This window comes from Amblyraja radiata, chromosome 29 (assembly GCF_010909765.2).
Source record: "Amblyraja radiata isolate CabotCenter1 chromosome 29, sAmbRad1.1.pri, whole genome shotgun sequence".
NCBI lineage: Eukaryota > Metazoa > Chordata > Chondrichthyes > Rajiformes > Rajidae > Amblyraja > Amblyraja radiata.
Genome location: NC_045984.1, coordinates 23,920,435 through 24,064,613, shown reverse-complemented (window position 1 = coordinate 24,064,613; position 144,179 = coordinate 23,920,435). Strand labels below are relative to the sequence as shown.

At 45.4% G+C, this 144,179-nt stretch overlaps 2 protein-coding genes and 1 non-coding gene across 3 annotated transcripts; 2 read left to right on the top strand and 1 right to left on the bottom strand.

Annotated features, from left to right (window-relative positions):
• Positions 1-21,307: 21,307 nt before the first annotated feature.
• Positions 21,308-68,375, top strand: gipc3 (GIPC PDZ domain containing family member 3). The gene is made up of 6 exons (XM_033047329.1): positions 21,308-21,589; positions 25,515-25,700; positions 31,431-31,611; positions 59,522-59,634; positions 60,831-60,912; positions 67,786-68,375. The coding sequence occupies exons 1-6, from the start codon at positions 21,308-21,310 to the stop codon at positions 67,935-67,937; spliced, it is 996 nt and encodes a 331-aa protein (XP_032903220.1). The 3' UTR covers positions 67,938-68,375.
• Positions 68,376-83,857: 15,482 nt separating this feature from the next.
• On the bottom strand, positions 83,858-125,776 carry tbxa2r (thromboxane A2 receptor). The gene is made up of 3 exons (XM_033046898.1): positions 125,496-125,776; positions 88,561-89,407; positions 83,858-85,107 (listed from the first exon to the last, which is right to left on the bottom strand). Exons 2-3 carry the CDS (start codon positions 89,308-89,310, stop codon positions 84,856-84,858), a joined length of 1,002 nt encoding a protein of 333 aa, XP_032902789.1. The 5' UTR covers positions 89,311-89,407; positions 125,496-125,776; the 3' UTR covers positions 83,858-84,855.
• Positions 125,777-134,134: 8,358 nt separating this feature from the next.
• LOC116989772 lies at positions 134,135-134,299 on the top strand. The gene has a single exon (XR_004416321.1). It is a non-coding gene; the product is annotated as a U1 spliceosomal RNA (small nuclear RNA).
• The last annotated feature ends 9,880 nt before the right edge of the window (positions 134,300-144,179 follow it).

Below are 144,179 nucleotides of genomic sequence, written 5' to 3'. Positions count from 1 at the left end.
AAAGCACAAAGTGCTGGATGTTTACTATTCTTACACATTTATACTGAGGTATGATTGTGCTCATGTAGCATAAGATTTTGCTGAATTGTATGCAAAGAAAGAATGTCGCTGTACCTAGGTACATGTGACAATAAAGTACCGTTGAACCATTGAACTCAGCAGGTCAGGCAACATCTGTGGAGGGAATGGACAGACGACCATTCAGGTCTGCTTACTTTTCACAATTGGGCTTCAAAGGTCTCAAAGGTCTCAAAGGTCTCAAAGGCCAGTACGTTTTATCTAGTGGCCTGGTTAAAATCCATCCACCAAACAACTCTCAAAACCAATTAATTGGCCTCTTATCTCATCGATGTTGCTAAGAACTTGCGGTATGAAAGCTGACTGCCATTTTGCCTTCAAAGTAATGTTCAGCAACAAATGACAATTATAAGAATCACAAAAACAAGTTCTATTTTCCTGTTGATATTTGTCTTTAGGGTCGGCACGGTGGCGCAGTAATAGAGTTGCTGCCTTACAGCGCCAGAGGCCCTGGTTCAGTCCTGACTATTGGTGCTGTCTATACAGAGTTTGTATCTTCTCCCTGTGACCGCGTGGGTTTTCTCCGGGTGTTCCGGTTTCCTCCCACACTCCAAAGACATAGTGGTTTGTAGGTTAATTGGCAACGGTAAGAATTCGTTAGTTTAGGTTAGTTTAGAGATAGATCGCGGATCAGGCCCTTCAGCCCACCTGGTCCGCGCCGACCAGCGATCACCCCAGACACTAACGATATTCCATAGTGTGTAGGATAGTGCTAGTGTCTGGGGTGATCACTGGTTGGCGCGGACCCGGTGGGCTGAAGTGCCTGATCCGCGACCTATCTCTAAACTAAACTAAACTTGTTTCGGCCCGAAACGTCGCCTATCTCCTTCGCTCCATAGATGCTGCTGCACCCGCTGAGTTTCTCCAGCATTTTTGTGTACCTTTAAACTAAATTAAGGACCGATAATAATTCCTGGTAAATTCCACCTTTTTTTTTGTTGGGATGAAAATAAAATTGCTAGATTAGCAAAAGTTACGGATGTGGACACATTTGCTGTGCTGACAATTAATGGCACCATGAACATTTTCTACTGCGTGGTTCAGTGTAGACCCTCTGCTCACTTTCTATAACGGAGAAGCAATCCAATTTTGCGAGGTTTGTAACACAATTATCTGATCATCAAATTGAAAGGAAAGAAACATATAGAGATAGAGATAACGGATATTTCCTGTACTGGGTTCTGAAGTTTCTTATCTGAAGATGCCGAGCGGTTTCCTATGTAGTAAGACAGATTACTGATTGAGCTGTTCACAGGGGACTTGCTACCAACCTCCATGAACATTGATGTGTCTGCCTTCAGGCTACCAGCTGCAGATTTAGAGAGTGGAAGCTGCCCCAGAGACCCGGGTTCGATCCCGACCACGGGTGCTGTCTGCGTGGAGTTTGTACGCTCTCCCCATGACCCTCATGTGCTTTCTCCAACATCTTCGGTTTCCTCCCACACTCCAAAGACGTACCGGTTTGTAGGTTAATTGGCTCTGTATAAATGTAAATTGTCCTCAGTGTGTAGGATAGTGTTAATGTGCGGGGCAATCGCTGATTGGTGTGGAATCGGTGGGCCGAAGGGCCTGTTTCCGTGCTGTATCTTTAAACTAAATTAAACTAAACTAAACTAAAAACATGCAAGTGTTTAGTTTAGAGCACAAAGTGCTGGAATAACTCAGCGGGTCAGGCAGCATCTCTGGAGAAAAAGGATGGGTGTAGTTTTGGGTTGGACTGAAAGTGGGGTGAAGGAGGGTCCGAAGAAGGGTCTCGACCCAAAACGTCACCCATTCATTCTCTCCGGAGATGCTGCCTGTGCTGCTTAGTTACTCCAGCACTTTAGTGTCTATCTTCGGTTTAAACCAGCATCTGCAGTTCCTTCTCACACAGTAGGTCAGTCTGCTGGAGGTTGAGGCTATTTGTGGGAAACCTATCCTGTTCCTATAAAGTTGGCTTTGAGTTTCTAGTTCTTAAATTCTTCGTTGGTTTCAGACCACCAGCGTGCAATATTTCACTCTTTTACCACATGCGCGCACCACGTGAGGAACTGACTGTTTACACGGAAATAAACAAGTCATAGAGTCTTGGCACCAATAAAGGCCCATCGTCCCCAATATCAGTGCTGAACATGATGCTAAGAAAAAATAATCTCCTCTGCCCGCACATAATAATCAGAATCATAATTTATTTGCAACATATGATTTGGTTTGCCATACAGTCATGCCAAAAAAGCAACAAGACACACAACTACATCGAAATTTGACATAAACATCCACCACAGCGGCTCCTCCACATGCCCCACTGTGATGGAAGGCAATAAAGTCTTATCTTCTTTCCTCCTTTCCTCCCGCGGTCGGGGGGGGGGGGGTCGAACCACCCGCAGCCGGTGATCGAGCTCCCACGTCGGGGCGGTCGAAACTCCTGCAGCTTGGAGTTCCCAAAATCGATCCCTAACCCGGGACCGCGAGCTTCACGATGATCCATATCTCTCCATTTCCCTGCATATCCATGTGCCTATCTGAAAGCCATTATCCAGTCTGCCTCCACCACCACCCCTGGCAGAGCCTTCCAGGTACCCACCATTCTCTGTGTGGCAAACATGCCCCCGCACATCTCCTTCCAGCTTTGCCCCTTTCACCTTAAGGCTATGCCTTCTAGTATTTGATTTTTCTTGGGAAAATATATTGTAGCCAACAGACATAAACCTCTCAGCCCACAGTCCACACTGGCCATTGCACAGCCACTTATGCTCATCCCATTTTATCTTCCCCGCTTTCGATCTGCTCCGCCAAAGAACTGCTCGGTTCCTCTAGTTCCATTTACCAGGGTAAATCTTATCATGGTGTATTGCTGTATTGGTGGGGGAGATGGGCAGACAATGGTTTGGTTCGGGACTCTTCTGGAGAATGTGTGAGGTATCGCCTGTGTAGGTGAGTTAGGACTGGACAAGGGGGGAGGAACAAGAGAGAGTGAAGGTACCTGGAGATGAATGCAGTACTGAACTAATACCTTGACTGCATGGACATGTGGCAGATGAATCTTAATACAGAAAAATGTTCATATCATCTTATATTTTGACTGGAGGAATGAGGAGAGCTAGTGCAAACTATAGGATGTGCGCACAAGGAACAGCAGATGCTGTTTTACGATAAAAAAGACACAACTACTGCAGTCACTTGTGGGTCAGGCAGTATCTATGGAGAACATGGGTAGGTGACGTTTCAGGTCGGGACCCTTCTTCAGCATGTCTATGAACTTCTACCGACTGTTTTCGGGTGTGTTAGTTACAGTATATCTGATCCGTTTGGGTAGCATGCAAAAAAGCTTTTCACTGAAGTCCGGTGCATGCGACAGTAGTCAAACCTAATCCCTGAGCCTAGGCGATGTTTCGGGGTCGGGACCCTTCTTCAGACTACAGGTACTCCCCGATTTACGACGCTTCGACTTACGATAATTCGACGTTGCTGGGTAACGGCAGCGATCCACCGGCCACGTGATCACGTGTATTAAATGCATTCTCGACTTACCGATATTTTCGATTTACGATGGGTTTATCGGTACGTAACCCCATCGTAGGTCGAGGAGCAATGATACAGGACGAAGAGATTGAGGAACAGAGAGATCTGGGGGTGTACTTGCGTAAGACATTGAAAATGAAAGGCAGCTTAGGGAAGTTTCAGGAGCTGAGGAGCAGCAGCTCCACAGATTGTGCCACCATGCTGCTCCCTTCCCTGAAGCCATTACTTTCTTCCCAAAGAACTGGAAACAAGTCACTAGTTGTGACTGAGCCAAAGTTTTATCAAGACAAGTCAAGTCAAGTCACTTTTATTTCTATAGCACATTTAAAAAACAACTCTTGTTGACCAAAGTGCTTTACATTGGTGGAGGTACCAACGTTATACAACAGTGGTTCATAGATTAAGTACATACATAAATACATACATATAGCCCTCCCTCAGAGGATGTCAAGAAAGCCTTATAAAAGGCTTTTTATAAAGGTTCGTTGTGACTCTAGTGCTCTCTTGCCTGAAGAAGGGTTTCGGCCCGAAACGTTACCTATCTCCTTCGCTCCATAGATGCTGCTGTACCCGCTGAGTTTCTCCAGCATTTTTGTGTACCCTCTCTTGCCTTTGTTTAGTTTAGTGGAGCTTATTATTGGAACATGCAGGAAAAATGTTCCCGATGTTGGGGGAGTCCAGAGCCAGGGGTCACAGTTTAAGAATAAGGGGTAGGCCACCATTTAGATGAGGAAAAACCTTTTCACCTAGAAAGTTGTGAATTTGTGGAATTCTCTGCCACAGAAGGCAGTGGAGGCCAATTCACTGGATGTTTTCAAGAGTGAGTTAGATGTAGCTCTTGGGGCTAACGGTATCAAGGGATATGGGGGAAAAAGCAGGAACGGGGTACTGATTTTGGATGATCATATTGAATGGCGGTGCTGGCTCGAAGGGCCGAATGGCCCACTCCTGCACCTATTTTCTATGCACAGTGAAAAGCTTTTTTGCTGTGCTATCCGGTCAAAGAAAAAGACAATACATGATTACCATCAAGCCCTCCACAGTGTACAGATGAAGGATATAGGGAACAACATTTAGTGCAAGATAAAATGATTTACAAACATCACTGTTTCTTTTCTACTTCCCCAAGCTGCCTTTCATTTCGGTGAACGATCTCACACAAAACATCCATAACCCCCACTCTGATTTATTTTCAGCAACATCAAGACATGTTTTAATTTCTCCCTTTATCATTGCTTCTCACTGTCCACCAATCTGTTCCCTTTGATATCCTGAAATATCTGGTTGACTCACTCTTTTACCCAAGGAAACATTGACTCAAACACATGCCCTTATGTGTTTAGGAAGGAACTGCAGAGGCTGGTTTAAATCGAAGATAGACACAAAATGCTGGAGTAACTTAGCTTAGTAACAGGCAGCATCTCTCGAGAGAAGGGATGGATGACATTTCGGGTCGGGACTCTTCTTCAGACTGTTGTCAGGGGAGAGGGAGGTACATAGATAAGGAAGTGTACAGATAAGGATGTGTAAGGTGTGAAAACAGGACAAAGGGAATGGAGATCAAGAACAATGTAGAATAGATCGTTGTTAGTTCGGAGAAGGTAACAACAAAGCAAACAGAGATAAAATGTAGTCGGAGACAGGAAGACTGGTCGGAGAACTGGGAAGGGAGAGGGGATGGAGAGAGATGGAAAGCAAGGGTAACTTGAAGTTAAAGAAGTCAATGTTCATACCGCTGAGGTGTAAGGTACCCAAGTAAAATATGAGGTGCTGTTCCTCCAATTTGCGCTGGGCCTCAATCTAACAATGGAGGAGGCCCAGGACAGAAAGGTCAGTGGGAGGGGAAGTTAAAGTGTTGAGCAACTGGGAGATCAGGTAGGTTTAGGCTGACTGACTGTAGGTGTTCAGCGAAACGATCGCCGAGGCTGTGCTTGGTCTCGCCGATATACACGAGTCCACACCTGGAACAGCGGGTACAGTAGATGAGGTTGGAGGAGGTATAAGTGAATCTCTGCTTCACCTGAAAAGACTGTTGGGTTCCTTGGACGGAGTCGAAGGGGGAGGTATAGGGACAGGTGTCCTTTTGTGTTTAACCTGGCATCGTGTGCTGCATGGGCATTGCGGGTAAAATAATCTGTTCTCAACTACCCCCCTTTGGCTGCTGGTTCCATATAACCCAAAAAAGTTGCCCCTCAGGTTCCTATCAAATCTTTTCCCTCTCACCATAAACCTTTGGTTCCTGATTCTCCTACACTGGATAAAAAAATCTGTGCATCTACCCTATCTATCCTCTCATGATCTTATACCAACTCTGAGCAGACAGCACCCATAGTCAGGTTTGAACCCAGGTCTCTGGCGCTGGAAGGCAGTAACTCTACCGCTGTGCCACTGTGCCGCCCAAAGGGTTTAAAGACTCTGTGCATCTTGCCGCTATCTCTTCCTCTGATGATTTTGTACACCTCTCTGAGGCCACTCCTCGTCTTCCTGTGCTCCGAATAGAGTCCTAGCCTGCCCGACTTCTCCCTGTAAGTCTGGCAGCAAATCCTGGCGGCATCCTTGTAAATCTTCACAGCACATAACATATCTTCCCATAGCAGGGTGACCACAGCTGAACACAAAACACCAGGTTTGCGTGCACTAGGATCATATTCTTCCATGCCTTGCTTATTCACGTCTAAAGACCACACAGACATGGTGACCAGTTCTGACTCCGCCACCTCTTCTGACATAGACACAACATCCTGGAGTAACTCAGTGGAACAGGCAGCAGCATGTCTGGAGAGAAGGAATTCCTTCTCTCCATAGATGCTGCCTGTCCCGCTGAGTTACTCCAGCATATTGTGGCTATCTTCGCTTTAAATCAGCATCTGCAGTTCTTTCCAACACACCTCTTCTGACAGTGGCTTTGATCTTATCGAATGATCGGACTCGAAGCTCGGCTCTGCCTCCGCCCTCTGGTGGAGAGGGAAGGGTTTGCAGGGGGGGGGGGGGGATGTCTGATGGTGGTGGGAACGCAGACCCTGGTGATCAACACTGAGGATGCACCAAGCCCCAGGAGCCAGTGTTTTTGCAGCAAAAAGTTCAGTGCTGAGACACAGCAGGCCAGAGACAGCAACTTCACACATTCTAACCTGGCACCTTCACACACAGATAACATCATTCCACCAGTGACTCATTTATCAGCCATCTCTGTCGGTCATGACTAGAGCCAGGATGTTCAGGCACTAAAAAACTCTGAAATAGGCAGGCAAAAAGGCATAATAAAATTACAAAAAAGATATGAAAAAGGCATTTATTGACAAAAAAAGTCATGTATTTCCACCACCAAAATATGGTTACATTGATAATATAAATGTATACTACAGTAAATGACAAAAGTTGCCTGATTGCATATAATTACTAGCATATTTTTCAAATTATCAGAATATGCTTCAGTGAAAAACTTATTTCTACCTCAGCTGAGGTCACTGGTGCATACCCGAAATAAGCTACAGACTCTATATTCATGTTGATATCTTGTGCATTACAACTACCTTTGAGAACTTTAGCTATGTTTGTATTTCTTCAAGATCTTTGTTAGCTAAAATCACTCTCTCACATTTTCCTTGTATGTCTTTCCCAACATCGCCAGGAACTTTACGAATATCGTCAGTTACTTTGTTGAAAACCTGCAAGTTATTCACTAATGTTTTGCCACATTTCACAAGGGAAGTGGTGGCTTGTGGGAAATTTGCGAAATCGGGAGCAATAAATAGATTTTGGAAAAGATTGAACCAGCGGGCAGCGGCACGAATGAATGAACTCCAGCCAGTTGCTCTACACAGGGTTTGAGAACTCGACCGGGTATATCATCAGGTCCAGGCGCTTTCCTAGGGTTCACCCCCCTTGAAAGATCTTCTGACGTTGGCCTCTGTAACTGTGACTGTAATACCATCAGGGGGCGTATGGGGGCTCGGGAAGGCACATCAGTGTTCTCCCTATCAAGCGTGCATTGAACACATTGAGCTCATCAGGGAGTGATGCTTCACTGAGGCTTGAGCTTTCCTGATTTCGCCTTGTAAGAGGCGATGGCATTCAAGCCCTGCCACAGTTCCCGAACATCCACCCCATCCTCCAGCTTTGAGCGGAAGTCCCTTTTGGCTTTTTTGATGGCTTGTCAAGAATCTGGACTTCTTATAGACCTCTGCATCACCACAGACCTGAATGCCCGGGATCTGGTCTTCAGAAGAATGCAGATCTCCAGGTTCATCAAAGGCTTCTGGTTCAGAAACACTCCGAAGGTTTTTGCAGGAATACAGTCCTCCACACATTTCCTTACGAAGTCTGTAATGACTGTGGCGTATTCATTCAGGTCCGTTGCCGAGTCCTTGAACAATGCCCAGTCTACTGACTCCAAGCAGTCCTGTAGTAGCTCCTCTGCCTCCCCACCCCAGACCAGCTCTGTGCTGTCCTCACCTCTGGCAGTGCTATCTTCAGTTGCTGCCTGTACACAGGGAGAAGCAGCACCGCTTCTACAAACCTGTACGTCTTGGGAGGAAACCGAAAATCTCGGAGAAAACCCACGCAGGTCACGGGGAGAGCGTACAAACTCCGTACGGACAAGCACCCGTCGTCAGGGTTGAACCCGGAATTCTGGCGCGGTAAACCAGTGGCTCGAATATTCTTAGATGCGAGGAGGCTGCTGAGATATTGTGCTGTAGGTCAAGAGTGCCCTCTTGTGCTGAGTCTGCAGGTTACCTTCAGAAGTTAGTGACAAAGCCACTGGCGAATAATACTATCAATGTTTCAACGATAACTGCAACAACTCATTGCATCCACCAGATAAATGGTCGTGATGGGACAAGCAGTAGAAAGGTTACTAACCTTTTGTGCTAAAAAGCGGTATGGTTTAGTTAAGTTATGGTTTGGTTATAGAGATACAGCATGGAAACCCACCCATTGGTACTCCGATTCCACATGCACCCAGTCAATCACTCATTTACACTAATCATGCACTAATTTAACCCATCTTTATTCTCCATATAGACACAAACTGCTGGAGTAACTCAGCGGGTCAGGCAGCATCTCTGGAGAAAAAGCATAGGCGACATTTAGGGTCGAGACCCTTCGTCAGACTGAGAGTCTAATAATGCCCCTGTCCAACTTAGGAAACCTGAACGGAAACCACTGGAGACTTTGCGCCCCACCCAAGGTTTCCGTGCGGTTCCCGGAGGTTGCAGGTGGTTGCCGGAGGTTGCATGTAGTGGAAGCAGGTAGGGAGACTGACAAAAACCTCCGGGAACCGCACGGAAACCTTGGGTGAGGCGCAAAGTCTCCAGAGGTTTCCGTTCAGGTTTCCTAAGTGGGACGGGGGCATTAATCACTCCCTTAGTCTGAAGAAGGGTCTCGACCCGAAACATCACCTATTCCTTTTCTCCAGAGATGCTGCCTGACTGAGTTACTCCAGCACTTTGTGTCTATCTTTGGTGTTAACCAGCATCTGGAGTTCCCTCTTACATGCTAATTCTCTATGTAGATTGTTGACATTTCAGGTCTGCATTCTTTCAGGTCTGCATTTCAGACGTGAGGGGAAATAGGAGCACCTGGAGGAAACATGCAAACTCCACACAGATAGTAAGTACCCAAGGTCAGGATTGAACCCGGGTTTCTAGCAATGTGAGGTGGTGGCTCTACCATCCTTGCCACTGTGCCACCTTATTTTCTGAAGATAGACACAAAATGCTGGAGTAACTCAGCGGGACAGGCAGCACCTCTGCATAGAGGGATTGATTGGGTGGTGTTTCATGTTGAGACCATTCTTCAGACTGAAGTGAGTTACTCCAGCATTTTGTGTCTATCTTCAGTTTAAACCAGCATCTGCAGTTCCTTACTTCACCTTATTTTCTGATCTTTTCTTGGTCAAGCTTAGGTGCAAGCTATTATCTGAATCAGATAAGCTACAAATTGCCCAACTGAGAATCTTATAGCACTGTGCATTGGTGTGAAGTTTGGTTCAAGTTCTGCACTCTTCCCAAAACACACATTCCCATCCCATGGAAAATTGCAGCAGCCCCTTTTCAGATTAAATGGGCCTTTCATAGAGTCGGAGTGATACAGTGTAGAAAAGGGACCTTTGGCCCAACTTGCCCACACCGACCAACATGTCCCATCTATGCTAGTCCCACCTGCCTGCGTTTGGCCCTCTAAAACTGTCCTATCCACGAACCTGTCTAATTGTTTTTTAAACGTTGTGATTGTCCATGCCTCAACTACCTCCTCTGGCAGCTTGTTCCATACACCCACCACCCTTTGTGTGAAAAAGTCACTCCTCAAGCTCCTATTGAACCTCTGTTTAAGAAGGAACTGCAGATGCTGGAAAATCGAAGGTACACAAAAATGCTGGAGAAACTCAGCGGGTGCAGCAGCATCTATGGAGCGAAGGAAATAGGCAACGTTTCGGGCCGAAACGTTGCCTATTTCCTTCGCTCCATAGATGCTGCTGCACCCGCTGAGATTCTCCAGCATTTTTGTGTACCTCCTATTAAATCTCTCCCCCTTCACCCTAATCCTATTACCTCTGGTTCTCGATATTTAGCAGACATTTTCAAGCCACCGTGACAAAGGCTGTGGCCACAGGCATCAAAGGCTGAGGGGAGTTTGATGAATGCGGTCTGTTTGAACCGCCTGTTGCTGTGGTTGTTTGATGACCACAGGCAGGGTTTGTCGAGTGGTCAGATGTTGGAATTTTAATCAAAACCAAACCTACCAGAGGTCAGGCAGCCTCTACGGACTGAAATAGACAGATGACGTTTCGGGTCAGGAAAAAGACATTAAGTACTGGAGTAACTCAGGAGGTCAGGCAACATCTCTGGAGAACATGGGTAGGTGTTATAGTGGGGTAACCTTAGAGAGGCTGCCTTACAGTGCCAGAGATCCTGACTACGGGTGCTGTCTGCACAGAGTTTGTACGTTCTCCCCATTGCAGATAACACAAAGCTGGGTGGCAGTGTGAACTATGAGGAGGATGCTATGAGAATGCAGGGTGACTTGGACAGGTTGGGTGAGTGGGCAGATGCATGGCAGATGCAGTTTAATGTGGATAAATGTGAGGGTGTCCACTTTGGTAGCAAAAACAGGAAGGCAGGTTGTTATCTAAATGGTGTCAAGTTGGGAAAAGGGGAAGTACAACGGGATCTGGGAGTCCTTGTTTATCAGTCAATGAAAGTAAGCATGCAGGCTATTGAGGGAGTGCAGCGTAGGTTTACAAGGTTAATTCTCGGGATGGCGGGACCGTCACATGTTAAAGGAATGGAGTGGCTGGGCTTGTATACTCTAGAATTTAGAAGGATGAGAGGGAATCTTATTGAGACATATAAGATTATTAAGGGTTGGGACACGCTAGAGGCAGGAAACATGTTCCCGATGTTGGGGGAGTCCAGAACCAGGGGCCACAGTTTAAGAATAAGGGGTAAGCCATTTAGAACGGAGACGAGGAAACACTTCTTCACGCAGACAAGTTTGTAAGTCTGTAGAATTGGTTGCAAGTCTGTAGAATTCTCTGTCTCAGAGGGCAGTGGAGATCGGTTCTCTGGATACTGTGAAGAGAGAGCAAGATAGGGCTCTTAAAGATAGTGGAGTCAGGGGATATGGGGAGAAGGCAGGAAACGGGTTACTGATTGGAGATGAATAGCCATGATCACATTGAATGGCGGTGCTGGCTTGAAGGACCAAATGGCCTGCTCCTGCACCTATTGTCTATTGTCTATTGTCTATTGACCTGTATGAGTTTTCTCTGGATGTTCCAGTTTCTTCCCACACTCCAAAGACGTACAGATTTGTAGGCTAACTGACTTTGGTAAAAATTGTAAATTGTCCCTAGTGTATAGTGTGTGCTAGTATACAGGAATTACTGGTCGGCAGGGACTCGGTGGGCCAAAGGGCCTGTTTTCACGCTGTATCTCTAAACTAAACTTAAAAGGGGATGCTTCAGGTTGGGGCTCATCTTCCGGCTGATTGTAGTTGGGGGGGGGGGTGGGGAAGGAAGCTGGAAGAGAGGTTGTGATGGGACAAAGCCTGACAAGTGATAGGTGGATACAGATGAGAGTGGGGGTTGATTAGCAGATGGTTGGGGAAAGGCCAGTGATGAAACGTTAAAAAGGTGTGAGATGAGGAGATAAGGATAGAAGAGGCGTGAAATGTGAAGCCGGAGGAAGGGATATTGGTGACGGAGAAAGGGGGAAAGGCAAGGGGAGCAATGGGTGCAAATCAAGATGGGGCACAGGGGGGGAAATATGGGGTTGGGGGAGTGGGGAGGAGGCATTGGGGTGACGTTTGTAGGATTGTGTTACCTAAAATTGGAGCACTCAATGTTCATACGTTCAAGATGTACGCTGCCCAAGTGGAATATGAGGTGCTGTTCCTCCAGTTTGCATGTGGTCTCACTCTGGCAATGGTTGACATCACTTGACAGAAAGGTCACGTTGAGAAAAGTGCTCAGAATGGTCAGTTATGTAAAAGATAGGTCAACCATTTTTTAAATAATTTCTCTGAGCGGAATGAGTTCAATAGAAGAAATGAACTCAATTTCTAACCTGCAATCAGATCTGAGGTATCTAACAGCGGATAGACACAAAAATCTGGAGTAACTCAGCGGGACAGGCAGCATCTCTGGAGAGAAGGAATGGATGACGTTTCAGGTCGAGACCCTTCTTAACAGTGGCATGACCACTAGATCTGCACCAAATACCGCAAATGACACTGATTGAAAAACTGCTGGGATGCAAGGAAACAGTTCCCAGCATTTCTTGTCAACATTCCTGTTAAGAAATAAATGTTTCGTGAGCAGGAAATGGAATATTACAGAAACATGAGTTTGAAAGCCGCGATTTGCTTAGTTTTAGTTTTATGGGAACAGCATGGAAACAGGCCCTTCGGCCCACCGTGTCCACGCCTACCATCGAGCACCCGTTCCCACTAGTTCAATGTTATTCCAGTTTTGCATCCTCCCATTACACACTAGGTGCAATCTACAGAGGCAGATTAACGTAAAACTTGCATGTATTTAGAGGTGGGGGAAACCGGAGCTTTCAGGGGGAATTCACAGGTTCACAATGAGAGCGTGCAAACTCCACACAGACAGCACTTGTCTGGTGCGATGTGGCAGCAGCTCAACCAGCTTTACTTTAGACTTTAGAGATACAGCACGGAAGCAGGCCCTTCGGCCCACCGAGTCTGCGCCGACCAGTGATCGCCCCGTACACTAGCACTATCCTACACACACTAGGGATAATTTATAATTTTACTGAAGCCAATTAATTTACAAACCTGGACGTCTTTGGAGTGTGGGAGGAAAGCGGAGCACCTGGAGAAAACCCACGCGGTTACAGGGAGGATGTACAAACTCCGTTCGGACAGCACCCGTGGCCAGGATCGAACCCGGCGTCTCTGGCGCTCGATCCCGAGTTCGATCCCAACTACGAGTGTTGTCTGTACGGAGTTTGTACGTTCTCCCCATGGCCTTCGTGGGTTTTCTCCGGGTCCTCCGGTTTCCTCCCACACTCCAAACACGTGCAGGTTTGTAGGCTAATTGGCTTGGTAAAATTGTAATGTGTAGGAAGGAACTGCAAGTGCTGGTTTACACCGAAGATAGGCACAATATGCTGGAGTAACTCAGCGGGACAGGACAGGCAGCATCTCTGGATAGAAGGAATGGGTGACCTGATGGGTCAAGAACCTTCTTCAAAATTGCAAATTGTCCCTAGTGTGTGTGGGATAGTGTTAGTGTGCGGGGATCGCTGTTCGGCGCAGACTCTAAGGGCCTGTTTCCACGCTGTGTCTCTAAACTAAACTGAACTCCTCGTACTGTTCAAACAAAGTGCTGGTGGCAACAGCAAATAAGACAGTGAAGCATGGCTGTATTTAGGGACGTGTCGCCGTTTTACTGAGAGATGGGAGCGCCGATATAATTATCCACGTGCGGCTGTGCCAAAAGGTTCTTAATAAGTTATGTGGCTGTAACTGAAGATGCCGCAGTGAATAGCTGGTACAGATGGACAGTCTAGTAACTGGCAGTGAGGCAATTAATATGTGTACTGATGTAATTGAGAGTACAGGACTTTTGTGTAAAACTGCCATTTCCTGTTATACAAATAGGCAAATGTTTCATTTTCCACTCATACCCCCACCAACTGCTACTGGTTAAATAGACTTCCTGCCACATTACATTGAGGTACAGAATTCTAGGTAGCCAAAATGATATGATAAGGAAATGCTAAATGGAAAAAAAAACAGATGCGAAAGGTATAAGTCAGGCGATAAAACATAATCCAACAAAGAGTTGAAAAAACTATGCAACGACACCCCATGGACGTTTATTATTTATTAGGATGAACCCAGTAGAATATTCTCGCGGAGACACAAGGAACTGCAGGTTCTAGAATCTTCGGCAGAACACATATTGCTGGAGTAACTCAGCGGGTCAGGCAGCACATTTAATTTAGTTTAGTTTAGAGATACAGCGTGGAAACAGGTCATTCAGCCCACCGAGTCTGCACCGACCAGCGATCCTCGCACATTATCGTGCACACACTAGGGGCCAATTTACAATTTGACCATTTTCTCCGGGTGCTCCGGTTTCCTCCCACAGTCCAAAGACGTACATGTTTGTAGGTTATAATTGTCTTGTTTAAATTGTAAATTGCCCCTAGTGTGAAGGATAGAGTTAATGCATGAGGTGATAGCTGGTCGGCGTGGACTTGGTGGACCGAAGGGCCTGTTTCCATGCTGTATCTCTAAAATCCTAAAAATGCCTAAAACCCACGTGGTCACTAACTCCACACCGAGGCCAGAATCGAACCTGGGTCTCTGGCGCTGTGAGGCAGCTGCTCCACTGGCAGAGCCACTGTGCCGCCCATGATGTTGGTGAAGGGATAAATCTTGGTCAGGACGTATAAAAGGAAAGATTATCTTCACTTACATTGATGATAGTATAGTATAGCATCTTCTTGAAGACAGACACACTGTACACTCAACATTTATTTCCAATAATTCAACCCGACCAATCTTGTTTTTTCGTGAATGGGCTTGAGGCCAAATTTCTCCTTATCCTATCCTCAAAGTTAGGGCGGTACAGTGGTGTAGCGGTAGAGGTACTGCCTTACAGCGCCAGCGATCCGGGTTCCATCCTGACTACGGGTGCTGTCCGTACGTTCTCCCCGTGACCTGCGTGGGTTTTCTCCGAAACCTTCGGGTTCCTCCCACGCCCCAAAGACGTACAGATTTGTAGGTGTAAATGTAAAATTGTCCCTAGCATGTGTAGGGTAGTGTTGATGTGCGGGAATCACTGGTCGGTGCGGGCTCAGCTGGCCGAAGGGCCTGTTTCTGCGCTGTATCTCTAAATTAAACTATCCTTTTCTTGTGCAATGTCTATGAAGAAATGTCCAAATGATTGACGATGATGATGATGGTTCTGTGCCATTTCATATTTAGTATGATTTATACAAGTCAGGCAATGAATAGTGCACATGGTGAATAACAGGAATATTTGAAAGCTGGAGAGAACTCTTAAAGTTAAAGGGGGGAGAGCAGATCCGGTCTTTGATAAGATAATGCCACGTTTTACAGAGGGATGCAGGGGGACGTTTTAGAACATAGAACATAGAAAATTACAGCACAGGAACAGGCCCTTCAGCCCATGATGCCTGTGCAGAGCATGATGCCAAGACCAAATTTTATCTGCCTGCACATAATCCATATCCTTCCATTCCCTGCGTATCCATATGCTTATCCCAAAATCTCTTAAACGCCACTATCGTCCTTGCCTCACCCATTGCCTCCGGCAACATGTTCCAGGGCCGCATCCTCCTCTGTGTAACAAACTTGCCCTTTTAACATGTCTTCGTTAAACTTTGCCTCTCACCTTAGAACTATGCTCTCTAGTATTTCTGGCTATCTACTCTACCTATGCCTCTTATCATTTTATATACGTCTATCACTTCTCCCGCAAACTTCCAGCGTTCTAGAGAAAACAATCCAAGTCTGTCCAACCTCTCCCTGCATCCAATATGCCCTAATCCAGGCATCATTCTGGTAAACCTCCTCTGCATTGTTTCCAAAGCCTCCACATTCTTCCTGCAGTGGGGCAACCTGTATTGCACGCAATAGTCCAAATGCAGTCTGACTCTTATATTCAATGCCCAGACTTGTATACCCAATGATAGACACAAAATGCTGCAGTAACTCAGTGAGACAGGCAGCATCTCTGGAGAGAAGGAATGGGTGACGTTTCGGATCGAGACCCTTCTTCTGACAGTTCAGTCTGAAGAAGGATCTCGACCCGAAACGTCACCCATTCCTTCTCTGCAGAGATGCTGGCTGTCCCGCTGAGTTACTACAGCATTTTGTGTCTATCTTCGATTTAAACCAGCATCTGCAGTTCCTTCCTGCACATCTTGTACTCAATGCCCTGACTCTTACACTCCGATACTCAATGAGGACAAACATTGCATATGCCTTCTCTATCATTCTATTTACTCGAGTTACCACATTCAGGAAGTTATGGACAGGGAATTGTTTCAGGGAGATTTAGAACATAGAACAGTACAGCACAGGAACAGGCCCTTCGGCCCACAATGTCTGTACCGAACATGATAACAAGCCAAACTAATCTCATCTGCCTGTGTATGATCCATATGCCTCCATTCTCGGCGTATCCATGAGTCTATCTAAAAGCTTCTTAACACCACTATCATATCTGGTGCCACCATCACCCCTAGCAGCACGTTCTAGGCACCCACAACGTAAAAGACTTGCCCCGCACATCTCCTTTAAAGATTGCCCCATTAACCTTAAACCAAGTCTTTGACATTTCCATGCTGGGAGAAAGGTTCTGACTATCTACCCTATCTATGGCATTTGTACTTTTCAATACTTCCATCAGGTCTCCCCTCAACCTCTGGCGTTCCAGGGAAATAAACCAAGAATGGCCATCCTCTACAAATAGCTAACAATTTCACAAGAAACTACATACTTTATTTTCAATTACATACGGTATAAATTTTTGATTATAGCTAGAACCAAATACCTTTTAAACTTTGCAGGAAGAGGAGGAGGTCGAGGGCCTGAAGAATCAGACATCTTTGTCGTGTCTTTGCTCAACGTTTTTCTTCTGTCTTCACTTACAAAGAGCTCGGACGGAGTTGTGTAGGTGATCGTATTTTGGGCGTACACCTGGAAGTGTGACTGTTCCCAATACGCATCCAGATTCTCATACAGGCAGTTCTCATCCAACATGTCCTCGAAGGTGGTGCTGTTGTTGTTGTTGGTGGATTCGGCCCTGTATTTTTGATTGCCATTCAGCACAGGGAGATGAGCGTTCTCGCGTCGTATCTCGCTATGTCTACTTGGAAAGTCGCTCCCATCCACTCTGCGCTCTGAAGGATTAGGATAACAAAAGAATTGCTGCCTTCTCATCGCGGTGAAGTCTTTCGCCAGGGGTCTGATTGCCTGCGATTTCCCTTTGGGAGACACTACAGCATATGATGTGGAGACATTGTCACTGTCGATCCTCCTGTGTTGTAGGCCTGCCTTTTTCCTCGCTGCCGTCTTGTAATTCTGTGCAGGAAAGTTGCTATAATTACTGTCCATTTTGAAATTCCCTCAGGGGAAGTCCATTCCCATTCAATTATGCCACGTGTAGGAAGGAACTGCGATCGCTGGTTTAAACCGAAGATAGATACAAAATGCTGGAGTACCTTAGCAGGACAGGCAGCATCTCTGGAGAGAGGGAATGGGTGTCGTTTCGGGTGGAGACCCTTCTTCAGACTTATGCCATGGCCTCCCACACGTTCTCTGATAGAGACCTCAACTGATGAGAAATTTGGGGACAAATAATTCCTTCTTAACACCAGCGCGTCAGTACGAATGGTTGACGATCATCTTTTCAGCCCTGTAGAAAGATCTCGAGAATGGATATCCCTTAAGTACAAACCAACCGTTTTAATATAATCCGTTGTCACCGAGGAGGTACTAACGGGGAATTAGTACTCGTTCCAAAATCCCTTTGTTTCCTGACCGTAGCTCTGTCGTTATGCTTCACTCTGCACACGTGCTCAACGCCAGTACAGTCCTTGTCGAATTAATGACTGTTCTTCATCGACGACTCCTCATGTCCCCCGGAAGTGCCCCTGCAATAATTTGGCTTTATAATCATCGCTCTATACATCCAATGGTTTACTTTCACGTACAGTAAAACAGGCCCACTCTTAACGGGTTAGAACAAGATATGGGGCTTCCTGTGCTATGGTTACTGAGGTTTCTATGGCATCCAATGAATACACTTATTGACACACTAAAATATTGACTGTATCATATGTAAAATCTATCGCGCACTTTCCGGTATAACGCACATTCATAAAATCTCTCATTTCGGAGCTGCACAGATGTACAGCTCAAAGGTTCTGTGACAATGCCTCAGTAACCAGCTTGATGTTGAAGATTTCAATATTTTTCCTTCACCTGCAGAGAGTACCAAAAAAGTAACTTTTAGCACTTCCTCTCAAATTATCTTAAACCGCAGAAACTGAAATTTGTTCATTGCAGGTGTCGCATTTTTTAGTTTAGTTTAGTTTAGTTTGGAGACACAGGGTGGCCCACCGACTCCTCTCTGACCAGTGGTCACCCGTACACTAGTTCTATCTTACACACTAGGGGCAATTTACAGAAGCCAATTAACCTACAAACCGGCACGTGTTTTGGAATGTGGGAGGACACTGGGAGCACCCGGAGAAAACCCATGTGCAGGGAATATAGGGATAGGAATCACATTCCGGCAGATGAGATAAATTGAACCTGATCCCATGTTCGACACGGATACTGTGGGCCGAAGGGCCTGTTCCTGTGCTGTACTGTTCTATGTCCAATGTTCTTCTCTGAACAAATTCAACTTGAAAATTCTGACACGGGGTCTTCGACCTGAAACTTTGAGACTGTTTTTTTGCCCACAGATGCGGGCTGACCTGCTGTGTATTTCCAGCAGTTTCGGTTTTGGTGTTGCTGAATATTCACTTTCCACTCATCATTAAAATGACTTATTTAAGAAGTGCGTCGCACTCTAATCAACAGTTTACTGCCACCGAGGACCTAACAAAAGTATTCATTGAGTGCAATTGCCAGGAGAATTTCTAACATTAACAGATCTTATTACAGTAAAACTATACCCAAAGTCTCTCAGCTGCACAAAGTTAAAATTAGCTTGTGTTGCATTACTAAGCTGCCATTTTGTTGGGAAGACGGCCTCAAAATGCATTCAATGCCCATTAAATGTCCAGAGCTATTTGCATCATTTTTGAAAAATTATAAATTAACTAATGCATTAGGGCATCATTTCAAAATGACAATTAAGTCATTAGTTTCTCTAATGGTTCAGTAGATGATTTGTTTTTGCTATAAATAAGTAATAAGAAAATGAGTGGAATGGGAGACACTGCAGATTGCTGGAATCCTGAAGGAAAAAATGGAGTAACCAGGCAGGTCAGACAACTGGACCAATCGCGTAGACCGGACTGGACTTTGAAAATGCCACCAAAACCTGGCTGTGGACTATTTTTATGCACTTTGTACAAATCAGGGATTGTGCTTAGGTGACTGAACTGAATGCAAAAACAACATTTCACTATGCATCTGTACATGTGATAGTAAAGAACCATTGAAACATGGAATCATTGAGCTGAAGATCGACACACAATGCTGGAGTAACTCAACAGGTTAGGCAGCAACTCTGGAGAAAAGGGATAGGTGACATTTCGGGTTGAGACCCTTCTTCAGACCCTCTTATTCCTTTTCTCCAGAGATGCTGCGTGACCCGATGAGTTACTCCAGAATTTTGAGTTATCTTTGTTGTAAACCAGTTCCTTCCGAACTATTGAACCATCTGCACCTAGCAGTTATGTAATCAGTCTGAAGAATGGTCCTGACCTGAAACATGGTCTTTCCATTTCCTCCACAGATGCTGCCTGACCCACTGAGTTCCTCCAGAACATTGTATTTTGCAAAGTAATGAAAGCTACATTTTGTTTATTTTCTTGACTGATTGACAGATTGAAAGATACAGTTTGTCCCTCCGAGTTCACATCGATCGTCAATCACTCGTTCACATTAGTTTTATGTTATCTCACTTTCTTACTCACTCCTGACGCACTAAGGGGCAATTTGCAGAAGATAGACACAAAAAGCTGGAGTAACGCAGCGGGACAGGCAGCATCTCTGGAGAGCAGCAACGGGTGGCGTTTCTGGCCGAGACCCTTCTTCAGATTTACAATTTATAGAGGCCAATTAACCTACAAACCCCACACATCTTTGGGATCTGGGAGGTAACTTGCAAGAAACCCACACAGTCATAGGGTGAATGTGCAAACTCCACACAGAGAGAGACATAAGGGCCTGTACCATGCGGCGACCTTATTTGCGAGTTTCGAAAAGTTTGCCCTCGACTCATACTCGCAGCATGGTCGACACAAAGTCTTTGTAACTTTCCTTCGTGCTCGAGAGTAGTTCCCGCATACTCGAGGCCTCAGCTAGGTTGCGGAGTATTGTTCAACTTGCTGAAAAATGCCCGCGAGTAAAAAAAGGCCGCTATGGAAAAAATCGATATTATTTTCCATTCGTAGGTCGTAGTAGGTCGGCATGTTATTCATAGGTAATCAAGGGTAGTCGAAGGTAATCGAAGGCAGTTGAAGGTAGTCATAGATAGTCTTCAACATAGTTGAAGGGAGGTCGAAGGAGATCGAAGGAGGTCGTCTTCACTCTCCACTATCCAATTTTCCCGAAGCTAGTCTTCAACATAGTCGAAGGAGGTCTTCAACATGACACTTTTTCAAACACTCCTAAACTCTTCCAATCTCGCCAATTAGGTCACCGCAGTGGGACAGGCCCTTTACTACATTACTTGTGCTTCCAAGAGATGCCCATGCCGAACATAACACCAAGTTAAACGGAACTCTTCTGCCTGCCCATTATCCATATCCCTCCATTCCCCACACCCCCATGTGCCCATCCAAAAGTCTCTTAAATGCCACTCTCATGTGTACCTCCATCACCACCCTGGGCAGTGTGTTCCAGACTACCACCACCCTCTGTGTAAAAAACTCACCCTGCGTATCTCCTAGTGGAGTCCGGGCAAGTTGTTCGGCGTGGATGGGCCAAAGGGCCTATTACCATGCTGTACAACTCTATGACTATGTGCAGGGAAGGGTTTTTAAACAGAGAGTGGTGAGTGCTACCAGGAGTGGTGGTGGAGGCAGATACTGCATGATAGTGGCGTTTAAGAGCCTTTTGGATAGGCGTATGGATATGCAGGAAATGGAGGGATATGGATAATGTACAGGCAGATAAACATTGGTCTAGGCATCATGTTCGGTAGGGACTTTGTGGGCCGAATGTCCTGTTCCTGTGCTGTACTGTTCTATGATCTAAGTAGCCCAATATTTAGACTTAGGTGACACTTTGGAATCCACAATCAGTTGTGTTTATTGTCAAAAAGAACTTGGAATTTGTCTTTCGATAGCCGGCAGGCTAATGAAGGGAGTCTGTAGAGTGTCTTTTTCCTTTAATGAGATTACCTGGTAAGTTATGTATAAGGTTTTGTGCTCCGAGCTCCAAACCAGGCTCATGTTACTCACGTAATACTCGCTTCCAATGTGCGGCAAAAGTCATCTTTTATTCAGAAGCCGGTATCTCTGCATCCCAGACCAAGATGCTGCGTGGCTCCAGGAGGAAATGTAAAAAGTCGACAAAGTCGGAGGAGACCAGGTTGATGGAGAATGGAGCGGCCGACGAGAGTCAGACGCGGGCCATGGTGCAAGCTAAAGGCTTGCCGGCGGCGACCGAGGCCCCTGCCCCTCCCCGCATTCGGCCCAGGCTGATATTCCACACACAGCTGGCTCACGGCAGCCCCACCGGCAGGATCGAGGGCTTCACCAACGTTAAGGAACTGTACACCAAAATCGCAGAGGTCTTCGAAATCTCACCGACAGAGGTGGGTGCATTTGGGGAAGGCGACTGGCTTTGTCCAGTGCTTCATGTTGCTTGTGAATTATTAGTCTTATCTGTCTTATGCTTCAATCCAACATCCCCTATCAGCGATAAAATTGTGGTTCCATTTAATATAGACAAGGTAATCAACTCAAAGATGGACACAGCATGTTGGAGTAACACAGTGGGACAGGCAGCCTCGGGATAGAAGGAGTCCCGCTGAGTTAGATGACATGAACCTTCAAATTAGGAGCGGGGGATGAAGGGACCCGAAACATCACCAATTCCTTCTCTCCAGAGATGCTGCCTGTCCCGCCGAGTTACTACAGCAATTTGTGTCTATCTACGGTGTAATCCAACATCTGCAGTTCCTTCCTACACACAATCAACTCAAAAGCTGCTCGTAAAAGGAATTTATTTATGGTAAATGATCCATTTGTGTGCTTTTAGATTTCAGAGGATTATCTAAATGGACCAATTGTTACGGACCAGTAGATGTTTTATGAATGCAAACATAGATTTCAAATTCCTTTGGTGATTTTTCCACCTGTCAACTCTTTGCCTCAGTGTGATTGCTGGCAATATTGGATGAGTGTATCTCTGTACGTTTTGCCTCGCTGTGCTATTTCATAGAGAGAAACAGCATGGAAATCTAGTCCGTGCCGACCATCATCCTCATATTTATACTAATCACTGTTAAGTATGAGAGTCAGGAAGACATGTTGCAGCTTTATATGACTTTAGTTAGGCACCATTCGAAGATATGGTTGCAGCTCTGGTCACCCCATTGCAGGAGGAATGTGGAGCCATTGCAGATGGTGTGGTAGTTGGTTACTAGAATTCTACCTGGATTCAAGAGAGAGTTAGATATAGCTCTTAGGGCTCATCAAGGGATATGGTGAGAAAGCAGGAACGGGGTACAGATTTTGGACGATCAGCCGTGATCATATTGAATGGCTCGAAGGGCCGAATGGCCTGCTCATGCACCTATCTTCTATGTTTCTATTAGAGGATACTACCAAAAAGGGAGAGGTTGGATCAACTTGGATTGCTTAATCTAGGGTGTCGGAAGCTGGGGGGAGACCTGAGAGAAGTATATACAATTATGAAAGGCAAAGATAGAGTAGACAGTCAGAACCCTTTCCCCAAGGACTAGAGGGCATAACTTTAAGCTGAGAGGAGCAAAGTTTAAAGGAGATGTGTTTTTACACAGAGGGTAGTGGGTGCCTGGAACATGCTGTCAGGGGTGGAGGTAGATACAATAGTGGCGTTTAAGAAGCTTTTAGATAGGCACATGGATATGGTGGGAATGAAGGGATGTGGATCACATGCAGGCAGATGAGACTACTTTAACCTAGCACCAAGCCTGGACATTGTGGGCTGAAGGGCCTGTACTGCTCTGTTTTATGTACCCTATTCACCTTAGTCACCATTTCCAGTGAGCTATGGACTCGGACCCCAGAGTCTCTCTGTACCTCAATGCTCCTGAGGTCCCTGCCACTACTGTATGTGCTTGATTTAGTTTAATTTAGAGATTACAAGCCCTTCAGCCCATCGAGTCCGCACCGACCAGTATTCCCCGCATGTTAACACAAGCCTAAACTAGGGACAATTTACACTTATAACAAGTATACCAATTAAACTACAAACGGTGCACGTCTTTGAAGTGTGCGAGGAAACCGAAGATCTCGGAGTAAATCCACGCAGTCACTTTGGAGAACGTACAACCTCCGTACAGACTGCGCCCGTAGTCGGGATCGAACGCGGGTCTCCGGCGCTGCAAGCGCTGTAAGGCAGCAACTCTACCGCTGCCCAACCGTGGCCGCCCACAATGTGACTTCCCAAAGTGCATTGCTTCACGCTTGTCTGGATTAAATTCCAATTGCCACCACTTTGTCCAACTTTTCAACTGATCTGGGTCTCAAATGTTTCTTAGAAAAGTTTTTTTTGCTCTCTATGACTCCATCGCTTTCTGTGTCACTGTACTCTTGTCAATCGGACTACCTACATTTGCTCCAGCCCTTTTAGTCTTTACTTTAGACTTTAGAGATACAGCGTGGCAACAGGCCCTACAGCACACCGAGCCTGCACCGACCAGCGATAAACCTGTACACTGGCACTATCCTACACAATAGGCACAATTTTTTACAATTTTACCAAAGCCAATGCAAACATTGAGTGTGGGAGGAAACTGGATCACCCAGAGAAAATCTATGCGGTCACAGGGAGAACGTACAATCACCGTACAGTCAGCAACCATAGTCAGGGTCGAACCCAGGTCTCTGGTGCTGTAAAGCAGCAACAAGTTTAATGGAAATGTGCGGGGCAAGTTTTTTACACAGAGGGTGACATTGCTAGGGGTGGTGGAGGAGGTGCATATGATAGTGGCGTTAAAGAGGCTTTTTGATAGGTACATGGAATAATAATAATAATAATGGATGGGATTTATATAGCGCCTTTCTAATACTCAAGGCGCTTTACATCACATTATTCATTCACTCCTCAGTCACACTCGGTGGTGGTAAGCTACTTCTGTAGCCACAGCTGCCCTAGGGCAGACTGACGGAAGCGTGGCTGCCAATCTGCGCCTACGGCCCCTCCGACCACCACCAATCACTCACACACATTCACACACATTCACACACAGGCAAAGGTGGGTGAAGTGTCTTGCCCAAGGACACAACGACAGTATGCACTCCAAGCGGGATTCGAACCGGCTACCAGCCAAACACTTAGCCCATTGTGCCATCTGTCGTCCCGTCAAAGTGCGGAGAATAGAGGGATACGGATCTTGTACAGGCAGATGAGATCAGTTTAACTTTGCACCACGTTCGACACAAACATTATGGGCCGAAGGGCCTGTTCCTATGCTGTACTGCTCTATATTCTAGGTCTGAAATCCAACGCTAACCTGAGCTTACATGTTTTCAGCAGGTTCAGTACAAAAAGGTAAGGGGTGGAAAGAACCGTGATAATGTACATTTATGTTTTCACTGCAGGAAATTCACTCACAGGAGATATTTATATAAAGTCAATAGAGAACGCTAGATAGCTGGTTAAAGAATTGTCTTCTTCTTCTTATCGAGTCCACACACAAGATTAGAAGTTGTTCAGCCAGAGCTGAACACACTGCTTGGCATCTGCACAATGGTGTCTGTCTTGCGCTTCTTGTGCTTCTTGTGCGTGGTGGTGGAAAGATTGGTTGAAACAGGGCCGCGACGTGAACGCTCTTTCCTTGGCCCCAAAGAATTGTCTAATAATTCACAATACCGTTCTTCACAAATTCGATACATTTCAAAAGAAACATGGAATTTTGTGACAATAATAATCTGATTCCAAAATTACGATAATAGCATATCTTTTGACATGTCTAAGTATTTGTTGACCATCTGCAATTCAAATGCATCACTTAAAAATGTGTCCTCTTTGTGCCAAGCATCAAATTCTCTGTCACAACCACATGGACAGATGTTGACAGTAAAAAAACACTTGCGAATTCTTTGTAAGGGATGTGAAGAGTATCATGCAATTAACTCTTTCTTTCCTCCGATACTTTTATAAGTCTTGCTAATGCTGTAATCTAATTCCCAAAGATTATTTTGACACAAAGCAATTAAATAAAACGGTTCATAAAAGCTGTGGTAAATATCCAGCTGAGTGGAACATTTTGGTGGTTGATATTAATTTTGTAGAGATGTCGTCTCAAGCATCTCACTCCAATAAACACTAACCTGTTTTAATAGAGAAAGGATGGGTGACGTTTCGGGTTGAGACCCTTTTCTCCAGAGATGCTGCCTGTCTCGCTGAGTTACTCCAGGATTTTGTGCCTATTTCCGGTGCAAACTAGCATCTGCAGTTCATTCCGACACAGCCTGTTTTAATATCTGTGGCTGTATTTTAAGTTCTTTTTTTCTTCTTTTGTCCAGCAGATTCTGTTCTGTACATTAAACACTCACAAGGTAGACATGCAGAAGTTATTGGGAGGCCAGATTGGACTGGAGGATTTCATCTTCGCCCATGTAAAAGGACAAATGAAAGAAGTGGAGGTGACAAAGTCGGAAGATGCTCTTGGTCTGACCATCACAGACAATGGGACGGGCTATGCCTTCATTAAGGTACAAACATTGCAGGCCTGGACACTGCTCACCAAGTAGAGTTGTACAGTCATTCAGTCCCAAGACCCTTCAACACACTGTGTCCATGCTAATCAGGGCAGGAGAATGAGGGGCAGATCTTATAGAAGTGTATAAGATCACGAGGGGAATAGGTAGGGTGAACACACAGAATTCTTTTTACCCACTGTATGGGAATCAGTGATGGCACTGGGCCTGTACTCACTGGATTTTAGAAGGATGAGGGGACCCCTCAATGAAACTTACAGAATAGTGAAAGGCCTGGTTAGAGTTGATGTGGAGAGGATGCTTCCACTAGTGGGAGAGCCTAGGACTAGAGGTCAAAGCCACAGAATTAAAGGACGTTCCTTTAGGAAGGAGATGAGAAGGAACTTCTTTAGTCAGAGTTGTGGTGAATCTGTGGAATTCTTTGTCACAGAAGGCTGTGGAAGCCAAGCCAATGGATATTTTTAAGGCGGAAATAGATTAGTACGGGTGTCAGGGCTTATGGGGAGAAGGCAGGAGAATGGGGTTAGGAGAGAGAGATAGATCAGCCATGATTGAATGGCGGAGTAGACTTGATGGGCCGAATGGCCTAATTCTGCTCCTATCACATGACCTTATGACCTTATGTATACGTTTTCACACGTGTACCTCTTACATGATAGGGGAGGGGAGAAGAGGGAGGGCAGCAGGCTGAGCTGCGATCTTATAGAGGTATATAAAATCACAAGAGAAGAAACAGGGTGAATTAACAGAGTCTTTCACCCAGGATAGGAGAATCAAGAACCAGAGAACACAGGTTTAAGGTGAGAGGGGAAAGATTTAATAGGAACCTGAGGGGCAATGTCTTCACCCAGAGGGTAGTGGTTCGATGGAAGAAGCTGACAAAGGAGGTGGTTGGGACAGGTACTATAACAACATTTAAAAGATATTTGGACAAACACATAGATAGGATTGGTTTAGAAGGATGTGGGCCAAATGCAGGCAGGTCGGACTAGTGTTGATGGGGAATGCTGGTTGGCGTGAGAAAGTTGGGCCGAAGGGCCTGTTTCCACGCTGTATTGCGGTATGAGTCAATGACACAACAAAAACCCAGAGGATGTCGGTTTGAGGTAAAGGAGTAGAAGGTGCAGAAGACACTTTTTTCACCCAGAGGATGGATCAATCTACCTGAGAGGGTGATGGCTTTCGCAACATTAACGGTAACTTCAAGGCCAGCACTTAACTTGCCCAGGCCTACGAGACCATAGAGCAAGAGCTGGTGAATGGGATTAGTGTGGATGGTCAGTATGCTGTGCAGCATGACTCCATGATTCAGTGCATGCACCTTTACAGCGGGGCTTATGATAGAGTGGGTGGGAGGGTTACCCAATTTGGTGCTGTCAGACAACAGACAATACAATGTTACATTACAGTAAAAGATCACCACTAGATGGAGAGCAGCTAAAGTGAACAAAAACTTCAGTCCATCTACATCTGGGCCACATATCCAACAGGATTAACACGCTCATCAAGAAGGCTGGCTCCGTCCTCAAATAATGCATTTCTTCTGAGGCAGTACAAAGAGGTGCCAAGTTTTTGATGCCAACTTGTATCTTTCAAGCATCAATTTGGTAAAAATATCTCATATTGGCCTTAAAGGCCCATTGTCCTGGCAACGGGCCTTTGGAAGAATTGTTACATGGATCACCGAATGCTGTGCTAGTGATATTGTCCACTGTACCTGGCCTCAAGTGGTAGCAAAGGTCGTTTGTGTGGCAGGACTAAATATCTTTGCATTACTTGCCGTGTCACATCGAGTAGAATTGCTGCCTCACAATGCCAGAGACTCGGGTTTGATCACGACCTTAGGTGCTGTCTGTGTGGCGTTTGCACGTTCTTCCCGTGACCGCGTGGGTTTCCTTCGGGTTGTCTGATTTCCTCCAAGGTCCCAAAGACGCACGGGTTTGTAGGTTAGTCGGCCTCGTTAAATTGCCCCTAGTGCCTAGGGAGCGGTTGTGAAAGTGGCATAATATAGAACTAGTGTGAATGAGTGATGGATGGGAAGCGTGGACTCGGTGGGCTGGAGGACTGTAGGTTTAAACTATTGTAGATGTCAAATGTACAAACGGATCCATGCTGTATTTATAAACTAAATTAATTCACGATCAATTATTGGATTTTAAGATCATTTTAAACATTATTTGCTGCAGGATATTGAAACTAATGTTTAGTGCTGCATTTTTCTGCTTCTCATTCTTTACTGTCAAACAAACACATTAATTTTGACTGCAAAAAACTGGGAGCAGAAAGATTTTGCTATTGCCTAGGCTGCGTGATTTAAACTCCTAAAATGGATTGCTACACCACTAAAGATATGTATCAGCATTGAAAACATGATTTAAATTTTTTAAAATTAATCATCAGATAGTAGGAGCAGGTTGTCAAGATTTTTCTCAGGGTGAACAGTGGATTGATTGGGAAAATAGTGACAGATTATCGTTAATGAAACCTCCATAAATGGCTTTGTTGTGAAGTTGGTGCAAATTTAATGTTGGAACGCTTGTGTTACCATCTATTAATTGGAGGGAAAGTGATTTCATGCTTACTTTGGTGCAGTGATTTGTGGATTGCAGCCACTCATACCTTCTTTCGATGCTCTATCAGTAATTTCTTCCTCCGCTAATCTGGTTTACAGGCTCCAGCGGGTCTGCTCTGCATTGCTGTTTGATGAGTTATTTGATGTAGGAGAGGGGCCACAGTCATCTGTTGATAGCTGGCAAAAGAAATTTCCGAGAAATGTGTTGAGAAAAGATCGGTTGAGTGATTCTCTTTCTTTTAACATTTCTTGGCAAAGTGGCTATCTGAGGCATTGAAATGGTTGGATCAATTAACACTGTCACTGACAGAAGATCAGAAAGTCACATACATAGTACAAGAGTTAGATGTGGCCCTTGTGGCTAAAGGGATCAGGGGGGTATGGAGAGAAGGCAGGTACAGGATACTGAGTTGGATGATCAGCCATGATCATAATGAATGGCGGTGCAGGCTCGAAGGGCCGAATGGCCTACTCCTGCACCTATTTTCTATGTTCTATGTTTCTATAACACAGGACCTTCAGCCCACAATGTCTGGTTTATGGTCTGGTACTTTATTTGTCACGTGTACCGAGGTACAATGAAATTCATTTTTTGTATACAGTTCAGTGCCAGTATCACGAAACATAAGCACTTAGATATTTATTAGATAAGCATCTCAGATACAGTGTAAGTGTATAGCAGTAGTACACTGAGTATATAGTGTCGCCATTTTGGCACCATTTTCAAGTCTGTGTCCAATATAATGCCAAGATACTCTAATCACATCTGTCTGCCGTGATATATATCATTCCCTCTATATCCACCTGCCGATCCAAAAGCTTTTTAAACACCACTATTGTATCTGCCTCCACCACCACCATCGCTGGCAATGTGTTCCAGGCACAATGTGTTCCAGGCCCCCACCACCCTCTGTGTAATATATTTACCCTGTACATCTCTTTTAAACTTTGCCTCCCTCAGCTTAAAGAAATGCCTTCTAGTTGTTGACAATTCCACCCTGGGAAAACAGTTCTGACAGAATACTCTAATTATGCCTCTCATAACTTTGTATACTTCTATTAGATCTCCCATCAAACTCGTTGTTTTTAGCATAATGATCATGCCGTCACAGGGAGAATGTGCAAACTGCACATGGACATCACCCGAGATTAGGATCTAACCCAGGTCTCTGGCGCTGTGAGGCAGCAGGTCCATCAACTGTGCCACTGTGACACCACAATTGTCAATCGATTCATTGATTTCATTTCTGGAAAGTATCGTTCAATGTAAAAGTACTGAATAACTTGCTGGGACGTTGCTGGGTCCAGTTAAGAGGGAACCTTGATGGGACTTTTATGTCAAAAGGGAGGAGGAGCCATCTTGAGGAACGGCTGCTAGCCAGCAGCCGTCCGTTTTAATTCGCTTTTTTTAATAGTTTTTAGTGAGTCCTGTTTTTCGTTCGTAGGGGATATGGACTTTTTAATGTGGGGGGTAGGTCTCAACTCTACTTCTAGGTCCCTACCTGGTCGGTGTGGCAGCTTTTTCTCCGGGCTGCCCGTCGACCCGTCCTCGTGGCCTACCAGCGGGCTTGGAGCGCCGTTTCCTGGCGGGGACCGCCCAGCACCTCGGCCTCGGTGGTGGCACAGCGCTGGAGCGCTATCGTGGAGCGGAGCGGGCGATGCCTTGCCTGGGTCGCCGCGCTGGATCGACGCGCTGGAGCTCCGGTGAGCTGAGACCGCCGCGTTCAACACCTCCGGGCTGCGGGTCTGCGGAGCGGAGCGGGCGGCGCCGACTTCATCATCGGGAGCCTGGGAGCTCCAAACCGGCGCGGCCTTGTCGGCTTCTGAAGCCGCGGTCTCCAACTAGAAAGCGGCCATTCCAGGTGGCCCAGCCGCTGAGAGGACTCTCCCGACGCCAGGTCAACACCACCCGGTGAGAATGGCCAGGAACATCGGGCCTCCGTAGAGGCAATTGTGGTGGCCTCAATAGGCCTGACTTTGGGGTGAACATGGGGTGGGGACTGGAAATTGTGCCTTCCCCCACAGTGGTATCCACTGTGGGGGACGATTTTTTTTTGTCTGTAATGTAATCCTGTTAGTCTTTGTCCAAGATGGCTGCCGTGGAGGGAGAGTGGACGCTGGCGCGCTTTGGCTGCCGCTGCTCTCTCTTCACATTGTGTTTTTGATTTTCTGTTTTTGGACTGAATTCTGTTTTTAGTTTGTGTCTCTGTGATGTCTTTATTATTTATTTTACTCTGATTATATGTTTATATTCCTGTTAATCTATGTAAGGTGTCCTTGAGATGTGGCGCCCAACAAATAAAATGTATTATTATTATTATTATTATGTCTCTTCAAGCCAGACTGAATAAAACAGATGATTAGCAAACATGATGAGTCTATGCAGCCATACAGTTGCCTCATGTCCAACATTACTGACGTTAACTTGTTCAAATTCCTCAGAAGTTGGGTTAAATTCACAGTGTGGACTCAATAGGGCCTGTTTCCCTGCTGTATGTATCCATGAATGAAATTTGAATTCATAAGAAAGTAGGAGCAGAAATAGGCCACTCGATCCCTCAAGCCTGACTTACCTTTCCAGATGATCATGGTTGTTTTGCCCAAGACACCATCTCCTCTGCTGTGCCTGGTCCCTCAATTCCCTGATCTTGCAAAATATTGAATTATTTCTTAAAGTACACCCAATCATCTAGCATCCAAAACCCTTTTGGGCATAAAATTCCAGTGCTTCAACATCCCCTGCAAGAAGATATTTCCAGAGCAACTCTACTGTTGTTCTAGTTTTCTAGTTTTCAATTCCATTACGGTAGAATCATACAGTGTGGAAACAGGCCCTTCGGCCCAACTTCCACATACCGACCAACATGCCCCATCTACACTGGTCCCAACTGCTTGTGTTTCGCCCATATCCATTTAGATCTGTCCTATCCATGTACCTGTCTAATGGTTTCCTAAACATTGCAATAACCCCTGTCTCAACTACCTCCTCTGGCAACTTATCTTAACGTAACTTCAAAATGATTTACCATAGTCTGCATTCAAACTTAATTTTTCATAATGAACTTTGTGAATCATTGTGGCGGAAAAAAAGATTTATTTTCAGGGTGCATATTGTATTTGTTTTTACTAACCAATAGTTTGTGATTTCACAGAGGATTAAAGAAGGTAGCACGATCGACAGAATCAAGACTGTTTGCGTCGGAGACCACATAGAAGGAATAAACAATCAAACTATCGTGGGCTGTCGACATTACGAAGTTGCCAAGATGTTGAAAGAATTGCCTAAAGGTCAACCGTTTTTGCTTGCGTTAGTGGAACCAAGGAAAGCATTTGGTGAGTTCGCCAACAGACCAGTCCAAGTGTCTAAACAAACATCATTCACAGTTGTAACAATATCGTTTAGTCGGTGAAGGCTACATTTTTGATCCATTCTTTTGAACAGTTCATCATGTAACAGTCCTAAGATTTTCTATCATTCTTTTGGTCAAGTCCAGTCAAGTTTATTGTCAAATGTGCAAGTAGGGTGAGGTACAGATCCAAAGAAAATCTTGCCTTCAGCAACATCGTAGGCAGATAGACTTAAGGGCCTGTCCCACTTAGGCGATTTTTTAGGCGACTACAGGCGAGTGCCAAAAAATGGTCAACATGTTGAAAAATTTTCAGCGACAGTGGCGACAATTTGGGTTGTCATAGGTGCTGTCGTAGGTGTTGTCATAGGCTGTTGACAGGTTAACGTAGGTTGTCGCCAGGGGACGTAGGTTGTTGCCAGGTGCTGACTTTGGTGAATTCCGTTGTCCTAGTCGCTGGCAGTCATCAAAAAATTGCCTAAGTGGGACAGGCCCATTAGACAACGTACAAAAAACATAAATAATGCATAACACGACACATAAATTCGACAAGATATTGAATAAGAAAAAAGACTGTGCAATTACCAAGACATTAGTGCAGAAATACACAATTGGAAAACAAATCCACAGTAGTGCAAGAGCTGGTGTTCCCTGGTCAAGGTAGTTTTAGGCTGGTTGAAGAAGTTGTGGGAAAGTAGTTGTTCATAAACCTGGTGGTGTGCAGCTTCAGGCTTCTGTACTTCCTTCTCAATGGCAGCAGTGGGAAGAGAGCATGGCTCAGATGGTGTGGATCATTGATGATTGATGCCGCCATTTGAGGCAAGGCCTCTACAGATGCGTTTGATGGTGGGGAGATAATGTTGCATCCCCCCTATTCGGTTTAGTTTAGTTTAGAGAAACAGTTTGGAGGCAGTCCCTTCGGCTCACCAAGTCCGTGCCGACCATCGATCACCTCTTCACTAGTTCTATGTTCTCCCACTTTCTCATCAACTCCCGACAGACTGGGGGCAATTTACAGAGGCCGATTAATCTACAAACATGCACGTCTTTGGGATGTGGGAGGAAACCGGAACACACACAGAGAGAACCCACGCGGTTCATAAGGTCATAAGATCTCAGAGCAGGATTAGGCCATTCAGCCCCTCAAGTCTATTCCGCCATGCAATCATGGATGATCTATCTTTCCCTCTCAGCCCCATTCTCCTTCCTTCTCCCCATAACCCCTAATGTTCGCAAGACATATCCAGGATTGTTATTTTCTTAGAGTGGTAGTCCAGTGACAATAAGCACTATGCTGTGGATGAAGGCTGCTCTGTGACTAGCTTGGACTGATACATTGACCATTGTTGACCAGGGCAATGACTGGAACTGCGTCCTTGGCTAGTTTGCGGTGCTGATGGTCATCTACCACGGCAGAAGCAATTACCAAAGTCCATGAAGTCAGTGGAATGCAATTCATTAACAGAGTGCAATGTGTCAGTTCTACTGTTTAGCAGGTTAATCATGTTATATGGTAGCATCAGCAATTGTGCATTGTGTTGAACTTCATTTGCTGATTAGAAGGCAGTGTTTCTGAATTTGGTGCATCCTTCTGTTTGAGCCATTTCTGTCTTCTCATAGTCATAGAGTCATACAGCATGGAAACAGGCTCTTCGGCCCACCCTGACCAACGTGCCCCATCTACACTAGTCCCACCTGCCTGCGTTTGGCCCATATCCCTCTAAACCTATCCTATCCATGTACCGGTCTAAATGTTTTTTAAACGAAAGCATTCAGTATGAAAATATTCCATAGTTTTAAAATGTTCTATTTAGTTAGCCTGCCGTTCCTTGTCAAAAATAAAATTGGCATCAATATTGTCAACTTCTATTAGTGGTTAAAGCTTCACAATATTAATATCCCTGCATTCTCTGCACATCCATGTACCATATCGTATCTGATTCTGGCAATGCCTTCCAGGCACCCACCCACGGTGTAAAAAAAAAACTTGCCCTGTACATCCATTAAACTTTCCCTCTCTCAATTTATAGCTATGCCCTCTAGTGTTGAACATTTCCACCCTGTCTTTAATTAAAATATCTGTTTTTTTAACCCGTTGCATGACTATTAAGTATTCCACATTGTTTGCCAATGTTGTTCATTGAATTTTCCAAAAGTCTATTCACTGCTCCTTAAAATCTTTAAAAAAAAATTAAGTACATTTTTATCTACTTTTCAAGAGTTACCTTATTGTAGATTGCACTGTGATCACGCCTGCCTGGAAATTACATTCCTTTTTCAAAACATACTTGATCACAAAACCCTTAACAGCCTTGATGCGCAGAAGGGTCCAGTTCCTTGAAAATGGCAACAGAGTCAGAAAGAAGGCCTAATGTTTGTTTATTGGTTGGGGCATTGAGGATAAGAGTCAGGAAGACATGAAGCAGCTCTATAAGACTTTGGCAGTTGTGTTTGGTGTATTGCATATAGTTTTGTTTAGAGATACAGCATAGAAACAGGTCCTTTGGCCCATTGAGTCCATGCTGACCATCCGTTCACACTAGCTCCGTGTAATTTCATTTTTGCATCCACTCGAGGCTATTTAAGGAGCAAAATTTAAATACAAACCCGCATATCTTTGGGATGTGGGACAAAACTAGAGCACCCAGAGGAAACCTACTCTGTCACAGGGAGAATGCGCAAACTCCACACAGCGAGCACCCAAGGTCAGGGTCAACCCCAGGTCTCTGGCTCTGTGAAGCAGCAGTTTTACCGGTTCTTTGTGCTGCCCTACTTCAAGTCTCTCCATTTCAAGAAGGATGTGGATGCTTTGGAGAGGGTGCAGGAACGGTTTACCAGAATGCTGCCTGGATTAGCTATAAGCAGAGGTTGGAGAGACATGAATTGTTCTCTCTGTAATGTCAGAGATGGAGAAGAGACCTTCAGCATCTCTAAACTAAACTAAACTGAACTGAACTGAACTGTATTGAACTGAACTAAACTAAACTTTTAGAGTTAATTTCTAGACTCTTATACTGATGAAAGTATTCTTCCATTGCCCAAACTATCCTTGTTTAATAGTTTTCAATGATTTAGGGAGCACTCCTCAAAGATGCATCACTAAATAAAATCTCTTGTCTTTCCAGAGTGTGTGGCTAGCTGTCTAATTGTGCACCCATTAATTCTATTTAAACTACAGTCATTTGTTTAAAATTGAAACCCTACCCAGCTACCTTGAAAGGAAATTGCTTGGGCATCTACATTTTTAATTAGGATTGGTAAAAATAGGTATTTCTCTACAACCGACTAAAAAGACTAATTGTCTAACGTTGTTTCAAATTGACTTCACTAGTCTCACAATTGTACTTTTGATTTGATGATAGTGGCAATTGTTTGCACAAACCTATTCAGAACTTGAATGGACTTTTGATTGGTAACAGCAGGATACAAACATAATCTGCTATTCATTATATATCTTCAGCCATTATTTATTCATGAAAGGCTGAATTTAATGTGTCTCGATAACATCTTCGAAGCTGCTCTCACTGCTCAAGTCAAGAGTTAAGAGAGTTTATTGTCATGTGTCCCAGATAGGACAATGAAATTCTTGCTTGCTGCAGCACAACAGAATATTGTAGGCGTAAATACAGAGCATATCAGTGTGTCTATATACCATAGACCACATATATACACATAAATAAACAGATAAAGTGAAATAGGCTGTTATAGTTCAGAGTTTGTTTGAAGTTGTGTTTAATAGTCTAATGGCTGTGGGGAAGAAGCTGTTCCTGAACCTGGATGTTGCAGATTTCAGGCTCCTGTACATTCTACCTGAAGGCAGCGGAGAGATGAGTGTGTAGCCAGGATGGTGTGGGTCCTTGATGATGTTGGCAGCCTTTTTGAGGCAGCGTCTCCAAAGTCCACAATCAGTTCCTTGGTTTTGCTGGTGTTGAGAGCCAGGTTGTTGTGCTGGCACCATTTGGTCAATCGGTCGATCTCACTTCTATACTCTGACTCGTCCTCATCAGTGATACGTCCTACAACAGTGGTGTCGTCGGCGAACTTGATGATGGAGTTTGCACTATGTCCGGCTGACTGACGCAGTCAGTCATGGGTATAGAGTGAGTACAGCAGGGGGCTGAGCACGCAGCCTTGAGGTGCTCCCGTGCTGATTGTTATCGAGGATGACACATTTCCACCAATACGGACAGACTGTGGTCTGTGGATGAGGAAGTCGAGGATCCAATTGCAGCGCAGAGACCCAGATCTGAGAGCTTGGTAACCAGCTTGGATGGGATGATGGTACAATTGCATGTACAATTGTATGTCCATCACCCTCTGTGACTACCCTCAGTGACTAGATGTGTAGGAAGGAACTGCAGATGCTGGTTTACACCAAAGATAGACACGAAAAGTTAGAGTAACTCAGCGGATCAGGCAGCAGCTTTGGAGAAAAGGAATAGGTGATGGGTAGGCCATTTAGGACTGAGATGAAGGAAAACTTTTTCACCCAGAGAGTTGTGAATCTGTGGAATTCTCTGCCCCAGAGGGCAGTGGAGGCCAATTCACTGGATGTATTCAAGAGAGAGTTGGATATAGCTCTTAGGGCTAACGGCATCAAGGGATATGGGAAGAAAGCAGAAACGGGGTACTGATTCTGGATGATCAGCCATGATAATTTTGAATGGTGGTGCTGGCTCAAAGGACTGAATGGGGAACTCTTGCACCTATTTTCTATGTTTCGGGTCGGGATCCTTCTTCAGACTGAGAGTCAAGGGAAAGGGAAATGAGAGATATAGACCGTAATATAGAGAGATGTCGATCAAATGATGAAAGATACGCAAACAACTAACAGTAATGAAGGGAACAGGACATTACTACTTCCATTGATTTATCTTTTGAAGAAATTAACCAAGAAATAGGAAATAAGCTAATAAACTGCTTCATATCAAGTACTGACATTAAATAACGGAATGAAAACATTAGCTTCTCTCTTTATAATGAAGAGCTTTTTCTTTAATGTTATCGGGTTTTCTCTGTTATTAAGTGTATGCCACCATGGAGGGAGTTAGATGTGGCCCTTGTGGCTAAAGGGATCAGGGGGTATGGAGAGAAGGCAGGTACGGGATACTGAGTTGGATGATCAGCCATGATCATATTGAATGGCGGTGCAGGCTCGAAGGGCCGAATGGCCTACTCCTGCACCTATTTTCTATGTATCTATGTATCTATGTACCATGCAACTTCAAGTGTCAAGAGTTAAGAATCAAGGAACTGCAAATTCCAGTTCACAAAAAAAGTGCTGGAGTAACTCAGTGGGTCAGCCGGCATCTCTGGAGAACATGAACGGGTAACGATTCAGGTCTGAAGAGGTGATCTGACCCGAAACGTTACCTATCCACGCTGTCCAGAGATGCTTCCTGACCTGCTGAGATACTCCAGCACTTTGTTTCAAGTATCAAGAGTGTTTGATTGTCATGTGTATGTACTGACAACGGAACAATGAAATTCTTATCTGTTGTGGCTTGACATGCCTGTGAACGCAGTACTCACAGATAATATATAATAAGTGTGTAAACGCATATGGTGCGACTCGTCCTTGACTGTGTTGTTGGCCTTGCTGAGGCAGCGTGCGGTATAAATGGAGTCAATGGAAGGGAGGTTGGTTTGTGTGATGGTCTGGGCCGCATCCACAATTTGCGGCAATTTTTTGCGGTCTTGGATGGAGCTGTTCCCAAACCAAGCTGTGACGCGTCCTGATAAAATGCTTTCTCTGGTGCATCTGCAGAAATTGGCGAGGGTTGTTGGGGACATGCCGAACTGTCTAAGCCTTCTAAGGAAGTAGAGGCATTGGCGTGCTTTCTTGGTCTTTGCTTCAATATGGGCGGTCCAGGAGAACCTGGTGGTCAATATTTTTCAGACATCTGTATCTGTACCTTATTCCAGGGCGGTAGGAGTGAAATGAGAGGGTGGCAAGAGTAATGTGGCTGATTCTACTTATGATGGGAATGTGTTTTCGACTTATGGAGGAAATGTGTTTTCAGCTGTTGGTTTCTTTAGAATTAACAAGCATGGTGTCGTACTTTAGGAGAGCAGCGATGTCAGAGGTGCCATAATTTGAAGGGGAAGCTGAACCAGAATCCATGAAGGAATAAACCCCTCCACAATTCCATGGAAACTAAGCTTAGTTTATGTAAGCTCTCCTCCTAATCTAATAATAATAATAATAATAATAATAATAATAATATATTTTATTGTCATTGCACATAAGTGCAACGAGATTTGTGTATGCAACTTCCATCTGACATCATAACTTAAGTAACTACTAAAATTTAGGTTTAGATACCCCGAGAACATGGTTAGTACAAAGAACATTACAACAGTAAAATAGTCAAAACAGACTAAAGTGCAGATGTGTCTGTGCGACGTGACCATCCGAGGGAGACAGTCCCTGGGGGTGGGGGGCACTCAGCAGGGCCGGTTCAGAGCAGCGATAGCTCTGGGAAAGAAGTTGTTCCTGAGTCTGGAGGTTCGGGCGTAGAAGGCCTTATAACGTCTGCCGGAAGGAAGCAGTTCGAACAGTCCATTACAAGGGTGTGAGGAGTCTTTGTGAATGCTGACGGCCTTCCTGAGGCACCTCGCGTGTGCGGTAGATGCCCTCCAAGGCTGGTAGCGGTGTCCCAATGATCTTCTGCGCTCTGTGGACGACGCGCTGAAGAGCTCTTCTCTCCGCCTCCGTGCAACTGAGATACCACACAGAGATGCCATGCGATAGTATGCTCTCTGTGGTGCAGCGGTAGAAGGTTGTCAGCAGCTGTTGGGGCAGACCAGACCTTTTCAATGTTCTCAGAAAGACCAGTCAGAATAATCCTTGGAGCCCTCCACCATTCTGTTGAGAAGTATAATGTACGGCATTGTGCAGGTCGGTGCAATAACCTGCATTTCCTGTGCATGAACCTGATGATACTTTGCTTCTTTGCTACAATGGTTCTTTTTATTATCACGTGTGCCAAGGTACAGTGAAATCGTTTTTTTGTTTGCATGCAGATTTGCAGGATTATTGCCATACATAAGTACCAGAATCGATTAAGTACCGAATACTTAGAAAGAGCCCACTGAGTCCATATGCAAGAGTCACAAGGTTTTGGGGAGCAGTAGAAAAGTAGCTGTTTCAGGAGGTAGACACAAAAAGCTGGAGTAACTCAACGGGTCAGACAGCATCTCTGGAGAAAAGGAATAGGTGAAGTTTCGGGTCGAGACCCTTCTTCAGACTGGTTGTGTGGGATATAGGACGATGATAGATGCCGCCTTCATCCGGCAGCACCTCGTGTCAATGCTTTAGACGGTGTGGAGGGCTGTGGCCGTGATGGACCAGGCTGTGTCCAACACTCTCCGCAGTCTCTTGTGTTCCTGTGCATCGTAATTGTTGCATCAGGCCGTGAAGCAACCAGGCTTGTACTTTCCACAGAGCATCTGTGGATGTTTATTGTGTTTGGTAACATGCCGAATCTCTCTAAACTTCTAAGTAGAGGCTCTTGATCAGGCAGCCTCTGCTTCTGTCGGTATGTTCTTCAGTTTTAATTCCAAAAAAAGGAAATGTTGGCTCCCTCTGATCACCTCACATGTGCAGATTCCTTCTGACCGTACATGAATTCTGGTCTTAATTCCAGCCTAATTAAAACCCACAACGCTCCCCAAGTCATTACGGCTTGATGTAGGAAGAAGCACAGTGATGGGCCAAGCTTGTGTTGGCAGTTGGCCTCGACATGTTACTGGATTCAGGCTGAACTCCCCTGGTCTTTTTCGGGAACGGGGACTTGAAATGGAATCGAGAATGGAAATCGAAATTCATTCTCAGTCGACGAACATATGACGTTGGCCCAAGATATATTGCTTTCAAGATTTAGCCCACTGAAATCAGTCCTGCCATTGGGAAGAAGGTATAGGAACCTGAAAACAGACCAGTACAGATTCAGGAGCAGCTTCTTCCCTACAACCATCAGGCTATTAAACCTGCAGATAAGCTCCAAACTACATAGACTTTGCGGCATAATTTTTATCTTTGCACTATTATTATATATATATATTCACATTCTTGTCTCTTTGCGCTTGCCTCAGGAGAGACAAACATTGAATATGGGGTTCAGCACAAGGTACCCCAATATATCCAGGCCCCTTTGGAGTCACCATGTCATGCAATATGGAAATTGAGTCATAGGAGGATAGGCTGGTGAAGATGGCTTTTGGCACATTGTAGGTGTTATCTGGACCACACCTCTGCCCACTCAAAGACCTTATCCCCTACTCTCAATTCTCCGCCTCCACCGCATCTGCTCCCAAGATGAGGTTTTACATACAAGTACATAGAAACATAGAAAATAGGTGTGGGAATAGGTCATGTGGTCCCCCTACAATCCCTCCCTTCCCCCTACATTCTTTCCTCTGACAGACCTTTCAACCTTTTGGCACATGACTGGCCTTCGTCCAATCATCTGCCTAGCCAAATCCCTCCCCCCCCCCCACTCACCTGTATCCACCCATCACTCCCCAAGTGTTGTCCTGTCCTCCTCTCTTCCAGCTTTCTTCTCCTCCACCACTATCAGTCTGAAGAAGGGTCCCGCCCTGAAATGTCACCTATCTAAGGTCTCCAAAAGATGCTACCTGACCCACTGAGTTACTTCGGCATTTTGTTTCTTTCTCTAGGGTGTGATTTGACTGGGTAGCACACAAAACCATGTTTTCACTGTGTATCTGTACAATAGTCATCCATTACCTATCCTAATACCAATTCCAATCTCCCCTACCTACTGTATGCCACTGATGAATTTGTATACTTGTATACACCTCGTCCCTTCATAACCTCCTCTGCTTCAAAGGAAATAAATCTGTAATGTACCTATGTGTAGGAAGGAACTGTAGATGCTGGTTTACGCTGAAGATAGACACAAAATGCCGGAGTAACTTAGCGGGACAGGCAGCTACTCTGGATAGAAGTCCAAAGAGTGTCTCGATTCCGAAACGTCACCCATTCCTTCTATCCAGAGAGGCTGCCCGTCCCACTGAGTTACTCTAACATTTTGTGTCTATCTGTAATGTGCCTATGTGTCTGCTCCTCCATCTCCCACTGGTTACTTGGAGGCCTGTAGCTCACCCTAAAGGGTATGTCCTTCTTGGCGATTTTTTCGGCGACTGCCGGCATCATAGACTGACATATAAGGTCATCAAAAATGTGTGGCGCGATGCACGTGACGCAGCATGATGCAGCGTGACGCGGCGTGATGCAGCGTGACGCGGCGTGATGCAGCGTGACGCGGCGTGATGCAGCGTGACGCGGCGTGATGCAGCGTGACGCGGCGTGATGCAGCGTGACGCGGCGTGATGCAGCGTGACGCGGCGTGATGCACGTGACGCGGCGTGATGCAGCGTGACGCGGCGTGATGCACGTGACGCGGCGTGATGCAGCGTGACGCGGCGTGATGCAGCGTGACGCGGCGTGATGCAGCGTGACGCGGCGTGATGCACGTGACGCGGCATGATGCAGCGTGACGCGGCATGATGACGTATTGACGCACGGTGTTTTTTCAAGTGTCGCAACATTTTTTTCGTCACCGCTGGATTTTGAAATGTTCAAAATCTTTTGGCGACACCGGCAATCGCCGAAAAAATCGGCAAGTGGGACAGGCCCGTAAGTGATTGTTCTCCTATTGTCCCCTAAGCTGTATTGTATCTACCAATACAAATGCATTTGAAGCATCTCCTAGCATGGGCTCCCTCCTTACTGCAGTAGTAGTCCTGTTTAACATTGTATCATCACTTGCTCTTGTACATCCCCTTTCATGGGACCCCCGCTCCTCTCCATCTACCATAGCCTTGATGTTGAGCTGCCAATGCTTTCAACTATGTCTCTGTGTTAGTACAGAGATCATATTAAAGGATAATCAGCAACCCTTTTAACATTCACTTCAAGGAAACTTGCATCAGTTTGAATGTTAGTAATTGGAGGAAATGGAAGATCAAATTTAGTTTGTTGGGTTGATTGAGTTTGTCTCAGGTGAAACCATTCACTTTGTGAAATTCAATCATGGCAGTAAATGTCTCTCCCATACAAAGGTACTAATTAGTGAACACTTAGTCCAGTACACTTTCCATGAGAAAGTTAACTAACTGGAGTAAGTAATTAATATTAAGTCATGTCCTTGCCGACCAATAAGTACCCATTTATACTAAAAAACATGTAAACTCCTTGATTAGGTTCCTTAATTCTTGACACGATTAAGGGGCAGCACAGCGGAGCAGGGTTCAATCCTGGCCTAAGGTGTTGTCTAAATGGAGTTTGCACGTTCTCCCGGCGACCACATGAGTTTCCCACGAATGCTCCAATTTCATAAGGACATGAGATCATGAGGAATAGGAGTAGAATAGAGCCATTCGGCCCATCAAGTCTACTCCGCCATTCAATCATGACTGATCTATCTCTCCCTCCTAACCCCATTCTCCTGCCTTCTCCCCATAACCTCTGACACCTGTACTAATCAAGACCCTCGCATTTCCCAAAGAGGTGTGGGTTTGTTGGTTAATTGGCCTCTGTAAATTGCCCCTGGTGTGTAGGGAATGCATGGGAAAGTGAGATAATATAGAACTAGTCTGTAGACAGGAACTGCAGAGGCTGGTTTATACCAAAGATAGACACAAAATGCTGGAGTAACTCATCGGGCCAGACAGCATCTCTGGAGAAAAGGAATTGGTGACGTTTCGGGTCTGAACCCTCCTTCAGACTGAAAATAGAGGGGCGTGGGGTTGGGTGGCGGGGAGCTAATAAACTGGAGGCAAGAAAAGGCCAGAACAAATCTAGAAAAAAAACTAGTGCTCGAGTGATCGATGGTTGGCATGGACACGATGGGCAGAAGGGTCTGTTTCCATGCTGTATCTAAAAACTCAGCTAAACAAAATGTGAGCATATTCCAAAATAGTTCACAGAAACATTGCCACAGCAAAACAATACCAAAATCAATAAGAAGAATTAGAGACACAAGGAACTGCAGATGCTGGAATCTTGAGTGAAACTCAAAAGTGCCGGAGGAACTTGGCGGGTCAGGCAGCATCTGTGGAGGCAATAGATAGGCGATGTTTCGAGTCGGGACCCTTCTTCAGACTTTTAATTCAGAAGAATTAGAACCGGATAAGGCGTGCGTTTTGAGAAGCAGCTTAAAGGAGGAAGGACTGCAGTGAGTGCCGAAGGTTGGTAGAATGACGGAGAAAGGTGACCGACAGTATTATCTCATTTATTGTTCTCCCATCTCAAAGGTTAACCAATTCCATCTCGTCACTGACTAATGTTTCTATTTTTTATTCCTGGAAAGGTTTCTCAGTTACAAATGGCAGATCACTGTGCACATACTTCGTAATGCTAGTGACACATGGAAAAAAATCCTCTTCAGGGAACAACATGTTGTGAAGCAGTCTCATATTCCAGTAAATGATTACCTAAAATAGGAGCACCAAAGGTTGGCAATTAATTTAAATGTCCCTCATTTTATTTGGATACCCAAACGATATCTTTGCACATAACACATATCGTGTTATGTGCTCTTTATTATTCGTATGGCTATATGGCGACCACACATTTCACTGTACCAATTGGTACATGTGACAAATAAATGTATCTTTTATCTTGTATCTTGTATCATGCTCCCTGCCCATGCTTTCTGTAAGATTCTAAAATATTTTACACCCGAAGTTAAAAACCAAGCCTCTTCCAGCTATCTCCATTGAGTCTTTCCAGGTCCTCTTCTTCATGGTTAAATACTTTTATCATATTCAACAGTGGGGGTGGCACAGTGGCACAGCTGGTAGAGCTACTGCCTCACAGCGCCAGAGAATTGGGTTTGATCCTGACCTCAGGTGCTGTCTGTGGGTGGTTTGCATATTCTCCCCGTGACCGCATGGGTTTCCTCCTGGTGCTCCGGTTTCCTCCCACATCCCAAAGGGATGCAGGTTTGTAGGTTAATTTGCCCTCTGTAAGTTGCCCCAAATGTGTCGGGAGTGGACGAGATAAGTGATAAGTTCATAAGTGATAGAAGCAGAATTCAGCCATTCAGCCCATCAAGCCTACTCCGCCATTCAATCATGGCTGATCAATCTTTCCGTATCTTAACCCCATTCTCCTGCCTTCTCCCCATAACCGCTGATACATAGAACTAGTGTGAATGGGTGATCGATGGTTGGTGTAGACTCAGTGGGCCGAAGGGCCTGTTCCCATGCTGTATGTTTTTTTAAAAAACAAGAGCATAAAGGGCAAAAAAGGGTGCAGAATATAGAAGAAAGTAAAAACCAGGGAATGTGACAAAAGTCAGTGGTTTCATTTCAAAAGAGCAGCCAAGTCTGAAGAGTCAAACATTAAGAATGTTAAGAGTAAGTCATAACGTCACACCTTCAGCTGACCATGTCCATGCCAACTTACTCATTCATAATAATATCCATTCACGAGCACTCGTCTTAGCCTTGGCAACGCAGTTGATAGCCCAGATATTTCTTAAACATTATGATAGTACCTGCCACCTGCTTCCACCATCTACCGAACAGTCCAGCACTGACACAGGCCCTTCAGCCCACAATATATCTGCCGAACATGATGCCAAATAAACTAATCACTTCTGCCTGCCTCGGTGAGTTACTCCAGCACACGTTCCGGTAATTTGCTTGATGTCTGTGTTATTGGTGAATAGTTCACACTAAAGATCATAGAGCGGAGCAAGTTGGTTTACTCCGCGAAAAAGCCGTAGTAGGTGATGGGTAATCTTCAGCGCCATTTCCGTAACCGGCTTCCGTCATGGCGTCAAGCAAATTCAGGGAGACTCTGCTATATCAGGCTGAGAGATTAAAGGATGGACACAAAATGCAGCGGGTCGGGCGGCATTTCTGGACAAAAGGAATAGGTGACATTTCGGGTCGAGACCCGTCTTCAGACTGTCAGGGGAAAGAGGAACTCAAACCATCCTCCCCCACCCGTCTCCGACACGGACACGGAACGATCGCTGCCCCCCCCCACTTTATTTTGTTAAACATCTATTTCCTTCGGGTGTTTTTTTTCAATTTCCCCCTTACCATTTCAGTACTTTTTCGATAGCTACGATGACCCGTTTGATGTCATCTTTCGCCCTGCTCCTGGTCTCGGCCAGCACCGATCTGCCGGACATGCTGTGTGTGTGTGTTTGTTTGTTTCGTGGAGTCTGAGGGGAGAAACACCGGCACCAAGAGCGAGCAAATGCGCGGACAGACGGGACGAAAGCAAAGATCATAGAGCGGAATAGGTGACATTTCGGGTGGAGACCCTTAACATTTAAACACACACAAACTGTTCCCCTGCAACGCACATCACACTGTTAGAAGCATAACTGAAGTCGAGTCGGGTTTACTGAAATGGCGGAAGTTACGCTCCGGTGCGTACTACACGTCAATCCATTGGATTTCGCAGGAGTGGACCATCTTGCTCCGTTCTAAGATCTTTGGTTCACACTGCAGTAATGCTGCACCTAAGGTGAACAGAACAACTCTGCAGGATAACGATGTGGGAAGAATTAAATAGTTTAGTTTAGTTTATTATTGTCATGTGTACCGAGGTACAGTGAAAAGCATTTGTGTGTGTGCTATCCAGTCAGAGAAAAGACTATACATGAATGCAATCTAGTCACCCACAGTGTACAGAGGACAGTGTGCAGATAAAGGATACAACATTCAGTGCAAGATAGAACATTGGAGTGTGATAATGTCCGATTAAAGACAGATCAAAGGTCTCCAGTGAGGTAGATGGGAGGACACGACCGAACTCTGACTGATGAGATGGGAGGTCAGGGTTACTCTCTAGCTGATGACAGGAGGGGGTGGCACGGTGGCACAGTGTTAGAGCTGCTGCCTCACAGCACCAGAGACCCGGGTTCGATCCTGACTGCGGGTGCTGTCTGGACAGAGTTTGTACATGCTCCCCGTGACCTGCGTGGGTTTTCTCCAAGATTTTTGGTTTCCTCCCACATTCTCACACTCCAAAGACGTACAGGTTTGTAGGTTAATTGGCTTGGTATGAGTGTAAAATTCTCCCTAGTGTGTGTAGGATAGTGTCAATGTGCGGGGATTGCTGTTTGGAGCGGACTCAGTGGGCCAAGGGGCCTGTTTCCTCATTGTATCTCTAAACTAAACTAAACTAAGCTAATGAGGACCACACTCTAGCTGGCTGCACTGTCTTGGAGAAAGTCAGTCATCTGGAGTGTTCTTGGAACAGCACTCATCTTGGCAAATAGGCAGCATTCCTACACACTCCTGTCTCTGCCTTTAGATGGCCAAAATTGCTTCACAGATTCACTTGGCACAGAATACCCAGCATCTGAACTACCTTTGAAGTCACAGTATTTTAATAGACATTGCAATTGGCGGAGGAGGATCTAATTTAGGAATTAAAACATTCATGAAAACAATAAGACCAGATTTTCTGCAGGAAGCAGTTCATATTTAACGTCCAAAGACCACTCATTCTAACATACTTTCTTTAATCTGAAACATTATCTGTTTCTCATTCCACAGATCCATGCCTGAGTGTTTCCAAATCATTCTGCTTTGGTTTCAAATTTCCAGCTCCTGCAGTTCATAATTTGTTTTGTCTAAGATTTATCCCCAAACCACCACCTTCTTGATGTCAAAATGCCTTGACATTTTAGTATACCCCAAACTGATCTCACTATCCACCAAGTAATTACCAAGTTTGTTACTATGATGGCATTTCAGAGACACTTGGACAGGTGCATGTATAGGAAAGGTTTAGAGGGATATGGGCCAAATGTGGGCAAATGGGGCTAGCTTTTGGGGCAGAGGGATATGAGCCGTGAGTGAGCGGATGAGACTGGTGTGGATGTGCCAGGTTGGGCAAAGGGGCCTGCTGACTCTATGTCACAAGAAACGGAACCATCTCATCACCAATTAGAGAATGGTCCTGACCTGCCATCTGGTTCATTGACGACACTCGGACTATATTTAATCGGACCTTACTGGGCTTCATCTTGCACTAAATGTTATAGACAACAGACAATAGGTGCAGGAGTAGGCCATACGGCCCTTTAAGCCAGCACCGCCATTCAATGTGATCATGGCTGATCATCCACAATCAGTACCCCGTTTCTGCCTTCTCCCCATATTCTCTGACTCCGCTATCTTCAAGAGTCATAACTAGCTCTCTCTTGAAAGTTTCCAGAGAATCGGCCTTCACCGGCTTCTGAGGCAGAGAATACCAGACTCACAACTCTCTGTGTGTTTCTTCATCTCCGTTCTAAATGGCTTACCCCTTATTCTTAAACTGTGGCCCCTGGTTCTGGACTCCCCCAACATCGGGAACATGTTTCCTGCCTCGAGCGTGTCTAAACCCTTAATAATCTTATATATTTCAATAAGATATCCTCTCATCCTTCTAAATTCCAGAGTGTACAAGCCCAGCCGCTCCACTCTCACAGCATATGACAGTCCCGCCACCCCGGGAATTAACCTTGTGAACCTTCGCTGCACTCCCTCAATAGCAAGAATGTCCTTCCTTTGTTATTCCCTTTATCCTGTAACTGAGAATGTCGTGATTATAATCATAGATAGTCTTTCCGCTAACTGGATGGCATGCGACAAGAAAGATTTTCACAGTACCTCGGTACACGTGACTATTAACTAAACGAAACTAAACTGAACTAAACGTAACTAAACTTAGATGGGGGATCTTGATCTGCATGGATGAGTTAGGCTGAAGGGCCTGTTTCTGCGCTGTATAACTCTAAAAGCCTTGTCCCACGGTACGAGTTCATTTCAAGAGCTCTCCGGAGTTTGCCCTGATTCGAACTCGGAGATTTATGGTAATGGCTACTCGGGGGTCTCGTGGAGATTTTTCAACATGTTGAAAATCTTCACGAGTCTTCCCGTGCTTACCTGCCATTAGCAAGTCTTCCCGAGTATCTGCCGTTAGCGTTACGAGCCGCTAAGAGACGTCCCCGAGCTCCGACGTACCCGTTACCTTCATTCTCCGTGCTTACCACGAGTTTGTTTTTTTTTAAAACTCAGGAGAGCTCTTGGAATGAACTCATACCGTGGGACAGGACTTTAATACTCTATGACTAAGACAAATGCAAAGTACTTTTTTTCATATCTCGTACTCATCCTGTAACATCAAGCATAAATTTTCTCCTTTTAAACAATGTCAAAGATGTTGTTACAGTCGCCTGCATATTTCATTACTGAGGCACATATAAATGATATTCTGGCAGAGAAGAATTCGGCATGATATCGAAAAACAGGATGTGAATTAATCCAACACATGCTTCAGAATAAACTGACGCAATGACGTTGGTTCTTTAACTTTGACTTCATGACCGCCATTGTTTGGCACAGTTCGAATTGTAATGCAGTGTTACGAGTGTTACCACATTAGGCAGTCATTATACTTTTAGTGCTCTGATCTTTGTGTGAATGCTATCAGACACAAAGATTCTGAATTCTCGATGATTCCATTATAGGAGTATAGTCTGTACAGTACTTGCACCAAATGGTATGCAGTGAAATTCATCATTTCTGACGTTCTGTTTATGTTGCTTTTCCATCGTAGCGGGCTGATAAGTTTTTTTGGCCTTCCATCACAGCGATGTGATGGATGTTTATGTAAATTATGTTGTGTCTTGGGTCTATTTGTTTGTAATGTATGGCTGCAGAAACGTCATTTTGTTTGGACCTCAAGGGGTCCAAATGACAAATAAATTGTATCGTATCGTATCGTATCGTGTTTGGCATTCGTTCACACTGAGACATATTATAGGAGTTAAATCAAGGATTCAGGGTCTCCTTGCACAGTGAACTGCCATTCGACCTTTCATTTATATGTTCATAAGTTCAGTTTAGTTTAGAGATACAGCGCGGAAACAGGCCCTTCGGCCCACCGAGTCTGCACTGACCAGCGATCCCCGCACACTAACGCTTTCCTACACACTAGGGACAATTTACGTTTCTACCAAGCCAATTAACCTGTATGTCTTTGGAGTGTGGGAGGAAACCAAAGATCTCGGAGAGAATACACGCGGTGTACACCCACACTGTATAACTCCTCCCCCTTCAGTCGTGGGTAGACTGACTCCTCTCCCCCCCCCCCCCCCCCCAAATGTTTGGACATCTACAATCCTTTCCACTCGTCACTTTAATTTCATATTTCATGTATCTTGTGTTTGATCTTGTGCAGCCCAATTTCCCTCCTGGGATAAATAAAGTTCTATCGTATCGTAGGTCATGGGGAGAACGTATAAACTCCGTGCAGACAAGGTCAGGATCGAACACGGGTCCCTGGCGTTGTAAAGCAGCAACTCTACCGATGTCTATCATTAGTGATCGGAGCAGAATTAGGCCATTCGGCCCATCGAATCTACTCCCCCATCGAATCATGGCTGATCTATCTTTCCCTCTCAACCCCATTCTCCTGCCGTGTGCATATTTGGACTGTATTGCCGCAAGCTCTGTTTGCACTCCTTTTATCTGTGGGGGACAAATTTCAGGCCCTGGATCGAGAAGATTGCAAGAAGTGGTGAACACTGCCCAGTCCATCACAGGTACTGACCTCTCCACCGTCAAAGCGATCTACAGGAGTCGCAGCCTCAAAAAGGCAGCCAGCATCATAAAGGACCCACACCACCCTGGCCACACTCTCATTTCACTCCTGCCATTTGGGTAGAAGGTATAGGAGGTGCTTGAACACTGTAACGTCCAGGTTCAGGAGCAGCTTCTTCCCAACAACCATCAGGCTCTGAAACTCTGCAAAATCCAACCAAGCTCCAAACTACATAGACGGTGGCCATTGTTTTTTTTGTCTTTCCACTGTTTCTGTTTGGTTTTTTTAGACACTGAAATTCTTTTTTTTTTTGCTTACCTTAGTGTTCACAGAGTTCGATGTTTGCATCTCTGTTGTGCTGCTGCAAGTAGGAATTTCATTGTTCTGGTTCATGACATATGACAATAAAACACTCTTGTATCTTGACTTGGTTGAATCTTGACTTGTTGTCTGGCTGCTTCCTGCTGTTCTTCATCCGACGTTACCTGAGGTTGGCTTTAGCAACCATAAAGGAAGCCCATCAACGCCTCTACCTCATTAGAAGATTGAGGAGATGAGGTATGTTAGCAAATGCTCTCCTGAACCTCTCCAGGTGTGCGGTAGAGAGCATGATGATGGGTTGCATCATGGCCTGGTATGGCAACTTGAATGCCCAGGAATGAAGGAAATTACAAAACATGGTGATCACTGCCCAGTCCATCATGGATACTGACCTCCCCACCATTGATACTGATCCCAGGAATGGGCGGGTTAACATATGATGAGCGTTTGACGGCACTGGGCCTCTACTCTCTGGAATTTAGAAGGACAAGGTGAGACCTTACAGAAACTTACCAAATAGTGAAAGGCCTGGATAGAGTGGATGTGGAGAAGATGTTTCCGCTAGTGGGAGAGTCTAGCTTTAAATTAGAGGATGTTCCTTTGGGAAGAAGATGAGGAGGAATTTATTTAGTCAAAGGGTAGTGAATCTGTGGAATTCCTTGTCACGGAAGGCTGTGGAGGCCAAGCCAATGGATATATTTTAAGACAGAGATAGATAGATTGTCAAAAAGGCAGCCAGCATCATCAAGGACCCACACCACCCTGGTCGTGCTCTCATTTTACTCCCACAATCGGGAAGAAGGTATTGGAGTCTGTAAACTGGGACCACCAAGTTCAAGAATAATCTCTTGCCCACGACCACCAGTCCCTTGAACACTAACTAATCAATCCCGTTAATGCAGAAGCAGGTAGAGCACTACCGGAGATGCTTTGGTGATATGAAGAGATGCACTGGGGCCACAGATGCTGTCTCGCCCGTTGAATTACTCCAGCACTTTGTGTCATAATCTTTTAGGAAGCCCTGTGATTGTGTTGATATCACCTCCCTCTTGTGGTTGATGACGACAGAAAATGAAATGGTTTTGCACGTGGAAGCATGAGGTTGATCAAGTGTACTTTCATTTACTTTAGAAATTCAGCACGGGAACGGGCCCTTCGGCCCACCGAGTCCACGCTGACCATCGATCACCCATCCACACCAGTTCTATGTTGCTCCACTTTCCCAGCCACTCCCTTCACATTAAGGGCAATTTACAGGGGCCAATTGACCTACAAACCCGGACGTCTTTGTGACGTGGGAGGAAACCATAGCTCCTGGAAGAAACCCACGCGGCCACAGAGAGAACCCAGAGCTGGGATCGATCCCGGGTCGCTGGTTCTGCAAGGCAGCAGGTCTATCAGCTGCACCACTGTTTACGTAGACCAGAGCAATGGTGCTGTGATAGTTGGTGGGAAAGAATGAATGAATTAACAGACAACATTAAAAAGCCAGGAATGCAGAATAAAGAACATTTGAGGCCAACAGTTTGCCGTTTTTCTCCTTTTCTTTCTGCGCTTGTCGGGCAACAGAGCTTACGGAGACAGAGTTAGATTTAACTAATTAATTTTTTGATGTGCTAGTAAAGAGTTGTGTCAAGACTGGGTAGCAGCCAAAATGAGTGCAGACAATTCTTCAGCTTATAAGGTCATAAGTATTAGGAGCAGAATTAGGCCATTCGGCCCATCAAGTCTACTCCGTCATTCAATCATGGCTGATCTATCTCTCCCTCCTACCCCCATTCTCCTGCCTTCTCCCCATAAACCTCTGACACCTGTATTAATCAAGAATCTATCTATCTCTGCCGTAAATATATCCATTGACTTGGCCTCCACAGCCTTCTGTGGCAAATGGACAATAGACAATAGGTGCAGGAGTAGGCCATTCGGCCCTTCGAGCCAGCACCGCTATTCAATGTGATCACGGCTGATCATCCCCAGCAGTACCCCGTTCCTGCCTTCTCCCCATATCCCCTGTCTCCGCTATCTTTAAGAGCCCTATCTAGCTTTCTCTTGAAATTATCCAGAGAACCGGCCTCCACCGCCCTCTGAGGCAGAGTCTAGGACTAGAGGGCATAATTCCACAGATTCATCACACTCCGACTAAATAAATTCCTTCTCATTTCCTTCCTAAAGGAACGTCCTTTAATTCTGAGGCTATGCCCTCTAGTCCTAGACTCTCCCATTAGTGGAAACATCCTCTCCACATCCACTCTATCCAATCCTTTCGTTATTCGGTTCATTTCAATGAGGTCCCCCCCCCCCTCATTCTTCTAAACGCCAGTAAGTACAGGCCCAGTGCCATCAAAGGCTCATCATAAGTTAACCCACTTATTCCGGGAATAATTCTTGTATACCTCCTTGAGACCCTCTCCAGGGTCAGCAGATCCCTCCTCAGATATGGTGCCCACAATTGCTCACAATGCTCCAAATGTGGTCTGACCCACGCCTTGCAGAGCCTCAGCCTCAGGTTGTTTATTTCACAAATTGAATATGTGGAGATTATAATTATTTTTTTGATAACAAAACATTATTTCAGTAAGGGAAAGGAAATCAATTTAGTCCTCAATTGTAGTTAGTAAGAGACTCAAGTTGGTAAATCCTTTGCTGTCTCTGCCCAAGTCCAGAGACTGGACATTTGAAAACATGCTTATTGTAGATGGGGAAGAATTACCACAAATTCTGGAAATCACATTCAAAGCAAACTCCCTTATTTACGAAACAAAGTACAAAGTTTTGGACGAACTCCGGGGGGGGGGGGGGGGGGGGGGGGGGGAGAACCTTTGCTTCTCAGGGAGCTAGAACAAGACACCCTCTTAAAGCAAAAGCCTGCCATGGTTGGAGTAATATTTGGAACAAAAACAGAAAATGCTGAAAGAACTCAGCTTCAAGGATGATATAGGTTTGGAAGCTTCCAGAAAGTCACCATTGAAGGCCTTGTGTCTCCACGTTTCTATTCACCTGGTTAAAACGGCTCTCTATTTTATTGCTTTCAAACACAAGATCAATGCAAGTTGCAAATCTGTTTAAATGAAGTCAAACACAATTTTAATATAACCTTGTTAATGTTTACACTTTTAGAGCAATCCAAAGCAATCCAATACACATAGAATCGAAAGAACACAATCCAAACACAGAGCATTAACGTCTGCGCTGTGTTAAAAACTTGTCTTCGATATAGCAAATATTTATGAAAAGTGTAATCCAATAATGTGCTTAAATAATGTGACTGATGGTCTCAGTGAAAGATTTGGCTGAATATCAGGTTTCAAAATTGAAATTCAACATTCCTCATTGTTCAAGATTCCTTCGGCAGATGCTCTCCGATCCAAAGTTTACCATATTCTTGCACTATTCTTGATCTACAACCCCCCACCCCATTGTCTCTGCCCTTCATACACTGTGAACGACCAGGATGAGGTAGCCTGTTGCCGCTCTTTGCTCTGTGCTATATTTTATTTTTAACAAGGAGTTTTTTATTGCATATTCACAGTTACAAAGTACAGCACAGAGCAAAATTGCTCAGCTTGGTTTAGTTTAGAGATACAGCCTGAAGATGGGTCTCGACCCGAAACGTCACCCTTTCCTTCTCTCCAGAGGTGCTGTCAGTCCCGCTGAGTTACTCCAACTTTTTGTGTCTATCTTCAGTTCCTCCTGCTCATTGTTTCCTGTGTTGGCCGTGATGTTCCATCGCTACCCACAGGTTCAGAAGGTCCATCTTGGTCTCTTTTAAGTCCCACACACATGGTTTCGAGACCCAACCCGGCTTTGGATCAGGAATAGTTTACGGATGCTTTGCCGATTAGAAACAGATTTGGATATTGTTTCGTTTTAATGAAGTTCTTTGTTGCATTGAAACAAAGAGTTGTTTGAGTTTTCACCGCATATGGTGAACAGTACTTAAACATTAAGTGAAAACAGGACTTCTTCTGCCTCGGGGTATTGTTTGTGTATTTGCACTGGAACTGTTACAACTTTGCTTTTTCATTTATTTTTAGAAATGCAGAGGAACAATTTATAACTTTTAATTAATCGCATGCCTGGCACATTTGGAGTTTCCGGTTTAAACATTGCAATTGTGTTGTGGTTATTGCTCGGGCCAAGTTATTCAATTGCATGTTGAAAGTTACAGGGCGTACTTTACACAGACGTATATCATATGCAGGTAGATGTGAGTCACTGCGTTGAACGGTCATTAGGGAGCAATGCCCATGCCTTGATAGACACCAAAATGCTGGAGTAATTCAACGGGACAGGCAGCATCTCTGGAGAGAAGGAACGGGTGACGTTTCAGGTCGAGGCCCTTCTTCAGGCTGATGTCAGGGGAGAGGGAGATACATAAGGAATAATAGGATGTGTAAGGTGTGAAAATAGGACAAGGGGAATGGAGATCAAGGAAAATGTAGAATAGATCATTGTTAGCTGGGAGAAGGTGACAACAAAGCAAGCAGAGTTAAAATGTAGTCGGAGACAGTAAGACTGATCAGAGAACTAGGAAGAGGGAGGGATGGAGAGAGGGGGAAAGCAAGGGCTACTTGAAGTTAGAGAGGTCAATGTTCATACCGCTGGGGTGTAAGCTGCCCAAGCAAAACATGGGGTGCTGTTCCTCTGTCACCCATTCCTTCTCTCCAGAGATGCTGCATGTTCCACTGAGTTACTCCAGTATTTTGTGTCTATTTTCGGTTTAAGCCGGCATCTGCAGTTCCTTCCAACACAATGCCTGTGCCTTCACTGCCTCCCCTCCCTTCAAACATCCCTGAACTCCAAAGACACACATGTTTGTATAGTTGGCTTGGGTAAAATTGTAAATTGATCCCTAGAGTGTGCAGGATGGTGTTACTGTGCGGGGATCGCTGGTCGGTACGGACTTGGTGGGCCGAAGGGCCTGTATCCACGCTGTATCTCTAAATCAAATTTAAAAAAAACATTAAATAGAAATTGTTGGAGAAATCCAACAACTCAGGTAGCAACTGTGGAGGGAATGGATGGGTGAGATTTCAGATCGGGATCCTTCTTCAGTTTAGTTTAGTTTCGAGGTACAGCATGGCTACAGGCCCTTTGGCCCTCAGAGTGCAGGTATTGATCGCCCGTTCATACTGGTTCTATGTTATCCCACTTTCACATCCACTCCCCACACACAGTGGGGGCAATTGTACAGAGGGCAATTAGCCTACAGACCCGCACGTCTTTGGGATGAGGGAGGAAACTGGAGCACCCGGAGGTAACCCACCCGGTCACAGAGGGAACGTGTAGGTTCCACACACAGACAGCGCCCGAGGTCAGGATTGAACCCGGGTCTCTGGTCTGGTGAGGCAGCGGCTCAGTCGGCTGCGCATTCTCAAGGAAGGGTCCCAACCCGCAACGTTGCCCGAGCATTCCCTCCACAGATGCTGCCTGACCCGCTGAATTCCCCAACCACTTTGTGTTGTGTTCAAGACTCCAGCCTTCGCAGTCCTTGTGTCAGCTGAAGAATAAACTGTGGCTTGGCACAGATGTAAAGCGCTTCAGATTTCCAGTAAATTCAGAATGTTTCATCCACGTGCTGTATCCTGGGGCCAATATTCAAAAGAGAACTTGACTTCACTCAAGTAGGCCAACATCATCTGGTTTTAGTTTGTTTCTATCTCTTGACGCCTTCATTACCTCTGAAATTTCTTATCTGATTTCCAGTAACAGATGTGCAAACGCTTGCTCCAACTAAGGACGAGGAAGATTATAAACCTTTCCCCTTCACTGCCCATTTGAGACTTTGTTTGCCAACCACCATGGTATGGAAACAGGCCCTTCGGCCCCACTGACCCACACCATCCTATGTGTTTAAGAAGGACTGCAGATGCTGGAAAATCGAAGGTACACAAAAATGCTGGAGAAACTCAGCGGGTGCAGCAGCATCTGTGGAGCGAAGGAAATAGGCAATGTTTCGGGCCGAAACCCTTCTTCAGACTGATGAAGGGTTTCAGCCCGAAACGTTGCCTATTTCCTTCGCTCCATAGATGCTGCTGCACCCGCCGAGTTTCTCCAGCATTTTTGTGTACCTTCCATACCGTCCTATGTCCCTGTCTAAGCTAGGGCCATTTGCCTGTACTTGGCCCATATCCCTCTCAACCACACAAACCACATAGCTCTCAAATGAGTCTGAAGAAGGGTCCTGACATGAAGCATCGCCTATCCAGGTTCTCCAGAGATGCTGCCTGCTGAGTTACTCCAGCACTTTGCGACTTGTTTTGTAAACCGGCATCTGCTGTTCCTTGTTTCTCCTTCTCCCTCTCATCTCTTCCTGTCAATATACCTGTCCAAAAATGTCCAAAATGTTTTTAATTGCACCCACCACTGCCACTTCCTCTTGCACCTTGTTCCAAATACCTAACAGCCTCTGTGTGAAAAACTAGCCCCTAAGTTCCCCTTTAAACAATCTCCCTCTCCACATTTCCACATCACTCCCTGGAAACTAAGGGAAAGTGAAGCAGCTTCCCCTATAACCTTGGCATCGTGTTTAAACCTGCAAAGAGGGCGGCACGGTGGCACAGCGGTAGAGTTGCTGCCTTGCAGCGTTTGCAGCCGGAAACCCATTTGATAAGGTCCCACATAGGAGATTAGTGGGCAAAATGAGGGCACATGGTATTGGTGGTAGAGTGCTGACATGGATAGAGAAGTGGTTGGCAGACAGGAAACAAAGAGTAGGGATTAACGGGTCCCTTTCAGAATGGCAGGCAGTGACTAGTGGGGTACCACAAGGCTCGGTGCTGGGACAGCAGCTATTTACAATATACATCAATGATTTGGATGAAGGGATTCAAAGTAACATTAGCAAATTTGCAGATGACACAAAGCTGGGTGGCAGTGTGAACTGTGAGGAGGAGGCTATGAGAATGCAGGGTGACTTGGGCAGGTTGGGGAAGTGGGCAGATACATGGCAGATGAAGTTTAATGCGGATAAATGTGAGGTTATCCATTTTGGTGGCAAAAACAGGAAAGTCGATTACTATCTAAATAGCGTCAAGTTGGGAAAAGGGGAAGTACAACGGGATCTGGGGGTCCTTGTACATCAGTCTATGAAAGTAAGCATGCAGGTACAACAGGCAGTGAAGAAAGTGAATGGCATGTTGGCCTTTATAACAAGAGGAATCGAATATAGGAACAAAGAGGTCCTTCTGCAGTTGTACAGAGCCCTAGTGAGACCACACCTGGAGTATTGTATGCAGTTTTGGTCTTCTAATTTGAGAAAGGACATTCTTGCTATTGAGGGAGTGCAGCGTAGATTTACAAGGTTAATTCCCGTTATGCTGAGAGAATGGAGCATTTAGAACAGAGACGAGGAAACACTTTTTCTCACAGAGAGTGGTGAGTCTGTGGAATTCTCTGCCTCAGAGGGCAGAGGCAGGTTCTCTGGATGCTTTCAAGAGAGAGCTAGATATGGCTCTTGAAGATAGCAGAGTCAGAGAATATGGGGAGAAGGGAGGAACGGGGTACTGATTGAGGATGATCAGCCATGATCACATTGAATGGTGGTGCTGGCTCGAAGGGTCGAATGGCCTACTCCTGCACCTATTGTCTATTGTCTATTGTGTCAAAGGTTATGGGGAGAAGGCAGGAAATGGGATTGGGAGGCAGAGATCAGCCATGATTGATGGCGGAGAGGACTCGATGGGCCGATTGGCCTAATTCTACTCCTATAACTTGTGAACTTGTGAACTCCACAAAACAAATATAAAAAAATAAATTTTCAAGATGATAACTTGGCAATGAGCATGGAAAATTCACCGTCACAACTCTTTCACTTATAATTAGAAACAATTATTTCAGATTTCAGACCCTTACTATCGTTCCAAATCATATTTTCTTTGGATCTACTTAACATTCTGGCCTCTGTCCCAGTTCAGTGGGCACACATTTGCTTGGAAAATTTCAGATTAAAAAAAATAATGCAATCCTCTTCTATCCAAATGCAACTGGCATTTGATCAATGTAGCAACGTCATTGATCAAGGCCCCATATCTTTGCAAATCCTCACCTAATCACTTCAGACTTTCTCCACACTTTTAAGGATCTCTTCAGCATTTATCTCCGTTGCTAAGTTTTTGGTCTTTGGGCCTGTGCATTGTTTCTACTGATTCTTTGAATACATGAAGATTTTCAGGTTGAATGACGGTACTAATCCACTTTCCTTGGTATCAATCTTAAAGAATGGATCGACCGGGCTTATATTCACTGGAATTTAGAAGGATGAGAGGATATCTTATAGAAACATATTAAATTCTTAAGGGATTGGACAGGCTAGACGCAGGAAAAATGTTCCCGATGTTGGGGGAGTGCAGAACCAGGGGTCACGGTTTAAGAATCTACGACTGAGATGAGGAAAAACATTTTCACCCAGAGAGTTGTGAATCTGTGGAATTCTCTGCCACATAAGGCAGTGGAGGCCAATTCACTGGATGTATTCAAGAGAGAGTTAGATATAGTTCATATGGCTAATGGAATCAAGGGATATGGGGAGAAAGCAGGAATGGGGTGCTGATTTTGGATGATCAGCCATGATCATATTGAATGGCGGTACTGGCTTGAAGGGCCGAATGGCCTACATCTGCACCTATTTTCTATGTGCCTATGTTTCTATGTTGAGCATTGGCATTGTAGGAGTGAAGGTACATAGTTCCCAGAAAATGGCGTCACAGGTAGATAGGGTGGCAAGAAATATTTTGGTACAATGGCCTTCATCGATCAGAGTATTGAGTAGTGATGTTGGGATGTTATATTATAGTTGTACAATGCAAGAGTGAGACCACATTTGGGGTATTGTGTTCAGTTTGCATCATCTTGCTATAGGAAGATTTACAAGGATGTTGTCAGGACTCGACAAAGCTATAAAGAGAGGTTGGGCAGACTCAGGGCTATATTCATTGGAGCGCAGGATGCTGAGGGGTGATATTATACAAGCGTATTAAATAATGAGGAGAATATGCAGGGTGAATGCACAGTCTTTTACCCAGAGTATGGGAATCAAGAACCAGGAGATAAAGGTTTAAGGTGAGAGAAGGTAGATTTAATAGGAACTGAAGGGGAAGCTTTTTCACACCTGGTCGGCATATGGAATGAGCTGCAGGAGGAGGTGGTTGAGGCTGGTACTATTACATCATTTATATAACCAGGATTTTCTCATTTTACTGGGCATATGGAATAAGCTGCCAGAGGAACTATAGCAGCATTTTAAAGGCACTTGGACAGGTTTAGTTTAGTTTAGTTTAGTTCAGTTTAGTTTAGAGATACAGCGAGGAAACAGGCCCTTCAGCCCACCGGGTCCGCGCCGACCAAACGATCCCCGCATATTAACACTATCCTGCACACAATGGAGACAATTTTTACATTTACCAATTAACCTACATACCTGTATGTCTTTGGAGTGTGGGAGGAAACCGGAGCACCCGGAGAAAACCCACGCAAGTCACGGGGAGAACTTACAAACTCCGTACAGACAGGACCCGCAGTCGGGATTGAAGCCGGGTATCCGGCGCTGCATTTGCTCTAAGGCAGCAACTCTACCGCTGCGCCACCGTGCTGCCCTAACATGAATAGGAAAAGTTCAGAGGGATATGGGCGAACTGCGGGGGAATGGGTCTAGCTCAGATGGGGCATCTTGGTTGATATGGATGAGTTGATTTGAAGAGCCTGTTACTGTGGTGTATGACTAACGCTATGACACTCCAGTTAAGTTTCTTGGAAGTAATTGTGGCTTTATTTGATAGCTTGAAGTTTATGCAATAGGCTGTTATTTTGGTTTCTAGTGACACTGCAGAGATGCCTTGGGATGGATAGCTTCCTGGTGTTACACCATCCAAAATGTTGGCAGAAGAGGAACTGTGCACTATAACATCAGGGCTTGGTCCTGAACCAGTGCCGCTGGTTAGTCACCCAGCTTATTTTTGCCAATACATTTTCCATCTGTATTTTGCAGATATGATCGCTCGAAGGACAAAGTGCGCTAAGTCCACGGGTGAAGCAAAAGTTGGAAGCGGACGGGAAACTTTGCGTTTAAGGTCAAAGGGCTCTGCCACTGTGGAAGAGGCTGTAAGTAAAACCGTGATTGTTCTCAACTCATCGTACATAAATAGTTAAGATCATTGTTTGTTGCGGCCCACGCATTTTTTTTATCTGCACTCTGTTTATTTTCTCTCTGCGCTGCCTGATGTACTTGTGTAGGTCGTGATTATATTCACGTTGCCTCCTTTTCTCCATGAACCTTTGTCATTTACTCCATCCGTCGACGCCTAGGTGGTTTCCTCCCACACTCCAAAGACGTACACGTTTGTAGGTTAATTGGCTTTGATAAAATTGTGAAACTGTAATGTGTATGATAGTGTGAGTGTACACTGTGATACACTGTGATACATTGGTCGGCCTGGACTCGATGGGCTGAAGGGCCTGTTTCCGCGCTGTAACTCTCAAGTCTAAAGACATCTGTTATCTTGAACCATTTCCCCAAAAGCAGTAAAATGATACAAACAGAAAATATGATACCTTGTGTGCTTTGTGATTTCAAAGAAAATATAGAGTGCTGGAGTAACTCAGCAAGTCAGACAGAATCTGTGGAGGGAATGGACAGACAACGTTTCAGGTCGAGACCTGAAGTAATCTAAAAAAGAGTCTTGGCCTGAAACATCGCCTATTTATTTCCTCCAGATGATGCCTGACCAATTGAATTTCTCTAGCACTTTGTGTTCATAAGTTCATAGAAACATAGAAACATAGAAAATAGGTGCAGGAGTAGGCCATTCGGCCCTTCGAGCCTGCACCGCCATTCAATATGATCATGGCTGATCATTCAACTCAGTATCCTGTACCTGCCTTCTCTCCATACCCCCTGATCCCTTTAGCCACAAGGGCCACATCTAACTCCATCTTAAATATAGCCAATGAACTGGCCTCAACTACCTTCTGTGGCAGAGAATTCCAGAGATTCACCACTCTCTGTGTGAAAAATTCATAAGTGATAGGAGAAGAACTAGGCCATTCGGCCCATCAAGTCTACTCCGCCATTCAATCATGGCTGATTTATCTTTTCCTCTTGACTTGTGTTCTACTCAAGCTTCCAGCATCTGCAGTTGATATTTGATATTTGATATAATTTGATATAATTTAATTGCCACACAACCAAGGTCGGTGGAATTTGGGTTGCCAGCAGCGGTACAGTTCCTTGTGTCTTGAAAGAAAATGTGCTCATTCCTTCTTTCATTTACAAAGAATCAATGTTTCAATTTTTGTAGCCAACAGAGTTCGAAGAACGAGCGACCAGAAAAGTGGACGATCTGTTGGAAATTTACATGGGCATCAGAGACGTAGAGTTAGGTGAGTGTTGAACGGCACCTCATATTCCACTAGGGTACTCAGTAGAACAGCACCTCACATTCTGAAGATAGACACAAAGTGCTGGAACAGGTAGCATGGGTAAGTGGCGTTGTGGATCGGGACCCTTATTCAGACTGATTGCAGAAAGAAGCAAGGATAAAAAAGTAAGCCAAAAGGAGCTGGACAAATCAGGACTGGCAACAGATGACCTCAGGCGAGGGGGTTCCCCGATGGGCAGATTTTTGGGCAAAGGTTCGATATAGAAGCAGGCGTGAGCCCAAAAGGGATACATAATTGCCAACTGTAAATCTAGTTAATATACTTCATAATCCACTTGGGTCGGCTGCAACCGAACAGCATAAACATTGAATTATCCAATTATCAGTAACTAAGTTATATATAACTCCTGCTCTCCCTTCCCCTTTTTTCCCGCTTTCATCCCTGCACCCCATCTGGATGCGAAGGATTTCGCCCTTTTCCCTTCTACCTATATTCCTTCATTTTAGTTTTCGATTTCGTGCCTCTTCAACCATTCCATCTCATAACGTTTTGTCTTTTCAACTCTGGCCTCTGTCCAACCATCTGCCAATCAAAATCCCGCCTCACCTGTATCCACCCATCACTCGCCAGACATTGTCCCGTCCCCACTTCTCTTCCAGCTTCCCCCCCCCTCCCCCCCTTCTACAATAAGTCTGAAGGAGGGTCCCTACCCGAAACGTGGCCTATCCATGTTCTCTAGAGATGCTGCCTGACCTGCCGAGTTACTCCACCACTTTATGTCTTTCTTTTGAATGGTTGAATCTGACTAGTTTCATGGTAGCTTTCTGCATGGAAAAAGCTTGTACGATGAAGTGGGATGAAATACTGTTCTCATGCTTTGATGCTTTACAATATTCCGTCACCATTTCCCCTTCAAAACTGTTGGTAGGCATAATATATTTCATGAATCAAATCCAACATCAACAAATTACTGCAATTAAACTGCTCTCAATTAAGTAACTTGTCAAGCAGTACCATTTTGTGTGGTCTGATGTTCTATAAATATCAGTCCACTAAATTTAAAAAACGACTCTGTAAATCTGATTTATTGTCATTGACCAGTTTACTGGAAGGAATGCACGCTGACAATTATTTTTATATGTGGTTAAAATTAATCATATCATATTTTTCATTTTTTACAAATGAAGCTAATTAATCTTGCAGAACATTGACTCTTGCCCACTTTCCAACTCCTAAAAACATCCGGGTATATTCACGACTGAAACTATAGAATGGCTCGTTACAAAATAGTGTTCCCTTGCAAGGTCGATAGATAAGAGCATGTGCAGAGCATGAGAATAAGTTCCAAATATGAGCTGCATATAGATATGTCCTTGCCCGTTTTGTCTTCAAAATTAAGGAGTCAATCAAATGACGTCTCATTGCAAGGATTCTAAGCTTGTAACAGCTGGGAATACAGTTTTATTATGTGACCTGAGCATGATTTAACAAAAAAGACACAAAGTGCTGGAGTAACTCAGCGGCTCAGACCATCTCTGGGAAACATGGAGAGATGATGTTTCAGGTCAGGACACTTCTTCACCCTATCCATATTCCCCAGAGATGTTGCCTGGCCAGCTGTTACTCCAGCACTTTGCTCCTTTTATTGTAAACCAGCAACTGCAGTTCCTTGTGTATCATCTCGTGAATTATCAGATTCTAGTAAGGTACTCATAATTCCTATTTCTATAAAATAGACAATCCACAACTCCTGATTACTTCGATCCCTCAATGTCTACAGGTTTCTCAATTTTACCCAGAAATTCCTTGGTTCCACTTATTCTTTAACACAAACCAGATTAAAATTATATAAGGTAGACAAAAGTGCTGGAGAAACTCAGCGGGTGCAGCAGCATCTATGGAGCAAAGGAAATAGGCAACGTTTCGGGCCGAAACGTTGCCTATTTCCTTCGCTCCATAGATGCTGCTGCACCCGCTGAGTTTCTCCAGCACTTTTGTCTACCTTCGATTTTCCAGCATCTGCAGTTCCTTCTTAAAATTATTTAATTTGTTCTCCAGCTCTGTTTAATACTCTGTTTAATGCTATTCGCCTCACATTAGTCATAACAAAGTAAAAGAAGTATGAAAATAAAGACAAACTACTTCATTGTTGTATCTCAAATATAAACTAAACCAAACTAGACTAAATAGTTGTAGATTCATATGTGTACATAAATCTTATTTATATGTTATATAAATATATTAGTGTATAAATGTATTAGTATATAAAATTATGAGGCTTTGATAGGGTAGATAGTCAGAACCTTTCTCTCATGGTGGAAATACAGATGCAGGACTTTTAGAGTACTCATAAAATACTCTGACTTTATAGTAAAATGGACAGCATCTCCATACATATCCATGTGCCTCTGTGAAAGCCTCTTCAACACTACTTTATAGTAGTGTTCCACTTAAAGTCCTCTTACTTTAAGTAGAATAACACTAGTATAACCTAGTGTTTAGGAGGCTTACAGAGGTACATGGATATGCATTGGGATGCTATCCATGTTACTATATTCTGACCTGTTTATTTTCTCTTTTGCACCACCTATTGTGCCCATGTGTCGTATGATTAGCCTGGATAATACACAAAACAAAGTTTCTCTCATGTGACAATGATAAACCAATACAAATGTTAATGCGAACATCCTTCACGTTGCTCATTGTGGCTGACACGTGATTGTGAACAACATGGCTGACATGTAATTGTGAACAATTATTCACATAAATGAGAAATACTATGGATGTTGAAATAAATAGGACATAGAACAATGCAGCACAGGAACAGGCTCTACGGGCCCACAAAGCCTGTGCATAATATGACGCCAAGTTAAATTAATCTACTCTGCATTTAGATCCATTCCCTCCCATATTCATGTGCCCATCTTAAAGCCTTTTAAATGCCACTATCCTATTTGCCGCCACCACCACGCCTGGCACCACACCATCCTGTGTAAAAACATCCACATTCACCACTCTGTGTAAAAAACTTACTCCGCACATCACCTTTATCCTTTGCCCCTCTCCTCTTAAAACTATGTCCTCTAGTCCTAGACATTCCCACTCTGGAAAAACATATAAACCTTAAAAATAGGTGCAGGAGTAGGCCATTCAGCCAGCACCGCCATTCAATATGATCATCCAAAATCAGTACCCCGTTCCTGTCCTCTCCCCATATCCCTTGATTCTGTTTGCCCTAAGAGCTACAGGATATCTAACTATCTCGTGAATACATCCAGTGAATTGGCTTCAACTGCCTTCTGTGGCAGAGAATTCCACAGATTCACAACTCTCTGGGTGAAAACGTTTTTCCTCATCTCAGTCCTAAATGGCCTACCCCTTATTCTTAAACGATGACCCCTGATTCTGGACTCCCCCAACATCGGGAACATTTTTTCCTGCATCTAGCCTGTCCAATCCTTTAAGAACTTTATACGTTTCTATAAGATACCCTCTCATCCTTCTACAGTAAATTCCAGTGAATATTAGCCCAGTCGATCCATTCTATCATCGTTTGTCAGTCCCGTTTCGACTGTCTACCCTATCCATGCCTCTAATGATTTTATACACTGATGTGGCTTCCTTCCATGTTGCGCCATTCGATACTATTAGATAAATATAACGGAGGCAACTCCAAGACTGCATACTGACATGCTTTGTCATGTTCATTCCTGGCTGAAGCATGGAGGAAAATACAACGAGTTTTCTTGCAGCCTTTAACACCCAATCCACACATTACTATATTAGGAATCATCAAATTCTCTCAGCCCACTCCTTATTTGCCGCCACTTTGAGTGGAGACGAGAGCAAGTGTCTGGCAAAGTAGCTAATTTTATTTCTGAAAGGCGATTTAAACAAAGTAGCTATCGCAATTAGTCATGGATGTGAAGTTGGGAGAGGGTGCGATGTCTTGTGGACTGACTATTTTCTTGAATTTTAAAGAAAACCCAAGTATTTAAAATGACACAAAGTGCTGGAGTAACTCAGCAGACCAGGCAGCATCCCTGGAGAACATGGATAGGTGACCTTTGGACAGAGTACTTCATAAGACGGACTGTAACAGTTCATGAAACATCTCACCACCATCTTCTAAAGGGCAGTTAAGGATGATCCTAAGTTAATGATGGTCTCACCTCCATCCCCATCCTAACTGCACCCCACAAAAGCCACACGTTAATAGTTTAATAATTGCTTTCTCAGAAAAAAAGGATTGTGTAATGCTGTTATTTTCGTTATTAATCAACCTAAAACTAATCCTTTAAAAAAAGACACAATGTGCTGGAGTAACTTGGTGGGACAGGCAGCATCTCTGGAGCACATGGACAGATGGTGTTTTGGAATGTCCTAGTTCTCCATGAAACGTTGCTTATCTACGTTCCCCGCAAGGGGTCACCTACCCGCGTTCTCCACAAAAAAGTCACCTATCCATGTTCTCCAGAAATGCTGCCTGACCTGTTGAGTTATCCCAGCACTTTGTGCCGTTTTCATAGACCAGAATCTGCAGTTGCTTGTATCTAATATAAATGACCTTGCCCAACATTGCATACATCTGTGTACCAATGTGTAAATCTCCGCAAAACTCAGAAACGGTGACCTGAGTCTTCTCTGTTTTATGATTCTGAAACCACTCTGGTTTGGAGATGGAAAAAGATTCTTGTGAAAGTTCATGGGATGTCCTGTCAAGATCTTTATTGGAGAATCCCAAAGATTCACAGCCTAAATGTCTCCCTCTCTCAGGCCAAAGTGGGTGATGCCTTTCCCTTAGATGGTCATCTCTAGTTCCAAAGGCCCCAGGCCGGTGAACATCCTCTTGGAATAATTTCCTTCAAGCCCTCTAAGAACTGTAGATGTTTACAACCCATGTGTAGGAACGAACCACAGATGCTGGTTTAAACCGAAGATGGACACAAAATGCTGGAGTAACTCAGCGGGACCGGCAGCATCTCTGGAGAAAAGGAATGGATGATGTTTCAGGTCGAGACTCTTCTTCAGTCTGAGGAAGGGTCTCGACCCGAAACGTCACCCATTGCTTCTCTCCAGAGATGCTGCCGGTCCCGCTGAGTCACTCCTGCATTTTGTGTCTATCTCCAATCGTCTTAGCTCTGCTCTGGGAGTAGGAGTGGGGGCGGATCTGGATCCGCAACGGCCGTGAGCCCCAGGCCGAGCTCGGCGATCGCTTGCCTGCTTCTGCTGCTGTTGGAGGTGAGACGTTGCCTGCACCAGGGTGTCCCACTTGGCAGTCATTTACGCGACAGGCCGGTGGCGCTTGAAGACTTTGTGCAGAACGCAATCCTGGAGCACTGCGCGATACCGCGCGCAACTCCACCCTCCTCCACGCCAGTCCATGCGCCTGTCCCGCGCCACCCACACGCTACCAGGTCGCGTAAATGGCGCGCAAATGACGGCCAAGTGGGACAGGCCCTTTATACTTATCTCCTCTGCCAGCACGTGATCCATATCCCTTTGTTCCCTGTATTTCAAGTCAAAGGGGAATAGCTAATAGAATGGAGCTCCTAAATTGTATGCATTTGAATTTCCATCTTTCATCTGGTGTGTTATTAGCCATTTTGGCTCCTTGGAAGCAACCTGTTGCTGTGTGTGAGAAATTTATGATAAATGAATAAAATAAATCTCTGTATATATTCCTCATGATGAGTGGGGACCTCATTGAAACTCTGATTAGTGAAAGGCCTGGATAGAGTGGATGTGGAGAGGATGTTTCCACTGGTGGTAGAGTCTAGGACCAGAGGGCACAGCCTCAGAATAAAAGGACTTACCTTTATAAAGGAGATGGGGAGGAATTTCTTTAATCTGAGGGTGGTGATTCTGAGGAATTTATTGCCACAGATGGCTGTAGAGGGCGTCATAGAGTATTTTTAAAGCGGAGAGTAACAGGTTCTTGATTGGTAAGGGGTGTCAAAGGTTATGGGGAGAAGGCATGAGAAAGTTATGAGGGAAAGATAGATCAGCCAGTAGCTTGATGTGCCGAATAGCCTAATTAAGGTCCTATAACTATGAATGGTAGAGTAGACTCGGTGGCCCGAATGGCCTAATTCTACTCTTATGACTTATGAACTTATTAACTATTTTTTGCCTCAGGATGATATCTGGAGTCAAATGCAGGTCCTGAGCACACACCAAAAACTACAGATGAAGATAGAAATCTAAGTCATCAAACCAGATGTCTGATATGAGGAAATTAGTTCAAATGAAAGTCATACACATTTTAGGGAAGTACAGATATGTTTCGAGAGTTAGTTTAGTTTAGTTTAGAGATACAGTGGGGAAACACGCCCTTCGGCCCACTGGGGTCCGCGCCGACCAGCAATCCCTGCACTAATGCTATCCTACACACACTAGGGACAATTTTCGCTCCTTGCACTCCATGGTGTTTTTGTGACAGGGGAAGGGAATCATTAGTGGGCCAGAGGGATCTGTTTCCATGCTGAATCTCTAAACTAAACTAAAAACTAAAGCAAGTTAGGCAGTAATTATATTTTTGGACTACTAAGTCTTCAATACGATGGTCGACACAAAATGCTGGAGGAACTCAACGAGACAAGCAGCATCTCTGGAAAGAAGGAATGGGTGATGTTTCGGGTCGAGGAGAAGGGTCTCGACCCAAAACGTCACCCATTCCTTCTCTCCAGAGATGCTGCCTGTCCCGCTGAGTTACTCCAGCATTTTGTATCTATCTTTGGTTTAAACCAGCATCTGCAGTTCCTTCCTACACTCTTCTTCGATATCGTTTGACTTTCTAAGCATTCAGAATAATCCATGAAATCCTTTGCAGCGTCACAAAGTAATTATCTTTGTCATTTGTTTCTCGTCCAGCTGCAACTATGGTGGAAACCGGAAAAGATAAGAAGAATCCAGATGAGTTCGCAGAGGCTTTGGACTCCGTCCTCGGTGATTTTGCGTTTCCGGATGAATTTGTTTTTGATGTTTGGGGGGCAATAGGAGATGCCAAAAATGGTCGAATCTAACACGAGTAGGTATAATGTGCAGAATTCCTCCAACTATGGGTATGGTCTGACTCCTTGACTTTTCCCTGCCTTCAGAAGTAAGCACTTTTAATCAACGTTGGATAATCTGAACTTTGATTACCGCATGTAATTAGAAATAAAAAAGACATAATTTCAGTTTATAGACAAAAAAAGCAGGAGTAACTCAGCGAGTCAGGCAGCATCTCTGGAGAAAAGGAACGGGTGACATTTTGGGTCGAGACCCTTGTTCCCGAAACGTCACCTATTCCTATGAGCCTCACTTTGAAGGATGAATGCAGATTGTATTCTTTTGATTACAGCCAGCCTTACAATGAGTGTCATCGTGGCATGATACAACATCGAATCGAGATTCTTTATTGTTTTGCAAGTCTCCAGCACAGATCAGGAAAGTCCTGTCATGCAGTTGACCATGGGGAATATTACTGGCCAAACATTTTAACTCCCCTTCCCACTCCTATACTGACATTTCTGTCTTGAGCTTCCTCCACTGTCAGAGTAAAGGGCACGCGCGACCAAACCGGAAGCGGGGGGCGCGCGGAGGTCGAGTGATCCCCGTACAGGGCCGGTCACATCAGCATGCGCCTGCATGCGGCGAGCGCGACCAAACTGGAAGCGGGGGCCGCGCGGAGTCGAGTGAGTGACGTGAAGTTCGAGCGAAGTCCGCGGGAAGTTCGCACGTGACGTACGGCGTCAAGATGTGCGTACGGCGTCGAGACGCTGCATATGCCCGTCGAGGCGGTGTGTATGGTGTCGAGGCAGCTGCGGGCCGGTAGGCCATTGCTGCGCGTAACTTTTGAACACGGTCAGTTTTTCGGAGCCCCGCGCGATGTCGGGACTAGCACCACACAACTCCATACGGCTCCGGCGATTGAAGTGGGACCGGCCCCGCGAGGCCGTACAGCTCAATCGACCACGTTAGGTCGCGCTTGCCACATGCAGTCGCATGCTCATGGGACAGGCCCTTGAGGCCACATGCAAATTGGAGGAACAGCACCTCATATTTAGCTTGGGCAGTTTACAACCCAGCGGTATGAATATGGATCTCTCAAATTTCAAGTAACCTCTGTATTCCATCTCTCTCCGCCCCTCCCCTGTCCTAGTTGTTCTGCCTGTTCCACTGTTCATATCCATATATCCCTTTGTTATCACCTCTTCCACAGCCAACAATGGACCATTGTGGGCTCCACCTTTCCTTGGTCATCGGTGCCGGCTCTGATTTGTTCTGAGGAGTGGAGATATAGAAGGAGTATGGGGTTGGGCTCAGCTGGAATATTGTTCCTCCCATGGTTAAGTAGTCCTCCAAAACTCACTGCAAAGACCACAGGTGAATGATAATCATCGCCTACAAGTTCACGAGGAGAAGGAAAATATCAAGACAGCAAGACATAAGATAACTTTTTTTTCGCCCATGGTAAATTGAAATTTCATTTATTATTGTAACTATGTTCAACTTTGAATTTTTTTGTTGTTAATCCAGCAGACACATTTCTTTAGTTTGGATTTAAGTGCTTCTTGCATTTTATGATATTCTCCAAGCAAACAGTCTCTTAATTTACAACATAGAAGAGAGGCAGTTAACGCATTGGCTTCGAAAGCATGACGGACCCTAAATTTTCAGCACAGATTGTTAACAAAAAACAACGACTCCAGAAATGCATTTGATTTCCCTGTGAAAGATTTTGTTTGAGCATTTACACGCTAGTAACACCATCTCCGTTGTGTGAAAGTATATTATACTGTGTTGCAAATAAAATGTTATGTTAGTCATGAGCCAAGAAAATTTGTAAAAATGGCTGTATTACAACACTATGTATCAGAAGGACTTGCATTGGAGACGTCCATTTTAATTTTGCACTTTGTGTATGGCATTTAACATTTACAACTTGTAAAAGTTATGAAACTATGAAACTTATAGAACTAAAGTCTTATGCTGCTTGAGCCCAATTGAACACTAAGATGGCAGTAATCCTTTGGTTGTAAGCACTTAATTAAGACTCATTGCAGTAACGGATCACTAATGAAGGTTCACTTGCTCACTTATTCCCAGGATGGAAACAAATCAAACACTAGAGGGCAGAGCTTTAAGGTGGGAGGAGCAAAGTTTAACGGAGATGTGCGGGGCAGGTTTTCTACCCAGTGGGTGCCTAGGGTGTGCTGCCAGGGGTGGAGGTGGAGAGAGATACAATAATGGCATTCAAGAGACTTTTGGATAGGCAAATGGATATGCAGCGAATTTAGGGGATATGGATCGTGTGGGTTACCTCTGGGTGCTCCGGTTTCCTCCAATATCCCAAAGATGTGCGGGTTTATAGGATATTTGGTCCAAGTGTGTTGGGAGTGAACGGCTAAATGGGATAACACAGATAAGCGATGGTCTTGGCATTATGTTCGGCACAAACGCTGTGGGCCGAAGGGCCTGTTCTTGTACTCTACTGTTCTATGTACTGTACTATGTTCAATTATTGGCCTAGCCCTGACTACATAGTCAATATCAAATGAGATTAACTATATGCAGAATTTTATCGAGGTATTTTGTATTACTTTTTGAAGAAAAATCATACACCAGTGAAATTTGAAGCAAGCACCATTCAGTTTATGTGGCAATAGATTATGTGGCAATAGGAGGCATTCAATATTTAGAGAGCAGGCACAGATATTAGTCATGGTCAGATGTCAGGCAAGCAATGACATAATACAGACGGACATTAAACATCACAGGAGTGCAATAGTATTTCCTGGGGAAAGACACAAAATGCTGGAGTAACTCAGCGGGACAAGCAGCATTGTTGGAGAGAAGGAATGGGTGACGTTTCGGATCAAGACCCTTCTTCAGACCCGACCTGTCCCGCTGAGTTACTCCAGCATTTTGTGTCTATCTTCGATTCAAACCGGCATCTGCAGTTCCTTCCTACACAGTATTTGCTGGAGTTTGTCTCTGAGCCTATGAGTCTTGGACCAAATTGAGAATGTAAGCTGGTGGTCAACTTGAGGAAGAATTTTTTTTTTCCCTAAATCTGGAACGCGCTGCCTGAGAAAGCAGATGGAGGGAGGCAGGTGCTCTCAAATGAATGATCATCTGAATTTTCAAAGCATATCAGGCAGCTGCCAAAGTGATGGTATAAATGTTTAGCTTAAAGATACAGCATGGAATCAGGCCCTTCGGCCCGCCGAGTCTACCTCGACCATTGATCACCCGATCATGCTAGTTCTTTGTTATCCCATTTAGGCATTCACTCCCTGCACACCAGGACCAATTATCCTACAAACCCGCACATCTTTGGGATATGGGAGGAAACTGGAGCACCCAGAGGAAACCCACGTGGTCACAGCGACAACATGCAAATTCCACACAGACAGCACTCGAGGTCATGGTTAACCCCAGGCCATTGGCGCTGTGAGGCAGCAGCTCTACCAGCTGCACCAGTGTGCCATTCTATGAGATTAAAAATGGGATTAGTATAAATAGGTACTTGATGGGTGGAATAGACATGGTGGGCGGAAGGACCTGTTTCTGTGCACTATGACTCTGCGAGTCTACGACAATCGGAAGGTCACCTTTTAACCCTTGAGCTAATTGTTGCCCTGAAATAATAAAGATTCGATGCTCCTGCAGTTTGCTTGTGGCCTCACTCTGGCCACAGAGAAGAGGAGTTAAAATGGTTAGCAGTCAGGGAGATCGGGTAGGCCTTGATGGAACGAGCACAAGTGTTTGGCAAAATGGTTGCAGGGTGTACGCTCGGTCTCGCCGATGTAAAGGAGGCCGTATCAGGAACACCGAATGCAGTAGATGAGGTTAGAGGAGGTGCGTGTGAACTTCTGTCGCACAAGTGGGGGCGGTACGGTGACACAGCGGTAGAGTTGCTGCCTTGCAGCGCCAGAGACCCGGGTTCGATCCTGACTAACGGTGTTGTCTGTGCAGAGTTTGTATGTTCTCCCTGTGACTGTGTGGGGTTTCTCCGGGTTCTCCGGTTTCCTCCCACATTCCAAGGACGTGGAGGCTTGTAGGTTAATTGGCTTCTGTAAATAATATGGAAGTGGTAGATGAGGTTAGAGGAGGGTCTCCAAATCTGAGGAAGGACATTATTGCCATAGAGGGAGTGCAGAGAAGGTTCACCAGACTGATTCCTCGGATGTCAGGACTGTCTTATGAAGAAAGACTGGATAGACTTGGTTTATACTCTCTAGAATTTAGGAGATTGAGAGGGGATCTTATAGAAACTTACAAAATTCTTAAGGGGTTGGACAGGCTAGATGCAGGAAGATTGCTCCCGATGTTGGGGAAGTCCAGGACAAGGGGTCACAGCTTAAGGATAAGGGGGAAATCCTTTAAAACCGAGATGAGAAGAACTTTTTTCACACAGAGAGTGGTGAATCTCTGGAACTCTCTGCCACAGAGGGTAGTCAAGGCCAGTTCATTGGCTATATTTAAGAGGGAGTTAGATGTGGCCCTTGTGGCTAAGGGGATCAGAGGGTATGGAGAGAAGGCAGGTACAGGATACTGAGTTGGATGATCAGCCATGATCATATTGAATGGCGGTGCAGGCTCGAAGGGCCAAATGGCCTACTCCTGCACCTAATTTCTATGTTTCCATGTTTCTATGTTACACAGATGCTTGATGGTTGCCGTGGACACGGTGGGCTGAATGGCCTGTTTCCACACTGTATCTTTAAACTGAAAACAAAAACAAACGAAAGTGTGTTTGTATTGGATCATTACCAATCTATTTTTGCCTTAAAATTACTGTGAATGGTGCATAGCAATGTTGTACTTTCCAAATAGCTTCCAGACCATGGATTTTAGATCTGTAAGATCTGAAGTTATACTTGACCCAAATGTCATGGAGAAGCATTTGCATGAAGAATATTAACTAGAGGCTGCAATCTCAATGAGCATGGATATATTGTAGATAAAAGCAATGGCCAAGTGCTAGAAATACAACAATATTAACGTCCTAGGTCTCACCTTTGCCCAAAGCAACTATATTCAATCTTCTGTAGAATTTCAAGTGCCACTAAACGTAACTTTCAGGATTGAAGTGAAATCCAAATCACAATGTTTGAAACTTCTGATAATCATTGATTTAAAAAAAAAAAGAGGTCCTTTATTAATGCTGAATTTCAATTTTGGGGCCTGATTTTGAACCAATGCTTTCACTGAGACCAGTAACATGCTTTGAGGGCATTCTTGGATTAAACTTTTCATAAATATTTATTGCTATATTAAGGACAAGTTTCTAGCATAGCGCAGACATTAATTCCTCTGTATTTGGATTGTATTTATGTATAAGATTCTTTTAATTCTTTGTGTATCTAACTTTGGATTGCTCTAAAAATGTAACAGTAAGAAGACCTTGTTAAAATTGTGTTTGATTCTTAATTAAAACAGTATTGAAACTTGCGTTTGACAACAATGATACAGTGAGCCATTTCGACCAGGTGAAAAGAACACAAATACTGGAGGAATTCAGAGGGTCAGGCAGCATTTGTGGAAGGAATGGACAGGCGATGTTTCAGGTCGGGACCCTTCTTCACTCTTGAGTTCCTCCAGCACTTTGGATTTTGCTCATGATTCCAGCATCTGCAGTTCATTGTGCCCTGCAGATGAATAGAAATGTGTCTTAGGATGAAACACATTGACCAGAGCATAAGTTCCCCATTCCTTCGTCTCTCTGTTCCCTTTGGGCAGAAGATCCAAAGGCTTGAAAACACGCACCTCCAGACTCGGGAAGAAGTTCTCCCCCCATTGTTATCAGATATCTGAATGGTCCTTCTATAAGCTTGTTAATTCTCCAACCAACCTCATTGCAGCCATTGAACTTTTTCTCTGGAACTGTTAGTCTCCCACAATGTTGAGAACCTTATTCTGCACTCTCTACCTTTCTCTTCACTTTACCTTTCAGACTTGAGTTTGGCTTGAGATTGAGACAAAAAGCTGGAGTAACTCAGCGGGACAGGCAGCATCTCTGGAGAGAAGGAATGGGTGACATTTCGGGTCGAGACCCTTCTTCGGACTTGGCTTGATTATATTCATTTGATAGCATGATCTGATTTGATTGGAGAGCATGCAGGCACAAGCTTTTCACTATACCTCGGTGGTACACATGGCAATAATAAACCTAAACGTATATTTCACAAAATACAGCAACTCTGTCAACAAGTCCAGCTGATGAGAATGATTTTGTTCTTTGGAAGGGAACAATTCCCTTTTCAGTCACCCTATACTCACGTATGGTGTAATCTGCCTGGATAGCCCACATAATAAAGCTTTTCACTGTACAGTAAACCTCGTTTTTACGTAAGTCTTTATAATGGATTTCAGTGGTAGCGGACGGACCTGTCAACCTTCGCGGCCGATGCTACCTCTGGCCCACACCGCCTCCCCGGCCACTTCCAATACCGTGTCCTGCCACCGCCGCTACCAACCCTTACCCGCTCTCCGGTCGCCCGTGCGCCGCGACCATTGACTCCGCCGATCCTCGCCTCTCACCCGGCCGCCAGCAGGTCGGGGCCGTCCACCCGCCTGGATTCCAGGCCCAGTCCCGGACCGAGAATCTGAGGAAGGGTCTCGACCCGAAACGTCACCTATCCACATTCTCCAGAGACGGTGCCTGAACATGCTGAGTCACTCCAGCACTTTGTGCCCTGTAGTGTATTAACCAGCATCTGCAGTTGTTTGTTGCTACTGCTTATACAATGATCACCCTTTCTCGCTTATGGTGAATCTGTGGAATTCTTTGCCACAGAAGGCTGTAGAGGCCAAGTCAGTGGATATTCTTAAGGCAGAGATAGATAGATTCTTGATTAGTACAGGTGTCAGAGGTTATGGGAAGAAGGCAGGAGAATGGGGTTAGAACGGAGAGATAGTTCGGCCATGATTGAATGACGGAGTAGACTTGATGGGCCGAATGGCCTAATTCAACTCCTACCACTTCTGACTTTATAGCGGACAATTGACAATAACGGACACCATTCCCTCCCCATGGTCCATTATTATGAGGGTTTGCTGTATCTTGGTGCAAGTGACAATAATAAACCAAATACTTGCTCTGAGCTACTGTCATCCTCTTAAAACATAATGGTATAATCTGCATGGATAGCACACAAATAAAGTTTTTCACAGTACAACAAACTCTTGTTTTTACGGACCTCTTCATAAGGATTTTGGTTATAACGGACGTCATTCTCTGCCGAGGTCCAGTATCGAATAGTTGCTACTATCATCATCACAAAACATGCCTGAAGAAGGGTCTCAACCCAAAACATCACCCATTCCTGCTCTCCAGATATGCTGCCTGACCTGCATAGTTAAGTGAGCTTTTTAGACAATAGACAATAGACAATAGGTGCAGCAGTAGGCCATTCGGCTCTTTGAGCCAGCACCGCCATTCAATGTGATCATGGCTGATCATCCCCAATCAGTACCCAGTTCCTGTCTTCTCCCCATATCCCCTGACTCCGCTATTTTTAAGAGCCCGATCCAGCTCTCTCTTGAAAGCATCCAGAGAACCTGCCTCCACCGCCCTCTGAGGCAGAGAATTCCACAGACTCACAACTCTCTGTGAGAAAAAGTGTTTCCTCGTCTCCATTCTAAATGGCTTACTCCTTATTCTTAAACTGTGGCCCCTGGTTCTGGACTCCCCCAACATCGGGAACATGTTTCCTGCCTCTAGCTTGTCCAAGCCTTTAACAATCTTATATGTATCTTTCCTCGGTTTAAACCAGCATCTGCAGTTCCCTTCTACACATCACAAAGCATTCTTTGCCCCACTCCAGCCTCTCAGCTTCGGGTTGAGACTCTATAGAATGTCCCTGACGGAGAATGTGTGGCATTTTGTGTTCCCACACTTGTCATCCTACATCCAGTCTGAGATTAATAGCTCCCCAAAAATAGAAGCTTTTGGCTGGATCTCATTACGATTTTCTCGAATTATTCACAAAACAATGCCACAGCCACCAGCCTGTTTGCTCAGATACTGCTTACTGCAAATCTTTCCCAGCTAACTCATTTGAACTTTAGTTTAGAGAGATTCAGCATGGAAACAGGCCCTTCGGCCCACAGAGTTCACACCGGCTACTAATCACTCATTCACACTATGTGTAGGAAGGAGCTGCAGATGCTGGTTTACACCAGAGATAGATACAAAATGGTGGAGTAACTCAGTGGGTCAGGCAGCATCCATGGAGAATAGGAATAGGTAGACACAATAAGCTGGAGTAATTCAGCGGGACATATAGCATCTCTGGAGAGGAATCGGTGACGTTTTGGCTCGAGACTCTTCTTCAGGCTGGTTCGAGATAAGGGAAACGAGAGATATAGCCGGTGATGTGGAGAGATAAAGAACAATGAATGAAAGATATGCAAAAAAGTAACGATGATAAAGAAAAAAGGCCATTGTTATCTGTAGGGTGAAAACGAGAGCTAGTGTGACTTGGATGGGGGAGGGATAGAGAGAGAGAGAATGCTGGGGCTACCTGAAGTATGAGAAATCAATATACATTCATTCGGAATGGGTTTTTTAAACCAATATGTAGAAGAACCGACTAGAAGGCAGGCCATCCCAGACTGGGTATTGTGTAAGGATTAGTTAGCGATCTTGTTGTGCTAGCCCCTTGGGCAACAGTGACCATAATATGGTGGAATTCTGTATTAGGATGGGGAGTGACATGGTTAATTCAGAGACTAGGGTCCTGAACTTAAAGAAAGGGGGACTTTGAGGTAAGAGAATGCTAGGATAGACAGGCAAATTATGCTCAAAGGGTTGACGGTGGAGATGCAATGGCAAAGATTTAAAGACCGCATGGAATAAACTTCAAAAAGTGTTCATCCCTGACTGGCAAAAAAATTAAACGGGGAAGGCGGCTCAACCGTGGCTAAGGAGGGAAATCAAGGATAGTGTTAAATCCAAGGAAGAGGCACATAAATTGGCCAAAGGAAGCAGCCAACTGGAGGACGGAGACATTTAAAACTCAACAGAGGAGGACAAAGGGGTTAATTAAGAGGAGAAAAAAGAGTATGAAAGAAAGCTTGCTGGGAATATAGAAACTGACTATAAAAGCTTCTTGAGATATGTAAAAAGGAAAAGATTAGTGAAGACAAATGTAGGTGCCTTACAATGAGAGACAGGTGAATTTATAATGGGAAGCAAGGAAATGGCAGAACAGTTAAACGAGTACTTTGGTTCTGTCTTCACTAAGGAAGATACAAACAATCTCCCAGAAATACTAGAGGGCCGAGGATCTAGTGGGAGGGAGGAACTGAAGGGAATCCACATTAGTCAGGAAATGGTACCAATAGGTAAACTGTTGGGACTGAAGGCAGATACATCCCCAGGGCCTGATGGTCTGCATCCCAGAGTTCTCAAGGAGATGGCCCCAGAAATCGTAGATGCATTGGTGATCATTTTCCAATGTTCTCTCAACTCTTGTTCATTTCCTGTGGACTGGAGATAGCCAATGTAACTCCATTTTTTAAGAAAGGAGGGAGGGAGAAAAGGGGGGATTATAGACCAGTTGGCCGTACGTCGGTAGTGGGGAAGATGCTTGAGTCAATTATTACAGATGTTATAGCAGCGCATTTGGAAAGCAGTGACAGGATTGGTCAAACTCAGCATGGATTTATGAAGGGGAAATCATGCTTGACTAATCTTCTGGAATTTTTTGAGGATGTAACAAGTAGAATGGATAAGGGAGAACCAGTGGAAATGGTGTATCTGGACTTTCAAAAAGCCTTTAACAAGGTCCCACACAAGAGATTAATGTGCAAAATTAGAGCACATGGTATTGGGGGTAGTGTATTGACATGGATAGAGAACTGGTTGGCAGACAGGAAACAAAGAGGAATTCATGGGTCCTTTTTAGAATGGCAGGCAGTGACTAGTGGGGTGCCGCAAGGCTCAATGCTGGGACCCCAGTTATTTACAATATATATTAACAATATAGATGAGGGAATAAAATGTGACATCTCCAAATTTGCGGATGATATAAAGCTGGCTGGCAGTGTGAGCTACGATGAGAATGCTATGAGTCTGCAGGGTGACTTGGATAGATTGGGTGAGTGGGCAGATGCATGGCAGATGTAGTATAATGTGGATAAATGTGAGGTTATCTACTTCGGTGGCAAGAACAGGAAGGCAGGTTATTATCTGTATGGTGTCAGATTAGGAAAAGGGAAGGTGCAACGAGAGCTGGGTATGCTTGTACATTAGTCACTGAAAGTAAGCATGCAGGTACAGAAAGCTAATGGCATGTTGGCCTTCATTGCGAGAGGATTTGAGTTTAGGAGCAAGGAGGTCCTATTGCAGTTGTACAGGGCCATGGTGAGACCGCACTCGGAGTATTGTGTGAAATTTTGGTCTCCTAATTTAAGAAAGGACATGATTGCTATTGAGGGAGTGCAGTGTAGGTTCACCAGGTTAATTCCCGGGATGGCGGGACTGACCTATGGGTCGACTGGGCTTGTATTCGCTTGAATTTAGAAGGATGAGAGGCTATCTTATAGAAACATATACAATTCTTAAAGTATTAGACAGGCTAGATGCAGTAAAAATGTTGGGGGAGTCCAGAACCAGGGGTCACAGTTTAAGAATACGGGGAAGGCCATTTAGGGCTGAGATGAGGAAACATTTTTTCACCCAGACAGTTGTGAATCTGTGGAATTCTCTGCCACAGAAGGCAGTGGAGGCCAATTCACTGGATGTTTTCAAGAGAGAGTTAGATTTAGCTCTTAGGGCTAAAGGAATCAAAGGATATGGGGAAAACGCAGGAACGGGGTACTGATTTTAGATGATCATCCATGATCATATTGAATGGCTGGCTCGAAGGACCGAATGGCTTAGTCCTGCACCTATTTTTCTCTGTTTCTATGTTTCTATATCACTGGGCTGTAAGCTGCCCAAGCGATTGAACTCCTGAGTCTGAGCAAGCTGTCTTGACCCAAAATTTCACCTATTGCTTTTCTCCAGAGGTTCACTTATTGCCCGACCCGTGAGTTACTGAGGCATTTTGTGTCTATGCTCATTCACACTAGGTCTAGGTTATCCCACTTTCTCATCCACTCCCTACACTCAAGGGGGGCAATTTACAGAGGCCAATCAAAGTTACAAACCCGCACGTCTTTGGGATGTGGGGGGAAACCGGAGCGCCCAGAGGAAACCCACAAGGTCACAGGGAGAACGTGCAAACTCAACTCAGACAGCACCTGAGGTCAGGATTAAACCCGGGTCTCTGATTTGGGGACAGTTTCTTCCCAGCTGTTATCAGGCAACTGAATCATCCAACCACAACCAGAGAGCAGTGCTGGACTACTATCTACCTCTTTGAAGACCCTCGAACTATCCTTGATCGGACTCGCTGGCTTCACCTTGCACTAAACGTTATTCCATTATCATGCATCTATACATTGGAAATGGGTCGATTGTAATCATGTATTGTCTTTCTGCTGACTGGTTAGCACGCAACAAAAAGCCTTTCACTGTACCTCGGTACACATGACAATAAACTAAACTGAAACTGGTGCAGTGAGGCAGTAGTAGCCATTGTACTGCCCTGATAATGATTTCTTAGAGGGACAGAAGCAGCGATCCATGGATCCGATAAATAGCGTAGAATCCCATAGAGCTGTCGCCTTGATCTGGTTCATCCTGTGAACAGTCGTCCCTCTCCTCGCCCGGCCACCTTCCTCCTCTGTGGCCTGGTGATGCCTCCTGCAGTTGATCCAGGGGGCGCAGAAGGTAAGACCCCAGTAGCTCTGACAGGCCCTTTGTTCTAGCGCCTATCTGTACTCATTATAGATTCGGTTAAATAGGACCGATGGTGCAGGTTGCCAAGTCCAAGTCCAAACCGAGCTTGAACTAGTTTAGTTTAGACATACAGCATGGAAACAGACCCTTTGGCCCACCGAGTCCGCGCCGACCAGTGGTCCCCGCACTTTAACACCATCCTACACACACTCGGGGCAACTTTACACTTATACCAAGCCAATTAACGTAATGACCAGTATGTCTTTGGAATGTGGGAGGAAAATGAAGATCCCGGAGAAAACCCACACTGGTCACAGGGAGAATGTACAAACTCCATACAGACAAGCATCCGTAGTCGGGATCGAACCCGGGTCTCCGGAGATGCAAGCGCTGTAAGGCAGCAACTCTACCACTGCCACCAGGTAGGAAGAAGCTGACTATTCTCTGGCAAGTGAAACTCTGGAGTGGAGGTGGAGGTGGAGGGAAGACGGGGGACAGGGGAGGTTGGGGGAGGGGGGGGGGGAGGCATTGTTCACAAAGCAATGGTTCGCCGGATGACCTGAGGCTGCAACACCCCTTTGTGGCCAGCTGCAGTGGGACTGTGGGACCAAAACCTGGCAACTAATGCATATAAAACACAAAACGCTGGAGTGACTCAGCGGGGCAAGCAGCATCTCTGGATAGAAGGAATGGGTGACGTATATCGGATCGAGACCCTTCTTCAGACTGAGCGGGAGAGGGAGACACAGAGATAAGGAAGTGTAAGGTGTGAGAAAGAGCTGGTGAGCAGGAGGAATCACAGAGGGGGAGCAGCGAGAGAAGTTGTTGCAAACTGACTAATGCATATACTGTGTACACTCAATGGGATGTTTCTATGCACTATATGCTTAACTGAGTTTGTACTTAATGCATGACAATAATCTTACTCGTCTGTATGTAAAAACAGCATCTCACTGCACCTTGATACACGTGATAATAAAGGACCCATTGAACCATTGAATACTTGCTGGGCACTGAGCTTCTTGTTCCCATAAGACTCATTAAACTATTTTGAAGGACACAAAGTACTGGAGTAACTCAACGGGTCAGGCAGCATCTCTGGAAAACATGGATTTCGGGTCGGGACCCTTCTTCAGAGCAAAGTTCCTATAGCGGAGCAAGATAGACCACTCATGCTAAATGCAATGGGCTGACGTGTGGTACGCAACGGAACGGAACGTGGGCCTTTTTTTCATTCATTTCCGTAACCGGACGGGACCCGACTCGCAGTGTAATCAACGTTTACGGGGGAACAGTTTGTGTTAATAAATTAAAATTCTGAAAATGAGAAGATTTTTACCAAATAACTTTTATTTTTACGAGGATGTTTCCGTAACCGGCTTCCGTCTCCGCACTATTATCCTATGGGAGCTTTGGTGCAGAGAAGGAAGCCGGTTACGGAAATAGGGCCTTAAATTACCCATGAATCTGCCCATGACTGTACTACGTCTTTTTCGTCGAGTGGACCATCTTGCTCGCTATAGGATCTTTGCTTCAGAGTGAAGACAGGTCCCAACCCAAAATGTCACCTCTTCATGTTGTCCAGAGATGCTGCCTGACCCACTGAGTTACTCCAACACATTGTGTCCGTTCGTGTAAACCAGCAATTGCAGTGCCTTGGTTCTACGTTGAAAATATTCTGATCCCATTTCAAAATGGCAAGAGTCCAAACCTGGTATAAAATGGAACAGCAAGTTTATTGAAACCAGAAACCATTAGTACCTCATTAATCCTAGATTGCCAAGTTAAAATCAATTCCAGAAGCCCTGGCAGCACATTTCTGCATATTTGACTGTCTTAAAGTACATTTTTGGTCTGATAACCATTTCCATAAAGTTGTGAAAGTGAAAAAGTGAATTGTTGTGGGATGTATCACTGATGGAGACGAGTCAGAGTATAGAAGAGAGATCGACTGACTGACCAAATGGTGCCAGCACAATAACCTGGCCCTCAACACCAGCAAAACCAAGGAACTGATTGTGGACTTTGGAAGGGGTAGGATGGGGACCCACAGTCCCGTTTATATCAACGGGTCGACGGTGGAAAGGGTCAAGAGCTTCAAATTCCTGGGCGTGCACATCTCTAAAGATCTCTCCTGATCCGAGAACACTGATGCTATTATAAAGAAAGCACATCAGCGCCTCTACTTCCTGAGAAGATTACGGAGAGTCGGTTTGTCAAGGAGGACTCTCTCTAACTTCTACAGGTGCACAGTAGAGAGCTGATCGGTTGCATTGTGGCTCAGAAACAACTTCTTCCCCACAGCTATTGAACTCAAACAAAACTCTGAACATTAATAGGCCATAATCTGTTTATTTGCACTTTATCTGTTTTATTTATTGATGTGTGTATATATTTATACAATGGTATATGGACACACTGATCTGTTCTGTATTTATGCCTTCTATATTCTGTTGTGCTGAAGCAAAGCAAGAATTTCATTGTCCTATCTGGGACACATGACAATAAACTCTCTTGAATCTTGAATCTTGAATCTTGCTTTGGGAATATGACCATTAATAGATATGATTGAAATATTATTCAAGTTCACATCAAAAGCAGTCAAGAGCTTGAGCAGGAGCCATATATCATTATAATAGGGAAAACCTGAAACAATTACATCATTATAATTTTTTGGTTTATTTCCATTAATCTAATCACAACAAAATAGAGTGTTTTGTATTCTGAAATCTCTTTTACCTGCCAATGTTCAGTACAAATGGTTTGTTTTCAAGGCTTTTCTTTAGTACAAATTGCATGGCTATGCCACAAATCCCAAACCATGGTTTGTTTTTTTGAAGATCAATAAAGGAAAGCTTGGATTGTTTTATCTGGATCACTGGAGGTTGAGGGGAGACCCTGCTAGAAGAGGCCAAGCGGTAGAGTTGTTGCCTTACAGCGCTTGCAGCGCCAGAAACCCGGGTTCAATCCCGACTACAGGTGCTGTCTGCACAGAGTTTGTACGTTCTGCCCGTGACCGCGTAGGTTTGTTCCCGAGATCTTCGGTTTCCTCCCAAACTCCAAAGACGTACAGGCTGGTAGGTAGATTGGCTTGGCATAAGTGTAAATTGTCCCTATTGTATGCAAGATAGTGTTAATGTGCGGGAATCGCTGGTCGCTGCTGACTCGGTGGGCTGAAGGGCCCGTTCCCACGTTGTGTCTCCAAACTGAACTAAACTAAAGTGTATACAATGATGAGAGGCTTAGATAGGATAGATGGTCAGAACCTATTTCACAGGGTGGAAGTATCAAACACTAGAGGTTTGGGCATTGAGTATGAGTCAAGTGGTCATGGTGTGGCTTTATAGGACGTTGGTTAGGCCGCATTTGACGTATTGTGTGCAGTTCTGGTCGATCCATTATAGGACAGATTGTGGCGGCTTTGGAAGGAGTGCAGAGGAGGTTTACTAGAATGATGCCTGAATTAGACAGACTGGAAGGTACACAAAATTGCTGGGGAAACTCAGCGGGTGCAGCAGCATCTATGGAGCGAAGGAAATAGGCGACGTTTCGGGCCGAAACCCTTCTTCAGACCTCTGGAACTCAAGGGGTACCGTGGAGACCTAGTAGCAGTATATAAAATTATGAGGGGCATTTATCGGGGAAACAATCAGAACCTTTTTTCCCCAGGGTCGAAATATCAAATACTAGAGGACACAGCTTTAAGGTGAGAGGGGAAAAGTTGCACAGGCAAGTTTTTTAACACAGAGGGTGGTGGGTGCCTAGAATGCGCTGCCGAGACTGGTGGTGGAGGCAGATACAATAATACGTGGCATTTAAGAGGCTTTTAGATAGGCACATGTAAATGTGGGAAATGGGAGGAACTTGGATCACATTGGTCAGTCTGGGCAAGTTGGGCCAAAGGGCCTGTTTCCACACTGTACGACTCTGACTCTATGTGCAGGCAAATAAGAGTGGGCATCATGTTCGTCACAGACATTGTGGGCCGAAGGGCCTGGTCTTGTGCTGTACTGTTCTGTGTTCCCTGTTCTATACATATAATGAGTTCGAACTTGCGAGGTGCCATAACTGTGAACGGCTTGCCCCAGAACTCCATTGAAAGGATGATGGCACAAAATTACCGTCTTTCCGTTGTCCAACAGTAACCCAATGATAACTGAATTTAAATAAAGCATTTTAATATAGACATTTTTTTACAGCCACAGTCGAGTTCGAGTGTCACTGGGCTACATTGTGTTTTTCCTGATACCTGAAAAGAATATATGTGATAGTTGTGTTTTTTTGAAAACCTCTAACCAATTCCACTGCAATGTCCGTGACACAAAGTGATCAAATAAGCTGTGCATTGTTGATCAAACACCCATCACAAGAACCCGGGTTCGATCCAGACCTCGGGTGCTCTCTGTGTGGAGTTCGCACGTCCTCTAAGAGACCAAATGGGTTTCCTCCGGGTGCTCTGGTTTCCACCCACATATCAAAGAAGTGCAGGTTTGTTGGTTAATTGGCCTCTGTAAAATGTTCCCTAGTGTGAACGGCATAGATGAAGAAATAGGATAACACAAAACTAGAGTGGATGGGGATTGACGGACTCGGTGTTCCTATGGTGTGTCTCCAACCTAAACTTACTATATATAAAAAGACACGTTAGTAGATATTTTTAAGGCAGAGATAAATATATTCTTGATTAGAACGTGAGTCAAGGGCTATGGGGAGAAGGCAGGAAAATGTGAGCAGGAGGGAGTGATCAGCCATGATTGAATGGCAGAGTGGACTCGATGGGCCGAATGGCCTAATTCTACTCCTAAAACTTGTGAACTTGTGAACAAAGTGCTGGAGTAAGTTAGGAAATGTTTCCGGTCAGGACCCTTCCTCAGACTGATTGTGGTAGAGGGGAGAGAGGTCGGTCCGGGACAAAGTCTGGCGTGTGATAAGTGGATACAGATGAGCAGGGTTACATGATGTTCCAATCAACGGAACAATTAGTCACAGAACACAATTCTTAAAGGGGCTTGACAGTCTTAAAGTAACAATTATTGTTTGCAATCAATGTTACACATATTACAATGAAGAAAGCTTTAATATAATATAAAATACATTATTTACAAATAAGTATATCTAAAGTTTAGTTTGGCGGCAGTCCGTTCAGCCATAACTGTGTACTAGGAGGTTGTTACTGAGCCTTGTGTGAATCTTCTACTGTATGATGCATTCATAGTGGGATATAATGATGATATTGAAGGTCTTGATCGTAGACTTGGGTTGAACTTCCTCAGAACTGATCTTCTAAACAATATGTAAACCCAGGGATCTAGGATCTGGTTCCACGTGGCGATTCGAATGCAGATAATTAGATTTTTACCCTGCCTTGCATTGTTGGGCAAACCCATCAAGGTCTTGTTGAAGGTAAATACCTGTGGGAATCAACAAACAACTGGTGTTACTTCAATGATCCACAGAATCAGGGAAAAATAATTATGCAGAAGGAGACACGTAAACTGGTTATCAAAAAATAAACGCTCAAAGTGCCGGAGTAACTCAGCAAGTCAAACAGCATCCCTGGAGGACTTGGATACTGTAGGTGACATATGAAGGAAGACCTTCCAGCCCATCACGCCAGGGCTAATGGAAACCTAACCTTGTGTTCCTCTTTACGATCTGTGGTCCTGCAAACCACTGTTGTTTAGTTTAGTTTAGTTTAGTTTAGAGATACATTCCCTTCGGCCCACTGAGTCCACGCCGACCAGCAATCCCCGCACATTAACACTACCCTACACACACTAGGGACAATTTACATGTACACCAAGCCAATTAACCTACATACCTGTACATCTTTGGTGTGGGGGAGGAAACCGAACATCTCGGAGAAAACCCACGTGGTCACAGGAAGAACGTACATCCTCCGTACTGACCGCACCCGTAGTCGGGTTCGAACCCGGGTCTCCGGCGCTGCAAGCGCTGTAAGGCAGCAACTCTACCGCTGCGCCACCATGACCGCCCTTCTTCAAGCATGTATCCAAGTACTGTTTGAGTGCAGCAATGAAGTGAGTGAGTGAGTGAGTGAGTGAGTGAGTGAGTGAGTGAGTGAGTGAGTGAGTGAGTGAGTGAGTGAGTGAGTGAGTGAATGAGCGAGTGAGTGAGTGAGTGAGCGAGCGAGCGAGTGAGTGAGTGAGTGAGTGAGTGAGTGAGTGAGTGAGTGAGTGAGTGAGTGAGTGAGTGAGTGAGTGAGTGAGTGAAAGATACAGCATGGAAACGGGTCTTTCGGCCCACCGTGTCTACGCTAACCATCAATCTCCCGTTAACACTAGTTAACACTGTTTTATCCCACTTTCCAATCCACTCCCTACACAATCAAAGCAATTTACAGAGGCCAAGGAACCTTGAAACCTGCTCATCTTTGGGATGTGGGAGGAAACCGGAGCAAAAATACTCATGCCTTTTTTTGGATCCTATCTCGTGTAATTGCACCTTCCCTTCAAGCTGATTACCAGAACTGTATGTAGCACACAAACTGTGCCCAAATTAAGATTGTGTACAAATTAAATAATTAAATATAAGCTCCCTACTCTTATGTCTAAATGGTGGCCGACTAGGAAAAGGGGCGATGCAGCGAGACCTGGGTGTCATGGTACACCAGTCATTGAAAGTGGGTATGCAGGTGCAGCAGGCAGTGAAGAAAGCGAATGGTATGTTAGCTTTCATAGCAAAAGGATTTGAGTATAGGAGCAGGGAGGTTCTACTGCAGCTGTACAGGGTCTTGGTGAGACCACACCTGGAGTATTGCATACAGTTTTGGTCTCCAAATCTGAGGAAGGACATTATTGCCATAGAGGGAGTGCAGAGAAGGTTCACCAGACTGATTCCTGGGATGTCAGGACTGTCTTATGAAGAAAGACTGGATAGACTTGGTTTATACTCTCTAGAATTTAGGAGATTGAGAGGGGATCTTATAGAAACTTACAAAATTCTTAAGGGGTTGGACAGGCTAGATGCAGGAAGATTGCTCCCGATGTTGGGGAAGTCCAGGACAAGGGGTCACAGCTTAAGGATAAGGGGGAAATCCTTTAAAACCGAGATGAGAAGAACTTTTTTCACACAGAGAGTGGTGAATCTCTGGAACTCCCTGCCACAGAGGGTAGTCGAGGCCAGTTCATTGGCTATATTTAAGAGGGAGTTAGATGTGGCCCTTGTGGCTAAGGGGATCAGAGGGTATGGAGAGAAGGCAGGTACGGGATACTGAGTTGGATGATCAGCCATGATCATATTGAATGGCGGTGCAGGCTCGAAGGGCCGAATGGCCTACTCCTGCACCTAATTTCTATGTTTCTATGTTTCTATGTCCTCTGCTTTGGCAAAGTAAAGAACGTATAATTGTGCGCTTTTTAAACACAGTACTAACCTATCTTTAAGGAACTGTCGACATACACTCCAAGGTCCCTCTATGCATCTACCGTAAGAACATAAGACTATAAAACATATTGGGTCGGGTCCCTTCTGCAGACCGATTGTAGTAGGAGGGAGAAAGCTGGAAAATGCTGGGGATGGGACAATGCCTGGCAGGTGATACAAAAAAAAACACAAAGTGCTGGAATAACTCAGTGGATCAGGCAGCATCCCTGGAGGTGACACAGTGGCACAATGGTAGAGTTGCTGCCTTACAGTGGCAAAGACCCTAGTTCGATCCTGACTACGGTGCTGTCTGTATGAAGTTTGTAAATTGTCTCTGTGACCGCGTGGGTTTTCTCCGGGTGCTCTGGTTTCATCCCATACTCCAAAGACGTACAGGTTTAAGGCTTCGGTAAGTGGTAGAATTGTCCCTAGTATGTGTAGGTTAGTGTACGGGGTGATCACTGGTCGGCACGGACTCCGTGGGCTGAAGGGCCTATTTCCACATTGTATCTCTAAAACCTAACCCTGTCCACTAGCACTATCCTACACACTAGGGACAATTTACAGATGACTGAAGCCAGTTAACCTACAAACCTGTACGTCTTTGGAGTGTGGGAGGAAATTGGGGCATCCAGAGAAAACCCACACGTTCACGGGGACAACGTCCAAACAGCACCCATAGTCAGGATCGAACCCTTGGCGCTGTAAGGCAGCAACTCTACCGCTGCACCACTATGTACAACATATGGTATCATGGCACCACATATCGCAGGAACACATGGCACCATAATATAACACATTAACATTGGAGAATGAGTTTCATGGCATTTGTCCTTCATCTCGATATGTCGGCTTCTACCATTACTACTCTGTTTTGGAAAGGTCAATTAGTAACCAATTAATATGGTCTCCAAATCTGAGGAAAGACATTCTTGCCATAGAGGGAGTACAGAGAAGGTTCACCAGACTGATTCCTGGGATGTCAGGACTTTCATATGAAGAAAGACTGGATAGACTCGGCTTGTACTCGCTAGAATTTAGAAGTTTGAGGGGGGATCTTATAGAAAGTTACAAAATTCTTAAGGGGTTGGACAGGCTAGATGCAGGAAGATTGTTCCCGATGTTCGGGAAGTCCAGGACAAGGGGTCACAGCTTAAGGATAAAGGGGAAATCCTTTTGGACCGAGATGAGAAAAACATTTTTCACACAGAGAGTGGTGAATCTCTGGAACTCTCTGCCACAGAAGGTAGTTGTGGCCAGTTCATTGGCTATATTTAAGAGGGAGTTAGATGTGGCCCTTGTGGCTAAAGAGAAGGCAGGTACAGGGTACTGAGTTGGATGATCAGCCATGATCATATTGAATGGCGGTGCAGGCTCGAAGGGCCGAATGGCCTACTCCTGCACCTATTTTCTATGTTTCTATGTTTCTAAGTTATCCAGTAATTAGTGGTATTACAACCTGATGAATTGATACATACAAACAGTGGAGCCCAGCAGAATGTGGCGATGACCATTATACCCAGGAGTTGGACCATCATCTCAACTTCGTGATCTCTCCTCCTTTCAACACCGAGTTTCCTGAAGCATACTTTGAACAGTGTTACCACGCTGATTGTATTCAGGATAACAGACAGTGCCAGAGATAACACACCAACGCTAGAAAACAGTATTGAAAATGCAACATCATTTGAGCTGCTTGTCATGTTGAAGAAACACCAGGAATTGGGCCACTGGTGCACGTAATGCCCCAGGCCGCAGATGGGCAGGATGGCGATGCAGAAGGCAAAGAGCCAGACGAAGAAGACCGTGCACCAAGCCCGTCGTTTCGAGGCGTTGGTGGAACGCAGGAAGGGCTTGTTTATGCCCAGAAACCTCTCCACTGCCATGGTGGCTCCCAGCAGCAGCGGGGAGAGCCCGAAAAAGACCATGGAAAATCCCAGGAACCTGCAGAGGTGCAGCTGAGGGTCCACTTCCTCCCAGCGGAATTTGATGTGGTGGTAGGTCAGGACGATGGACGAGGTGGTGGCGAGGCCGAGGAAATCCGTCAACACCAGGCCGCAAAGGAAGATCAAGAAGGAAGACCTCGAGCGGCTCCGTGCTTTTCTGTAAGCGCTGATGAGGACCATCAGCGCGATGAGGTTGGAGAGGAGTCCGACAGCTGAGAACACGGTTGAAAACCAAGGGGAGGCGTGCATGCTGCTGTTGGTGGTGTTGTTTTGGGTCGGCATGGTCGCGTTGCAGGCGTATGCTTTCCCCTTGAGGCCGAAGACCAGCGGTTTCTTTACCAGAGCCGTCCCCAGTTCCAATAATTTCCGCCCGGGACCCCTGCAAGAAAGGTAAAAGTTAATTTTACGTGCTTCAGCAAAGCTGTACTAATTGCAATGCGAAAAACAACAGTGCAGGAGGATCGCAATGCTGTCAGGCAGCATCTGTGGAGGAAATGTAAAAATTAAACACAAAGATTTACCTGGAAAAATGTGCCCTTTTTTTTTAGAGTTTCAGACTTTAGAGATACAGTGTAGAAACAGGTCCTTTGGCCCAGCGATCACCCCGTACATTAGCATTATCTTGCTCGCTAGGAACAGTTTACAATTTTACGAAGCTAATTTACCTATAAACCTGCACGTCTTTGGAGTGTGGGAGGAAACCGGAGCACCCGGAGAAAACCCACGTGGTCATAGGGAGAACGTACAAACTCCGGACCGAGTCAGGATTGAACCCGGGTCTCTGGCATTGTAAAGCGGCCTTTTCACGGGGCGACTTGACGCAAGAGTTAACCGGAGTTTAACATCGTGGGAACCTCGTGCGATAACAGTACGGCATTTGTGGACCACCGTGGACCACCGTAGCGCTAACGGCAGGTAGTCGTGTAACTTGGTCACTCGGGAGAAAATTCAAGAAAGTTTAAATTTCTCCAAGAGTGACTTGTACACTTGTGGTAGAGTATTGCAACATTATATGAACGTAGTGGCCAGTGCGATATCCGTAATAACTCTTGCGGGTACCGTGGGAACTCCTGCGAACGGTGAACCCGGAAGCTGGACAGAGGGGACAGAAGGTGAGTAAAAATTATCTTCTGTGGGATTGAATTTAAAAAATAAATAAAAATAAAGATTTGCATCCGCATATGGACATCAACTTATTCATGAATTATGTTAATGAGATTCAAGAAAATAACTATAATCTTTAAAAGGGACTTTAAAAGGGACTTTACTGAAAGGTTACGCATTTTTATGGTCCGTGAGAAATTTTTCACATGTACTTCTTTGAGAGATACAGGTCGGAGTCCTCGGGTCCAGGGGTCCGGAACGCTACCAATCAATGTTGTACAGAGACCCGTGTAAGGAATGAACTGCACATGCTGGTTTAAACCGAAGACAGACACAAAAAGCTGGAGTAACTCAGCGAGTCAAGCAGCATCTCTGGAGAAAAATAGCTGATGTTTCGGGACGAGACACATCTTCAGACTCAATTCCGATTAGGCTGTCTGAAGAAGGGTTCCGATTCGAATCGCCAACTATTCTTTTTCTCCAGAGATGCTGCCTGACCCGCTGACTTACTCCAGCTTTTTATGTTTTTCTTCCCAGATCTGACTTACCTGCTGAGTTACACCAACATTTTGTGTCCTTCTGTGCGTATTAACCAGCATTAACCAGCGTCTGCAGTTCCTTTAGACATTACCTAACTTCAGATTTTAGAGATATAGCGCGTGGGAACTCCTGCGAACGGTAAACCCGGAAGCTGGACAGAGGGGACAGAAGGTGAGTAAAAATATCGACAAGGGAACATGTGTCCTTCGAGGACGTCCCACCTAATTGTCATTGTTGGATAATCTTTTTAACAGGAACACTTGCAGAGATGGCTCCCAGAAAATCTCAAAGAAAGGGGGTAAAGCGTGTCAGAGATGTTTTTGCCATGTTGCGCTATTCAGTTTCTATATTGTTTCAGTTTCTATATCTATATTGTTGCTCTATTCAGTTTCCCAGGGGGTCGGGACGGGACTGGAGTTGGGAGGGAAAGGTGGGGGAGTCGAGGGAGAGGAGGGGGAGACAGATGGGGGTGTCTTCATTTACTGGCGGCGGGTGTCTGTCACTGAAACAGGCAGGTGAGATTTCACATCCACCTTGTGTGTGCCTCTCTCTCTCTCTCCCTCCCTCTTACACAGGCTGAGAGACTCTGCCTCTGTGAGTGTACGTCTCTTTCTCCCCCTCTCCCACACACAGTAAGACCGAGGTACTGTGCTCAGTCCATCTGTGTCTCCCACATACACAGTAAAATATGTCTCCAAATGAGCCAATTCAACCAAGGGAGGATATATATAGTGTGTGAAAAAAAAAGTTACATCATTTGTGTCACGTGTAGTTCACGATGTTCATTCAAGATTTAACGCGAAAGCTCGGGAAACGGACAAGTCACTCGCACAAATAACAGAAATGCCGAGTACCGTGGGAACTCTTTATCTACCCCCGTTATATCGTGCGAGACTCGTGCTGGACCACGACCTCTTCACTCTGGTGACATCTTGCGTCAACTCGCCCCGTGAAAAGGCCCCATTAGGCAGCAACTCAACTGCTGCACCACTGTGCTGCCTTTACATTTTATTTTGCTAGGAAAACTCAATGCCAACAAATGATGCTAACAATTTCTAATTTAACATAGAACACAGAACAGGAGAGCACAGGTTCAGTCCACAATGCCCATGTTGAACATGATGCCAGGTTAAACAAATCCCCTCAGCCTGCATGCGATCCATGTCCCTCCATTCCCTGCATATCCATGTGCCTGTTAAACTCCACAATCAGTTCAGTTCAGGTCTATTTGCCATATGTAGGTTAACACAGGGTCAACGGTACAATGAAATGTGTTTGACAAGACAACGGGTCACCTCAGCAATGATATTACAAGAATAAAAATAAGATAAAATAAGATAAGATAAAAGTAACATTAGGAGCAGACGAGGGCATTCGATCCAATTTGTGATTCCAGCTACAAAGACAGATGTATACAGCAATTCGTTCTTCCCCCGCACAATTAAAGCATGGAATAATCTCCACCCTACTATTGTTACCCAACCAGATGCAACTAAATTTAAGGTAGCTCTTTCTTCCCAATAACCCTTTCTGGCTTGAGTTGGATGATCAGCCATGATCATATTGAATGGCGGTGCAGGCTCGAAGGGCCGAATGGCCTACTCCTGCACCTAATTTCTATGTTTCTATGTTTCTAAGTCCTCCCTCCACCACCTCCAGTTTAAATTCCATTTGGAATATTTTGGAGGACCAAGAAACCAAGAACATTGGTAGGTAAAAGACAATAATAAATAAAATAATCAACATATATGATGTGTTTATGAGTTCAGGAGCCTGATGGCCTGATGATAAATACTGTTCTTAAGTCTGGTGGTACGTGCAGCCATGCTCCTGTATCGTCTGCCTGACGGTAACAAGGAGAACAGTCTCCGTGCTGGGTGGCTGTGGTCCTTGATGATGCTGTGTGCCTTCCGCAGGCACCGCCTGTGAAAAATGTCCTGAATGGCCGGGAGACAGTTGCCAGTGATGTGCTGTGCTGCCTTCACCAGTCTCTGTAGTGATTTGTGGCTGTGGGCAGAACAGTTCCCGTACCAGACTGTGATGCAGCCCGTCAGCAGACTCTCGATGGTGCAACTGTAGAAGTTTGTGAGGATGCTGGCGTTCATGCCAAACTTCCTCAGTCTTCTCAGGAAAAAGAGCCGCTGGTGGGCTTTCTTTGTTATTGTGTCCGTGTGCAGTGTCCAAGAGAGGTCCTCAGTGATGTGCACACCGAGGAACTTGCAGCTGCTGACCCTTTCAACCTCAGCATCACCGATGTGGATGGGGAGGTGTCCACACCCCTGCTGTCTCCTGTAGTCCACGATCATCTCTTTAGTGTCTGCCTCCACCACCTCCAACCACCTCTGGCAGATATTGTCCCCAACCATATTCCTCCGAGTTTGAGGACTAGTCTTTATATGAATGGAAACCCCCTGATCACACAAGGGTTCTGAGAACTATCTGTAAACCTAAGTAGGAAACATTGTCAGCTGAGATCACAGAGGTTGCACTAGTTGGTTAATTAGTTGCAGATTAGATTAGATTAAACTTTATTAATCCCCTTATTCAGAGGAAATTCTGATGTCCTTGCAGCACACTAATAAAAATACAACATAGATTCAAAAAGAAGTTCAACACAAAAACATCCCCCCACAGTGATTCCCACTGTGGGGGAAGGCACAGAGAGATAAGCTCTATGACATTTCCACCATGGGAAAAATACTTTGACTGTCTACCCTATCTATGCCTCTCATAATTCTATGTACCTATGTCAGGTATTCTTTCCTCGTGCAACCTGAACTCCAAAAATGCAACACCTTACACTTAAGAGTCAGAGAGTCTTGGAGATGGAAACGGGCCCTTTGGCCCAACTTATCCAAGCCAGATAAATTGTCATACTGGGCTAGTCTCATTTGTCCGCATTTGGCCCATCGCCCTCTAAACCCTTCCCACCCACATATCTGTCCGAATGTATTTTAAAGTTGTAATTGTATCTTCTTCTACAGCTTCCTCTGGCATATCGTTCCAGATATGGACTAACTTCTGGGTGAAAAGTTTGCTTTCCCCCGAGGTCCCCCAGAGGAGGTAGATAAGGCAGGTACTGTAACAATGCTTACAAGTACATGGATAGGAAAGATTAGGAGAAGATGGAGCAAATGCAGGCATACGGCACTAGCTTGAATGGGACATCCGGTTTGGCATGGATGAGTTGGGCTGAAGGGCCTCTTTCCATGCTGTATCATGTTGTGACTCTATGACAAGTGGAATATATTCAAAGTGGGATACCCAATTCGACGAGCTTGAATCAATGCTTGTTTTTTTACTGCATAACTCTTTGAGGGATACTCCGTTTCTGTGCATGTGCTTCTCCTCACAATTAAGCGGCCTTTTCACGGGGCGACTTGACGCAGGAGTTAACCGGAGTTTAACATCGTGGGAACCTCGTGCGATAACAGTACGGCATTCGTGGACCACCGTGGACCACCGTAGCGCTAACGGCAGGTCATCGTGTAACTTGGTCACTCGGGAGAAAATTCAAGAAAGTTTGAATTTCTCCAAGATTGACTTGTACACTTGTGGTTGAGCATTGCAACATTATATGGACGTAGTGGCCAGTGCGATATCCGTAATAACTCTTGCGGGTACCGTGGGAACTCCTGCGAACGGTGAACCCGGAAGCTGGACAGAGGGGACAGAAGGTGAGTAAAAATTATCTTCTGTGGGATTGAATTTAAAAAATAAATAAAAATAAAGATTTGCATCCGCATATGGACATCAACTTATTCATGAGTTATGTTAATGAGATTCAAGAAAATAACTATAATCTTTAAAAGGGACTTTAAAAGGGACTTTACTGAAAGGTTACGCATTTTTATGGTCCGTGAGAAATTTTTCACATGTACTTCTTTGAGAGATACAGGTCGGAGTCCTCGGGTCCAGGGGTCTGGAACGCTACCAATCAATGTTGTACAGAGACCCGTGTAATGAGTGAACTGCACATGCTGGTTTAAACCGAAGACAGACACAAAAAGCTGGAGTAACTCAGCGAGTCAAGCAGCATCTCTGGAGAAAAAAAGCTGATGTTTCGGGACGAGACACATCTTCAGACTCAATTCCGATTAGGCTGTCTGAAGAAGGGCTCCGATTCGAATCGTCACCTATTCTTTTTCTCCAGAGATGCTGCCTGACCCGCTGACTTACTCCAGCTTTTTATGTTTTTCTTCCCAGATCTGACTTACCTGCTGAGTTACACCAACATTTTGTGTCCTTCTGTGCGTATTAACCAGCATTAACCAGCGTCTGCAGTTCCTTTAGACATTACCTAACTTTAGATTTTAGAGATATAGCGCGTGGGAACTCCTGCGAACGGTAAACCCGGAAGCTGGACAGAGGGGACAGAAGGTGAGTAAAAACGTGGTCTCAATATCGACAAGGGAACATGTGTCCTTCGAGGACGTCCCACCTAATTGTCATTGTTGGATAATCTTTTTAACAGGAACACTTGCAGAGATGGCTCCCAGAAAATCTCAAAGAAAGGGGGTAAAGCGTGTCAGAGATGTTTTTGCCATGTTGCGCTATTCAGTTTCTATATTGTTTCAGTTTCTATATCTATATTGTTGCTCTATTCAGTTTCCCAGGGGGTCGGGACGGGACTGGAGTTGGGAGGGAAAGGTGGGGGAGTCGAGGGAGAGGAGGGGGAGACAGATGGGGGTGTCTTCATTTACTGGCGGCGGGTGTCTGTCACTGAAACAGGCAGGTGAGATTTCACATCCACCTTGTGTGTGCCTCTCTCTCTCTCTCCCTCCCTCTTACACAGGCTGAGAGACTGCCTCTGTGAGTGTACGTCTCTTTCTCCCCCTCTCCCACACACAGTAAGACCGAGGTACTGTGCTCAGTCCATCTGTGTCTCCCACATACACAGTAAAACATGTCTCCAAATGAGCCAATTCAACCAAGGGAGGATATATATAGTGTGTGAAAAAAAAAGTCACATCATTTGTGTCACGTGTAGTTCACGATGTTCATTCAAGATTTAACGCGAAAGCTCGGGAAACGGACAAGCCACTCGCACAAATAACAGAAATGCCGAGTACCGTGGGAACTCTTTATCTACCCCCGTTATATCGTGCGAGACTCGTGCTGGACCACGACCTCTTCACTCTGGTGACATCTTGCGTCAACTCGCCCCGTGAAAAAGCCCCATTACTGCCACAAGATTCCCTCAAATGTACACATTGCAATCTTTAGTGAAAGTGTCGCAACAGTAGTGTGTTCGGTGGAAAAGATTGCCGACCACCTGTTCCCCCAGCATGGGCTGTGTGGTCAGTGCCACTGGTGATATGACCCCTGGATGAGAACAGCAGTCCAACAGTGAGAAGACTTGTGCAGAATGATCAACGAGCAGTGAAATCGAACTTAATGGCAAACCGCCAACCCTGTTCCCCCAGGCTGTAGATTTACAACATGATTAGATTCCCTGCCCTCTTTCACTTCCTCTGCTCAACGGACCATTGTGGTTCCATTTAAACAGTCCCTTGCAACACCCTGGTTTACCAATGACCTCTATCTTTGACCCACGATCATCCCTGCTGTGCTCCGCCATCTGTCCTTCATTCCCCTTTCCTCTTTTACAAACCGTCTCTCAGTTACGATATCTGGAGACCTGCCATGAGCGTACACCACTATTGAGGGAACAGCTCGTAGAGTTGCTGCCTCACAGCACCAAAGACTCAGGTTCGAACCTGACCTCGGATGCTGTCTGTGTGGAGTTTGCACGTTCTCCATGTGGCAGCATGGGTCTCCTCCTAATGACATGCAGGCTTGTAGGTTAAATGGCCCCTCTGTCAATTGCCCCTGTAGGGTGTGGGTGAGAAAGTGGGATAACGTAGAATTAGTGTGAATGGGTGGTCGATGGACACGGTGGGACAAAGGGCCTGTTTCCGTGCTGTATCTTTCTATCTAATAAAGATTTCTCTCCACAGATGCTACCTGACCTGCTGAGTTCCTCCAGCACTTTGTGTTTTGCTCAAGATTCCAGCATCTGCAGTTTTTGCCTTTTTGTCTTTTTTGATCCCTCCAACTCCTTTGGTTACAAGAGCATCTCCTTGCCTTTGCCCCACCATTCCCCTCCCTCTCTGCATTGCATAGATGAACTCAATAAAGCACGATCTCTACATCCCTGTTGAGCTCCGATCACCCGTCCAGTTTACTACCGTCTTCCTTCTTCTGCCAGTGCAAAGGGGACTAAATTGGTCATTTGTGCCACTGTTAGCCACTGACCTATTTACTACCCCCATCTTTGGAAGAGTTTGCAGTTCCAACATCAACCCATGGACCACCTCAGAACCCAGCAAACCGAAGTGGAAGCAGGTTGTCCTCAGTCACGAGCGACTCCCCAAGAACTCCCCAAGAAGCAGAAGAAGTTCATTTAGAAGCAAAGAATTGAATATATCGGTTTATACCAAAGATAGACGCAAAGTGCTGGCGTAACTCAGCAGGTCAGGCAGCATCCCTGGTGAGAAAGGATCGGTGCGGTTTGGGTTGGGACCTTTATTCGGACTGAAAGTGGGGTGGGGAGGGGGAGGGGGAAGAGTTAAAGACCAGGACAAATCAGGGCCAGCCACAGGCAGGATGGTGCCCTGGTAGATCCATTGTTGGCTAGGGATGGTGTGATCTCAGGACAGCAGTCAGAACCTTTTTTCCCCAGGGTGGAAGATGAGATTAGTTTAACTTGGCATCACTTTCGGCACAGACATTGTGGGTCGAAGGGCCTGTTCCCGTCCTGTACTCTTCTATGTTCACAAGTTATAGGAGTAGAATTAAGCCACTCAGCCCATCGAGTCCACTCCGCCATTCAATCATGGCTGTTTGCTAATCCCATTCTCCTCCCTTCTCCCCAAAACCCTTGACACCCCTCTAATCAAGAATTTGTCCATGTCTGCCTCTGTCTCTGCCTGTGTTCTGCTTACACAGCTGCGTACGCAGAGGCAGTTCCTCATTTTGAAGCTACCATGCAAACTCTCTACTAACTCGTTCCATGAAAACAAACAAGGCTGCATGAAGCTGATGCCCCAGATAGTGAATGTGTGAAGCTGCACCCACTGATTTCCTGCATGTGGTTTAGATTGCATTAGGTGTGTGGGCAAGGCCCTGATAAAAGCCACATTACACCATAGTTACACTTTACTGTCGGTTCTGTGTGTTTTGGGTTAGTGAATCAAGCCGCTTCATTTAACCTTTCGATACCCTGGGTTCGCACCCCGGCCACTCCCTCTTCGACCCTCTCCCATAAGGCAAAAGATATAGAATTGTGAAAACGCACACCTCCAGTTCCCTTCGCTCCATAGATGCTGCCTCACCCGCTGAGCTTCTCCAGCATTTTTGTCTACCTTCGATACCAAGTGTGTATAGGATAGTGTTCAAGTGCGGGGATCGCTGGTTGGTGCGGACTCGATGGGCCGAAGGACCTGTTTCCGCACTGTATGCCTAATCAAAAAAAAATAGTCTAATCCATGTAAAGATATGAGTGGCATCTGCAGTTCTTTCTTAAACAAAACTTAAAATGGATTGTTTAAGAAGGAACTGCAGATGCTGGAAAATCGAAGGTACACAAAAACGCTGGAGAAACTCAGCGGGTGCAGCAGCATCTATGGAGCGAAGGAAATAGGCAATGTTTCGGGCCGAAACGTTGCCTATTTCCTTCGCTCCATAGATGCTGCTGCACCCGCTGAGTTTCTCCAGCATTTTTGTGTATCTTAAAATTGATTGATTGGTTGATTGCAAGATACAGCATGCAAACAGGTCCTCAGCCCACTTTCACATCTACTGTATATGGTCCCTACACACTAGGGGCGATGTACAGAGGTCAGTTAACCTTCAAACCCATGCATCTTTGCGACATGGGAGGAAACTGGAGCACCCGTAGGAAACCCACCCAGCCACAGGGAGAATGTACAAACTCCACACAAGGTCAGCAACGAACCCGGGTCTCTGGCGCTAAGAGGCAGCGGCTCCACCAACTCCGCCTCTGTGCCGCCCTTAACGCATTTTACATTTTCCTTCAGTGCCACATCTTTTTGACCTCACTACCTGGAACCTCTGCCCTCTCAACATTGTAGGCACATCCGCACACCAGAAGGACTGCCACAATTCAAGATAGCAGCTCACCTCCACATTTGTGAGTAGAATGAGGGATGGGCAATGAAATGCTCTCTGAGCCTGCAAAGCTCCCCATCACTTGATTGAATGAAAAGAAAGAGTATTGGATGAAGGCAACATCGACGATGCCCATTACAATGGATAAAGTGCCATGTTGGAATACACCCATTTTTTCCAAATGACCATATAAAGCTTCATCATAAAGCTAAGGTCAGATGGACGGCAAGAGTATGATGTCATTGGAGACCAGCAGTTTATACTTGTAACAGCAGAGGATAAGCTGAATGTAAGCACATGAATCTATTCCAGTTTTCCAAACATTGGATAACAATTTGTTTACTCGAAACATACTTCGATCCAACATTTTAGATTTTCTTTTCGTAGCAGCTTTGAACAGGAGCAAAGTAAATGGCAACGCATCAACTTAAAAAAAAAAATTCATACAAGAGCTATCAAGTAATAATTAAGATAAATCATGGATAATTATCATTTAGTTGTAAACAAGAAAGCTACACTTGATTCTAATTTTTGGCAGGAAGGCAATAGGAAAAGTGGGATAAATGATCCATTAAAACCAGCTACAGACATCGATGGAATTTGTAGCTTCTACATACCACGAAACAATTCCAATGTTTGAACTGTTATGAAACACCAAATAAGGATTTATTCCTCAAGTTTTGACAGTGGCCAGTGAAATTATTAAATCATAGAACTCGGAACTTTAAAGTAACCTAATTAATTATATGAACTGGCCTCTTAGTAATGAAAACAAACGTTTTTGTGAGTTTTAATAGGTTTAGGTGAAATTTCTTTGTGGTGATATCGAAACAATTTTAGATCAGTTTTTAGTTCTAGATTTTAGTTTAGAGATGCCGCGTGGAAGCACGCCCCTCGACCCACCTAGTCCATGGCGACTTTCGATCACCCGTTCACACGCGTTCTATGTTATCCCACTTTCGCATCCACAGCCTGCACACTGGGGGGGGGGGGGGCAATTTGCAGAAGCCAAGTAACCTAAAACGGTGCACATTTTTGGGATGAGGGAGAAAACTGGAACATCCGGAAGTAACCCATGTGGTCACAGGAAGAACATGCAAACTCCACACTGACTGGATCCGAGGTCAGGATTGAACCCGTGCCTCTAGCACCATGAGGCATCAGCTCTGCCATCTGCTCCACTGTGTTGCCCTCAATTAAAACGTCACTTGAAATAGGGCAGAATAATTCCCTATGAATACATTAAATAAGCACACGTTATTAGTTTAGTGTAATTTAGTTTTGTTTATTGTCATGTGTACCGAGATACAGTGAAAATGTTTTTCTTGCATGCAATCCAGTCAATGGAAAGACGATACATGGTTACAATCGAGCCGTCCACAGTATAAACCAATGTGCGTTGAGTTGTATGCAAACCAATGAATGCCCTTTGATATAGTTTTTTCCTTCAGCAAAAAAAATAACTAAATGTTGTTAAAATATTTTTATACAAGGGAGAATCAAGGAATCTCGGTTGGGGGTCTGTCTCTGTGAAGACTGGGAATGGAATATTTGAAAGGATTAGAGCTTCCAGGAATGACTTCTGTAGTAACAGAGAAGAACTAAAAGGTGTGTTTATGTCTTATAACATAAACACTGCCATAAAAAGTTATATTAGGCAGGCTTAGGTTTGGCATTGTCACCTGTACCGAGGTACAGGGTTCACAACCTTTTATCCGAAATTCCGAAAACCGAAAATCTCCGAAAACCGATTTTTTCCCCCAGGATGTCGTCTGCCACCAAAGCTCGCGTTTGGCGCCAAACTTGACCCGAAACGACCCATGGTCAACCCAGGTCTGTACTACTGTACTACTGTAGCTACTTAAACATCTGTAAATCATTGCTTAAATTTTAGTCAGTTAGTTTGGAGGTCTTTTATGTGGTGGGTGGGGGGGGGGGAAGGGGGAAACTTTAATTCTTAGTCCCCTACCTGGTCGGAGAGGCAGTATCCCTCCAGGCTGCTTCTTCGCCCCGTCCTCGCGGCCTACCATCGAGAATGGAGCGGCGTTTCCTGTCGGAACCGGCCGGGACTACAGCTTCGGCGGCGGCGGCGGCAGCGCAGCGCTGGGATACCAGCGGGGAGCGGGCGATGCCGGTTGGAGCTCCGACCCCGGAGAACATGATCCCTGGCTCCGGAGCGCTGTGGCCGCCAACTCCCAACATCGCGCAGCTGGGGCTGCGGGCGTCCGGCCGCGGGCGGCGCTGGATTTGGAGCGCCGCGGAGCCAGGGATCGAGTTCGCCGGGGTCGGAGCTCCAACCGGTGCGGCCTGAGGGCTACGAGTGCCCCGGTCTCCGTGGAGGAGGCAGCCGCTCCAGACTTTCCAAGCCGCTGAGGAATTGTTTCACCCGACGCTGGAGTTCCATCTTTCACGGCAAGAGGGCCCTGAAAATCATCGGACTGGCTACTGCATGTAAGCATATTTTCATGTGTTTTCATAGTTTGAGCCAGTTTATGTTTAAAGTTTTACTTAATGTTTTATCTTTTTTTAAATTATTTATTCGGGGGATTCAAGAATCCCCGAGCTAGGCCACCTAAGGCCATGTAGCCCCGCTAGGGTGACAAGAGAGCGCTACCTCCCTCACCGAGTAACTGCCGGGATCGAGGTGCAAACCCGCGACCTTGCGGCCACGAGCCGAGCACTCTACCACTGAGCCACCCGGTCCCCTGTAATGTTCTATCTAAAAAACGTTAAAATCTACGCTAAAAATCTTCCATTCCGAAATCCGAAAAATTCCGAAATCCGAAAAGTGTCTGGTCCCAAGGTTTTCGGATAAAAGGTTGTGAACCTGTACAGTGAAAAGGTTTGGTTTGCGTCCTATCCAATCGTATCAGATAATAATATACAAATATAAGCGAGCCTAACTCAAGTAGAATAGGTAGAGCAAAGAGGAAGATACAGAGCGCTCTTCATGGAAGTGCACCAGTTCCTTTGACAGACTCGAATATCTGCAATGGGCTGGAAGTGAATCGGTCAGTACCCTAACTTATGGAAGGACCATTCAGAAGCCTGCTAACAGAGAGGAAGAAGCTGTTCCTGAGCTTGATGATGGATGCTTTCAAGCTTCTGTACCTTCCATCAGACAGGGGCAGAGAGAATGAGTGACTGGAGTAGGACAAGTTGTTGATTATATTGACTGCTTTATCGATGCTGTGAGAAGTAATTAAGGCCTCGGTCCAGGTCAGTTTCTGGTCAGTGGTGACCTCCAAGATGTTGCTGGTGATAGTGGCAACGGGAAGTGGTGAGACTACTTGTTGATGGAGCGGAGCATTGCAGACTCTGCTGGGCAACATTGGCAGCTTGCCACTGTCATCCCAGGTCTGCATAGGGGCACGTATTTGGCCGTAGGTGACTCTTTGTCCAATTTTTTCTTCAATGGAGCACAATCCTCATCTCAACCAAAGAAGATCAGATGAGCTCCCACACCACATCCACATAAGGGTCCACTTCATTGCCAGCTACCTACCACGTTCAACATGTTGCTCCACTTTCATCTGTGGTCCAGTGAGCAAGGGTTGTCTCCCCTTGACTAAAGGAGGCACAACAGACAATGATCACAGAAGTATATGGGCAGCCATGGTGGCACAGTGGTAGAGTTGCTGCCTTACAGTGACAGGGGTTCAATCCCTACTACGGGTGCTGTCTGTACGGAGTTTGTGCGTTTTCCCCATGACCGCGTGGGTTTTCTCCGAGATGTTCGGTTTTGCTCCCACACTCCAAGGACACACAGGTTTGTAGGTTAATTGGCTTGGTGTATATGTAAATTGTCCCAAGTGTGTATAGGATAGTGTTAAATTGTGAGGATCGCTGGTCGGTGCGGACTCGTTGGGCCGAAGGACCTGTTTCCGCACTGTACGCCTAATCAAAAAAAATAAATCGAATCTATGTAAAGATAGAGTGGACAATCACAATATACTGTATTTCAAGGACATAGCTATAGCATTGGTTTAAGGTGAGAGGGGCAGAGTTTAAATGAGATGTGCCGGGCAAGTGTTTTTACACCAATGGTGAGAGGAAAACTGAAAGATTATGAAAGGCATAGATAGGGAAGACAGTCAGAATGTAACAAACAAGGAACTATAGATGTTGGTTTACAAAATAAGGACACAAAGTGCTGGAGTAATTCAGCGGGTCAGGCAGCATCTCTGGAGAACATGGATAGTGATGTTTCGCGTCGGGCACCCTTCTTGTTGTGACTTTTTAGACAGACAGAAGCTTGTCCTCAGGGTGGAAGATGTGAAAGATGAGAGGGCACAGCATTGAGGTGAGCGGGGCGAGGTTTAAAGGAGATAAGTATAAAAAATTAGCAAAGGCATAAATAAGGTAGGCAGTCAGAACCTTTTTTCCCCAGGATGGAAGATGTCAAAGACTGGATAACATTGTTCAACATTAGAGGGGCAACGTTTAATGGTGATGTGCGGCACAATTTTCTTTACACAGAGAGTAACGAGTGCCTGGGATGTGTTGCCAGTGGTGGTGGTGGTGAAGGCAGATATGATAGTGGCATATAAGTCCTTTAGATGGTCACGTGGATATGCAGTGAATAGAGGGATATGGATCACGTGCAAGCAGATGAGATCAGTTTAACTTGGCATCACGTTCAGCACAGACTTTATGGGTCGAAGGGCCTGTTCCTGCTCTGTACTGTTCAATGTCCACAAGTTATAGGAGTAGAATTAAGCCATTCGACCCATCGAGTCCACTCCGCCATTCAATCATGGCTGATTGCTAATCCCATTTTCCTGCCTTCTCCCCATAAAGGGCCTGTCCCACTTTCACGACCTATTTCACGACCTTTTTTACTCGTGGACATTTTTCAACGGGCTAGAAAAAACGCCCCGACCTACTTGATGCCACGAGTACCTACGACTAGCATCACGGCCTGCTACGGCCTCCTACGACCTTGTGACGACCATGCTGCGAGTATGAGTCAAAGGCAAACTCGGCAGAGGTCGTGAATTAGGTCGTGAAAGTAGGACAGGCCCTTAACCCTTGACATCCGTTCAATCAAGAATTTGTCTATCTCTGCCTCTGCCTCTGCCTGTGTTGTGCTTACACAGCAGCTGCGTTCACAGCCGCAGCTCCTCATTTTGAAGCTACCAGGCAAATTCTCTACTAACTTGCTCCATGAAAACAAACAAGGCTGCATGAAGCTGATGCCCCAGATAGTGAACGTGTGAAGCTGCACCCACTGATTTCCTGCATGTGGTTTAGTTGTCCTCAGTCACGAGCGACTCCCCAAGAAGCAGAAGAAGTTCATTTAGAAGCAAAGTATTGAATATATCGGTTTATACCAAAGATAGACGCAAAGTGCTGGCGTAACTCAGCAGGTCAGGCAGCATCCCTGGTGAGAAAGGATCGGTGCGGTTTGGGTTGGGACCTTTATTCGGACTGAAAGTGGGGGGGGAGAGTTAAAGACCAGGACAAATCAGGGCCAGCCACAGGCAGGATGGTGCCCTGGTAGACCCATTGTTGGCTAGGGATGGTGTGATCTCAGGACAGCAGTCAGAACCTTTTTTCCCCAGGGTGGAAGATGAGATTAGTTTAACTTGGCATCACTTTCGGCACAGACATTGTGGGTCGAAGGGCCTGTTCCCGTCCTGTACTGTTCTATGTTCACAAGTTATAGGAGTAGAATTAAGCCATTCAGCCCATCGAGTCCACTCCGCCATTCAATCATGGCTGTTTGCTAATCCCATTCTCCTCCCTTCGCCCCAAAACCCTTGACACCCCTCTAATCAAGAATTTGTCCATGTCTGCCTCTGTCTCTGCCTGTGTTCTGCTTATACAGCTGCGTACACAGAGGCAGTTCCTCATTTTGAAGCTACCATGCTAACTCTCTACTAACTCGTTCCATGAAAACAAACAAGGCTGCATGAAGCTGATGCCCCAGATAGTGAATGTGTGAAGCTGCACCCACTGATTTCCTGCATGTGGTTTAGACTGGTGTGTACGCAGGGCCCTGATCAAAGCCACGTTACACCATAGTAATTCACTTTACTGTCAGTTCTGTGTGTTTTGGGTTAGTTTGGGGGGGGGGGGGGAGGGTGTGTGTGTCCCCCTCCCATTGGTACGGAGCTTTTGCATTTTTCAGCTTGAAATTGTGCAATCTGGTGCATACTGTAGCGAGTATTTTAACACACTTGAATGCAATGTTTATGCTTTAATTTGGATCAGCTATGAATAAGGTTAGGCTAAATTACATTCGTAATTACATTTCACAGTAGAGCCAGGCTCTGATCAACAGGTGCAGCACATGAATGATCTTTGTATATTCATGAATGGAAATCAGATTGTAATCAAACATTTGGCCCATGTTGACCAACCTGGGTCTCACTGCACACCTGGTACTACTCCTGACCCTGACCCCAGTTGCATACCTTCTCTCATTTCTGACCCTGAGTCCAGCCTTACACCTACTCCCCTATTCTACCATGATCATAGCTGCTTACCTGCTTATGTTCCCAGTGCTGAACACTCCCATTGTCCCAGCTTTGACTGCTCACCGAGTACTATTCCAGACCTTGACTCTGGATGCACACTTGGCCTTGCTCCTAGCCCCTCTGCACTGACAATAAACCCCACACTTAAAGCCCCATATCTGGCCCCCTGTACGTAACCTATTATGTTCAAGTCCACAGGTGCTTATCTAATGCGGCAATCCATTGGCTTCCTTGTTATCTAACATGCTAGTTGCTTTGTCAAAGAAGTCATCAATTGGTTGAACACAATTTCTCATCCGTAAAATTATACTCACTCAGCTGTATAAGTATTCTGTTACCATTTCCTTCATTTTCCTAACAAACTGTCCTGAAGTAATTTTCACCCCCAATATTTTCAGTATTTTGCCGTCTTCCTCTCAGCTGGGACTTTTCCAAAATGCAAAGTCCAATAAGAGTCTTGAGAGTACATAATATTTTCTGTGATATTCATAACACAACAATGATAAAAAGATCTTTGTTTTGATTGTTATGATCATGGCTGTTCATCTAAAATCAGTATCTCTTTCCTGTTTTTTCCTCATATCCCTTGATTTCGCTAGCCTCAAGAGCTAAATGTAACTCTCTCTTGAAAAGATCCAGTGAATTAATTGCCTTCTGTGGCAGAGAATACCACAGATTCACAACTCTCTGCGTGAAGAAAGTTTGTCCCATCTCAGTCCTAACTGGCCTACCCTTTATTCTTAAACTGTGACCCCTGATTTTGATCTCCCCCGACATCGGGAACATTTTTCCTGCAGTTACAGTAAGTGAAAATCTAGCAGGCAAGCAGGATGCTTTCTCCAACCACCCCCATTTGAAGGCCACTATCTTCCACCGTTTCTACTCAGTGCTTGGTACTTACTTCCAGCAGCCACTGGTTGTCCTCCAGGATGCACCGAGCTGCAGCCTAGTCCATGCCAGTCACCTGGGAGAATTCGGCACAGTGACTCTTACGGTAGCGGTGCAAAGCTTCCGACGCCTCCGACGATCTGAGACTCTTGCACTGAGGCTGCTCCATGGCAGCCCGGCAAACACTCGCCAGCCCGACAAGCACTCGCCAGCCCCGGCTCCCCGTCCGCAACTGTCCCCGCCGCTGCTTCTGCTTCCATCCCTCCCTCAGCCCCAGCTCTCCAACGCCCGCGGCCCATGCAGTTGATATGAGTTTTGACATTTTCGTTGATCACAGAATTTCTCACGACAGAGCGTGAGAAATTTGTGATCAGCGTGAGAGAGTGAGAATTTGGCGAAATGCGTGATTCTCACGCTCAATGCGTGAGAGCTGGCAGTCCTGGTCTCTTCCTTGCTGTTATCAGGCAACTGAACCATCCTACCAACAACTAGAGACTACTCTCTATCTCATCGGTGACCCTCGGATTATCTTTGATCGGACTTTACTGGCTTTATCTTGTAGTGAAGGTTATTCACACAATTCCCTTTATCATGTATCCATACACTGTAGTTGGCTCAATTGAAATCATGTATTGTCTTTCCGCTGACTGGTTAGCACGCAACACAAGCTTTTTACTGTACCTCGGTACACGTGACAATAAACTGAACTCAAACTCAATGTGTACTGGGCTTGCTATAATGATCGTGTTACTGACTTTGCACCCATGCCGCATTAAAGAAACATGCACCAGCAATCCAATTCTTTTGGCCGAGAATGCATTTCCAATTTTAGATTAATTGATTGAAAGGTACAGCATTGAAACAGGCAATTCGGCCCATTGAGTCCACAATGACCTTTAATCAATCACCCGTTCACACTAGTTCTATGTTATCCCACTTTCTCGTCCGCTCTCTACACACTAGGGGGAGTTTACAGGGGACAATTAACCTACAAACCAGTACATCTTCCAGATGTGGGAGGAAGCCAAAGTGCCCGGAGGAAACCCACGCATTCACAGGGAGAACGTGCAAACACCACAGGGACTTCTTCTTCTTCTTGCGTATGGAGTGCACAGCCTAGAGTTGTAGGACAACTTGTTCTATTTGATCTTATTTGACTGTGCACGCTGGGTTGGTTGCATTCGTCAAAAGAGGGCGGACCACGTGAAGGTTGCAATCTTCCACCCCACCACACAGACAGCAACCGAGGTCATGATCGATCCCGGGTCTCTGGCGCTGTGATACTGTGGCTCTACCAGCTGTATCTCTTTGTGCTCATCTGCAGTATTTAAACCATTTTGAAATACTCATCTTCCCATTTAACTTCAACACATAAAGATATTTATAAAAAACTTGTTCATAATTGACGTTTTTTAACCAGATGAAAGTGCAGATGGAAATTATTTGAGTTTACATGTTTTTGAAAATTGAGCCACAGGTGATTTCAGTATGATTTAATGGTGAAATAAAAGCAGAAACTGCTGGAAATTCTCCGCTGGTCAGGCAGCATCTGTGGAAAGAGAAATAGAATCAACCTGGCAGCTCAAAGACTCTTCATCAGAACTGAGAACATAGAACAGTACAGCAAAGGAAGAGGCCCTTCGGCCCATAATGTCTGTGTTGAACAGGATGCGAAGAACAAGTCCTTTCTGCCTGCACATGATCCATATCCATTCATTCCCTGCATATTCATGCACCTCCAAAAGTCGCTTAAGTAAGAAAAACAAGTTAGTTTTAAGCTAAGCTGTAATTAGTGATTGGTTTGTTGGACAGCATCACTACAAAGTTCTAAGAACTGAGCTCTCCGAAATGAGCTCTTTTTACGATCTCCAAATCTGATAGATTCAACCAAAGCAGTTTTTAAAGGGTCACGTTCAATTTGAAAGCAAGCAAGATGTCAGCCTGACTCAGACTGATTGCCCGAGTATTGTGATTCATAACATACATCCTGCATCCTACAGCCAGGGCTACTGGGAGAGCTTGAGTCAGCTGGGACTCTATTCCTTGGAACGCAGGAGGATGAGGGGTGATCTTATTGGGGTGTATCCAGGGATATTCAATATTCAGGAGGGATAGAGAGAAAGGAAAAGGAGGTGGGGTAGCGTTGCTGGTTAGAGAGGAGATTAACGCAATGGAAAGGAAGGACATTAGTTTGGAGGATGTGGAATCGGTATGGGTAGAGCTGCAAAACACTAAGGGGCAGAAAACGCTGGTGGGTGTTGTGTACAGGCCACCTAACAGTAGTAGTGAAGTTGGAGATGGTATCAAACAGGAAATTAGAAATGCGTGCGACAAAGGCAAAACAGTTATAAGGGTGACTTCAATCTACATATAGATTGGGTGAATCAAATTGGCAGGGGTGCTGAGGAAGAGGATTTCTTGGAATGTATGCTGGATAGTTATCTAAATCAACATGTAGAGGAACCAACGAGAGAGCAGGCTATTTTAGACTGGGTATTGAGTAATGAGGGAGGGTTAGTTAGCAGTCTTGTTGTACGTGCCCCCTTGGGCAAGAGTGACCATAATATGGTTGAGTTCTTCATTAGGATGGAGAGTGACATTGTTAATTCAGAAACAATGGTTCTGAACTTAAAGAAAGGTAACTTTGTGGGTATGAGACGTGAATTGGCCAAGATTGACTGGCAATTAATTCTAAAAGGGTTGACGGTGGATATGCAATGGAAGGCATTTAAAGACTGCATGGATGAACTACAAAAATTGTTCATCCCAGTTTGGCAAAAGAATAAATCAGGGAAGGTAGTGCATCCGTGGATAACAAGGGAAATCAGGGATAGTATCAAAGCGAAGGATGATACGTACAAATTAGCCAGAAAAAGCAGCATACCAGAGGACTGGGAGAAATTCAGAGACCAGCAGAGGAGGACAAAGGGCTTAATTAGGAAAGGAAAAATAGATTATGAAACAAAACTGGCAGGGAACATAAAAACTGACTGCAAAAGTTGTTATAGATATGTGAAAAGAAAGAGATTAGTTAAAACAAATGTAGGTTCCTTGCAGTCAGAAACAGGTGAGTTGATCATGGGGAACAAGGATATGGCGGACCAATTGAATAACTACTTTGGTTCCGTCTTCACTAAGGAAGACATAAATAATCTGCCGGAAATAGCAGGGGACCGCGGGTCAAAGGAGTTGGAGGAATTGAGTGAAATCCAGGTTAGTCGGGAAGTGGTGTTGGGTAAATTGAATTGAATCCTTTATTTGTCATTCAGACCTTTCGGTCTGAACGAAATGCTGTTGCCTGCAGCCATACATGTAATAATAACAACACACAATAAACACAAATTAACATCCACCACAGTGAGTTCACCAAACACCTCCTCTCTGTGATGGAGGCAAAAGTCTTAGAGTTACTGTCTCTTCCCTCCTCTTCTCCCTCTGCGCCGAGGCGATACCCCACCGGGCGATGGTAAGTCAGTCCCGCGGTTCAAGCTCCGCGGCCCGGGGGTGGTCGAAGATGCCGCCCTCCAGTCCAGCGGACGCAGCTGTTGCAACGGGTGCTCTCGAAAACAGGCATCAACCTGTGCCCTGCGAGCTCCCGACATTGTCATCCACTGGCCCGCGGCCGAGCCCCGGATCCAGGTCGCCGCCGCCATAACGCCGCCTCAGCCACCGGAGCACCGTCTCCGCCCCGCACCGGGCCGCCCACCCGGCAGCGTCTCAGCCCCGCACCGGGCTGCCCCCACGGGAGCACCTTCCAGCCGGTAGCCGGTCCGCCCTCACCGGAGCGCCTTCCAGCTGGTAGCCAGGCCACCCACACGGCAGCGTCTCAGCCCCGCACCAGGCTGCCCCCACGGGAGCGCCTTCCAGCCGGTAGCCGTGCCGCCTGCACGGGAGTGTCTCAGCCCCGCGCCGTCCGCCCTCACCGGAGCGCCGAGTCGTGCCGCTGCCCGAAAGCCGCCGCAGCTCGAAGACGGCCAGCCTCGCGTTGTTGAGTCCTGGCTGGCTCTACCTCCGGACCCTCGAGGTCGGTCGCAGGTTGGAGGCCGCCAGCTCCGCCATTAGGCCTCAGCGCAGACGGGGGAATAGAAGGGGGATACGACATAAAAGTCGCATTCCCCCGAAGGAAGAGACAGAAAGCCATTTCACCCTCCCCCCCCCCCCACCACACACACATAACACCACCTAATAACCAAAAAAATTACTAAACTAGACAAAAAAGTAAAAACAGACAGACTGCAGGCGAGCCGCAGCCGTATCACAGCGCCACCACTTCCAAATGGATTAAAGGCCGATAAATCCCCAGGACCAGATATGCTGCATCCCAGAGTACTTAAGGAAGTAGCTCCAGAAATAGTGGATGCATTAGTAATAATCTTTCAAAACTCTTTAGATTCTGGAGTAGTTCCTGAGGATTGGCGGGTAGCAAACGTAACCCCACTTTTTAAGAAGGGAGGGAGAGAGAAAACGGGGAATTACAGACCAGTTAGTCTAACATCGGTAGTGGGGAAACTGCTAGAGTCAGTTATTAAAGATGGGATAGCAGCACATTTGGAAAGTGGTGAAATCATTGGACAAAGTCAGCATGGATTTACGAAAGGTAAATCATGTCTGACGAATCTTATAGAATTTTTCGAGGATGTAACTAGTAGCCTGGATAGGGGAGAACCAGTGGATGTGGTGTATCTAGACTTCCAGAAGGCTTTCGACAAGGTCCCACATAAGAGATTAGTATACAAACTTAAAGCACACGGCATTGGGGGTTCAGTATTGATGTGGATAGAGAACTGGCTGGCAAGCAGGAAGCAAAGAGTAGGAGTAAACGGGTCCTTTTCACAATGGCGGGCAGTGACTAGTGGGGTTCAGGCTCAGTGCTGGGACCCCAGCTATTTACAATATATATTAATGATCTGGATGAGGGAATTGAAGGCAATATCTCCAAGTTTGCGGATGCCGCTAAGCTGGGGGGCAGTGTTAGCTGTGAGGAGGATGCTAGGAGACTGCAAGGTGACTTGGATAGGCTGGGTGAGTGGGCAAATGTTTGGCAGATGCAGTATAATGTGGATAAATGTGAGGTTATCCATTTTGGTGGCAAAAACAGAAAGCAGACTATTATCTAAATGGTGGCCGATTAGGAAAAGGGGAGATGCAGCGAGACCTGGGTGTCATGGTACACCAGTCATTGAAAGTAGGCATGCAGGTGCAGCAGGCAGTGAAGAAAGCGAATGGTATGTTAGCTTTCATAGCAAAAGGATTTGAGTATAGGAGCAGGGAGGTTCTACTGCAGTTGTACAGGGTCTTGGTGAGACCACACCTGGAGTATTGCGTACAGTTTTGGTCTCCAAATCTGAGGAAGGACATTATTGCCATAGAGGGAGTGCAGAGAAGGTTCACCAGACTGATTCCTGGGATGTCAGGACTGTCTTATGAAGAAAGACTGGATAGACTTGGTTTATACTCTCTAGAATTTAGGAGATTGAGAGGGGATCTTATAGAAACTTACAAAATTCTTAAGGGGTTGGACAGGCTAGATGCAGGAATGTTGTTCCCGATGTTGGGGAAGACCAGGACAAGGGGTCACAGCTTAAGGATAGAGGGGAAATCCTTTAGGACCGAGATGAGAAAAACATTTTTCACACAGAGAGTGGTGAATCTCTGGAACTCTCTGCCACAGAAGGTAGTTGAGGCCAGTTCATTGGCTATATTTAAGAGGGAGTTAGATGTGGCCCTTGTGGCTAAGGGGATCAGAGGGTATGGAGAGAAGGCAGGTACGGGATACTGAGTTGGATGATCAGCCATGATCATATTGAATGGCGGTGCAGGCTCGAAGGGCCGAATGGCCTACTCCTGCACCTAATTTCTATGTTTCTATGTTTCTATGTATAAGATTATGAGAGGGATAGATTGGGTAGATGCACGGAATCTCCTGCCCAGAGTAGGTGAATCGAAGACCAGAGGACATAGGTTTAAGGCAATGGGGAAATAATTTATTAGGAGTCTGAGGGGTATCTTTTTCACACAACGGGTAGTGGGTGAATGGAACAAGCTGCCAGAGGAGGTAGTTGAGGCAGGCACTATCCCAACATTTAAGAAACAGTTAGCCAGGTAAATGGATAGGACAGGTTTGGAGGGATATGGACCAAACGCGGGCAAGTGGGACTAGTGTAGCTGGGACATGTTGGCCGGTGTGGGCAAGTTGGGATGAAGGGCCTGTTTCTATACTGTATCACTCTATGACTATGAATCTATACAATTGTTTTGATTTCTAATGGAAGATGAATCAAGGCACTGTCATCACATGGCAGTAACTGCAATTGTGACAATTAACATGCTCCATGTTTCTAAGGGGCTTAAAGACACTTGGCAACAGACCACCAATTGCAAAGAACAGAAACCCTAACACCACCACTGAGAAATAAAGTTACTGAACAACCAGTAAAGCATTGAACAGAAAAGAATGCAACAACTTTGAGTTCTGGCAAAGGGTCCCAGACTGAAATGTTGAACTGTTTCTCTATCCACAGTTGCTGCCTGAGCTGCTGAGTTTTTCCCAGTATATTCTGTTTTTATTTCAGATCTCCAGCAGCATCGAACAGAGAACAGTACAGCACGGGGTCAGGCCCTTCAGCCCACAAAGTCCTTGCCGAACATGATGCCAAATTCAATTAATCTCCTCTGCCTGCACGTAATCCACATCCCTTCTTTCTCTGCGTATCCACATGCCTAGCTAAAAGCCTCTTAAATGCCACTATCGTATCTGTCACCACCTCCTACCCTGGCAGCTCGTTCCAGGCACTCATTTCCTTCTGTGTCAAAACTGGCCCTGCACATTTCCTGTAAACTCTCACCTTAAAGCTATGGCCTTAGTTTTTTATTTAGTTTCAGAGACACAGCGCGGAAACAGGCCCTTCCGTCCACCGGGTCCGCGCCGACCAGCGATCCCCGCACATTAACACCATCCTACACCCACTCGGGCTAATTTTTACATTCACCAAGCCAATTAACCTACAAACCTGTACATCTTTGGAGTGTGGGAGGGAACCGAAGATCTCGGAGAAAACCCTCGCAGGTCACAGGGAGAACGCACAAACTCCGCACAGACAGCACCCGTGGTCGGGATGGAACCCGGGTCTACGGCGCTGCATTCGCTGTGAGGCAGCAACTCTACCGCTGCGCCACCGTGCCGCCCTCTGGTCTTAGACATTTCCAGCCTTGGGGGAAAAAAGGTTCTGACTGCCTATGCCTTTCTGCGCCTCTCATAATTTTAACTACTTCAATCAGGTCTACCCTCAGACACTGACATTCCACAGAAAACAATCCAAGTTTGTCCAACTCCTCCTTACAGCCAATACCCCCCCGAAACCAGACAGCATCTGAATTTCATCTGAAGTTGTAAAAACGGAGAAATAAAGTTACTGATCTCAAACTAATGGGACAATGTTGAGTTCTGGCCAAGGAACCAGACTAAAATATTGAACTGTTTGTCTTTTCACAGTGACTGCCCAATCTTCTGAGTGTTTCAATTATTTACTCTTTTTATCCCAGATTTCAAACAGCATTAGTTAAAAACAAAAATGTAATTAGTCAAACCAGTAAATAGACAAACTCACATCACATAAGACTAACACAATCACCACACAACACTTTTGACCTCGAATCCCACAGCTCGAATCCCACAGAAAAACAAGAGCAAGAAATGTGAAGTCACAAGGAACTGCAGGTGCTGGATTCTTCAGCAAAACACAAAGTGCTGGAGGAACTCAGCAGGTCAGGCAGCATCTGTGGAGGGAAAGGACATGATATTTCGGGTCGGGACCCTTCTTCAGACAGCGAGACATGCAGACGGCTGAAATTATTTATAATATACGGGGGCAGAAGGGGCTGTATAATGTTGGCCACACAAGACGTCCACTAGAATGACGTTCTTACAGCACCACCCAGGACCCTTCAGAAATTTATGTTTCAATGAGTTCATCCTTCATTTTTCTCAATCGGAAAAGTAAACCTACTTGTGTATCAGACATTCTCATCCCATAAATTAGTCCCATTCCCTTCAAGGCAAATATTTATATTCTGCAGTAAAGGCAGTCACGGTGGTTCAGCGGTTGAGTTGCTGCTTTCAGCGAATGCAGCGCCGGAGACCCGGGTTTGATCCTGACTACGGGCGCTGTCTGTACGGAGTTTGTACGTTCTCCCCGTGACCCGCGTGGGTTTTCTCCGAGATCTTCGGTTTCCTCCCACACTCCAAAGATGTACTGGTTTGTAGGTTAATTGGCTTGGTAAGTGTAATAATTGTCCCTAGTGGGTGTGGGATAGTGTTAATGTGCGGGGATCGCTGGTCGCTGAGGACCCGGTGGGCCGAAGAGCCTGTTTCCGCGCTGTATCTCTAAACTAAACTATAATAAAGGAGCCCACAGTCGTACATAATACTCAATATGGGATCTTACAATAGAAACATAGAAACATAGAAAATAGGTGCAGGAGTAGGCCATTCGGCCCTTCGAACCTGCACCGCCATTCAATATGATCATGGCTGATCATCCAACTCAGTATCCTGTACCTGCCTTCTCTCCATACCCCCTGATCCCTTTAGCCACAAAGGTCACATCTAACTCCCTCTTAAATATAGCCAATGAACTGGCCTCAACTACCTTGTGTGGCTGAGAATTCCACAGATTTACCACTCTCTGTGTGAAAATGTTTTTCTCATCTCGGTCCTAAAAGACTTCCCCCTTATCCTTAAACTGTGACCCCTTGTTCTGGAGACTGAAGACACAATATGGAAGGAGCTGAATAGCTCTCTATACGTCTATAAAGCTAACACAGGGAGGGCAGTGTCATTTCTTTCAATAGCATTGTTACCCCTCTTCCCCCCCCCTCCTTTCTTCCTGTCCCCTTCAATGAACACCCCTCTCCCGGGGTTTACATTTCTCTCCTTGTCTGCCACCCTTTTCATCTCTATCCTGGAGTAACATACATTCCTGCCAATCCATATTAAAAACTATAAAGATATGGAAGAGTTAGAAATTTGCTCAATACTTTGTACGCATTGGAAACCGGATGTATGTTTTGTACAAGTTTCTAAAGCTGCCATTAAACTGGCAAGGGTGCAAAGAAGACTTTCGAGGATGTGACCAGGGCCTGAACTACAGGGAGAGGTTGGGCAGGCTAGGTCTTTATTTCTTGGAGTGCAGGATGCTGAGGGATAATCCCGCAGAGGTGTATAAAAACATGAGAGGAATAGATAGGGTGAATGCACAGTCTTTTACCCAGAGCAAAGAGAATCAGAACCTGAGGAGTGGATAGATTTAATAGGAAACTGAGGGGCAACTTTTTCACTCAGAGGGTGGTGCGTGTATGGAACAAGCTGCCGGAGGACGTAATTGAGGCAGGTACTTTAACAGCATTTAAAAGACATTTGGACTTGCACATGGATAAGAACGGTTGAGAGGGCCAAACACAGATAAATGGGACTAGCTTAGACGGGGCATCTTGGAAGGCATGGAAGAGTTGGGCTGGAGGGTCTGTTTCTGTGTTGTATGACTCTATGATTGATAATAAACAACTTTAAAATAGTTTGCACCGGAAATTGCCAAATTTACATTGCAGTTTGACCTGCAGGACGGAATTGGGAAAATTACACCATGAACCACAAAAGTCATCGAAATGAATATTCAAGAGAAGTTACTCAACAATCACTGAACAATGTTTTAATTGCACAAGAATATTTTCCACGATTGAATACAGATGATTCACTGCAAGGACCAACAATCTCCACGTGATCAGATGCAGCTCTCAAATGGTGAGGAATAAAAAAAAACAAGGAAGGAAACACAAATAATGCTGGATATTGGATGATAATAAAATAAAAACACATATCATGGAAATGCCCACCCTCTAGTTGGAGGGGCTACTGGCATTTGTCCACTGTCAGCACTTTGGATATTTCCGTACACGGTGGAGACAGCAGGGCGTCGCGGTGGTGCAGCGGTAGAGGTGCTGCCCTACAATGCTAGAGGCCTGGGTTCGATCCTGACTAAGGGTGCTGTCTGTACGGAGATTGTCCGTTTCCCCTGTAACCGCTTGAGCTTTCTCCCACTCTCCAAAGACGTACAAGTTTATGGGTAAATTGGCTTCTGCAAATTGTAAATCATCAGCTAATGTACAGGGTGATCACTGGTTGGCATAGGCTTGGTGGGCCAAGGGGCCTGTTTCCACGCTGTATAACAAAAAAATTAAGAAGCACGAAGCAGGTTTTAATGCTGGACTCCTCAATGTGGGAGCACGAGTTGGACATTGCACAGGCTATGCTTCATAATTGATTGTGTTTGGTTTTGGTCACCCTGCTATAGGAAAGATGCCCTTAAACTGGCACAGATGAAGAGAAGGTTAACCAGGACTTGAGCTGTCGGGAGAGTTTATCCAGGCTAGGTCTTTATTTCTTGGAGCGCAGGGTGCTGACGGCTGATGTTATAGAGGTGTATGAAATTATGAGGGGGATGGATAGGGTAGATACGCAGAGTCTTTTACCCACAGTATGGGAATCAAGACTAGAAGGTATAGGTTTAAAGTGACAAGGAACTTGGAGGCAACTTTTTCACGCAGAGGGTAGTGGGTATATGAAGACAGAGAAAGTAATGGGCCTGTCCCACTTAGGCGATTTTTCAGCAGACTGCCGGCGACTGTCAAAGTGGAACACACACAAACACATCGCAACGGCAGGGGCCAGGGCAAGCGGGGGAGCGCTGTCTAAAAAATCCCCAGGGTGAAAAGCCAAGGTGATACAGACACACACCGCGATGAGCAGGAAGGTTGGCGCTGTAATTAAGACAGCTAAAGCACAGTGCTAGGTAAGTCATTTAAAAGAGAGGGGAGAAGGGGGGAAGAAGGAGTGGAGACAACATTTAAGAAGCCAGAGATACACGACTGTGAAGCTTGGCGGACATTTAACATTACCAGTCAGTTCCTTGGTTCCGAAAACTACTGCTTACCTTTTTTCCCCCCAATAAGCCAATGAAATTCACCAGTCAGCACCGGCTCCAACCTACGAGAACCTCAGAGAACCTCCAACCTCCTGGCAAACCTCTAGGACCTCCTTGCGACCGACCTACGGATCGAGAATTCTCGCTACTCTCCATGGCAACTTCATTCTAGTCGCCACTCATTTTTCAACATGTTGAAAAATTCTCGGCGACTATAATGAGGCCGCAACTAGTTCCCAGCATGTGGGAACTCCTCACGACCATAAAGGCGACTGTCCGGCAACCACCCGCGAACATGTGGCGACTGCAAAGTCTCCTGCAGTCGCCTAAAAAGTCGCCTAAGTGGGACAGGGCCATAACTGAGGCAGATATAAGAACAGCATTTAAAAGCCACTTGGATAGGAAAGGTTTAAGGCCAGATCTAGAGTTCATTTGAAAGTTGTAAGTCATCAAACAGTCAAGATTGCCACTAAGATTAAATATTTTTTAAATGTTTATTTTCTTAGTACAAAGACTCCCTAAATCTTTCATTTTCTCTTTACTATGTACTTGGTTAGGAATAAACATAAAATTCCCAGGAAGAAGGAAGATTAATAGGTCAGCAAGCTCATAAAGAGAGTTGAGTTGCAGTGACCAGCTCATTACTGACCCGACCGTATAGAGCATAGAAGCACAGGAACAGGCCCTTCAGCCCACACTATCTATGCTGTGTATGATGTCAAGTCTAACTGTTCTCCTCTGCCTGCACGTAATCCATATCGCACCGTTCTCTGCATATCCATGTCCCTACTTCAGTAGAAGTTCCCATCACTGTCGTACATAGCAGGTAAACTCTGTGTCGCTAATGTTTTCAATGATTTAAATAAATAATACCCTAAATGCTCAAAAATGCTTCTATCATATCCGCCTCCCTCATCATCCCTGGCACTGTGTTCCAGGCACACACCACCCTCAGTGTAAAAAAAATCACACAGCACATCTCCTTGCAATGTTCCCTCTCTCACCCGTAAAGCTACAGCACATCCACTATTCTGACATCTCCATCCTGGGAAACAGGTTCTGTCTGTCTACCCTTTCTATGCCCCTCATAATGTTATATACTTGTATCAAGTCTCCCCTCAACTTCCCACGTTTCAGAGAAAAGGCAAGACTCAACATATGTCTCAACTCTATGTCTTAACCTATAGTCAAAAACAGTTTTATAAAACCAACCATTTTTTTATAGCTCGAGAGAGAGAGAGCTGCACGTAGTAATGATTTGTATAGAGTCATTGAGTGATACAGTGTAGAAACAGCCCTTCGGCCAAACTTGCCCACACCGGCCAACATGTCCCAGCCACACCAGTCCCACCTGCCCGCGTTTGGCCCATATCTCTCCAAACCTGTCCTATCCATGCTCCCACATTGTCCCAGGTCCGATCCATGTACCTTTCTAACTGTTTTGTAAACTTCTGGATAGTGCCTGCCACAACTACCTCCTCTGGCAGCTCGTTCCATACACCCACCACCCTTTGTGTGGAAAAGCTACCCCTCAGATTCCTATTAAATCTTTTCCCCTTCACCATAAATCTATGTCCTCCGGTCCTCGATTCACCAACTCTGGGCAATTGTCTATTCTTTGTGGCCTTGCCGGCATCATCCATCGATATAGCCTGGGAAAGAGCCATGTAGGGGCCGGGATGGAGCGGATATTTCCGTTTTCCCCCCATGAAAAGCATCTGTTAAGTACTTGATTGATGATCTATCCTTTCATACTCAGTTCTGGGAACCGGTCACAAATTAACAGATTTCACAGGAGGAATTTAAACTCTGCCTTCTGTCCCTTTCGTAGCTCTCGAGAACATCCTACACTACAGCTCAGATCTTGTTTCTATCTCAAGATGTAACTAAGCTGCAGAGGAGATCTACAAAGATGTTACCAGGACTTGAGGGGCTGAACTATAGGGAGAGGTTGGGCAGGCTTGGACTTCATTCCTTGGTGCACAAAATGGATGAGGAGTGATCTTATGGAGGTGTATAACACCACGAGAGGAATAGATTGAGTGAATGCACAGTTTATTAAGTAGGCTAGGGGAATCAAAAACAAGAGGGCATAGGTTAATGGTGAGAAGATTTAACACAAGGAAAGACTCAAAATGCTGGAGAAACTCAGCGAGTCAGGCAACATCCCAGGATACTGAAGAAGGCTATCGGCCCGAAACGCCATCTATTCCTTTTCTCCAGAGATGCTGTCTGACCCGCTGAGTTACTCCAGCTTTTTGTGTCTGTCCCAGAGAACATGGAAAGGTGATGTTTCAGGTCAGGACTCTTCTTCAGATTGTTTTAATACATACCTGAAGTGCAACATTTTCGCTCAGAGGGCAGTAGGTATATGGAACGATCTGCCAGAGGAAGTAATTGAGGCAAGTACTATAACAGCATTTAAAAGACACTTGGACAAGTACTTGGATAGGAAAGGATTAGAGGGATATGGGACTAGCTTAGATGGAACATCTTTGTGGCATGGACAAATTTGGTTTTAGGATCCGCTTCTGTGCTGTATGACTCATGACTTTATTATCTCAACACTACTTAGTCATAGGACTTAGAAACAGGCCCTTTGGCTGAGTCTCAAATACACGTCAATACTAATCCTTTTAATAATCTATACTAATCCCATTAATAATAATAATAATAATACGTTTTAATTATGGGCGCCTTTCAGGACTCTCAAGGACACTTTACAGATTAAAACAAGCAAATTACAAACATATAAACAAAATGAAACAAAACAAGAAGTAGTAGGGACAGCAACAATACACAATTCGAAGAGAGGGTAGCGGCAGGTAGTCGCGCCAGCGTTCACTCTCATTCATTCTTGGAGTGCATCAAACTCTTGGTTTGCTTTTGATTGAAGAGTGAGGAATATGCATGACATGCTAACCTTATTGAAAATGTCTGCCAATATACTAGTCAGTGGGTGGTGAATCTGTGGAATTCATTGCCACAGAAGGCTGTGGAGGCCATGTCAATAGATATTTTTTAAGGCTGAGATTGATAGATTCTTGATTCATCAGGGATTATGGGGAAAAGGCAAGAGGATGGGATTGAGAGGGAAAGGTAGATCAGCCATGATTGAATGGTGGAGTAGACTTGATGAGCTAAATGGCCTAATTCTGCATTAGTCACTTATGAATTTATGAATATAAACCATAGGACAGCAGAACACAGGATTTGGCCCTTTGGCCAACAATGCCCGTGTGGTACATGATGCCGAGTTAAACTAATCTCAGTCTGAAGAAGGGTTTCGGGCCCAAAATGTCGCCTATTTCCTTCGCTCGGGGGGGGGGGGGGAGAGATGGGGGGAAAATTTGCGGCGACCATGATGAGGCCGCGACTAGTTCCCAGAATACGGGAACTCCTCGCGACCATGAAGGCGACTCCCGGCAACTACCCGCGAACATGTGGCGACTGCGTATTCTCTTGCAGTCGCCTGAAAAATCGCCTAAGTGGGACAGGCCCATAACTCTTGAGCCTTTCCGAGGTGTCGTGGGCCTAACTCAACGAAACATCAGTGACAGGAGGTGCCCACTTAATAACCCCAATGAAATACTGGCATCTACACACCTAGTTTTTGTTGACCCATAGTTTAAAGCGGCCTTTTCACGGGGCGACTTGACGCAAGAGTTAACCGGAGTTTAACATCGTGGGAACCTCGTGCGATAACAGTACGGCATTCGTGGACCACCGTGGACCACTGTAGCGCTAACGGCAGGTCATCGTGTAACTTGGTCACTCGGGAGAAAATTCAAGAAAGTTTGAATTTCTCCAAGAGTGACTTGTACACTTGTGGTTGAGTATTGCAACATTATATGAACGTAGTGGCCAGTGCGATATCCGTAATAACTCTTGCGGGTACCGTGGGAACTCCTGCGAACGGTGAACCCGGAAGCTGGACAGAGGGGACAGAAGGTGATTAAAAATTATCTTCTGTGGGATTGAATTTAAAAAATAAATAAAAATAAAGATTTACATCCGCATATGGACATCAACTTATTCATGAGTTATGTTAATGAGATTCAAGAAAATAACTATAATCTTTAAAAGGGACTTTAAAAGGGACTTTACTGAAAGGTTACGCATTTTTATGGTCCGTGAGAAATTTTTCACATGTACTTCTTTGAGAGATACAGGTCGGAGTCCTCGGGTCCAGGGGTCCGGAACGCTACCAATCAATGTTGTACAGAGACCCGTGTAAGGAGTGAACTGCACATGCTGGTTTAAACCGAAGACAGACACAAAAAGCTGGAGTAACTCAGCGAGTCAAGCAGCATCTCTGGAGAAAAAAAGCTGATGTTTCGGGACGAGACACATCTTCAGACTCAATTCCGATTAGGATGTCTGAAGAAGGGCTCCGATTCGAATCGTCACCTATTCTTTTTCTCCAGAGATGATGCCTGACCCGCTGACTTACTCCAGCTTTTTATGCTTTTCTTTTTAATTAATCTCTCCCTTCTGCCTTCAAGCAAGCGTTTTCGATGCACATAGTGGGCAGCTGCATGCAGCGCGTCAATGAAAAAAACCAACATCCTGTACTCGAAATTATTTAGTATAGGCATGTCTCCAAATGAGCCGATTCAACCAAGGGAGGATATATATAGTGTGTGAAAAAAAAGTTACATTATTTGTGTCACGTGTAGTTCACGATGTTCATTCAAGAGTTAACGCGAAAGCTCGGGAAACGGCCAAGTCACTCGCACAAATAACATAAATGCCGAGTACCGTGGGAACTCTTTATCTATCCCCGTTATATCGTGCGAGACTCGTGCTGGACCACGACCTCTTCACTCTTGTGACATCTTGCGTCAACTCGCCCCGTGAAAAGGCCGCTTTACTGTGTAAAGGCATTTAGATTCTCACGTGGCACTGGGATATGGTTTATTGGTGAAACATTTAGCTTGTGTGTTTGCCAACATGTGGATAGCTCATCACTGAAGCTGATGTCAATGATTGTCCTAGTGCATAAGTGTGTATAGGTAGGTTAGATACTACTTTGGCATTGGGCTTGGACTTCTTGCTTGAGCGCTTATCCTGATGTTATAGCACAATCACTATGTGTCTTAAAGGTAAATCATAATTGATACTAGCTCGAGCGTGTTATCAAACCAGGAGACGACAGGAACTGCAGATTCTGGCACTTTGAGCAAACCATAAACTGCTGGAGGGACTCAGCGGGTCAGGCAGCATTTCTGGAGAAGGGAATAGGTTACATTTTGGGCCTGAAGACCCGAAACGCCGCATATTCATTTTCTTCAAAGATGCTGCCTGACCTGTTGAGTTACTCCAGCTTTTTGTGTCTATGAAAGAACCTACTCGTTTTTTTCTACATTGTTCCACTCCACATTAAAAACTAAACAAGAAATTGAACAGCATTGTATGTTTTGCTAATTATCAAACGATCGGGGCGTGGGACATAGGTTCTCACAAACATTGTAACAGCAGGTGTAACACCGCATGGTCTCTAAACTCCCCTCCAGTTTTGACCCGTTCCAGTTTGCTTATCGCCCGAACCGCTCCACAGAGGATGCTATTTCCTCTGCAGTCCACCTGAGCCTACAACACCTGGAGGAGAGGAACACCCACGTGCGGATGCTGTTTGTTGATTTCAGCTCAGCATTTAACACGATAATCCCCCAGCATCTGGTGAGCAAACTGGCACCCCTAGGTTTCAATACCATACTATGCAACTAGATCCTGGATTTCCTTTCTGAAAGACCCCAGTCTGTGCGGGTGGGGAAGAACACCTCCTCGGTCATCACACTGAGCACCGGCTCCCCTCAGGGCTGTGTCCTGAGTCCGCTGCTCTTTTCATTGATGACACATGACTGTGTCGCCAGGTCCACTACTAACCATATCATCAAATACGCGGATGACACAACAGTAGTGGGCCTCATCCGCAATAACGACGACCAGGCATATAGAGAGGAGGTGGAACAGCTGGTGAGCTGGTGCAGCAGGAACAACCTTCTCCTAAATGTGAACAAAACCAAGGAGATTGTCGTCGATTTCAGAAGGAAAATTCAGCCCACTCCACTTTGCATCAACAACTCAGCAGTGGAGCAGGTGAAAAGGATCAAGTTCCTGGGGGTGCATATAACGGACACCTTAAACTGGTCCACAAACATTACATCTCTGGCAAAACGGGCACAGCAGCGGTTGTACTTCCTCCGCAGGTTGAGAAGTTTACACCTCCACCCTCCCATCCTCGCCGCTTTCTACAGAAGCACAATTGAGTCGGTCATGACCAGCTGCATCTCTACGTGGTGCGGCAGCTGTACAGCTGCGGACTGGAAGTGCCTTCAGAGAGTGGTGAGGACAGCGGAAAAAATAATTGGGACTTCTCTTCCTTCTATCATGGACATGGGGTACAAGCGCTGTCTGATTAGAGCTAAGGGCATTACCAGAGCCCCAACACACCCACAATTTGGACTGTTTATACTGCTTAACTCTGGGAGGAGGTACCGCAGCATGAAGAGCGGGACAACCAGGTTCTGCAACAGCTTCATCCCCCAGGCCATAAGATTACTGAACAATCAACAAAACCGAGGCTAGAACTGTTTAAATATCGACACTTTTTAAAAAACTTTTTATATATATTTATTTTACAGAACCATGCACATGGGGCATTTTTATGGACGCACCTAGCACTTTTACTTTTACTATTTACCTGATTGGAGAGTCAAATGCAACGAAATTTCGTTCAAGGTGCACTGTGTCTAGGTGTATATCTGAATGACAATAACGTTTCATTCATTCATTCCTTCATTCATAAACAGCATTAGGTAAATAGCCAGCCCCGGGAAAACAAAACATTGCGGTTTGAGTTGTAGTGCTTACATCATTCATTATGTGGGAAGGAACTGCAGATGCTGGTTTACACCGAAGGCAGACACAAAACGTTGGAGTAACTCAGCGGGCCAGGCAGCATCTCTGCAGAGAAGGAGTAGGCGATGTTTCTGGTCAGGACCTTTCCTTCACAGATGCTGCCTGACCCGCTGAGTTACTCCAGTATTTTGCGTCTACTATTCGCACCATTAGTGTCAGTGGGACGATTCTTACAGACTCGCCTGAACCCCGGGAGGTGCATTGAATGTTGTAACTCGTCTGCCCCGCGTATCGGTGGAGTTTTTGTTTCAGACCGTGTTTGTTGGTGAAACTGATCACTGAAAAATACAACCGAGTGTACCCTTCCCGGTTAACATCATGTCCCCCCCCCCCCCCCCCCCTCCCTCCCCCCTCTCCCCTATTTCGTTGCCCTATTTCCTTCGCTCCATAGATGCTGCTGCACCCACTGAGTTTCCCCAGCACTTTTGTGTACCTTGCTCCCAAACATCTACCAAGTAAAAGGAAGAGAATTCGAGACTAGCCCGGACCTCCAGCGATAAAAGGCAGAGCAAACTAACTCCCCGGGGTCTATACAGCTAGTTTTATACAGCTATACAGCGAGCGACAACTTGGAGATAAGACCGTGCTCTAAACACAGAGCAAGCTTTAAAACTCGCTTGAAAACACGCGTTTGATTTCCACAGCCTGTATCAACATCAGTCATAACTACAAGTTAAGTTAGAAAGTGGAGCAATATTGAATCCACGCTGCAGGCAGTATTGAAAGTAAATGATTCGCCCAAACTGCAGAAGATAACGGTCTGAAGACCCTGAAACGTCACCCATTCCTTCTCTCCAGAGATGCTACCTGTCCCGCTGAGTGACTCCAGCTATTTGTGTCTATCTTCTGTTTCTGGTGATGTCTAGTTTCAAGATATAGCGTGGAAACAGGCCATTCGGCCCACCGAGTCCACACCGTTCACACCGGTTCTATGATATCCCGCTTTCACACACACACACACAGTATAATTCTACAGAGTGTGTGAAGGAAGGGGACTGCAGATGCTGGTTTAAACGGAAGATAGACACAAAAAGCTGGTGTAACTCAGCGGGTCAGGCAGCGTCCCCGGAGTGAAGGAATCAAGTTCAAGTGAGTTTATTGTCATGTGTCCCTGGACAATGAAATTCCTGCTTTGCTTCAGCACACAGAACATAGTAGGCATTGACTACAGAACAGATCAGTGTGTCCATATACCATTAGATAAATATATACACACATGAATAAATAAACTGATAAAGGGCAAATCACAGATAAGGTGACTTGTAACAGATATGAAGAAGGGTCTCGACCCGAACCGTCACCAATTCCCTTTCTCCAGAGATGCTGCCTGTCCCGCTGAGTTACTCCAGCAGTTTGCGTCTATCTATAATTTTACAGAGTTCCACTAGATTTCAGCAAGTTTTGCGTGCGGACTTACCGACTCTCCTGGTATGCGGTGTTTCACAGAGCTGTTGTGATTATTGAGAGCTTCACTCTAGAGTCCTTGCCCCGAGATCACGATCTCCGCTGGAAAACGCGAGCATCTGTCTGTATACCTATTTGTGTCTCTTATCTCCGACCGAGTCCCCTCTGCGTGTATCCGTGGAGGCTTTGAAGGGAGTTCTGTCGGGAGCCTCTTATAAGAGGTCGGTTTGCAAAACCACGTATCTGGTGGGTACAGACTGCCCTTTCCAGGAAACGGTTGCTGGGACATTGTCCGCCCACCCTCACGCCCATTTGACTTACCCCGCCAGTCAATTTGCCTCCTCTTCGACTAAACCAGGAGATATTTGCAAACATTTAGAGGCGAGAGAAAGAGAGGGAGAGAGGAAGGAGGAACGGCGCCCGGAGCACTTCGCTGTGAAAATGAACAAGCCTTCTCGGAGAAGGTTCGCCGACATCTGCATGGAAGGGCTAGATAGAGTTGTACAGCGTGGCAACAGGCCCTTCAGCCCAACATGTCCATGCCAACCGAGCCAGGTGCTCCATCTAACCTAAGTCCCACTTGCCCGTTTTTGCCCCACAACCCCCCTCTAAAACTTACATACGTTGTAGGAGCCGCATTAGACCATTCGGCCCATCAAGTCAAGGCTGATCTATCTTTTCCTCTCAATCCCATTCTCCTGCCTTCTTCCCGTCACCACTGACACCCGCACGGACTAATCAATGATCCATGTACCTGTCCACATGTATTTTAAATGTTAAAGTACCTGCCTTCCCCGGAAGCTGGTTCCGTATACTCATCTCCCCTCTGAGTGAAAAACATGTCCCTCAGGTTCCTATTAAACCCCCCCCCCCCTCCCCCCTCTCACCTTAAACCCGTGTCCTCTTGTTCTTGATTCCCCTCCCTGGGTAACATACTCTGTGCATCTACCCTATCTAATTCCCTCATTAATGTTTCCCCTCACATCTTAAACCAAGGCTCCTACAACAGTAGATTTTTCTCGCCAAGTGCTAAAACCGAGCAAGCAGGGATGGCATGCATTTATAAACTTCTAAACTGCTCCGACCATTGCTCTTGCAAATCTAGTATTAGCTCCAAAAGCAGAGACAAGCAGAGACTTGGGCTGAAGGGCCCGTTTCCATGCTGGACGCCTCTTATCTAGCCCGTCCATGGGGATTGCAGGGTGGCGCAGCGGTGGAATTGCTGCCTCGCAGCGCCGGAGACCCGGGTTCGCTCCGGACTGCGGGAGCTGTCTGTACGGAGTTTGTACATTCATCCGGGGAAAACCCACACACAGGTCGCGGGGAGAACGTACAAACTCTGTACAGACAGCACCCGCGGTCAGGACCGAACCTGGATCTCTGCCGCTGTAAGGCAGCAACTCTACCGCTACGCCCTGTTTCAGGTTATAATGTTTCAATGAACCGATTTCAATGATCGGATCCAAGTTGTTACAAAAAAACAGACACTTGTGGAGTGTAACAGCTGTGCACCAGATGTGATGTGAGGTGGCAGAGACTGAAAGCGCAGGCACGTGGCACTAGTGCAGCTGGGACATGTTGGCCCGTGTGGGAAAGTTGGGCCGAAGGGCCTGTTTCCACACTGTATCACTCTATGATTCCAGCATCCTGTCCAGCTGAGTTACTCCAGCTTTTTGTGTCTATCACGCGATTACTCTGTGTGTGTGAGGACAGGACATACAGTGGCACCAAAAGACATTTGGAGTTGCAAATGCAATACTGCCCTGAGTTGGTGACATGTCTGCAAGTGGGCAGCACAGTGGTACAGCCGTTAGAGCAGCTGCCTCAGAGACCAAGGTTCAAACCTGACCTTGGGTGCTGCCTGTTTGTAGGTTCTCCCCGTGAGCCTGTGGATCTCCTCCCACTGCTCCGGTTTCCTCCCAAACCCCAAAAAAGTACAAGTAGGTAGATCAACGGGCTGCTGTAAATTCCCCCTAGTATGTAGGTGAGGGATCGAATCTGTGGGAGTTGATGACAATGTGGAGAGAAAAAAGTTGGATTAAGTTCAAGTTCAAGCCAGTTTATTGTCATGTGTCCCTGATAGGACTTCAGCACACAGAACATAGTAGGCATTTACTACAAAACAGATCAGTGTGCCCATATACCATAATATAAATATATACACACAGGAATAAATAAACTGATAAAGTGCAAATAACAGATAATGGGTTATTAATAATCAGATTAGAGTAATATAGGATCCGTGTAAACAACTGGCATTTGTAATTTGCCCTTAAGGTGCAGGGAGTGGATGGGAAAGTGGAATCATGTAGATTCCGTGTGTATGGGCGATCGATGGTCAGCATGGTCTCGGTGGGCCGAGGGGCCTGTTTCCATTAATAAGTGTAAACTAAGTAGGTGGTTGATGGACTCGGTTGATGCACTCCTCTAGTATGGACTCAGTGGGCCAAAGGGCCTGTCCAAGCTCTATCTCTAAATTAATTAGGTGCTTGATTATCGGCATGGACTTGATGGGCCGAAAGGCCTGTTTCCATTCTTATCTCCGAACTAAATAGGAGGTCGATGGTTAGCATGGACTTGTTGGGCCAAAGGGCCTGTTTCCATTCTTATATTTATACTAAGTAAGTGGTTGATGGTTAGCATGGACTCGGTGGGCCAAAGGGCCTGTGTGCATGCGCTATCTCTAAATTGAGTAGGTGGTTGAGGGTCAGCATGGCACGGAGGGCTGAAGGGCCTGTTTCCATGCTTGTATCTCTCTTTAAAGAAATCTGCAAATAAGATCTCCGAAAACAAACAATTTCCTCAATGATTCCAAATAATTTTATATTCCTAGAAATAACCTGCTAATAAAACTAATCGAGTTCCTAAGTTGGAACTGGGGGAGTAACAGTTACTTCCTCTGAGTTTCATTATAAAGGTGGAATGTATTGAAGAATTGCACAAAGGACGTCCTGCTGAGTTGAAAGTTAACAGATGAACTTTGGATCACAGAGACGCAGACTGTCTGGCGGCAGATAGAATGTCTTTGAAGAGATGTGGATAGAACGCAGAGATTGTTTACTGTCTTTAAGGTCTGGTGAGCTAAACGCACAGAATGCTTGTGCAAGGGAATACGTTCCAGGAATGAATTGGTGGTGGCCACGGGGAAAAGGGTGAATAGTGATTGTATACAAAAATTATCTAATTTCCAAAACAGGAGCAAATAGATTACACCAACTGCCTATCTTCAAAGAGTTTAGTACCAGAACATAGAACGCTGAACAGTGCAGCACAGAAACAGGCCCTTCGGCCCACATTGTCTGTACCAACCATGGTGCCGATCTAAACTGCACATCTAATGAGAACCTCCAGATTTAATAGGAACCCGAGGGGCAACATTTTTACACAAAGGGTAGAAGGCATTTGGAATGAGCTGCCAGAGGAGATAGCTGAGGCAGGTACTGTTACAACGTTTAAGAAACATTTAGGCAGGTACATGGATAGGATGGGTTTAGAGAGATATGGGCCAAATGCAGGCAGGTGGGACTAGTGTAGATGGGGCCATGTTGGTTGGTGTGGGCATGTTGGGCCGAAGGGCCTGTTCCAATGCTGTATGACACTATGACAGTGACAAGAAAAGTGGCTTGAAGTATATTATTGGATGGGTAATGAGTTGATGGATAGTGAAATGGAGAAAGACAGATATATATATATATATATATATATATATATATATATATATATATATGAGAGAGCGAGAGAGTGAGAGAGAGTGAGAGACAGAGCGAGAGAGAGAGCTTTCTCTGTACATGTCAATACCGATCAAGAAGTGTAGGCAGGCAGGAGGGACTAGTGTAGCTGGGACACATTGGCTGGTGTGAGCAAGTTGGGCCGAATGGCCTGCTTCCACGCTGTAAGACTCTATGACTCTGTGTTATTGATATTCAAGAGGCTACAAAGAATTGAGAGGGGGGAATGGGAGTGATGCAATTGTTCTGCTGGGGAGCCAGCATGGATATGATGGGCTAAATGGCCTCCTTCCATGTAATAAGACGGTAAGTATGAAAATCCAGCCACAAGGGCGCTCGGATTTGTTGCATCTTCAGATCAAAGCTGCAGATTGGTGTAGGAGGTTCTAAATGATCACTTTCTGGTGAAAGTATTCTGGTGAAGGAGTGAATCATTCTTTTCATTTACAAAGGGCTTGATCTACAATATTTGGTAACGACTGCTAAGAGCTGTTTACAATGAAACCACGATTTTACGAGAGGAAGTTTTTGCCATGGCTGAGGAAGTACAATACCCGCGTGGGGTGGTGTTAGACTTCAGCTGTTGTTGATGATAAATGAACAAAGGGTGCCGAGTTTCAGAGCACGGTAAACAAAATAGAAATACAGGATGTAATCACGAGATCAGGCAGATCAGTGGAGAGGGAAAAGGACACAGTGCGCTGGAGTGACTCAGCAGGTCAGGCAGCATCTCTGGAGAATGTGGATAGGTGACGTTTCGGGTCGAGACCTATCTTCAGGACACTTCTTCATCTGTCTGAAGAAGGGTCTTGACTCGAAACGTCACCAGTCCATGTTCTCCAGAGATGCTGCCTGAAACCGCACTGTGTGCCCTTTTGTGTATTAACCAGCACCTGAAGTTCCTTGTTTCTACAGTAGAGAGGGAAACTGGAGGAATGCATTTAGAAAAATAAAGTGCTTGAGTAACTCAACAGGTCAGGCAGCATCGGTGGAGAGAATGGACAGAGGACTTTCTATGTCTCTCTTTTCTCTTTCCCCTGAGTCTGAAGAAGGGTCTCGACCCGAAACCATCACCTATTCCTTTTCTCCAGAGATGCTGCCTGACCTGCTGAGTTACTCCAGCTTTTTGTGTCGATCTTCGAACAGAGGTCATTTCGGGTCTGGACCCTGCTTCAGATTGAACAACCTGAAACATAATTGATCCATTCCCTGACTTTTCTAATTATCCGTTATGTCTCCCCCCCGATATTTAGGTGGTCAACATTTGCTTAATTAATTAGCTGAATAACAATCCCCTTCCAAATTGTCTCTCCGCCCCAGGACCAGAAAGGTCTTTGGTTTGTGTAGGAAGAAACTGCAGATGCTGGTTTACACCGAAGATCGACTCAAATTGCTGAAGTAATTCAGCGGGACAGGCGGCATCTCTGGATAGAAGGAATGGGCGACGTTTTGGGTCGAGACCCTTCTTCGGACTGAGATTCAAGGGAGTGGGAGACACAGAGATATGGAAGGGTAGGGTGAGAAAATGGCATATCAAAGGGGACGAAGTTCAAGGAAAATAAGGACCTGGTACGGGATACTTTGTAACATTGTCACCGCCCTTTATGTGGCAACTCTTTGCATACCTTGAGTATGTAATGTAACTGCAACAACATCAGTAAGGTCCCACACAATTAATTTCTAAGGGATACACCTCAATCAATCACGTTAACCTCTGGCAGAAGAAATTCCTGAGAGCCATTGATGTTGTTCTTGGAGATTTCAGAAGATTTTCCACTGACGTTACAGCAGACAAGAATTCCAGAGCTTGCATTTTAAGAGGTACTTTGGACACTGAAGCTTATTTAAAACCATTTTATTATCTAATCGTGCTCATGGCAAATCAACTGGTATGTTAAAATAATTTTTCAAGTTACTTTGATGATATCTAAATGGATTGGCCGAATGATCTGGTCTCTGGAAGAATGTGACTGCTGAATGTCCAGCTGTTTATCAGGCTACTGAACCATCCTACCACAACTACAGAACAGTCCTGAACTACTATCTTCCTCATTAGAGATCGAGACTGTCTTTGATCGGACTTTACTTGCACTAAATGTTATTCAAGATATTCCCTTTATCATGTCTCTGTACACTGTGGATGGCTCAACGTAATCAAGTAACGTCTTTCCGCTGACTGGTTAGCACACAACAAAAGCTTTTCAGAGTGCCTCGGTACATGTGAGAATAAACCAATGATTAATGTCTAATGACTGCAGATTTACACTCCAAGTTCTCCTGGCTTTTGTTTTTGATGGTGCAACACAGTTTAATTTAATTTATTTTTGGGGGGGGATCTGAGAATTGCTGGCAAGTCCGACATGTATTGGCCTTCCCGAATTGTCTTTGAGAAGGTGGTGGTGAGCCGCCATCTTGGACAAGTGTTGTCCTTCAGACTGAGGAGCTCCTGATGTGCTAATGGGAAGAGAGCATCAGAATTCAGACCCAGTAATGAAGGTGGACAAGCCACATATTTCCAAGATAGGATGGTGTGCGACCAGGAGGAGAACCTGTGGGTGGTGGTGTCCCTGTACTTCTTCTCCCCTTATCCCTTGTGGTAGGCCTCACAGGTTTCGGGGAGAGTTGTTTACAGGTAGCCAACTATTGTTAGTTAGTCAGCTGGTTTATTGTCTTAGCTTAGTGTTATAAGGTCATAAGGAATAGGAGTAGAATTAGGCCATTCGGCCCATCAAGTCTACTCCGCCATTCAATCATGGTTGATCTATCTCTCTCTCCTAAGCCCATTCTCTTGCCTTCTCCCCATAACCTCTGCCACCTGTACTAATCAAGAATTGTCACATGAACAGAGATACAGTGAAATGCTTGTTCTGAATGCTATCCAGTCAAATCACACTAGACATGAGTACGATAGATCCTCTGTGCCATAGGGTCATACAGTACTATAACAGGCCCCTTGGTCCAACCTGCCCATGCAGACCAAGTTGCCCTTTCTACACTTGTCCCACCTGCCAGCATTTGGCCCATATCCCTCTAAACCTTTCCGATCCATGTACCTGTCCAAATGTCTTTTAAATGTTGTCATCGTACCTGCCTCAATTACCTCCTCTGGCAGCTTATTGCATGTTCCCACTGCTGGGAAATTCTGAAGCAGCATCTTAAAGCTATGCCCTCTCACCTTTGACATTTCTACCCAGGGAAAAAAGGTACAGACACCTCTCTACCCTATCAGTGTCTCTCATAATTTAAAAATACTTCTGTCAGGGCTCTCCTCAACCTCTGAAGCTTCAGGGAAAACAATTCAAAAATTTCCAGCCTTTAAGAATAAGGGGAAACCATTTAGAACAGAGACGAGGAAACGCTTCTTCACACAGAGAGTTGTGAGCCTGTGGAATTCTCTGCCTCAGAGGGCGGTGGAGGCTGGTTCTCTGGATACTTTCAAGAGAGAGCTAGATGGGGCTCTTAAAGATTGCGGAGTCAGGGGATATGAGGAGAAGGCAGGAATGGGGTACTGATTAGGGATGATCAGCGATGATCACATTGAATGGCGGTGCTGGCTTGTAGGGCCGAATGGCCTACTCCTGCACCTATTGTCTATTGTCTATTGTCTATTGTCTGTCCTTATAGCTAATACCCTCAAATCCAGGAAGCATTTTGGTAAACCACACTGTAAAAGGGACCTCTTGACGTTCAGATTGACAAATACTTGTTTGGTAAGGGTGTCAAGGGTTACGGGGAGAAAGCAGGAGAATGGGGTTGAGAGATAGATTAGCCAAGATGAATGGCGGAGTAGACTCGATGGCTTCTGCTCCGATGACATGAACTTATAAACTTATGTCTATAGAACTGCCCGCTTTGTCTCATCGTCTACCTGCCTCGAACTAATCTTTCTCCCCTCCTTTGCTGAATTTCTAAACTGCTCCCAACCCTCAGGTCTGCAGTTTTCTCTGGCAATTTAAAAAAAATTATCTTCGAATTGAACGCTGTCTCTGATTCCTTCACCAGCCATGGATGTGATTTTCTTTCTTGACTTATTTCTGTTCCAGACAGGAATGAAAAATGATGTTGTATATTTTCATACTTAAAATATCATTGCTTATCTATCATCAGCCCATTTATTAAAGCTGTGTAGAGTTTCACCGCCAATGGCCAGAACCCCAGTCATTATTTGCCAATGCTTCAAGTTCTGAAATGTTCTCCCTAAAAGTAGTTGTCTTTCTATTTATCTCTATTTTAAGAATATAAAAGCTTAAGAAATAGGAGAAAGACTAGAAAGACTCAAGGAGTCTTTGAGTCTATTTCTGGGAGAGATGATTGTTCTATCTTGTGATGCCAGACAGTTTGGTTCAGTATTCCTTGGTGTTAAGCAAAATTAAGGGTGGCCTTATTCAACCATATAAGGTCCTAACGGAGACACAAGGAACTGCCAGAATCTTGAGCAAAACACAGAGTGCTGGGTTGGAGCGTCGGTCCCAGGCAAGGGATCGCAGGCTCCAAACTCAGTTGGTCAAGCAGCATCTGCGGAGGGTGCAGCAGCATCTATGGAGCGAAGGAAATAGGCAACGTCAGTCAGTCTGAAGAAGGGTTTCGGCCCGAAACGTTGCCTATTTCCTTCGCTCCATAGATGCTGCTGCACCCGCTGAGTTTCTCCAGCACTTTTGTTTACCTTTGATTTTCCAGCATCTGCAGTTCCTTCTTTAACAAAGCATCTGCGGAGGGAATGGACTGGTGACGTCTCAGACAGATCGGACTGAAGAAGAGTCACGACCCGGAACGTCACCTCTCCATTCCTTTCCCAGATGCTGTCTAAGGTCCTAAGAGGGTTTGACAGGGTAGTTTGTTGAGATGTTCTCACTAGTGCGAGAGTCACAAGCGAAGAAAAACAGCTGTGAAATAAAAGGCCAGTCACTTAGAGCAGAGGTGTGTAGAAATGTCCATGCAGGGGAGAATCGGTGGTCACGATGGCCGATCTCCGAGGACCAGGCTATCCCATTGCACTTCGGGTGTGCTGAAGCTTGCAACGTCCCCCAAATACAGGATACTCGACTGCAAAATATGTGGTAGTGGGGGACTGAGTTTGCAAAAATATTTTTAAAATATATTAATAGGACGGCACGGTGGCGCAGTGGTAGAGTTGCTGCCTTAGAGCGCCTGAGACCCGGGTTCGATCCTGACTATAGGTGCTGTCAGTACGGGGTTTGTACGTTCCCCCTGTGACCTGCGTGGGTTTTCCCCGTGTGCTCCAGTTTCCTCCTGCACTCCAAAGACCCACAGGTTTGAAGGCTGATCGGCTTTGGTAAAACACCAGCACTTTGCGTCTATTTATGTAAACCAGCATCTGCAGTTCCTTGTATCTACGTAGGAAAATTGCCAAGATGTATGCGTGCCAGCAGTTGTCTGTCTTTTCACCGTTTTATTTTTATTTTTAGTTAGTTAAAGTGTTTTGTTTGGTGGTCTAGACTTTTTTGTGTGGGGGGGTGGGGGGAGGGGGGGGAGGGGGAAACTGCCTTTCAGGGTCCCTACCTGGTCGGAGAGGCAGCTTTTCTCCGGGCTGCAGCTTCGACCCGTCCTCGCGGCCTACCAGTGGCCGTGGAGCGGCGTTTCCTGTCGCGGACCGCCCAGAACCTCGGCTTCGGCGGCGGCACAGCGCTGGAGCGCTATCGTGGAGCGGGCGATGCCTTGCCTGGGTCGCCGCGCTGGAGCTCCGGTGAGCTGAGACCGCCGGGTAAAACATCGCGGAGCTGCGGGACTGTGGAGCGACCAGCTGCGGGCGGCAGCGCCGAACTTTACACCGGGAGCCTGGGATCTCGCGACGAGATCGGCAGTTGTGGAGCTCCAACCGGCGCGGCCTTGTCGGCTTCGGAAGCCGCGGCCTCCAGTACGGAGGCGGCCGTTCCAGGGTTCCCATGCCGCTGTGAGGACTCTCCCGACGCCGGAGCACCACCACCCGGCGAGAACGGCCAGGAACATCGGGCCTCCGTAGAGGCAACTGTGGAGGCCTCAATAGGCCCGACTATGGGTGAACTGGGGTTGGGGACTGGACTTTGTGCCTTCCCTCATGGTGGGAGCCATTGTGGGGGGATGTTCTTTGTGTTTAAGACTCTTATTGGTGTTATGTCTGTATTCTTTCTTTGTGTGCTGCAAAATGGCAAAAAGCATTTCACTTCATTACACCTCGGTGTATGTGAATGTGACCAATAAAATACCTTTGATACCTTTGATACCTTTGATTTTTGCTGCTCATTTAATTCCAGCCTCTTTTGGTCTGTTAGGCTTGAAGCAGTCTAATTCTGAGACTAGATACAATCTAATGGAATTCTAGAGTAGGGATATAAGAGTAGGGATCGAACTTTGTGAAGCAAACAGCAGAATTTGGTGAGGCACGGTTCAGAGCATGTTAAGGTTAATTGTGTTGTAATTTGTGAGTATACTGTAAGTGTATTCCATGCAAATGTATCCCGGTTTTAGGCAAGGTTGATATTTGTGGTGTCACAAGTTTAATGATGGGTTAGGATAAGTAGAAACATAGAAAATAGGCGCAGGAGTAGGCCATTCGTCCCTTCGAGCCTGCACCGCCATTCAATATGATCATGGCTGATCATCCAACTCAGTATCCCGTACCTGCCTTCTCTCCATACCCCCTGATCCCTTTAGCCACAAGGGCCACATCTAACTCCCTCTTAAATATAGCCAATGAACTGGCCTCAACTACCTTCTGTGGCAGAGAGTTCCAGAGATTCACCACTCTCTGTGTGAAAAATGTTTTTCTCATCTCGGTCCTAAAGGATTTCCCCTCTATCCTTAAGCTGTGACCCCTTGTCCTGGACTTTCCCAACATCGGGAACAATCTTCCTGCATCTAGCCTGTCCAACCCCTTAAGAATTTTGTAAGTTTCCCCCTTTTGTGAGATCCCCCCTCAATCTTCTAAATTCTAGCGAGTACAAGCCGAGATTATCCAGTCTTTCTTCATATGAAAGTCTTGACATCCCAGGAATCAGTCTGGTGAACCTTCTCTGCACTCCCTCTATGGCAATAATGTCCTTCCTCAGATTTGGAGACCAAAACTGTACGCAATACTCCAGGTGTGGTCTCACCAAGACCCTGTACAACTGCAGTAGAACCTCCCTGCTCCTATACTCAAATCCTTTTGCTATGAAGATAGGATGCGAGTGTTTAGCATTTGTTAGAGTGAGTTAATCGTGTGTAGTTTCCATTATTTAGCCGATACCGGCAGCGTAGGTGGTGAGAGCAGGTATTGAGGGGGGTGGTTCTGGGACGCCAGAACTGACAGCTGAGCCTTCTCGAGGTGTCGTGGGCCTTATTATGCCCCTGTCCCACTTAGGAAACCTGAACGGAAACCTCTGGAGACTTTGAGCCCCACCCAAGGTTTCCGTGCGGTTCCCGGAGGTTGCAGGTGGTTGCCGGAGGTTGCAGGTAGTGGAAGCAGGTAGTGAGACTGACAAAAACCTCCGGGAACCGCACGGAAACCTTGGGTGGGGTGTAAAGTCTCCAGAGGTTTCCGTTCAGGTTTCCTAAGTGGGACAGGGACATAACTCAACGAAACGCCAGTGAAGGGAGGTGCCCACTTGATAACCCCAATGAGATACTTGCATCTACACAATCAGGTTTTTTTTAATGTGTTTGTTGGCATGTGGCTGTTTATTGCATATGGAGATAGCATAAGATAGTATAAACAGTTTAGATAGTACTTTGGCTTTGGCTTTCTTGGTTGAGTGCTTATCCTGGTGTTATAACACAAGTATTTATGTTTTAATATATATTTACGTGGAACTCACACTGCATCAAAAAACGAGGGCACTAGAATAATGCAAGTGACTGTCTATGTTACGTTTATGATTGTTTATGAACAAACTGAGATATCATCGCTCAGAAATACTGTTATACAGCCAGCAGCTCATTTATTTGATGAAGAGTAACCTAAATGAATTTTTTTTTAACAAAATGTTTGTTTGATCAACAGTTCGAATGACAGTGCCAAGAAAGGATTGCCGGTAATTGGGAATCAGTACATGTGAATATTTGTGTTTCGGAAGCAATTAACAAGGAATAATATTTATAAAATGATTTTTGTTTATTCTAGAGGCAAGCAACGAACTACAAAGTCAGGAGAGGAAAAGATAAGGGCCTCGACCCGAAACGTCACCTCTCCAAAGAAGCTGCCTGACCTGCTGAGTTACTCCAGTAGTTTAGTTTAGTTTATAGTTTTAGTTTAGTTTTAGTTTAGAGATACAGCACAGAAACAGGCCCTTCGGTGCACCGAGTCTGCGCCAAGCAGAGATCACCCCGTACAGTAGTACTATCCTACACACTAGGGACAATTTCCAATTTACCGAATATCTTACCAAAGACAATTGACCCACAAACCTGTCTGACTTCGGAATGTGGGAGGAAACCAGAGCACCTGGAGAAAACCCATGCGGTTACAGAGAGAGAACGCACAAACTCCGTACAGACAGCACCCATAGTCAGGATCGAACCTGGATCTCTGGCGCTGTAAGGCAGCAACTCTACCTCTGGGGAAATGCGGCATGTCTCCAACGACTCTTACAAATGTCAACAGATGCATCATAGAAAGCAAACTGTCGGGTTGCATCCGAGCTTGGTTTGGGAACAGCTCCGCCCAAGGCCGCAAGAGATTGCAGAGAGTTGCGGATGTAGCACGGTCCATCACACGGACCAGACCTCCTAACATTGACTCCATCTACACTTCACGCTACCCTGGAAAGGCAGCAACATAATCAAAAGACTTGTCCCACCCTGATCATTTCTTCAACTCCCTGCTCCCGCCTGGTGTCAGCATAAAAGCATGCTCCACCGGACTCAGGAATAGCTACTTCCCCTCTTACAATCAGGCTTCTGAATGGTCTTCCCATAAGTTAGGATACTCAAAATTATGTGACTTAGTTGGTTAATCTGCCATTGAAGTTTTAGGTTGAGGATTATTATTGTCACATGCCCTGAGGTACAGTGAAAATCTTTGTTTTGCTTGCTACTCACTCAAATCCGATAACCTGATTTAGTTTAGTTTAGAGATACAGTGTGGAAACAGACCCTTCAGCCCAATTAATGCTCGCTGACCAACAATCACATGCCCGCTAATTCTACGCTACAATTTCTATGGAACATAATTCTACGGACAATTTACAGAAGCCAATTAACCTGCAAACCTGCACGTCTTTGTAACGTGCGAGCAAACCGGAGAATCCAGAGAAAACCCACGCGGTCATAGGGAGAACGTGCAAACTCCGTACAGACAGCACCCATTGTCTGGCACTGTAAGGCAACAAATCTACCACTGTGCCACCATGACCCCCCTTTGGCGTGTAGGTGAGTGGTGGAACCTGTGGACATGGTTAGGAAAGTGCGGAGAATTAAATAGGATTGTTGTAGGCTTAGTGTAAACGGGTGCTTAATGGGGAGTGCAGGTTGGGTGGGCCGAAGGGCCCGTTGTTATGTTTTGTGAGTCAATGACTCTTCATCTGAGTCTCTCACTGTAATTTTCCATTTGTTTCTCCCAATCCAGCTTCCCGTTCGTATTTTATTTCAAGGCATCATTCAGAAACTATTCTGATTGAGATGTGAATCCCATCATAACTGTGTTCTCTACATCATTACTGATGTTGAATACGGAGTTGCCTCCTCTACTAAACTGCCTTTGTCTGGCATTGAGGGCAGAGATCTGGTTTCAATTATAAAAGGAATCCAAGGATTCCTCAAATCCACTGGGAACTACAAGGAAGTGCATCATTACTCCCATAAAAAGTTGAAATCAGGCAACCAAACTGCTTTAGGAAGAGAGTGATCACTGAATCAAGCACAGCCCAGTGGTATAAATATTGATTTATCTAACTCCAGGCAGCCCCCGCATTCCCTCTCACTCCATCCCTCCACCCCCCATTCTTTCATTCATTGTTCTTTATTTCTCTACATCACCGTCTATATCTCTCATCTCCCTTGTCCCTAACCAGTCTGAAGAAGGGTCTTGACCCGAAATGTCACCCATTCCTTCTCTTCAGAGATGCTGCCTAACCCGCTGAGTCACTCCAGCTTTTTGTGACACGCTCGTAACTAACTGAATTTGTAATATATCCGACTTAGACCCCTGTCCCACGGTACGAGTTCATTCCAAGAGCTCTCCCGAGTTTGCCCTGATTCGAACTCGGAGACTCACGGTAATGGCCGCTCGTCGGTACTCGGGGCTCTCGTGGACGTTTTTCATCATGTTGAAAAATCTTCACGAGTCTTCCAGTGCTTACCTGCCGTTAGCGAGTCTTCCCGAGTACCTGCCATTAGCGCTAAGAGACGTCCCCGAGCTCCGACGTACCTGCTACGTTCATTCTCCGTGCTTACCACGAGTTTGATTTTTTTAAAAACTCGGGAGAGCTCTTGGAATGAACTCGTATCGTGGGACAGGGCTATTAAAAGTACACATAATTAGTGTTGCTGCAATTCCATGCAGCCAATCATCCATATCTTATGATTATTAGAGGTTTAGGGGTAATAGTTACTTGTTTGTATTGGTTGGTGGATTTCAACAATAACTGCTTCCATATATCATCCCCCCCCCCCCCCCATCCCCCCCACCCCCACCTCACCTGTATCCACCTATCACTTGCTAGGCTTTGTCCTGTCCCCGCCTCTCTCTTCCAGATTTCTCCCCCCACTACAATCGGTCTGAAGGACAGTCTCGACCCAAAACGTCATCTATCCATCTTCTCCAGAGACGCTACCTTAGTCAGGAGTCAAGAGAAACGGAACAATGAAATTCTTACTTGCAAGTAGCACAATACGTTTGTAAACAGAGTACTCAGTAATATAACGAACAAACAAAAAAAGACAGATTAAGACAACAAATTAAAAATCCAATATTGTGCAAAACAAGCCCAAAGACCCTAGTTTTTCGTTTTTTTTAGTTTAGTCCATTATTGTCACATGTATTGGGGTATAGTGAAAAGATCTCTTGTTCCGTGCTGTACAGCCAGCGATAATATTAGTGAAGCCCAAGCAGTTTGGAGTGTGGAGTTTCGTGGGATTTCATAGTGTTCAATATCCTGATGGTTGTTGGGAAGAACCTATTCCTAAACCTGGAAGTCACAGTTTCCAGTATACCCTCTTCCCAATTGCAGGAATGAAATGAGAGCATGGCCATTGTTGTGTGGGTTGTTGATAATGCTGGCTGACTTTCTGAGACAACCCCTCTTAAAGATCCCATTGATGGCGGGGAAGTCAGTACCCGTGACGAACCGGACGTTTTGTCATCTCCTTCGCTCCTGGGCAATGAAGTTACTGAACCAGGCCATGAGGCAACCTGTCATTATGCTCTTTACTGTACACTTGGAGAAGCCCAAGAGAGGATTCATTGGCATACCAAACCTTCTCAATCTTCCAAGGAAGTAGAAGCATTTGTGACTGCATCAATGAGCTGGGTCCAGGACAGACCTTCAGAGATATGCACGCCCAGGAACTTGAAGTTGTTGACTCTCTACATCACCGACTCTTTGATGAAGACAGGTTTGCGAAGCTTCAGCCTTCCTCTTCTAAAGTCAACAATCGCTGCCCTGGTTTTACTGATGTTACATAGAAACATAGAAAATAGGTGCAGGAGTAGGTCATTCGGCCCTTCGAGCCTGCACCGCCATTCAATATGATCATGGCTGATCATCCAACTCAGTATCCTGTACCTGCCTTCTCTCCATACCCCCTGATACCTTTAGCCACAAGGGCCACTCCCTCTTAAATATAGCCAACGAACTGGCCTCAACTACCTTCTGTGGCAGAGAATTCCAGAGATTCACCACTCTCTGTGTGAAAAATGTTTTTCTCATCTCGGTCCTAAAAGATTTCCCCCTTATCCTTAGACTGTGACCCCTTGTTCTGGACTTCCCCAACATCGGGAACATTCTTCCTGTATCTAGCCTGTCCAACCCCTTAAGAATTTTGTAAGTTTCTATGTTGAGAGCAAAGGCTGTTGTTCTGGCACCATTCAAGATTCAAGAGAGTTTATTGTCATGTGTCCCAGATAGGACAATGAAATTCTTGCTTTGCTTCAGCACAACAGAATATAGTAGGCATGTATACTGAACAGATCAGTGTGTCCATATACCATTCAATCAGATGATCGAACTTCCTTCTACACTCTGACTCAGCATTATCTTTATTACTCCGGCACTTTGTGACTGTTCTACTACGGTTTCCCCAGATACAGGCAACAGTGATGTTAGTAATGATCTGCTCCCATTATTGCATCCTTACGCAAGAGGGCCCAGACGCAAAATAATTCCAGGCTTCTTGGTTTTTTTCCACAGTTTGTGAAAGATTACTAACCAAAGACTCTCCCCTTTTAATACTCTCCAGACTTTGCTTGGGTCGCGTGCCTCTAGCATTTGTTAGTCATTATATTTTGGATTCCTTATGTTGGTAAAGATGTTTCAAAATAAAGGGCAACTTTAGTCATCAAATCTATACTGTAACAAGACAGAAGTGATTTTAACTCTTTCCAAATGTGGAGATGTTTTATGCATTTTACTACTGTTTGCCTTTCTGGGCTTTCTCTGAATTGAAGACTGGTTAATTGTCGAAACAAGGGAACTGCAGATGCCTGTTTACAGTTCTTAAAGAAGGGTTCTGACCTGTAGTACTGTGTATTCATGTCCCCCAGAGATGCTGCCTGACTTGCTAAATTAGTCCAACACATTGTGTCTTCAACTGGTTAACTGTTCGTTGTTAATCAGTTAATTGGACAATTGGTCAATTGGGTAATTGACTATGACTGTTCTGATAATAGAGTACTTCATACCATGGTAGAGTATATTGAAAATCTGAACAATTTAGTTGAAACATTTTAGGAAACGCAGATGCTTATTGGCAATTTTTTTAAATCAAAGTGCTGGAGTAACTCAATGGGCAGGCAACATCTCTAGAGAACATGTAGCGGCAATGTTTCAGGTTGGGTTCCTTCTTCAGATTGATTGTAGAAAGGCGGTGGGGGTGGAAAGCTGGTGGAGAAGTGGGGGAGGGAGTAGGTGAAAGAAGGGCAAAATATAACCAGGCCATACCCAGCGGGTGAGGCAGCATCTATGGAGCAAAGGAAATAGGCAACGTTTCGGGCCAAAACCCTTCTTCAGACTGATGTGGGGATGGGGCGGGAAGAAGAAAGGAAGAGGAGGAGCCAGAGGGGTGAGGGAGAGCTGAGAAGGGAAGAAGACAGTAAGGACCGCCTGAAATTAGAGAAGTCAATGTTCACACCGCTGGGGTACAAACTGCCCAAGCGAAATATGAGGTGCTGTTCCTCCAATTTAGGGTGGCCCCAACTCTGGCCATGGAGGAGGCCCAGGACAGAAAAGTTGGATTTGGAATGGGAGGGTGAGTTGAAGTGCTGAGCCACCGGGAGTTCAGGTTGGTTATTGCGAACCGAGCGGAGGTGTTCGGCAAAGCGATCGCCAAGCCTAAGCTTGGTGTCACCGATGTAGATCAGCTGACATCTAGAGCAGCGGATGCAATAGATGAGGTTGGAGGAGGTGCAGGTGAACCTCTGTTGCACCTGGAAAGACTGCTTGGGTCCTTGAATGGAGTCAAGGGGGGAGGTAAAGCGACAAGTGCTTACCTTCCACCCTACCAGGCGTCACGTACAACAAATAATCCTCCGTAATTTTCGCCACCTCCGACGTGACCCCACCACTTGCCACATCTTCCCATCTCCTCCCCTGTCTGCTTTCCGCAGAGACCGCTCCCTCAGCAACTCCCTTGTCAATTTGTCCCTTTACCAGCACCTCATATTTCGCTTGGGCAGTTTACACCCCAGCGGTATGACCATTGACTTCTCCAATTTCAGGCAGTCCTTGCTGTCTGCTCCCCTTCTCAGCTCTCCCTCTTGCCCTCTGACTCCACCTCTTCGTTTCTTCTTCCTGCCCCCCCCCACCCCCACATCAGTCTGAAGAAGGGTTTCAGCCCGAAACGTTGCCTATTTCCTTCGCTCCATAGATACTGCCTCACCCGCTGAGTATCTCCCGCATTTTTGTCTACCTTCGATTTTCCAGCATCTGCAGTTCCTTCTTAAACATACTATTATGTTGTGTCTTTTCTCAAATTGTTAGCACTTATTGGATTCATGGTGCAGTGCATTTAGTCGCTAGTTCGCCCTGAGACAACAAGGGGTGGCACAGGGCGCAGCGGTAGAGTTGCTGTCGTACAACGCCTACAGTGCCAGAGGCCCGGGCTCGATCCTGACTACGGGCGCTGTCTGTACAGAGTTTGTACGTTCTCCCCGTGACCTGCATGGGTTTTCTCTGAGATTTTCGGTTTCCTCCCACACTCCAAAGATGTACAGGTTTGTAGGTTAATTGGCTTGGTATAAATATAAATTGTCCCTAGTGTGTGCAGGATCGTGTTAATGTACGGGGATTGCTGGTCAGTGCGGACTCGGTGGGCCGAAGGGCCTGTTTCCACACACTATCTCTAAACTAAACTAAATATCTTAAAAATAATTTTTTGGGTGGGATTTAAAAATGTTGGCACTGAGGAACCGATTGGAAAGTAACTGTAATTCTCAGGCCATGGTCATCAATTCATGTCACTCTTTTGGGCTTAAACATCAGTCAGGAATGTATGTATCACAAGTTCTGTTGCAATAAGGATAAACTGTGTGCTTATTTATCCACACAGAGAGTTGACGCTGGGCCACTCCTGGAGATGATCTGATAGAGTCTTATCACTTATTTCAAATGTTCCTTAGGATTGCCTTAAACTTGAAAGATACAGCAGTTATCAGAATCAAAATAAAACTGTGACCAAAACAATGAATGAAAGGTGTGAAAGGAACAAATCAAACAGATGCTGCCTGACCCGCTGAGTTACCTCAGCATTCTGCGTCTCTCTTCAGTGTAAACCTACATCTGCAATTTCTTTCCACACATGATTATGTGCATGTATGTGTGGTACGTGGGAACACGAGA

What these genes read in the sequence shown, in the direction of transcription:
- gipc3 (XM_033047329.1), top strand. Translation starts at nt 21,308, where the DNA reads ATGCTGCGTGGCTCCAGGAGGAAATGTAAAAAGTCGACAAAGTCGGAG. An exon ending in CGGGCTATGCCTTCATTAAG is followed by an intron (nt 25,701 to 31,430) that starts GTACAAACATTG and finishes GTGATTTCACAG; the next exon opens with AGGATTAAAGAAGGTAGCAC. An exon ending in CTGCCACTGTGGAAGAGGCT is followed by an intron (nt 59,635 to 60,830) that starts GTAAGTAAAACC and finishes CAATTTTTGTAG; the next exon opens with CCAACAGAGTTCGAAGAACG.
- tbxa2r (XM_033046898.1), bottom strand. Translation starts at nt 89,310, where the DNA reads ATGCCGACCCAAAACAACACCACCAACAGCAGCATGCACGCCTCCCCT. An exon ending in TCTGCTGGGCTCCACTGTTT is followed by an intron (nt 85,108 to 88,560) that starts GTATGTATCAAT and finishes TGATTCCCACAG; the next exon opens with GTATTTACCTTCAACAAGAC.